The sequence below is a fragment of the Lithobates pipiens genome, unplaced genomic scaffold (assembly GCF_037356315.1).
Source record: "Lithobates pipiens isolate NorthernLeopardFrog02 unplaced genomic scaffold, aLitPip1_a1.2 Scaffold_8, whole genome shotgun sequence".
NCBI classification, from domain to species: domain Eukaryota; kingdom Metazoa; phylum Chordata; class Amphibia; order Anura; family Ranidae; genus Lithobates; species Lithobates pipiens.
In genome coordinates, this window is record NW_027507903.1 from 627,949,059 (window position 1) to 628,093,237 (window position 144,179).

Below are 144,179 nucleotides of genomic sequence, written 5' to 3' on the forward strand. Positions count from 1 at the left end.
GAGTGCATCAGCAGTCATCTCCTCTGATGGGCAGCATTAAATGTCAGTCCTAGGACTGACCCTTTCTAATTGCATAAGCTTTATACATCCCTGGTTGTCTTCGAAAATGGGAATTTGTTTTGACATGTCTATCCTGATGTCCACAAAAAGTTGACAAATCCATATTGCCTCTTGACATCTGTGTGCTGCTGCAATGTACTCTGTTTCAGTTGAAGATAGAGCGACAGTTGCTTGTTTTCAACTAGACCAACTTATGGTTCCTTCCCCATACTGGAAGATAAATTCACTTGTGGATTTGCTGTCTGTACAGTCCCCGGCCCAATCAGCATCCAGTTTTGGATGTGATGTTGCTGGTAACCATAACTTCATCTGAATTGTTCCTTTGAGGTACTGCATCTGTAAGGGAAGTTTGGCTAACAGACGTGCACCTGCACACAAGCACACCAGTGTGTATCGGCTCATACACGGGTGCGCACAGACGCCAATGTGCACACAGATTTGCGCGCCAATGCTCACACACAGATGCGCGCCAATGTGCACACGCATGCACATGCACGCGTCTGAGCACCAAGTATTTAAACAGAACACTGACACATGAGCCTTGTTGAGTGGTCTTTCAGCTAGTACCTGTTACCTGTATTTGATCTATTCCAGCGTTCCTGTGTTTGACCTGGCTTGTACCTGAACCTTCCTGTTGACTTCTGCATGCCTTCCTGTGACCACAGCTTGTGTTTGACCTTGTTCCTGCTTCATGTTCCTGTACTACGCTGCCCGACTGTGTACCAAACCCGGCCTGCATCCTATCTTTGATTCCGTCTCACATTCCGATACCTGCTCTGCTCGACTGTTGATGACCTCCTGGCTTATGTTCCGACCACGACTCTGCCTGCTGATCCAGAAACACGGAGTTCCAGTCCTCGGTGCCCATCCGGTGATCTGCAGCTATCAGGTTCCTGCCAAGACCCGTCCTGAGCCACCTGCTACATCGGCCCTCGTGCCACTCTGTGCCTTTCACTCCCTGTCATCTCTACCAAGGGTGCTAGAGAGGAGGTGCAAGAGAAGCACTCTCTACAGCTCAGTCTCCACCAGGTACGTGACAGCATCACTCTTTTTACTGTGTTATAGTCACGCTGACAGAGAGCTGAGACTTTCCTGCATAGTATGCCTACTGCTGCGGTTATTTCTGGTCTTGGCACAGTGGCAATTTATAGCAGCATACCGATTTCTCTGTGATACATATCATTGTTGGGTAGCAAATGTATTGCTTCATTGCTCTGTGATAGCCTGGTTCCATAGGAGTTTTCACTTCCTTTGCATCTTGCATATGGAACTGTTCCAAGATTTCTGAGATTTTCTGAGATTGTTTGAGAAGATAACTTCCATCTTCTCTCTCTATTTGAATTCCCAGATATTAGCTAATGTTCCCTAGCTCTTTGATTTCAAAGTTTTCTTTCAGCTTATGAACTAACTGATTGTAATCCCCTTCTTGTTCAAAACAAGTTATAATGTATAATGTCATCAACATAGATAAGGATGTATATCCATCTGTCTTCTTTATTTCTGGAGTAGAGACAGGGGTCTGCTTTACTTCTTGAGGATCCCTCTCTGGTAAGTGCTTTCTTTACTTTCTCATTCCACATCCTTGCAGATTGTTTAAGACTGTAGATACTCTTCTGAAGTTTAAACACAGGGTTGTCTCCTTGCTCAAACCCTGTAGAGATCTTCCTTAATTTCTAGGTATAGGAAAGCAGTTTTAACGTCTAGGTGTTTTACTTGCATGCCCTTTCCGGCTGCAACGCTAAGAAGCGCTCTGATGGTGGAGCATTTTACGAAGGGAGCAAATGTTTAATCGTCACCAAATTTTTGGGTATAACTGGCAACTGGTCTTCCATTGTATTTGTGGATATTCCCATCTGTGTCTAACTTTACTTGGAAAGTCCACTTACTTCCTATATTTTTGCGGTTAGGAGGGAGCTCTGTGAGTGTCCAGGTTTTATTTTCTTGAAGTAACTTTAATTCTTCTTCTGCTGCCTTTCTCCATTTATTGGCTTCACATTTTGGTAGTTTTTCTTTGTCTTCCAAGGATGTTGGTTCAAGTATGCTGTGTGGTTTGATAGTGTGCGACAGCTTGCGGTGTGGTATCCCCTTTGTAGTCCGAGTGCATCTTCTAAATTCAGGTAGTTCAGCAGGACCTGGTGAGGAACTTGATTTAGGTAATGTGAGTTCAACCTATTGTTTGGACTCCTGCACAGGTTCGTTTTGATTGACCTTTTCTTCTGATTTGTTTGGTATATTCACTTCACAGCTTTCAGGATACAGTGGGGGTCATTTACTATAGCGCCGAAAAATTATCATGCAGTCCCGGAAAACAGCACCCATTTAAGGCCAATTAAGACTGCAACTCTCAGAAACTGGGTGCTAATGCAAATGGAAAGCAGCACTAATGCCGGCAAACATGTCTGTCAGATCACATATGCGGGAATAGTGGAAGTCAATGGGGCTTGAACCTGCAAAATCCAAAGTTCTCACTGAAGGCTTATATGCAAATTCTTTGCCATAAGTGAATGGGGACCTGGATCCTGCCCCAGGGGACATGTCTCAATTGGAAAAAAACATTTTTAAAACTGTATTTTTTTCAGGATTGAAACAATAAAAATTAAAAATTCCTTTAAATATCATGCCTGGGGGTGTCCTTAGTATGTCTGTAAAGTAGCGCATCTTCCCCGTGTTTATTACTATAAAGCAGCAAAATGAAATTTCTAAAGGAAAAAATGTAATTTAAAATTGCTTGTGGCTGTAATGAATTGCTGATTCCCGGCAATATAGAGTAAAAATCAAAGAAAAAAATGGCATAGGTTCCCCCCACCAGTCCATACCAGGTCCTTCCAGTCTGGTATGGATATTAAGGGGAACTCCATGGCAAAATGTAAAACAAAATGGAGTGGGGTCCCCCCCAAGATCCATACCAGACCCTTATCCGAGCATGCAACCTGACAGGTCAGGAAAGGGGGGGTTAAGTGAGCACCCCCCTCCTGAACCATATGTGGCCACATGCCCTCAACATGGGGAGGGTGATTTGGGGTCCCCCAAAACACTCTGTCCCCATGTTGATGGGGACAAGGGCCTCATCCCCACAACCCTTGTCCGGTGGTTGTGGGGGTATGTGGATGGGGGGCTTATCGCAATCTGGAAGCCCCCTTTAACAAGGGGCCCCCCAGATACCACCCCCCTATGTGAATGGGTAGGGGTACATTGTACCCCTACCCATTCACCTTAAAAAACTCCCCAAAAGCACCTAATGCAGCATCGGAGGAGGTTCATTTTTTGAATGTTTGGCAGTGGGAGCTGCAGAGGAGAAAGATGGGAGGATGAAACGGGGGAAGAAGAAGCCGGAGGAAAATGGAGAAGACCAGAGGAAGAGGCAGCTGGAGGAAGAAGGAGAAAACTGAAGGAAGACCGGAGGAAGATGGAGGAAGAAGCGGGGAAAGAAGAAGACATTTTTAATAAAGGAATTGTCAAAAACTGTCTATTGTCTTTTGTCACATTTCACTGCTTTTTTAGGTGAATGGGTAGGGGTACAATGTACCCGCTACCCATTCACATGGGGGGTGGGATCTGGGGGACCCCTTGTTAAAGGGTGCTTCCAGATTCAGATAAGCCCCCCACCTGCAGACCCCCACAACCACCAGGCAAGGTTGAGGGCATGTGGATTGGTATGGTACAGGAGGGGGGTGCTCGCTCGTCCCCCCCTTTCCTGACCTGCCCAGTCACATGCTCAGATAAGGGTCTGGTATGGATTTTGGGGGGACTCCTACGGCATTTTTTTGTAAAAATTTGGTGCAGGGTTCCCATTAAAATCCATACCAGACCTGAAGGGACAATTTTTTTTTTCAATTTTGCTGTGGGGTTCCCCTTAAAGTCCATACCAGATCCAAAGGGCCTTGTATACACTGGGGAGGGGGGGGGGGGGGTGGGGACCCTACGCCGTGTTTTTCCTTGATTTTTGAATAACTGGATTTTTGGAATTTCGCACCATATGTTTGAATAATTACATACCATTGAATGCATTTGAAGAGTTAAAATGATGGAATAAACCAAATGTACGACAAACAGCACTGCAAAATTGCAGGACTTTCAGGTAGCACAAATGTGAAAGGGGCTTATGGACCTCAAGTTGTAAGAAAAGTCGGCCAAGTGTGAAAGGAACCTAATGAGATTCATTGATAACACCTTTAAATTAGGCCCCATTTGCACTTGTGTGACCAATGCCTGTGTAATCTTGTGGTATATGGGCCTCAAGTCGCATCAAAGTCAAACCAGAGTAGTGCAGGGAAGAATTCAACCCACTTACAGGATGCACAAGTGAGGCCGCGTACACACGGGCGGATTGTCTGTCCAACTTAGTCCGCTGAACCGTGTTTCAGCGGACAATCCGCTCGTGTGTGGGCTTCAGCGGACTTTTTCAGCGGACTGTCTGATGAACAAAGTCTTACGGAATTTCCGTAATACAGTCCGTTCAAACTTGGTTTTGTCCGTCCAAACTTGGTTTCAGCGGACAGTCCGCTCGTGTGTAGGCAAGTTGGACGAACTAAGTATGGCGCATGCTCAGAAAGGATTTACACGGCCGAAGGTTGCATTGCAGTGTATAGGACGTCGTTTTTCTAGTCCCGTCGTACGTGCTGTACATGTCATCATGCACGCTTTCAGCGGACTGTCTGCTCATCGTGTGTGGTCAAGTCCGTTCATTCAAAATTTGGACGGACTGTCTGTCGGATTGTCTGACGAACTTAGTTGGCCAGACAATCCGCCCGTGTGTACGCGGCCTAAGAATAGTGCCTAATACAAAGGTATTATTCATGAATCTCATTCACACTGCTGCGACCTGAAAGTCACACTATTTTGCTGCCACTTTGCTGCTGCAACTTGGCCCCAACTTCTGGGACTGCCTATGTAATATTGTGCCCTATGTACCTCAAGTTACAATGAAAGTCACACCAGGGACTACTTTGAAGTTTTTTTTTTAACTTGAAGTAGCACAGATATAAATGGTTATCATTGAGAATCATGGGGTACAACTTGTCATACAACTCGGAGGTCAACATTTGCTGGAAAAGTCACCCAACTGTGAAACAAGTCATACATATTTTAATAGAGCTCTCTCTATATTTGCATAGTCCTTACTGATTTACATCAGCAGAACAAATGCAGGCAGTGATGTGTGAACATGGGCCAGAAGCAAATGTGTGGTGATGCCAAACAAATCAATGAACCCCACCCACACCAAATCTAACTACCACATCCACCCCAACAGATGAAAAACAAGCTCTGGACTGCCACACTCTTCAGAAAACCACTTTCTTTTATTGGAAAATCACATCACATCACATCAACAAACACAGCGAACAAGGAAAAATTGCTGACGTTTCGCACTAGCTGTAGTGCTTAATGGCTATGATTAAGCACTACAGCTAGTGCGAAACGTCAGCAAGTTTTCCTTGTTCGCTGTGTTTGTTGAGCTGTGATGTGATTTTGCAATAAAAGAAAGTGGTTTTCTGAAGAGTGCGGCAGTCCAGAGCTTGTTTTTCGTCTGTTGCTAGTGGTAATAGCCAGCACTTGTGGCTTCCCAGCGGAAGAGACAGTTTACAGCCTGCATGTGTGCTCCTGGAGCGGTGAGATCCCTTCTACCACATCCACCCCCACATTGAGTAAGCACAAGTACATATCCTACACTTACCCGGCAAATCAGCAGCACCTTCTCTTTGCTAAAGAGAGACCTCACCATGTCCACCTAGATGGAGATCCTGACCAGTACAGGAACTTCAAGGGTGATTACAATGACTCATTTCTGGGTCAGAAGGTGAAACCACACTCTTTTGATCGCAAACCACAATTAGAATTTTTTTCTTTTGGTTTATTTGCAGAAATGCGAATCTGTATTTCTACATATGATATGGTAAACTTAAGGGAGTTCAATAAGAAATGGTGTCCCTGGAATAGCAGCAGGTGAATTACAAAGACAAAGGCCCAGTTTGAGCCCTGGTTCACACTGACAGAAGGAGGAATGTCGGTTCCGACTGCGGGTGCAATTTCAAAGACTTCTGTGCAGGTTTCTGCACTGATGTCAATAAAAATTGCACACCGAAGTCACCAAAAGTTAGTACAGAAACTACTTTTGGAAATTGCGGCGCCGCACCAGTTAGAACGGTGCAATTGCTGCCAATTTGACATGTCAAATTGCACCAATGTAAACCAGGGCTGACACATACAACACTGCCTATCCACCAGCTGAATTCATTACCTGTATTCCACCTTTATCATTTACTTGCAGGTGTGCTGAAGAGATTCATTTTTTTGGTGCACAAATATATATAGAAGAATATGTCTGAAACTGTTGCATACACACAGTCAGACAAAGTTGTCAGAAAATCTGATCGTACTTAACGTGATGAGGTTATTTCGTTACGATGGGACTACGTTCAGGCTAGTAGCTTTGGTCTAGGAATTTGATCTGAGCATGCGTGGCACTTTGTCCGATCAGAATTTTCTACACATGATCGGACAAAGTCCGATCAGAGCATGTTGTCAGAAAATTTTATAGACAAGTTGGAAAACTTGGTCCGTCGGATACTCCGATAAAAACAGTCCGATGGAGCCCACACACTGTCGGATTATCCGACAACACGGTCCTATCGGACATTGTCCATCGGAATATCCGACCTTGTGTACAAGGGCAAACAGAAAATACACCCATGTCAGTGACCACAAAAAATTACTAACATCATGAATGTGTCCAACATATAAGTGTCCAACATATATGACATATGCAAAATTATAGAGAGTTAAAGGAACACCAATTAATATCCTTTACAAAATTAAAATGCATACTATAGTGTCTAAACCAATGCAAACTAATTATTCCTCCTTGGACTGAACTCACCAAGCTGGCAGTCAGGCAAAGCTAAAAGCAAGCAGGCAGGCTGACGGTAGCAGAGAGGCAAGCGAGCAGAGCTATAGAAGCAAGCTGGTATGCTGATGGTGACTGAGAGGATCCAAGAGGTAATACATGCACACTGGATCACAAGGGTGTTCTCGTAAGGTTTTTCCTCCGATGAGAGAAGAAAAAACTAAATATGCTGAAGTACTGTGAGGCCATCAAAAAACAATGCTTTTGATGACGCCCTGGAGGAGGGGCGAAACGCGTCAATGTAATTACCAGCTGAGGATCTAACCACTGACACCATTTCCTGCCTCCGTGGATCGCACGCTGATCCAACGGTGATCGTGGAAGTATTCTCTGAACGTTTGCTTTTACATTGCATCTAGTAAGTAGCAACTAGCGCGCAGTTTTATATAACGGCCTCACAGTACTTCACCATATTTATTTTTTTCTTCTCTCATCAGTGGAAAAACCTTACGAGAACACCCCTGTGATCCAGTGTGCATGTTTTTTTTTAAATGTGGTGGTGAGATTACCTCTTACAGCGCTGGAGCTGCTGATTTGCATATCGTGAGAGCAAACACTGTTGCTGTCAAGATAAATAAATCAGTGCTGCAGCTGAATGGCATGCCTGAGAATAAAATAATGGTTAACAATAAAACACAGTAAACAGTAAAGTATAAAAGAATTACATACCTGAAAAGCAAACATGATAAAACATAGTAACAATAAAACTTTGCAGTTAAAAAATACAGTAAAACAGAGCAGAACAATAGAGAGAGAACAATAGAGAGAATAAAGAATAAAACGACAACTATTTTTGCTTTTTTATTTTAAATATATATTTTTTTTCAACTTTTTTTTTTACACTTTTATTTGTAACTGTAATGGTTGTAACGGTTCCAGGTTTGGGTCTCTAAAAATGCGATGGTATCTTTGGAGACCCTGTGTAAATGTGCCCTAGTCTGTGCAGTGCTCTACCATACGCCAATACTCCACTAGTGTGTGGTAGCTTTCAAAACATTCACTGATGCAGAGACCAGGTTGGTCAGGACAGGAGGGACAACAATAATGTGTGTCACGCCTAAATCCATGCTTGCTACAGACATGACATCTTATTTGGGGTGATCGATGGGTAGGGGTACAAGGGAGGACATAACTAACTAACCAGCATCATCTGTAACACTAATACGGTAAGCACTGGTGACAGGGGGTGGTCAAGGGGTTAAACCTTTATCAGGGGGAGTAGGGGGGTACCCTAAAGCTACCTGGGCCTAAAGCTGATTAGTGTCACAAATGACACCAGTACAGTGATCAGTGAAAAATCTGACAACTGTACTGGGTCACACAGTGACAGGGAGTGAAGGGGTTAACTGGGGGGTGATCGGGGGGTGACAAGTGTACCTACTTGTACTGGTGTTAGTGTAGTGTTGGTGCAACTTACTGTGAGATGTTCTCTCTCCTCTCTCTGGAACAAAAAGGATTCCACAAGGGGAGTTGACATCACTTCCCCTGCCTGTGTTTACACTTACATCTGGGCGTGACCCCTGGCGGTGAGAGCGCACCCCATACAGGTACGGGATTTCACACACATTGTGCCACAATAAATGTACTCGACGTGGTTGGGTAGTGGTTAAAAACCATAACAGCACAAATAAAAATGTTAGCAGCACAAAACAGCACAAATGTAGCACTAACCAATGAGACCAGTTTTGTGTAATTTTGTGTGTTGTAGGGGGGCTGAGTGACCTTTGGTGACCTTTAATAAATCATTAATAACGCAAAAATTATAAGATAGAACAGAAGTTTAAACAGCACAAAACAGCACAAACGCAGCACTAACTGACCAGCTAGGGGATGTCATAGTCTGGAAATAACAATTGCTAATATCTTAAAAATAAAAGCAGCACAAATGTAAATTTATACAGCACAAAACAGCACATATGTAGCACTAAAGAAACACACACCTGAGTTTTTATTTGTGCTGATTGTATGGGGGCCATCTTCGCTGAGCTATTCCTGCCTGCTGCCTCAGCAATTCCATTCGCTGTGGCTGACCCTGTCCCTGCCTGCTGCCAGGACCTATGCTTTCCTCTGTGGACAACTGCACTACTAAAATCACAGGTAATCTTGTGTTTACCCTTTGCTCAGCAGAATGTATTTTGGAGTGTAATTGGTATGTACATGCTATGTGTTAGCCCTTGCACACACGGTCGGAAATTCCGACCACAAATTTTTTCCGACGGATTTTGTCTGAAACTGGTGTTGCATACACACGGTCAGACAAAGTTGTCGGAAAATACGATAGTTCGGAATGTGATGACGTTCGTTCATTACGACGGGACTATGTTCAGGCTAGTAGCCAATAGCTTTGGTCTCTTAATTTGATCTGAGCATGCATGACACTTTGTCTGATCGGAATTCTCTACAATTGATTGGACAAAGTCCGATCGGATCATGTTGTCAGAAAATTTTATATCCAGCTCTCAAACTTTGTTGGTCGGACATTCTGACGGAAAAAGTCTGATGGAGCCCACACATGGACGGATTATCCGTCAACATGGTCCGATCGGGCATTTTCCGTCAGAATGTCCAACCGTGTGTACAAGGGCTTAGAAACATGAAGGTCCTTCAAAAATGTAATAGGTAGTCAGGAAATTAGATGTGCAATTTATGCTACTAGAACACCTGAAGTTGCTACTTGGATGTTGGGCATTTGCATGTGGCCAGGCTGTGTCAAAGTCTCACACATGTGGTATTGCCATACTCAGGAGGAGTAGCAGAATGTATTTTGGGGTGTCATTTTTGGTATGTTAGAAATATCTTAAAAATGGACAACTTTGTGTAAAACAAATGTGTTTTTATTTTATTTCTATATTTTCCAAAAACTTGTGGAAAAAGAATGACATGTTCAAAAGACTCATTATACCTCATAGAATATATGTTGGGGTGTTTTCTTTCCAAAATGGGGTAATTTTGTGAGCATTTCAATTGTCCTGGTGGTCCAGGGCCTTCAAATTGTGATAGGAAGGCAGGAAATAAGTTGTGTAATTTTTGCTCCTAGAACACCTAGAGGTACTACTTGCATGTTGGGCCTCTGTGTGTGGCCAGGCTGTGTAAAAGTCTCACACATGTGATATTGTCATACTCAGTAGCAGAATGTGTTTTGGGGTGTAGTTGCAAGTATGCATATGCCATGTGGGAGAAATAACCTGTTAATATAACAATTATGTGAAAAAAAAATCTTTATTTTGCAAAGAATTGTGGGAAAAAAAATACAACTTCAAAAAACTCACCATGCCTCTTATTAAATACCTTGGAATGTCTAATTTCCAAACAGGGGTCATTTGGGGGGTATTTGTACTTTCCTGGTTTGTTAGTGTCTCAAGAAATGAGATAGGCTGTCAGTACATCAGGTGTGATCAATTTTCAATGATTGGCACCATAGCTTGTAGACTCTATAACCTTCACAAAGACCAAATAATATACACTGATTTGGGTTATTTTTACCGAAGAAATGTAGCATTTTGGGCCAAAATGTATAAAGAAAAATGACTAATTTGCTAAATTATATAATAGAAACAAAAATGAATTTTTGTTCAAAATTTTCATTTTTATTAAGTATAAAGTAGTGATTAAACACCGCCAAAAGAAAGCTCTATTTGTATGAAAAATTACAAAAATGTCATATGGGTACAGTGTTGCATAACTTAGTAATTGTCATTTAAAGTGTGAGAGAAAAGTTACCTGGTTAGGAAGGGGGTAGAAGTGCCCATTAGGCAAGTGGTTAATTACAAATTACAGGAGCATCAGAAACTTGGAAAGCAATTATTTCTTAGGCCGCGTACACACGGGCGGATTGTCTGCCCAACTAAGTTCGTCAGACAATCCGACAGACAGTCCGTTCAACTTTTGAATGAACGGACTTGACCACACACGATGAACAGACAGTCTGCTGAAAGCTTGCGCGATGACGTATACAGCATGTACGACGGGACTAGAAATACGACGTCCAATACACTGCAATGCAACCTTCGGCCGTGTAAATCCTTTCTGAGCATGCGCCATACTTAGTCCGTCCAACTTGCCTACACACGAGCGGACTGTCCGCTGAAACCAAGTTTGGATGGACAAAATTACGGAAATTCCGAAAGACTTAGTCCGTCAGACTGTCCGCTGAAAAATTCCGCTGAAGCCCACACACGAGCGGATTGTCCGCTGAAACACGGTTCAGCGGACTAAGTTGGGCAGACAATCCGCCCGTGTGTACGCGGCCTTACAATTTTGAGAAGGTGCCAATAAATTTGTTCAGTCCATTTTTGGTGTTTTACATGGAATGTGTCACATTTGGCTTTTTGTTTCAACACTTTTCTGTGTCATACCAATACAAGCAAAATAAATAAATACAAGAATGCCTACACATTTTTGATTTCAACAATTTTCTGGGCAAAGTGGTGCATTATCTGACAGAAAAGCATTGGTGCCAATATTTTTGCCCATGACTGTATATGTAAGAATGGACTGAGCTTCATAAAAATATAGACAATAAACACACTGCTGTTTTTGATCAACCTCCTTTGCGAGACCCGTTAGTGCCTTTAAACCAGTTTTGAATTTATATGAATACATAATGTAGCAATGCAAAGCCCTGACTGTATGAACGCATAGGAGAAATGGAAACAAGGTTATCGATAGGAAGTCGGCGCATCGCTAATCACAGGCAGTGAGACATTGCCCGATCTCTGCAGCCGCACAACGGGGGCAATGTCTCACTGCCTGTTATTAGCGCAGCGCTGCGCCGACTTCCTGGCGGGCTCTGCACGTGGAGTATGCGAACACGCCAGAGCTCATCCCTACTCTTAAGCAGGTACACAATACTAATCACTATCTACATAAACATCCCCCATCACTTTGTGTATGTCCCAGATAATGAGAAGTTCATTTATGACCCTTTCATTTAACCCTGTGTTATGCACACCCTGTACAATGAAGTGTACACTCACCACATAAACTATACACTCTATATAGAAAACAACATTCCTCAATAAAAATATCAGAGCACAATGTTCATGGCTATTTGCATGGTACCACAACCGTATGAACACTGATCATTTTAGAGAATCATGTATGTTTATGGAGAATTGATTTTTTTTATATGGTAAGGCCCCTTTCACACGGGCTTTCCGATCAGGTCCACCTGTCAGTTCTTCAGGTGGACCTGATTGGACCCTCCAGTCTCCCCTATGGAGCGGTGACATGCCCACTTACACCCGCTGCTATCCAATCTGATCTTGTGAACCAAATCAGATGAATGGTGGATGGTGGTCCTATTTTCCGTCTGGCAGATCTGATGAAAATGGGCAGGCAGTCCGTTTTCATCCAATCTCCCCTTAGGCTATGTTTCCACTTTTGCGTCCCCAAAGTTGCCACCATTTTTTTATCGTGATTTTTTGCTGCAACTTGAAGGAATGCCTCAAGTCACATCAAAGTGGGACCAAAGTAGTGCAGGGAATACTTTAACCACTTCAGCCCCGGACGATTTTACCCCCTTCCTTACCAGAGCACTTTTTGCGATTCGGCACAGCATCGCTTTAAATGACAATTGCGCGGTCTTGCGACGTTGCACCCAAACAAAATTGACGTAATTTTTTCCCCATAAATAGAGATTTCTTTTGGTGGTATTTGATCACCTCTGCGGTTTTTATTTTTTGCACTATAAACAAAAGAGTGACAATTTTGAAAAAAACACAATATTTTTTTACTTTTTACTATAATACATATCCCATTTAAAAAATAAAATAAAAAATTCCCTCAGTTTAGGCCGATACATATTCTTCTACATATTTTTGGTAAAAAAAAATCACAATAAGCGTATATAGATTGGTTTGCGCAAAAGTTATAGCGTCTACAAAATAGGGGATATATTTATGGCATTTTTTTTTACTAGTAATGGCGGCGATCTGCGTTTTTTTCGTGACCGCGACATTATGACGGACATATCGGACACTTTTGACACATTTTTGGGATCATTCACATTTACACAGCGATCGGTGCTATAAAATTGCACTGATTACTGTGTAAATGTGACTGGCAGGGAAGGGGTTAACACTAGGGGGCACTGCAGGGGTTAATATGTTCCCTATGGGAGTGACTCTAACTGTGGGGGAGGGGACTCACAAGGGGAGGAGACTGATCTGTGTTCCTCTGTACTGGGAACACACCATCGGTCTCCTTTCCTCTGTTTACATACACGGATCCACGGTCCTACTGTGTTCCCGGCAATCGCGGGTGCCCGGCGGACATCGCAGCCGCCGGGCATGTGCAACGGGACACGAGCGATGCCGGGAATGGGAGGACATCATGTGACGCTCACCCAGGATGGGAGATCCCATCTGTGGGCGTCATATAACTATGGCTGAGTAGGGAAGTGGTTAAAGTCGCTGCATCTTGAAGTCACACAGATATGAACGGTACTCATTCGAAGTCATGGGGTATGATTTGTCATGGGACTTTTCAGTCCCAAATCACATGAAAAGTCGCACTAGTGGAAACCAAGCCTTAGAGGAGAGAGGGGCTCTGACAGGTCTGTCTCTGTACATTGAGTGGAAAATGATCTGTCATCCACCTTCTCAGAGGGAATCAGCAGATCGAATCCTCGGCTGAGCAAAGCGGAGCCCATCAAAACCAACGTGCCCCGTGTGAAAGAGGCCTTAGTTAGGTTTGGTTCACACCTGCAGGTGAAACCAAGCATGGGCATGTTTTTCACATTTCACGTGTAGGGCAGTCCATTCATTTCAATTGTTCCCCATTGTTGGTGTCATCTGGAGGAATTGTACCCCATCATTGGTGTCAATGGGGGAAATTGTGCCCCATCATTAGTGTCAGTGGGAGGAATTGTGCCTCTTTTTTGGAATCACTTGGAGGAATTGTCCCCTATCATTGGTGTCATTGGCAGAAATTGTTCCCCATTGTTAGTGTCATTGAGGGAATTGTGCCCCATCATTGGTGTCATTGGGCCCCAATATTGGTGTCATTGGGAGAAAATGTGCCCCATTGTTGGTATCATTGGGGGGGGGGGGGGGGATCGTGCCCCATATTTGGTGTAATTGGGAGAAATTGTGTCCCTTCATTGGTGTGAGTGGGGGGGGGGGATTATGTCCCATTGTTAGTATCAGTGGATGAAAGGTTCCCCCAAGGGCCGCATAAAAGCAAGCAATGGGCCACATCTGGACCCTGGGCCACAGTTTGGAAACCCCTGTATTAGCAGATGAGCACAGACATTTTTGGATTATAGACATCTTTATCTGAGTACCTCTCAGCCCCTGCCTCCCCCCAGCTTGCATCACCCCCAAGCCACTTCATACATCCAGCTGACAGACATCAATTTAAGCTACTTCCTACCCCCCAGCTGAGTGACATTATTCCATGGTCACTTTTAATTCTCTACCTTCCCAACATCGCTGCCCCGTCACCCCACAGACACTGCCACTGAAATAAATCCCACCACAACTAACTCACCTCCACCAACTGTCTCACAACCCCATCCCACTGGTGCTTGGGGGCACCCCTACTCCTGCAGTTATTCCCCCCAGGGGGATCATGTGTGGATAGAGCAGGTATTCACTGCAGCAGGAGGGGGGGAAATTACTGAAATATTTTGCGGCTCTCACTGCAGCAGCTGAAAGATTGATTCAGTTATTTCCATCACCCGCTGCACTAATCTGGATCTGGACACCCACAGCGCTGTCTGCTTCCCTCCTATTCTCTCCCACCAGCAGCAGTTGCAGGCACATAGGGGAATCTATCAGGATGGAGAGTGCGGAAGGGGCCTGTAAATATGTAATTTACCAGCCCCTTTCTTTTCTAAGTGAACACAGTGAGTGATGGATACTGTATTCATTCATAACTGAGCATAGTAAACTATGTTTACAATGCTTCAGTTTATGAATGGGCAATAGCCTCTGTCTCCTGATTAGGCATGAGACGAACACCCCCCGGTTCGGTTCGCACCAGAACTTTCGAACGGACCCAAAATTCATACGAACTTTAGAACCCCATTGCAGTCAATGGGACTCGAACGTTCGAAATTAAAATTGCTAATTTTAATGGCTAATATGCAAGATACTGTCCTAAAAAGGGTTTGGGGACCTGGCTCCTACCCCAGGGGACATGGGTCAATGCCTAAAATGTTTTTAAAAATGGCCGTTTTGGCGGGAGCACTGATTTTAATGACGATTAAAGTGAAAAAAAAAAGTGAAATATTCCTTTAAATATCGTGCCTGGGAGGTGTCTATAGTATGCCTGTGAAGTGCCACGTGTTTCCCGTGTTTAGAACAGTCCCTGCACAAAATGACATTTAACGGAAATAACGTAATTTAAAACTGCTTGCGGTTTTAATGTTATATCTGGTTCCGGCAATATGGATGAAAATTATTGAGAAAAATGGCATGGGTAGCCCCTCCTGCCCATTACCAGCCCCTTTGGGTCTTGTACGGATATTAAGGGGAACCCCGTACTCATATTAAAAAAAGGAAATACGTGTGGCCCCCAGGCCCTATATACTCAGAACAGCAGTATACAGGCGGTGCAAACAAAACAGGGACTGTGTAGGTTTGTTGTGTTAAGTAGAATCTGTTTGTAATTTTCAACTGGTACATTCTTAAAGTGTAGCTCCAGTCAAAAAATCTATTTTTAAGCTTTTGGAAAACATAGGGAAGGGTTATCACCCCTGTATAATTTGTTTTGCCGTCCGTCTTTTTTCATCTTACTTGCTGTTGTCTCCTTCCGTTTGCAAGTAGGAGACGTTTTTAAGTTGGATGTTTGAAAGTAGGGGCCTGCCCTATATGCTCTGCAGAAATGGCGGAACAAGGTGTTGGTGTTTCTACAACATTGTAAGCCCTCAAAGTGACTCTTGGTGGGCGCTGGAGCGCCCTGCTGTGAACGATTATATCAAGAATTGTAATTACATGCCATTGTTGAACAGTGGTAGAAAAATTGACCTTTGGTGGTTATGGTGCTGGTGCCACAACACTATAAGTCCTCACAGTTACTCTGGGTGGGCACAGGAACGGGCCCTCCTGTGAACTATTATATCAAGAATTATAATTACATGCCCCACAGGGGCTGAAAAATTTGGCCTTAGGCACTGCTGCTGGTGCCACCACACTGCAACCTCTTCCATATACTCTAGTTTTATTGCAGAAATTAGCCCTGCTGCAAGGCATTGCATCAAAAATTTTAATTAAACGCCCCTGTTAAACAGGGGCTGAAAAATTGGGCTGCTGGCACTGGTACTGGTGCCACAACACTGCAACCTCTCCCATATACTCTAGTTGTGGTGCAGGAATGAGCCCTGCTGCAAAGCATTGCATCAAAAATTGTAATTAAACGCCCCTGTTAAACAGGGGCTGAAAAATTGGGCTGGTGACATCACCCAGAACCAAAAAATGTTCTTCTAACATATCAGCGGAGGAGGAAGAGGATAGAAAATCAACATAACAGGACAGTCACTCAGCATCAGCATAGGCAGTCTTGAAGGGATGTGATATTTGAAAAAAAAATTATTCGGTTACATCAGCTTCAGGTGCTTGGTAGCTGTGGGTGATCCAAGACTGATTCATCTTGATGAAGGTCAGTCGATCAACTGAGTCGGTGGACAGGTGCACCCTTTGATCGGTAACAAAGCCACCAGCAGCACTGAAGGTGCGTTCCCGAAAGAACGCTGGATGCAGGACAGGCCAGTAGCTCAATTGCATACTGTGCAAGCTCTGGCCAGTGATCCATCCTCAAGACCCAGTAAGCCAGAGGATTTTCGGTGGGGAAGGTGTCCAAGTCTGACCTTGCCCCTAGGTATTCCTGCACCATGTAAATCAGACGCTGGCGATGGTTGCTGGAACCGATCATACCTTGGGGCTGCGGACTAAAAAATTGTCTGAACGCATCGGTCAGACGGCCACCTTCTCCACCGCTCCTTCTGACCGATGCCTTAGCAACACGCTGTCCAGGACCAGGAGTTTGTAACCTCTCAGTCTCTGGAAACGCGTTGCACAGACCTTTCTGCAAGGCCTCCTGGAGATGTCTCATCCTCTGCTCCCTCTGCAATGGCAAGATAAGGTCGGCAACCTTACCCTTGTACCGTGGATCAAGTAGAGTGGCCAGCCAGTAATGGTCCCTCTCCTTGATCCGAAGAATACGAGGATCCTTCCGCAGGCTTTGCAGGATCGGGGAGGCCATGCAGCGTAGGTTAGCTGAGGCATTCGGTCCAGAGTCCTCTGGGTCACTAAGGACAACATGTTCCGCAGCTACCTCCTCCCAGCCACGTACAAGTCCACGGGTTTCTTGGGACTGTAAATCATCCCTACAAGACTGCTGCTGCTGATGCTGAGTGCCAGCCTCCACCTCCATGCTGACACAATCATCCTCCTCCTCCTCCTCCTCCTCATCCTCTTCCTGTGTGATGGGTGGCACAGCAGGAACACTGTCTGGATAAAGGGGGCCTTGAGAGGCAAGGAAGTCCTCCTCTTCCTGCCTCTGTTCTGCCTCAAGTGCCCTGTCCATTATTCCACGCAGCGTATGCTCCAAGAGGTGGACAAGAGGTACAGTGTCACTGATGCATGCACTGTCACTGCTCACCATCCTTGTGGCCTCCTCAAACAGTGACAGGACAGTGCATGCATCCCTGATCATGCCCCACTGGTGTGGTGAGAAAAAACCGAGCTCCCCTGACCCTGTCCTGGTGCCGTATCACACAGGTACTCATTGGTGGCCCTCTGCTGCGTGTGCAGCTGCTGCAGCATGGCCAACGTTGAGTTCCACCTGGTGGGCAAGTCACATATAAGGCGGTTCTTGGGCAGGTTTAACTCCTTTTGGAGCTCAGCCAGCCGAGCACAGGCACTAAATGATCGGCGGAAATGCACACAGACTTTCCTGGCCTGCTTCAGGATATCCTGTAAGCCGGGGTACCTGCCCAAGAACCGCTGCACCACCAGGTTAAGGACGTGAGCTACACAGGGCACATGGGTCAGTTGTCCCTGTCGGAGGGCGGAGAGGAGGTCGGTGCCATTGTCGCAAACCACCATTCCTGGCTTAAGCTGGCGTGGCGTCAAACCACCTCTCGGCCTGCCCCTGCAGAGCTGACAAAACATCTGCCCCAGTGTGGCTCTTGTCCCCCAAACAAACCAGCGCAAGCACGACATGGCATCATTTTGCCTGCGTACTTGCGTAGCCCCTGGAACGCCTACGGAGCACCGCTGGTTCTGAGGACAGAGCACTGGAAGGGGCCATGGAGGAAGAAGAAGCGGAGGGGGTGGAGGAGAGAGGTGTGTCACAACCATTAGTAGCATTTTGGAGGCGTGGTGGCGGAACAACCTCCAACACTACTGCACCTTGTCCTGCATCCTTCCCAGCTGCCAGAAGAGTGACCCAATGGGCCATGAAAGACAGGTAACGTCCCTGTCCATGCGTGCTGGACCATGAGTCAGCGGTAATATGCACCTTACCACTGACTGCCCTGTCCAGCGAGGCAAGGACATTGCCTTCCACATGCCGGTAGAGAGCCGGAATCGCCTTCCGTGAGAAAAAGTGGCGTTTGGGGACCTGCCACTGAGGAACCGCACATTGTACAAACTCACGGAAGAGGGCCAAGTCTACCAACTGAAAAGGCAGCAGTTGAAGTGCTAGCAATTTAGCCAAGCTAGCATTCAACCGCTGAGCATGTGAATGGCTGGGAGTGAACTTCTTTCGGTGGTCCAGCAGCTGGGGCAGGGACATTTGCCTGCTATAATCGGACGTGGTTGTACTGCTAGCAGAGTGCCCGGAAGCACTTGGCTGTGACACACCTAATTCTACACCTTCATTCCTTTCAGAGCAGGTTTCAGAGAGGACTGAAGGTCTAGTGAGGTTGGAGGCTGATGAGGAGCAAGTAGAGGTCCGCTTTGTTCTTTGGTGTGGGTCTTTGAGGTACACTTGCCAATGAGCTGCATAGCAGGTCAACATATGTCTGGTCAAGCATGTGGTGCCCAAGCGGCTGATGTTTTGGCCACGTGAGATACGCTTGAGACATATGTTGCAAATAGCAGCGGTGCGATCTGATGCACTCGTCTCAAAAAAAGGCCCACACCAAAGAACTTTTAGAATAACGCGCAGAGGCAGCGCCCTGCACAGGTGGAGCTCTGCGGTGTGATTCAGTCGGTGTGCTGCCCCTAAGCTGGCCCCCGGAGGGCATCTTGCCTCGTTGGACATGTGCCTCCTCCTCCTCCTCCTCTCTCCTACCAGGCACCCACATGGAGTCAGTGCCCTCATCATCCCCTCCCTCTTCATCGTTGGAGCAAACCTGGCAGTATGCTGCAGCTTGTGGAACATGATTGCCAGATTGCTGTCCTTCTTGAGCATCCCCTCTCTCTGCGCTCACGCTACTGCCTTCCTCTATGTCATGGTTATGCAATAGTTTGTCTGCTTACCTGTTCCCATGTGTTCATCTAGAGACCAGCCGACCCTCACCTGTCTGCTTTTGTAATCCATCCTCTGGCATGGCTCCACCCTAGCTCCTATCAGGGAGCTCTTTATTAACCTGTGCTCTGCAGGCCAACCCTGCTGATCAACCTTTGTGTGTTAGCTTCCTGTTACCTCCCGTGTGCTCTTCTGTTGTTTTCCGTTACCGACTTTGGCGTGTCCTTGACTGTTTGCCTGTGATCCTGACCTTTTGGCGTGTCCCTGACTATTCCTGTCTGCTTGTGGCCCTGACCTTGGCTTTGTCCCTCACTTTCCCTATCGTCCTGTTGCCTACTGTGGGTGTGAGCTGGGGGACCCTGGAGGCGCTGGTGAACACCTGCTGGCTCTTAGACTCCGCGCCCCAGGGAATCTTACGCTCTAACCCCAGTGGGATCTGTCTCCCGTCTGCAGCAGTCAGCCGTAGGGTCCACAATCTTGCGGTGCACTCCTGATACCTACGGTGTGCATCTGTCACCTCGCCTTAAGGTGACCTGACACTAGTTGAGTATCATCATCAGAGCCTACAAAACACTGGGCATCCTCCTGGAGCATGTACCCAACACTGTGCTCAAAGAGTTCAGGAGACTCCTCAGGAGGACGTGGTGGGTCTAGGGAAGGAGTCACTGATGATGGCATTGAGAGGAGGGAAGACGATGCGTTGGCAGCTGCTTTGCTAGTACCCTGAGCCTGGGTGAGAGAGGGTAAGGAGGATGAAGAGGGCTTGGTCATCCACTCTACCAAGTCTTTGGCATGTTGCGGCTCAACATGTCCAGCTGCCGAAAAGAAGGACAAGCGTGTCCCATGGCCACGTGCTGATGATGATGATGCACCGCGTCCACGACCAGCACTGTTGTCTCTAGACACAGAGCCTGCTTGCCCTCTTTTATCAGCTCGCGCCTGTCTGCCTCTCCTTGCTGGCCTTCCAGACATGGCAAAGGCCTGAAGGGAGATGGGAAAACCAGCAATTGGGTAGTGTATATTGTGCTGGAGGCACATACAACACCCACTAACTCTTGCAGATGGCAGATGGCTCAATTAGAGAAGAGCTATGTAGGTGGATATAACGGTGTATACTGCGGTCAGGGCACGCAGACAGCACGTACAATCTCCTACAACTGACTGCAAGCTCTATTTAAAAAGAGCAATATAGCTAGCTATATAGGTGGATATAACAGTGTATACTGCGGTCAGGGCACGCAGACAGCACGCACAATCACCTACAACTGACTGCAAGCTCTATTTAAAAAGAGCAAGATAGCTAGCTATATAGGTGGATATAGCGGTGTATACTGCGGTCAGGGCACGCAGACAGCACGCACAATCACCTACAACTGACTGCAAGCTCTATTTAAAAAGAGCAATATAGCTAGCTATATAGGTGGATATAATGGTGTATACTGCACTACAGAAGAGCAAGAACGCAAAATCGGCCGATAACGAACGGTGTATACTGTGTTGAAGGTACACAGAACACCCACTAACTCCTACAGACGCCAACACACTACACAAGGCCGCCCCGCCTGCGGCCTTATATAGTGTGGGGCGTGTACTATACAGCCTGAGCTATGATTGGCCACAGGCATCCTGTCTGTGGCCAATCATGGCTCTCATCGCTGCCGGCGCTGTGATTGGCCAAGCATACGGGGTCACAGTGCATGCTTGGCCAATCATGAGCCAGCAATGCACTGCGATGGCGCAGTGCATTGTGGGCCGTGAGCGCCACACACATTTGGTGCGAACGGCCCATAACGTTCGGTATTCGCCGAACGGGCGAACAGCCGATGTTCGACTCGAACACAAAGCTCATCCCTACTCCTGATCATTCATTTTCAGTGTAACTGAGGCTGCAGAGAAAGGGGAATTTCTGTCCTCAATACCTGTCTCTGTCTCAAACTAATCCCCCCTCCTCCCAACAGAGTTGTGAAAAATATTTGAATAAAAAAAACTATTGTAAAAAATCTGTACTACCACTTGTACCTACAGTTAAGCCTATAACAAAGTCTCCTGCCACTCTGTATGTCATTAAGCTAGGTGCCCCTCCACGAGGCCCTGCCGCATTAATGTTGCATCAGAAAGATAGCTGCCAGGTGGTGGCCATCTTTAAACCTAGGGGCCCCATGATTCCCTAGTGCCCGGGGGCCCCATGAGTTGTCAGTCTGCCCCTGGTGTGCAGGCATCTACACCTATTGTAATTTAGGACATGACAGTAGTTTGAGGAGCCACCCAACAGAGACAGGAGATCTGTGCACAGGATTTGGGGGGACTATTTCTCTCCAAGAATCAGAGAGGTTGCACAGGGCAGCCAGAGCATTAATGTCTGCATGAGGCAGACTGAGACAGTGGCAGATTAGCAAAGAGCTAATTGAAAGTAATCTATTAGACAGCTTGAGTTTAAGGAACTGTGTGCGTTGGTCTGAGGCTCAAACCTAAGGCCTAGGCTTGAGGCCTGAAGCAGCCATATAGCAATAGGATTTTGTTCAACAATTTGCAGTGATGGTGGAAACCCCTGCGTGGACAACTGATGTGTCTTGTGAAATTTTCCATTCTTTTTAATAAAAAAAGAGTTGCTGAAGTGGACTTAACTCACTGTTACTCGTTACCATTGAGCTAAAAAATTCCCCAATGCCCCAATATATATATATATATATATATATATATATATATATATATCCCCTTCCCACTGAGCGTACGATATGCGGCCTTGGCTTTCACGGGTTATAACGGGATTATGCCCGCAGCTGCAGGCATCATCCCAGTACCGTTTTTTTCGGGTGATCGGCTATCCAGGGATAACAACCTATGCAGCTAAAAGCCACTTGATTGTTATCCCAGAGGAGCGGGAGGGGACATCCCCCCTCCCGCCGCTCTCACCGGGCCTCCCATCCTACCAGGAGACCCGATCCTCGATCCCCCACTTCTGGTAGCTACAGACAGACTGACATGAAGTCAGAAATGGCTTTGTTTCAGTCTCCTGAATGTAAACACGGAAGCGATCTGAATACTTTGAAGTGCAAAGGAGGGATTGGAGGTCTTTTATCCCTCCATAAAGCGTACCTGTGACCACCTATTACTGTCACAAGGGATGTTTACATTTGATAAATTTTTTTTTTTTTTAAACACAACTTAATAATATGAAAAATAAATAAAATAAATATGATTATTTTTTTTTAAAGCACCCCCCTCCCCCCTGCGAGCTTGCGCAGCAAAGAAAATGCAAATGGAAGTCGCGCCCGCATATGTAAACGGTGTTCAAATCACAGATGTGAGGTATCACCGCAATCGTCATCCTCTGTAACTCTAAACTGCTAACCGTAAAAAGAAATTAAAGCGTTGCCTATGGAGATTTTTAGGTACTGTAGTTTGTTGCCATTCCACGAGTGCGTGCAGTTATAAAGTGTGACATGTTTGGTATTTATTTACTCGGCGTAACATCATCTTTCACATTATGCAAAAAAAATGGGCTAACGTTACTGTTTCATTTTATTTTAATTCATGAAAGTGTCCCTTTTCCCAAAAAGTTGCGTTTAAAACAACGCTGCACAAATACCGTGTGACATAAAATTTTGCAACAATCGCCATTTTATTCTCTAGATTCTCTGCTAATATATATATAAATATAAATGTATATATATATATATATATATATATATATATATATATATAATGTTTGGTGGATCTAAGTAATTTTCTAGCAAAAAAAATAAAATAAAATAAAATACTTGTAAACACCAAATGTCAGAAATAGGCTTAGGCATGAAAGGGATATATATATATATATATATATATATATATATATATATATATATATATATATATATATATACACAGTGCCTTGCGAAAGTATTCGGCCCCCTTGAACTTTTCAAGCTTTTGCCACATTTCAGGCTTCAAATATAAAGATATAATTTTTTTTTTTTTTTTTGTGAAGAATCACCAACAAGTGGGACACAATTGTGAAGTGAAATGAAATCTATTGGATTTTTGAAACTTTTTTAACTAATAAAAAAATGAAAAGTGGGGCGTGCTAAATTATTCGGCCCCCTTGCGTTAATACTTTGTAGAGCCACCTTTTGCTGCGATTACAGCTGCAAGTCGCTTGGGGTATGTCTCTATCAGTTTTGCACTTTGAGAGACTGAAATTCTTGCCCATTCTTCCTTGCAAAACAGCTCGAGCTCAGTGAGGTTGGATGGAGAGCGTTTGTGAACAGCAGTTTTCAGCTCTTTCCACAGATTCTCGATTGGATTCAGGTCTGGACTTTGACTTGCCCATTCTAACACCTGGATACGTTTATTTGTGAACCATTCCTTTGTAGATTTTGCTGTATGTTTGGGATCATTGTCTTGTTGGAAGATACATCTCCGTCCCAGTTTCAGGTCTTTTGCAGACTCCAACAGGTTTTCATCCAGAATGGTCCTGTATTTGGCTGCATCCATCTTCCCCTCAATTTTAACCATCTTCCCTGTCCCTGCTGAAGAAAAACAGGCCCAAACCATGATGCTGCCACCACCATGTTTGACAGTGGGGATGGTGTGTTGAGGGTGATGAGCTGTGTTGCTTTTACGCTAAACATATCGTTTTGCATTGTGGGCAAAAAGTTTGATTTTGGTTTCATCTGACCAGAGCACCTTCTTCCACATGTTTGGTGTGTCTCCCAGGTGGCTTGTGGCAAACTTTAGATGAGACTTTTTATGGATATCTTTGAGAAATGGCTTTCTTCTTGCCACTCTTCCATTAAGGTCAGATTTGTGCAGTGTACGACTGATTGTTGTCCTATGGACAGACTCTCCCACCTCAGCTGTAGTTCTCTGCAGTTCATCCAGAGTGATCATGGGCCTCTTGGCTGCATCGCTGATCAGTCTTCTCCTTGTCTGAGCTGAAAGTTTAGAGGGACGGCCAGGTCTTGGTAGATTTGCAGTGGTCTGATACTCCTTCCATTTCAAAATGATCGCTTGCACAGTGCTCCTTGGGATGTTTAAAGCTTGGGAAATCTTTTTGTATCCAAATCCGGCTTTAAACTTCTCCACAACAGTATTATGGACCTGCTTCGTGTGTTCCTTGGTCTTCATGATGCTCTCTGCGCTTTCAACAGAACCTTGAGACTATCACAGAGCAGGTGCATTTATACAGAGACTTGATTACACACAGGTGGATTCTATTTATCACCATCAGTCATTTAGGACAACATTGGATCATTCAGAGATCCTCGCTGAACTTCTGGAGTGAGTTTGCTGCACTGAAAGTAAAGGGGCCAAATAATTTTGCACGCACCACTTTTCAGTTTTTTATTTGCTAAAAAAGTTTAAATTATCCAATAGATTTCGTTCCACTTCACAATTGTGTCCCACTTGTTGGTGATTCCTCACAAAAAATAAAAATGTTATATCTTTATGTTTGAAGCCTGAAATGTGGCAAAAGGTTGAAAAGTTCAAGGGGGCCGAATACTTTTGCAAGGCACTGTATATATATATATATATATATATATATATATATATATATATATATACTATATTGCCAAAAGTATAAGAATGGCGGCCTTTACATGCACATGGACTTTAATGGCATACCAGTCTTACTCCGTAGTGTTCAATATTGAGTTGGCCCACCCTCTGCAGCTATAACAGCTTCACCTCTTCTGGGAAGGCCGTCCACAAGGTTTAGGAGTGTGTCTATGGGAATGTTTGACCATTCTTCCAGAAGCGCATTTGTGAGGTCAGGCACTGATGTTGGACGAAAAGGCCTGGCTTGTAGTTGCTCATCCATCTCTTTCTGGACCTTGCTTTGTGCACTGGTGTGCAGTCATGTTGGAACAGGAATTGCACCCCCCCCCCCCCCAAACTGTTCCCACAAAGTTGGAAGCATGAAATTGTCCAAAATATCTTGGTATGCTGATGCATTAAGAATTCCCTTCACTGGAACCCCTGAAAAAAAAAGCACATACCATAATCCCCCTTCCACCAAATGATTTGGAGGGGTGGCCCAATACTTTTTGGCAATATAGGGAGTTATTTACTAAAGAAAAATCCACTTTGCACTGCAGGTGCACTTGGAAGTGCAGTCGCTGTAGATCTAAAGGGGACATGCAAGGAAAATAAATAAAAAACAGCATTTTAGCTTGCACATGATTGGATGATAAAATCAGCAGAGCTTCCACTCATTTCAGATCTACCCCTTAGCCCTTGTACACACAGTCGGACATTCTGCCAACCAAATCCGTTGGATTTTGTCCGACGGATTTTGTCCGACGGATTGTGTCCGACGGATTGTGTCCGACGGATTGTGTCCGACGGATTGTGTCCGACGGATTGTGTCCGAAACTGTTTCATACACACGGTCGGACCAAGTTGTCGGAAAATCCAATCGTTCAGAAAGTGATGACGTTATTTCGTTACGACGGGACTACGTTCACGCTAGTAGCCAATAGCTTTGGTGTAGGAATTTGATCTGAGCAAGCGTGGCACTTTGTCTGATCGGAATTCTCTACACATGATTGGAGTATGTCCGATCGGACCAGTTTGTAGGAAAATATTTCCAACAAGTTGGAAAATTGGGTCTGACAGATATTCCAACAGAAACAGTCCGATGCATACCACACACAGTCGGATTATCCGACAAAATGATAGGACACATTCCGTCGGAATCTCCGACCGTGTGTACAAGGGCTTAGATTTAGAGCGACTGCACTGCCAAGTGCATTTTCAGTGCAAGGTGCTTTTGCCTTTTGTAAATAACCCCCATAGTGTTGGTGAGCGAGTTTGGGATGGAGGAACTTGACTGGCCTGACCTCAACCAAATAGAACACCTTTGGGATGAATTAGAGTGAAGACTGCAAGCCAGGCCCTCTCATCCAACATCAATGCCTGACCTCCCAAATGCGCTTCTGGAAGAACGGTCAAACATTCCCATAGACGCCCTCCTAAACCTTGTGGAAATACAGCATAAAGAAGACTAATTTCTGAGAAGAATTTATTTAATATTTACTTATTGATCATGTTTGCATTTTTAATTAAAAAAAATATGCTTTTACAGTATTTTCTCATAAGCTTTTTTAAAGTCCTTGTTCCTGAACGTGTATATGATTGGATTAAGCAATGGAGTCATTACAGTGTAAAAGAGAGAGAGGACCTTGCTTAGAATATCTGGTTGACCTTTGGTTGGAAACATATACACAGCAATTAGAGTCCCGAAAAAAATGCACACTACGGTCAGGTGAGAGCTGCAGGTGGTGAAGGCTTTCTTTCTTCCTGTAATTGATTTCATTTTGAGGATGGTTATACCAATATAGATATACGATATAACAATTATCATAAAAGGTGCTACGATACAGATGAGACCTACTACGTACCGTATGTCTGAATGTGAATCCATGAAGTATCAGAGCAGGAAAGCTCAAGAGTTTTTAGATAGTCACAGAAGAAGTGATCAATGATATTTGGTCCACAGTAGTATAAACTGCACAAAGATATAGAATTAATCAATGTAACTTTGAAGCCCAGTGACCAAATGGTAATCACTGATTTAATGCAATTTGATTGGTTCATTATAGTGTTGTAATGTAGGGGCTTACAGATGGCCAAATACCGGTCATAGGACATCACAGTCAGGAGAAAACACTCTGAGGTCTCAGTATGTGAAAAGAAGGTGAACTGGATGATACATCCAGCAAGAGACATGGTACATCCATCATGTAAGATGATATAAAGGAGGTTGGGAAGAATATCTGTAGACAGAATGATATCAAGTAATGATAGTTGGGTGATGAAGAGGTACATAGGAGACTGAAGTGTTTTACTCAGATGATATAAAACCACAATAAAAAGATTTCCAGAAATAGTAACACAATATATGAAAAACAGCACCAAGAAAAATGGAATTTTATAGTATTTTAGAGTCGTAAAACCTGTTAGTACTACATTGGTTACATTATTATGATAGACCACCTGGTAAAACAACATAAAATATATCATTTAGGTTGGAATAAACATCCACCATGTTCAATTTTTCCAGTGGAAGGCAAAACAAAACACTTTTTTTGGCAATTATCCATTCAATTTTTTTAAGAATCATTCACCATATATATTAAGTTTTAACCATTCCTCATAAAAAAATAAATTAGTAGGTATACAAAGCCACACTTAGATTAACAATCCCGATGGCTGCCTCCCCAAAGACAGAAGCTCCCCTAGAGGAGCTCCAGATATAAGTGAGAAACGTGAAAAGCGAGGTTAGTGGCGCTACCATTAACGTGGGTTAGTTTTCTCTAGTCATACTGATGGGAACACAATAGCAGTTGCTACCCAGTCTATCAGTTTGAAGGTCATGTGTTTGTGTCATTTCAGACCTGCACATACCTGGTACATGTAAAAAACGGGACGCCTTGCATGCTGTATTAATCCCGGGGGCTGGGCAGAGTGGAACTTGAAGGTGAGGAAGCCGGCCTGGTCCAGTCAGAAGGAGTGAAAATACCTGCATGATACCCCTGTAGGGTTGCAAGGAGTCGGTGAGTAGGGACCTTTGAGGGGGAACTCTGAAGTCACTTGGAGACTCTACAAGCACAAAAGTCACTGAATTTATCTGGACAATTGTATAATAATATATATATCGTTTTGGACTGTACATATATACATTTTTTTTCCAGCATATATATTTTTTTGTATATATCCTTATTCTTTAAGCATACATTAAAAGTTCACTAATACTGTATTAGGATTTTGGACACATTTAGGCCACTCTACAGTTTTGGTTACAGTCAGGGCAGGACTTAGTGTGGTGGGGGCCCCTGGGCTTGAGTCCCTTTTGGGCTCTACCTTCTATACATTACCGTATTTATTGACGTATAACACGTGCCAGCATATAACATGCACCCCAAGTTTAGGAGGGAAGTTTAAGGAAAAAACTTACATTTAAAAGCCCATCAATGCAGCTTTATCAGTGTCCATCTGCAGCCTTGTCCATCCATCTGCAGCCTTGTCCATCCATCTGCAGCCTTGTCCAGTGTCATTACAGCCTTGTCATTTGCAGCCTTGTCATTGCAGTCTTGAAGTTTAAAAATGGCGCCGCCGAGATACAGAGTCCTGTGTATCTCGGCGGCACTCGGTTCCTCTTGGCGTCTCCCGGGAGCTCTCGGATCCTCTCGGCAGCTCTTGGCTCCTCTCGGCAGCTCTCGAGTCCCAAGCGGATCCGAGTGTACTTGGCTCGGCTCACAGTCGCGCTCAGTCCGTGTATTATGTCCATCATAGTGCGGGACTGGCATGACTGTGAGCGGAGCCGAGTACACTCGGCTATGTATCTCGGTGGGGCCCGCGGGGCCCCATATTGGGGCCCATGGGCTTGAGCCCAGTCAAGCCCAATGGTAAGTCCAGCCCTGGTTACAGTGTATACAGCATTGTGTCATACAGTGCTGAGAAATTTATGGTTGGACTGATGATTTTTTCTTCTTTTTTTCTTTTTTCTTTTTTGGCTTGTCTGAAGGCTTTTAGATCTTTTGTTAGAGGTATTTTTGCTTGAGTTATTGGTGGAATGACACATATTATATTATTAACACTGTTGCACTTTTAAGATACTGGACATAGTATCAGTATTAAGTTTATACACATCTAGTATATATAACTTTAGCTAATTTAATTGGTAAGAGGTGTACGGTATTGGGACAGGTGGGATCACCACATATACATACACAATTATAAAAAATCTTTTTGGGTACCCCTATTTGAATCTATATACAGGTGTCTCTTGCATGTAAAAAATCCCAGTATGACTAGAGAAAACTAACCCACGTTAATGGTAGTGCCACTAACCCCACTTTTCACGTTTCTCACATTAAAAAAAAATTCTTTATTGTATCTGGCTGTATCAGTGGTGTACACCAGTGGTTTTGGATGTGTAGTTTTCCAGTGGGGCATAAGAAAATGATTTACATAGATCTGCCTACGAATCGGAAATAAGGCTTAACAGCCTTAAGCCTTGTACACACGATCAGGAATTGTGTGATAAAAGACTGTTGGCCTAAAATCCGAACGTTTGTACGATCCATCTGACAATTGTTGTCGGATTTTCTGCAGGCAAATGTTGGGCGACAGGCTTATAAATTTTCAGCGGACACTGGTCTGTTGTCAGATTTTCTTATCGTGCGTACACAAGTCTGTCAGACAAAAGTCCAAAGTACAAACACGCATGCTCAGAATCAATGCTCACCAAACACAACATTAGCAGAAGGTACCCAAAGGGTGGCGCTAAAGAGCTGAAAAGCCACATAGTATGTCACTACGTTTGTTGGCCGACCATTGTGTGCCATTTTGTATGCAAGACAAGTTCATGGCCAATGCCCTTCGGACAAAAGTTTTGATGTTTTGTCTGCGGAAAATCCGGACGTGTGTCAAGGCTTTCATTTTGGGATAGGTGATATAATGAGACATGTGACTGTCATCTATTCTAGAAAGAGTTTAGTGTGCTTTTTAAAACAAATGTAACATTTATCAGAAGGAGCTTAGAGCATGGAGAGGTGAAGGAAGCAGTTTTGTACAACTGACCTGATACATTTTCTTCAGGTCAGATTCAGTGTTGCCAACCATCAGTATTTTTTTCTGGCAGCCAGTAAAAAACAGGCAATTTTCTCCTTCAGTAAATGCCGTTAAAAAAAAAAAATGCCAGTAAAAAATATGGCTGTGATGCTTGGAGTCAGCTGAGAACATACAAGTGCCAGCTACAGTGTGTTTGGGCGACTCTGGTGGAGGCGGTGCCTGAACATGTCCTGTGATGTCATGGTGCAAGGGACCCAAGCAGCCAGAGCATTGTGTGCGGGTCTGTGGGATGGGATCAAGGCAGACCAGGAGCTGGACTATCAGTGTTGTTTTGGACTGGACGGACCACCTGGCTTGGAGAGAGACGGAGGGGACGTGTCGTGTCGGTAATCTGTACTGCTGCACACTGCTGTCAGTGTCACTGTGAAAGTCAATTTCATGTGTGTGCCGCCCATTCTAATTCCTTGTCCTTCTAAGTCCCGCTCCTGAGCTACTTACTTACTATATCGAAAATAAAATAAGAAATATGTTTTTTTTTCCCTTATTATCTACCTTAAATCCCATTGCAAATCACATATTGTACTTGTTTGCAGCCTAAATAGTGAAATTAGTACTTAAAACTGTAATTTTGTAACTTTTGGAAATGCCAGTAAAAACTTGGCTGTGCCAGTAAATTTTGGGTGTCGTGTCAGTAAATTTCAATCTGTTAGGTTGGCAACACTGGTCAGATTGTGTGACCGTCTGAAGAGATCAATTTTAGGAGAGAAAAGATATACCTATGATCAAATTCCAATAGCTTGCACATGTATTTAAACTATCAGGTGCTAAAGGGGTGTGACCACATATTAACACTACAAATTCTGGATGAACCCTCCACATACTGCTATAAACCCTTTCCAGCAAACTATGCAATGAAAAACAGGGATATTTAATTCACACATATTACAATACATGTTTTAGCTGACCAATTCTGTCAAAGTAATCCCTCTTCTGGTCAGTCCTATGCTGCTCCACCACTGCAAATGTTACAGTGGACACCATGCCAACATGGGGCATAAAGACCCAAGGTGGGGGAGTCAACGAGGTTCAGATCTGGTCATATATCTGTAGACAGAATTATATCAAGCAATGATAGTTGGGTAATGAAGCGTTACATGGGAGACTGAAGTGTTTTTCTCAGATTAAATAAAACCATAATGAAGAGATTTCCAGAAATAGTAACACAATAGATGAAAAACAGCACCAAAAAAATTGAATTTTATAGTATTTTAGAGTCTGAAAACCTGTTAGTACAACATTGGTTACATTATTATGATAGACCACTGAAAAACAGGGATATTTAGTTTGCATATATTACAATACATGTTTAAGCTGACCAACTCTGTCAAAGCAATCCCTTTTCTGGCCAGTCCTACGCTGCTCTGCCACTGCAAATGTTACAGTGGACACCATGCCAACATGGGGCATAAAGACCCAAGGTGGGGGAGAGCAACGAGGTTCAGATCTGGTCACTGGCCTGCGTTATAACAGAGAAAAGATATACCCGTGCTAGGGTTGCCACCTCATCCCTTTAAAACCAAACACATATTAATTACACGAGTTCTGTGGCTGATTAAGGTGATAATTAAACCCACTTGGTGCCTTATCTGCATCTTCATATGTGTTCGGGTTTAAAGGGATGAGGTGGCAACCCTGACCTGTGCTCAAATCCCTGGAAAGAATGTATAGCAGTGTGCAGAAGGTCCATCTAGAATTTGTAGTGTTAATATGTGGTCATACCCTTTTAGAACCTGATAGTTTAAATTCATGTACAATTTATTGGGATTTGAGCACAGGTATATCTTTTCTCTGTTGTAACGCAGGTCAGTGACCAGATCTTAACCTAGTCGATCCCCCCCTTGGGTTTATATGCCCCATGCTGGCATGGTGTCCACCGTAGCCTTTGCAGTGGCAAGACAGTTTAGGACTGGCCAGAAGAGGGATTACTTTTATGCAGTTGGTCAGCCTAAACATGTATTGCAATATATGTGAACTAAATATCCCTGTTTTTCATTGCATAGTTAGCTGGAAAGTGTGTAGCAGTATGCTGAGGGTCCATTCAGAATTTTAGGAGAGCACATGAGAGTTTGATGATTTGGAGAGCTACATGGCATGTGAAAGCAAGTTCCAGAGAGGGATGGAGACATATGATAAGTATTTATCATCTGCCAGGATCCTTGATTTCTTTTATATTTTCTAGCAATCTATCTATATATCTTTGGTGGGAAGAAAAACCTATACCTATACATTATGAAAGTCCTCTTTGTGATACGTTGGACATTGGGAAGGTGTCTTCTCCCTCCCTCCTATGCATTTACCTCTTCCTACATCTCTGGAGAGGACCGATACCCTTGCATATAAAGTTTTAGGTGAGGGGGTGTTTGGGCATTGCATGGCGAGAACTATATAATATATGAATTATATAAAATATAATTATATGTGACTAATGTGTTAATCACTATTGAATGCCACCTACACACAATCGGAATTTTGGTTGGAAAAAGTTCTGATGGTTTTCCTGATGAATTCCAACTGGATTTTGCTCAAGCTGTCTTGCATATACACGGTCACACCAAATTCCGACCGTCAAGAACATGGTGACATACAACACTTACGACGGGACTATAAAAAGGAAGTTCAATACCCAGTAACCAATAGCTTCCATCTCCTAGTTTAATCGGAGCATGTATGAATTTTTGCATGTTGCATACACACGAATTTCTGATAGAAAGTTATTCTGTTGGAAAAATTGAGAACATGCTCTCAGATTTTTTCTGATGGGAATTTGGCCAGCTAAATCCGGATGGAGCGTACATACGATCACATTTTTTGATGAAAGGCTCTCATCGGTGTTTTGCTGGCCGAAATTCTCATTCCGTGTGCATGCAGCATTAGAGTAAAATGAACCCCTAGCTCCCGATGAAGTGCCATTTTCAAAATCCAGGAAACGCATTGACCTGACAAATGTCACAATCACTGTGTTGTTTTTTTTTTTCTCTCCTGCCTTTCTCTGTATTGCAACAGAATAATGTTCTAGTTAAGTGGGTTATAGAAGTATATGTAATTTGGGGTTTTGTTAATATGTTATTTTGAATTTGCTTTTTTATTGATAGCTTTTAAATTTTTGTACATATAATGTAGTTTTATGCAAAAGGTATATTATGGTGTTTGCGGTGTCTCAAAAGTCCACTAAACTACACTATATTACCAAAAGTATTGGGACACCAAATTTTACATGCACATGAAGTTTAATGGCATCCCAGTCTTAGTCCATAGGGTTCAGTATTGAGTTGGCCCACCCTTTGCAGCTATAACAGCTTCAACTGTTCCGGGAAGGCTGTCCACAAGGTTTTGGTCTAATGCCTTGTACAAATGATCTGACTTCTGCCAACAAATCCGTGGAATTTTGTCCGAAGGGCATTGGCTCAAACTTGTCTTGCATACACATGGCCACACAAATGTTGGCCAACAATTACAAACGTAGTTACTTACTAGACGTATTATGTGGTTTTTCGTCTCTTTGGCACCACCCTTTGGGCTCCTTCTGCTAATTTGGTGTTAGTAGAAGTTTTGTGAGTGTTGATTTTGCACTTTTCATTTCACGGTTTTCATTTTGTGCATTTCAGTTTGTTTCTGAATGGCCGTTCGTCAACCAGACATGTTGCAGAATCGGAGGAGATAATGTGTTATATATTATTGGCCTTGGAGTTATTGCTTTGACATTATTTTTTTGGTTGATTTGATTTGGTAAAATTTCTATATTTTTGGATGCATATAATGCACTTTTTGGTTAAGTTCAATTGGCAGATAGCATGTCTAATTTTATTTGTTTTTTTTTTTAATACACAATAAAAAAATTGTGTAGAATAATACTTGGATTTGTTTTTTACTTCAAATGACAGTTTGGGAGTCGGTAGTTACATTTAAAAAAAATGACATTCGACACCAACATAGTTGTATGTTTGATCTTAAAAACTACAGGATAATGGTGTTGTGGTAACTTGCCCAAATAAAAAAAAAAGCATAATAATATTATTCTTGATATCACTAGAAAAAAAAAAGCCTTTGAAAATTTGTTTGCAATAACTCCATCATTATCACCAGCCTTTAAAGCAGCTTCATTATTATCTCATTAAAGATGAAAAGAATTGTGTGTTGCATTTGGAGATTTCATAATTTGCTGCGTCGCAAATGTAAATACTCCATTACAAACGCTAGTTTACAAGACCGACCGCTTATGGCTCGTCCTTGCTTCCGAGCATGCCTGTTTGCACTTTGGACTTTTGTCCAGACTTGTGTACACATCCAACAACAGACATTTGTCCGCAGAAAGTTTGAAAACCTGCTAGCCAACATTTGTTGGCGAAAAGCCTGAAAACAATTGTCTGATGGAGCGTACATACGGTCAGATTTACCGACAACAGCCTGTCATCGAACATTTCCCATCAGAAAGTCTGATTGTGTGTACAAGGCTTTTTTTTTTTTTCTCTCCTAGGATTTATTTTCAATGTTTTTATTGAGATTTCAAATGAGTTCAATACAGAACAAGAATAATACAGCCCCCTCCCGGGCCGGAGAGAGCATAAAGACAAACCAGTGTATAACAAACGTTACATAATACATAAAACAGCTTCTCTTATTCCGGATTGGTACAGCAGGTTAAATACTCAGGTGTTAAATGTATGCACTACTACTCCCTCAGCCTAAGTACTATGGCTGAAGGGTAGATGGACTGCTGAGGGGGGCCACTCTCCATCCCAGGGGGAGCACACTGTGGAGAAGGCCACCCACCTCAGCCCCATCTCTGAGGGTTACTTAAAAAGTCTGGAGGGGGCTACTGAACCCCAACAACTAAGAACTACAATAAGCATACTCAGATATCAAAGTGTGTAGTGATCTGAGGAAAACAGAATCATGTCACGAAGGTATTGAGCTAAGAAGTTAGGAACTATACCATCGTGACTAGAGAGTTTCCAGCTATGCCTATAGGCCAGTACCAGCTGTTTAGATCCCTTAAGAAGGGACTGAAACACTGGGGGAAGTCCGTTTCTACATAAGAGAACGGAAAAGAGGAAGAGGCGTCGGAGGAAAAGAAGCTAGAAATAGTAGGAGAGAGAGCAGATCCATAGAAAAGGGGGAAAGTAGAGGGGGAAAGAGAGAAGGTCACCTAGGGGGAGAAGAGCGGCCCCATACATCTAAGTCCCTGAAATTATGGGGACTCCGATGTAGTTCGCCCATGGTTCCCAAATCAATTGGAATTTGTGGGTTTTGTCTAGTAGCTTACAGACAATCTCTTCTTGGGCCATGATCCAGGAAATGTTCCGTTTCATGCCATGCAGCGGTACCGTGGGCCTTTTCCAGTTTTTAGCTATAGTGATTTTAGCTCCCAAGAGCATATAAAAAATTAAGGATTGGGTGTATTTGGGGATCGTATCCACGCTGGCATTAAGAAGTGCTATTTCGGGTATCTGTGGAACAGCCTTTCCTGTAATTTTTCTCAAAAGGTGGAAAAATCTGTTCCAAAATTTCCGTATCTTAGGGCATGTCCACCATGTGTGGAGTAGGGAGCCAGTGAGGCCATATCCCCTAAAGCATAGGGGGGATGTGACCGGATACATCTTGGCCAAAGAAGCTGGGACACGATACCATCGCACCATAATTTTAATGCTAGCTTCCATTAGAGAAATATTCATAATGCCTTTGAAGGATCTGTGGAAATGTGAGTACCACTTAGTCAAGTCCCACTCTACTGCCAGGTCTTGTTCCCAAAGTCGGGCATATAACGGTTTGTTAATAGCCTTGGCTAGAGAGTTGTAAATGATGGAGATACCTCCCCTCTGATCCTGTATGTTGGTGCACCATATTTCAAATAGAGTCGGTGAAGGAGGGATAGAGTTGGGGGGGCCATTTTGAGCGTAGGAAGTGGGAAATTTGAAATAGTCTGTATCTTTCGGTAGAGGGCATTTCCAATTTACTCACACAGTATCCTGGTGTGAGAGGTCCTGTGGTGTGTAGGAAGTGGCCAATTCTGTATAGGCCCTTATCCACCCACCACTTGAACGCTAAAATATTTTGTCCAGATGGGAAGTCTGGGTTATTAAATATGTGTGCAAGGGGGTGCATGGGAGAGACCAAGGCTGGGTGCTTTCGGAGCCTGTCCCATAATGACATAGAGTGAGAAAGGGTAGGGGCCAGTATAGCAGGACGGAGTCACGGTGTGGACCAGAGTAAATAATCAATTGTGTGTCTCGGTGTCTCCTCCCTCTCCATTAGGAGCCAATCCGGTTTAGGGCCCTTGGAATACACTACTGAGATTTGAGCTACCTGTGCGGCTTGGTAGTACCACCAAATGTTGGGTAAAGCCAGGCCACCTTGGGTTTTGAGTCTATAAAGAATTTCTTTGGAGCATCTTCTACCTTTGGAACCCCAGATAAATTTTAGAATAGAGGATTGAAACCGCATAAATTGGGCTTTTTTAATTGGGATAGGGAGAGAACGGAAAAGGTACAGCAAGCGAGGTAAGAGGGTCATTTTTATAGAGTTTACTCGGCCCAGCCAGGATAGATCACACTTGGACCACATGGACATATCCTCTTCGAGTTTTTTTTTTTTTTTTTTTTTTTTTTTTTTAAATTTAATAATGTTTATTGAAGATTTGTATCTGAACAGAACAACAAAAAAAAATAGAGAAAATACTCCTCAATACAATACAAGCTAAATCCACTCATACATAGGCTAAGCAGAGCTAGACATATATGTCACTAGATCAGAATATTGACAAATTAAACAATAAAGCCAACAGGAAGTGCATTGTAAAAACATTAGTATTATCTTGTACCCATCCTAAGCAATTAAGCCCCCGTGGGGTGTTATGTCTAATCAAAGCACACGAGCCACAGACCCCCTGGTGCCCCAAACGGGATCAAGCTGCAATCCAAGGGCTGGGCCCGCCCACAAAGACCAGGATACCCCCCCACTCATCTCAACAAAGTTCAGACACCTGGGATACCCAAAAAAAATATATCGGGCCAAGACCGGCCTACAACTTCACTGCCATTTCCCTTAGAACCCCAATTGGGGCCCATCCCAAAACACCAAGGGAGGTGGAGAAGAAGAGAAGAGAGAAAACGTGAGAAAAAGGGAAACAAAAACGGGGGGGGGAAAGAAAGGCAATGTAAAAAGCTTAATCAAATGTTACCTGTCCTAGAAGACAAAGCACCCGGCTGCACTCCTGGAATAAGAGAGATATTACACAATGTCGCCCAAGGTTCCCAGATCAACCGGAATCTTTCCGTTTTGTCATGCCACTTGGCCACTATTTGTTCTTGCACCATAATCCATGTTACCTTGGATCTGAACATCTTGTACGAAACTGTATGTTTCTTCCAGGCCTTAGCTAACGTAATTTTAGCCCCAAGGAAAACAAAAAACGCTAATTGCTGTAAATGTTTGGACAACGCCGGGATGGAAAGATTAAGTAAGGCTAAACTGGGGTGCGGAAGTACAGCGGTCCCCGTAATTGTACTAACTGTACGAAACACTTTCCTCCAGAAGGAACGGATGCGTGGACAGGACCACCAGATATGAAACATATCTCCTCCCAGCTCACATCCTCTGAAACACCCTGGTGAGGAACCCGGAAAAATTCTTGCCAGCCTGGAAGGAACATAGTACCAACGAAACAGTACTTTGATACCTGCCTCTATTAGCGAGATATTAAGTATACCTTTGTGAGCTCTCATCGAGGCCCTGAACCACTGTTTCAGATCCCAGGAGCTGTTCAAATCAGCTTCCCACCCGAGAGCGTAGGGAGGTTTGTTGTCCTTCCCCATGAGAGCCGCGTAAATCAGGGAAATGCCCCCCCTCTGGTCCGTGACCTGCGCACACCATTGCTCATATTGCGTTATAAAAGGAGGAAGAGGTTTTGAAGTCCAAATGGAATTCAAAAAGTGTGAAATTTGTGTAAATCTGAACATTTCCGAATCAGGCATATTTAGTTTCTTTTGGCAATGTGATAAAGAAAGGGGGCCGGAAGGAGAAAAGAAGTGACCGATTCTGTATAACCCCTTATCCGTCCACCATTTAAAAGCTTCTATATTTTCCCCCGGAGGAAAATCCCCATTATGAAAAATGTGAGTCAGAGGTTTCAGTGGAGAGATCAAAGAGCCCCGTTTGAATAGGTTGGAAGAAAGCGCCAATGAATGCGAGAGAGTGGGAGCTAGAATCGCTGGTCTGCGTTTAGGACAACATCCCATCAGGAAATCTATTGTGTGGTGAGGAATAGATTGCCTTTCCATCAATAACCAGTCCGGTTTTACAGAGACCGAGAAAGCCATTGATATCTGGGCCAGTTGTGCCGCTTGATAATAACCCCATAAATTGGGAAGGCCCAACCCTCCTTGAGATTTCAATCGGTAGAGTGTGGCTGAGGAGCACCTATAGCCTTTCTTCCCCCAGACAAACCTCACTATATCCGTTTGCATTTTGTCAAGGAATGTTTTGGGGACTGGAATTGGGAGCGAACGGAACAAGTACAATAGACGTGGTAGAAGTGTCATTTTCACCGCATTAATCCTACCCATCCAGGAGATGCCACAACCAGACCAACGTACTAAATCCTCTCTGCATTTTTGCGCCATGTAGGGATAATTAGCTTTGAATAGAGTGTGTATATCTGAAGTGAGTTTTATTCCCAAGTATGGGAGCTGAGATTGTGCCCAGGAGAAGGTAAAATTATTCGAAAGTTGAGCTAGCACATCAGTAGGGAGCGTAACATTAAGGGCTAAAGATTTCTCCATATTGACCCGGAGTCCCGAGATCTTACTAAAATCTAATAAAATCCGATTAATGATGGGCATAGAGGTCAGAGGTGATGTAACAAAAAGAAGAAGGTCATCCGCATATAGGGCGCATTTATGTTCGCCAGACCCACACCTGACCCCCCTAATGTCGGGGTTAGAACGTAAGGCAATGGCTAAAGTTTCTATGGCTATGGCAAAAAGAAGTGGAGATAATGGGCACCCCTGTCTTGTCCCCCTACCGATACCAAACTTGTTAGAATATCTGCCCAACAGACGCACCTGAGCCGACGGATTAGAATACAGAGCCGATATGAGGTTAAGAAAGTATTTACCGCACCCCCACCTCTCCAAAATATCCGTAAGGTACCGCCAATCAATAGAGTCAAAGGCTTTATGAAGGTCAATGGACAGCAGGAACCCCTGTTGCGGGGATCCTCCGTCCCATTGTGCCTGTAGGAGTGAAATAACATCTACTGCGCGTCTAATCTGGTCTGGTCCTTGTCTCCCAGGGATGAACCCCACCTGATCTTTGTGGATATACCGGGAGATAAAGCTTGAAAGCCTATTCGCCAGTATTTTCGTCATTATCTTAATATCATTATTGATAAGCGATATAGGCCTAAAATTGCCTACCACGCTGGCATCTTTACCAGGTTTTGGAATCACCGATATAAATGCCGAGTTCATGTCCAGAGGCATGGCGGTACCATCCCTGAGAGAGTTAAACATTTTCACCAGATAAGGAGCCAGAGAAGGGCCAAACTTCTTATAATAACCGTTGGAGAATCCGTCCGGACCCGGGGCAGAACCCCTTGAAAGCGTTTTAATAGTGTCAAGTACTTCTGCCTGAGTGAACGGATCCTCCATAAGGTCCCTGTGATCCTCCGAGAGCTTGGGCAGTGGGAGATCACTCAGGAGCCTCTCCCGAACACCTTTGGAGGGACTAGACCCCTGCTTGTATAAGTCCGAGTAGAACTGCAAAAAGGCGTCCATGACTTTAACAGGATTCTGAGAGAGGTCCCCTGAGTGAATCCTGATCTTAGGGAAGGACTGAGATCGTGGCTTGGGAGTCAGTTTTACTGCTAGGCGTGAGCCTACCCTGTCTTTCTGTGCATAAAATTTAGCCCCCGTCCAGGAAAGATGTTGAGCAGCCGCTGTAGTTAAGGACATATTCAGTCGGGCCTTGACCTCGTCTAGTTTGGCTAATGAATCTGCCGTAGGACGCTGTTTGTGTGTTTTAGCTAGGGAACGGAACTCCTCCGTGAGTTTAAGGGTGTCAGCCCGATGTTGCGCTTTGAGATTAGAGGATAACTGGATTAATTTGCCTCTCATTACAGTTTTATGTGCAGCCCACAAAGTAACTGGCGATACCTCCCCGGTATCATTCAGCTCAAAGTATTCCCGAATAGCAGCCTCCAACACAGCGCTATGTGCAGGGTCACTCAGAATGGATTCCCGGAGACGCCAACATGGGCGGTTCCCGGAGCCCACAGGTCTCCTGGACACTACCACCACCATGGAGTGGTCCGATAAGGACGAGTCCAAAATCCTGGCATTAACTAGCAGAGGAACCGTCTGAGATTTCGTAAATATGTGATCTATTCTGGCGTAGGTGCGGTGCGGCGCCGAAAAATGCGTATAGTCCTTCGCCCGAGGGTTCATCTCCCGCCAAGAGTCAATCAGACCATCCGCGTGGAGCATGCGAGCTATGCTATTGCTCTGTTTTGACGGACGCTTGGGTTTTGACCCCCCAGATCCCGATTTATCCAGAGAAAAGTCAAATGCAACATTTGAGTCACCTCCAATAAATACCGTGCCCTGAAGATGGATCTGAAGCTTCCTCAGCATGGATGCAAAAAAGGAGCTTTGGCCCTTATTGGGTGCATAGTAGGAAACAAATGTGTAGTGTTCTCCGTCTATGTATCCCGAAACCAGAATATATCGCCCCTGTGGGTCCTGAACAATCTCAGGTTGAGAGAGGTTTATATGTTTGGAGAAACACACTGCCACACCTCTAGTCTTGTTTTCCGCGGAGGCCAAAAAGAACTGAGGATAGTGCTGATGTAAAAATGTGGGTTTGAAAGAGGAAGGGAAGTGCGTCTCCTGTAGCAATAAAATGTCTGCATGTATGGATCGGTAATGTTCTAGAATCTTCCTGCGTTTTAGTGGAGAGTTAAGGCCCTGAGTGTTATGCGAAACTAGTTTAAGGGTGGGCACTTTAGCAGGCGTGTCAGCCATGGACCAGAGGGGGGGAACCCACGCAACTGAAAAATAACTCACCGCTCACATGAGGAGAGCCACGCTGTGTGCGAAGTAAGAACCACCAAGAGATCCTATAAATGTCCAGGAGTGCAGGCCGGATGTCGTATGTGAAGTTGTCTTGTCTGCAATAAACATGAGGAGAAAGGAGAAAGAAAGAGATGAAAAAGAAAAAGAATAAACCATCATAGAGAGAGAGAACATCAGCATGAGGAGAACCATGTTGTAACATCTTTGCGTTGACAGAAAAATACATACAGGGGACCCCCGTCCCCTTTCTCCCCCCTGAGCGATCGGAGCCCCTCCAATCAACTCTCCTTCGTAAATGAACGGGACAACCCCAGAAAAGGTTACCCCGAAAATGGCCCAGAAGCGTAAACATTACCTCTGAGCCAGGGGGAGCGCACTATATCCACCACCGCCCCGCCACCTTAAATATATAAACTTTGGAGCTGTCACCAGCTCCTATCTAGAATTTAAACCGAGCGCCCCTCAAAAATTATGACCATGGAGTAACACTCCTGTACCTATGGCAAAAATAATGGCCCAATCTCCTATTCAGACCCATCTTCCCCCACCCCCCCTCCCCCCAAATAGAGATGGTGGAGAAATGACCATACCCTTGTCATACCAGTATCTAATGGCCGAAGAGGACTTTTCAAAACAAGGATTGTGAAAATGAGCATATCCCCGAAAACATTCCCTGCTACCTTATACAGTTAAGTAACTTTCCCAATAATGCATATACTGTACAGGCCCGTCTGATATGAGAAGAGTTCGTTGTACCGGTCATTCGAGTCCGTAATAGCAAGGCCTGAGACCTCAACCTGAAACTAAAAAAAATTGTTAACCCGGACCAAAGTTATTATGCAAAAAGAAATTTTATAACAAAAGTTATAAAAAAATACCAAAAATGTAAAAAAATTCAAAAAGTGCCAAAGCCCTCCTCCATACAGATACATGGCGAAAAAAGAGCAGAACATCAGGCAACTTAGGGAGGGGAAAAAGTCCCCCAAAAAGAACATTTCAGAACATGGGAAGACTTCCCAACCATAACCCTCTAGGTCGAGGAGGGGGCCAAGAGAGTCCCGTAAGACCCCCGAGTCCCGTGGCCCGGGCCTCAACCATGGGAACCCCAAAAAAGTGTGAGTTCAGCCCCCATATGGGAAAAACTAAAATAGTCTCAAGGTGGTAGATTTTCTTTGGATCGTTTGGAGCTTTGCGTCAGCCAGATCTGTTGCAGCGGGCTCGCTGGGGGAGGCCTCTTGGTTGAAGCTGGGGTGCCCTTGCTGGAAGTTTCCATTGCGGGTTCCAGTTGTATCAGACCTAGTCGAGTCAAAAGTTTTTCGCCTTCCTGGAATGAGGAGAATCCAAAGCTTTTGTTCTTGTAAGAAAAGTTCAGCCTCAAAGGGAACGACCATCTGTATGCGATTTCCTTGTCCATCAAAACTTGTAGTAAAGGTTTAAACGACCTTCTCCTCTGTATAGTGTATGGGGAGAGGTCAGTGAATAGCTGGATCTTGTGACCCTGGAACGATAGATTTTCTGCATATCTGGATTTTCGCATGACCTCCTCCTTCACCGAGTAATAGTGCGGCTTGACTATAATGTCCCTGGGTAAACCGTCAGAGCGGGGGGCCTGGAGAGCCCTGTGTGCTCTATCCAGTTCCAGATGGCGATCTGGGATGTCAGGGATCAAATTCTTAATGAGAGATCTCACCACCTTGTGAACCTCTTTTTCAGAGTCTGGTATCCCCCGTACCCTAAAATTGTATCTTCTTGACCTGTTTTCGAGGTCATCGATTTTTGCAAACGCAGTCTCTAGTTGGTCCTGAACCTCCTCCAATCTAGCAGAATTTTGATTGATCCGTAATACAGCCTGGTCAGTTTTCCGTTCCACAGTGTCCAGTCTCAGACCTATTTGCTGCAGATCTGCATGTATGGAGGTAGTGATCTGAGTAGCCTGAATAGCAAGGCTTTTGGAAAGCATATGTGAAAAAGCTGTCATCATGGAAGGAAAGTCTGTGGGGGGAGGGAAATCTTCCTGTGCCTCACTGACTGCCAGCAGCATGCCTGTATGGGGATCCCTCATAGGTGTAGTGGGATATCCTGCACTCAATCCCCCTAGCAATGACTCAGTGGAGGAGGGAGAGTGAACTGAAGGTAGAGGGGCACAGTCTGTACCTTGAAAAGGCATCCGATCCTGGTCCTGGTCTGCTATGGATTCCTCCTGAGGAGCTGTGACTGGGAGGCAACGTGTAGCCGCCGCCATCTTGGCGTAACTGACAGGGCCGGTTTCGGCCTTCATACGGCCTGATAAGTCCTTTCTGGCGCTCGGGGACGCCATCCGCGGGTTCCCTGAGTGTTCCCCCACCAGGATTAGCTGTCCGGTATGGCGTGGGGGCGCTCGGAAGGCTCCGGTGGATAGATCAGGGCGGCGGTGGAGCGGAGCTCTAGATGCCGGCGGCCATCTTAGGAGACCCCGCGCATGCGCTGCTCTTCGAGTTTTTTGAGCATGGGGGGGTAGTTGCTGGAGAATAACTTATCATATCTGCTGGTTAAGTTGATTCCCAGATAGGGGAGGGCAGATGAGTTCCAGGTAAACGGGAAGTGGGTTTGAAGGCGTGTAAGGAGATTCGGTGAGACGGATATGTTCAGAGCGGCGGATTTTGCAACATTGACTCGGAGGCCTGATGCAACTCCAAACTGCTCTAGGAGTTTGATAATGTTGGGAGTAGAAATGAGGGGGGATGTGACGAATAAGAGTAGATCGTCAGCAAATAGGGCACATTTATGTTCCTGAGCTCCACAAGACACTCCTCTGATGTCCGGATTGGTACGGATGGCTATGGCTAGGGATTCAATGGCTATGGCAAAAATCAGGGGCGATAACGGGCATCCCTGTCTGGTGGCTTTCTCGATGGTAAACATGCCCGAGTATCTGCCTTGCAATCTTACATGGGTGCTGGGGTTGGAGTAAAGGGATTTCAATGTGCCTAGGAAATTTGGACCTATACCCCACCTACTAAGTACTTTGAAAATATTTGGCCAGGTGACCGTGTCAAACGCTTTTTGTAAATCAACGGACAGGAGGAATCCTTCTTGTGTGGGTCCTCCATCCCATTGCGAGTTAAGGAGGGACACTATATCTATGGCTCTTCTCACTTGGTCCGGGCCCTGTCTCCCCGGGATAAAGCCTGCTTGGTCTCGGTGTACATACTGAGCGATGAATGAGGATAAGCAAATAGCCATTATTTTTGTTAAAAGTTTAAGATCGTTATTGATCAATGAGATCGGGCGATAGTTGCACACCAAAGACGGGTCTTTTCCAGGTTTAGGAATGACCGAGATATATGCCAGGTTTGAGGCTTTATCCGGGGGAGTACCATGACGAAGTGAGTTGAAAAATCTCGCTAAGTAAGGTGCTAAAGTGTCGAATAATTTTTTGTAGTAGCCGGCTGAAAAGCCATCTGGGCCAGGAGCGGAACCTAGTTTGAGATGCTTTATGGTTTCCATTACCTCTGAGGAAGAAATGGGTTGTTCCAGGAGCTCCACATGATCTCTGGCAAGTTTGGGCAAGGGTAGGGATTCCAGGAACTTCTCGACACTTGGGCGAGGGCTGGGATTGTCGTCCTTATAGAGGGAAGAGTAAAAGTCATGGAAGCATTTCAGGATTCGCTGCGGATTTTGTGGGAAGATAACCGTATATTGGGCAAAGCCAGGAGCCGTGATTTGGGTGACAATTTGGTGGCCAATTTAGATCCCATTTTATCCTTGTGCAAGTAAAACCTGGCTCCAGACCATCGGAGGTGTTTTTCTGCCTCCGTGGTGAGGACTAAGTTAAGTTTGATTCTCGCAGTTTCCAGATCACGACGGGAGGATTGTGTACATTCTCGTTTGTTACGTTTACAGGACGCCTGAAATTCGTTAGTAAGTTTGGTTATTTCGGCTCTATGCTCCTTTTTTAATTGGGAGGAAAATTGTATAATTTTGCCCCTTATCACAGCCTTATGGGCTGCCCATAGCGTAGCAGGGGAAATATCTTCAGTGTCGTTATGCAAGAAGTAGTCTTGTAAGTCCCGTTCTAACATGGAGCAGTGAGCTGGATTGCTAAGTAGCGATTCATTAAGACGCCATTTAAATTCCTTATTTGTGTTACAAGAGTTATTGAGGGAAAGTGTAACCATGGAGTGGTCTGAGATAGGGGAGTCTCTAATGGTGGATTTCAAAGCTAGCGGAACATTAGTACCATGTAGAAAAATATGATCTATCCTGGCGTACAATTTTTGTGGGGCCGAGTAGTGGGTATGGTCTTTGGTGCGGGGGTTGAGTTTCCTCCAAACATCTACTAGACCCGAGTCAAAAAGGAGTTTGGCTATCCTAGTACTTTGTTTGGAGGGTTGTTTAGGACGTGGGAGGCCAGATCCCGATTTATCTAGAGACTGATCGAATGATATGTTCGAGTCTCCCCCCAAGACTATGACTCCTTCTAGTTGCGGGGAAAGGGCGGCTAGCATTGAAGCGAAAAATTTGTCTTGACCCTTATTGGGTGCGTAATACGAGACAAAAGTATAAATCGTCCCATCTATGGTGCCTTTTACCAGGATATATCTGCCCAATGGGTCAGCAGTAACCTGTGACATGGAAAAATTTAAGTGTTTAGAGAGGCAGACAGCCACACCTTTCGTTTTGTTTTCCGCATTGGAGAGATATAATTGGGGGAAGTTTTGGTGAAGAAAAGAGGGGTGGAACGATCTGGGGAAGTGGGTCTCCTGTAGCAGGAGAACCGCAAATTTTTGTGATTGGTAAAGTTTGAACAGTTTCCGTCTTTTAACAGGGGAATTGAGGCCCTGGACATTATGTGAAACTATAGAGAGGGGTGTAGAAGTAGTGTCATGTACAGGCATGGATCACGTGGGAGGTACCATCTGGGAGAGAGCGGGACATACCTTGTGTAGTGAGGACAATATCTGCCAAATCCTGAAAGCGCACTTGGACAGGTGACCTTCGGTAGAAAGAGGGAGGAGGAGGGGTGGAGAAGAAGGGTAGAGTGATGGATCTGCTAGGAGAAAACAGGAGAGAAGTGAGATGTCAGAAAACATAGACAACAAACAGATATTTGAGAATACCCAGATGAGGTCCGAGAACCCATTCCCGTACCTCATTTCACCAAACCCCAAACAAAACCTTGGTAGTGCACCACCCATAAATCGAGGGCGCACGAGATCTCCAATCCGAAAGAGGAACCCAAAGGGACCCCCCTCTCGGTTAGAGATACGTTAAGGCACAGGACATCCGCCCCGGCCTTCTCCAGGAGCCTAAATAAATTTTAATGGGCTGAGCCCTAAATAATGTCCCTAGGGACTAAATGGCGCAAACAGTCAGACCACCTAACCAGCCACTGACCCAAAACAAAGGTCAGGGCTGGAGTGGTCTGGGGGTTCTGGGGGAAAACCCCTTAGATAAACATAGCAGTGGGTCTAGGAAGGGATAATGGGGGGTAAATTAACTCCCCCCGGCAGTGGACCTAGAGGAAGCCCTGTTGAGCAATAGACATCAAACTTAAAACAGGTAAAAAAAAATTGGGAGCCACCCCTATCAGAAATTAAGAAACATATAAATAAAGAAAACATCAACCAGGTTAGTAGTGTGGATGACAGGACTGGTAAAAAAAAAAAAGGGGGGGTATTTTAAAGTTCAAAAGAGCCAAAAGTACATCAGAGGATCCGGATAAGACAGGATCAAAGGGAATGACGTGGGTCCATACCGAACCCAGACTCGATACTGTCATTAAGGCGGCTTGGAATCTTTGGACTTTTTGGAAAAGCGCTTCTGCCATGCAGGGGCGATGGGGCTTGATGGTGGGGGTCTCTTAGAGGACGTTTCGGGGTCTTGCCAGTTGAAGACGATTCGGGGTCCCGTGAGATGAGGCCAAGTTGGAGGAGGATTTTTTCACCGTCTTGAAATGATGAAAAGCCGTAAGATTTAGAATTGAAAGAGAATGAACGGCGAAATGGGAAGGACCACCTGTAGGCGATCGATTTCTGGGAGAGTGCAAGAAGTAGCGGTTTCAGAGACCTCCGTTTTTGAATGGTGTAGGGCGATAAGTCAGCAAAGATTTGTATGGGGTGGCCCTGGAATGTAAGAGGCCCTTCACCCCGCGACCGTTGCATAACCTCCTCTTTAACTTTGTAAAAGTGTGGTTTGACTATAATGTCTCTTGGGAGCCCATCTTGGCGGGGAGATTGCAGTGCCCTGTGAGCGCAGTCCAATTCAAGGCATTGTTCAGGAATGTCTGGGATTAGCTCTTTAATGAATGTTTGAACCACTAGGACCGAGTCCTGGAAGGATTCAGGGACTCCTCTGATGCAAAAATTGTAACTCCTCGAACGATTTTCGAGGTCGTCAATTTTGGAGAACGCAATTTCAAGTTGGTCCTGCAAGTCCTCTATTCGGGCAGTATTTTGATTTACTCTGGTTATTGTTTGATCTGCTTTGTGTTCTATTGTAGGGATGAGCTTCGTGTTCGAGTCGAACGTACGTTTGACTCGAACATTGGCTGTTCGTCCGTTCGGCGAAATCCGAACTCTTGGTCCATTCGTGTCAAAATTCGTGTGGCGCGCACGGCCCACAATGCACTGCGATGGCGCAGTGCATTGCTGGCTCATGATTGGCCAAGCATGCACTGTGACCCCGCATGCTTGGCCAATCGCAGCGCCAGCAGCGAGGAGAGCCATGATTGGCCACAGGCAGGATGCCTGTGGCCAATCATAGCTCAGGCTGTGTAGTGCACGCCCCACACTATATAAGGCCGCCTTTGAGGCGGCCTCGTGTAGTGTGTTGGCATCTGAAGCAGTGGGTGTTCTGTGTACCTTCAACACAGTTACACACCGATCGTTTTTGACTGATTTCCTATCTTACTCTTGTGTAGTGGTTATTGTCTGTGTGCCCTGACCGCAGTATACACCACTATATTCACCTCACCTATATAGCTAGTGATCTATCTTTAATAATAGAGCTTGCAGTCAGTAGTGTTAGGAGATAGTGCGTGCTGTCTGCGTGCTCTGTACCCAGTACATACCGCTATAATCCACCTACATAGCTGTTCTCTATTTGAGCCCAATTGCCCTCTGCAGGAGTTATTGGAAGTTGTGTGTGCCTCCAGCACAGCACAGTATACATCTGTATATACCCCTTTATCTCTGCTGTTTTCTGGTTATTGTCTGCGTGCCCTGACCGCAGTATACACCGCGATATTCACCTCAGCCTAAGGCCCAATTTTTCTGCCCCTGTTTAACAGGGGCGTTTAAGTACAATTTTTGATGCAATGCTTTGCAGCAGGGCTAATTCCAGCAAAAAAACTAGAGTATATGGAAGAGGTTGCAGTGTGGTGGCACCAGCAGCAGTGCCTAAGGCCAAATTTTTCTGCCCCTGTTTAACAGGGACATGTAATTACAATTCTTGATATAATATTTCACAGGAGGGCCCCTTCCTGTGCCCACCCAGAGTAACGGTGAGGACTTATAGTGTTGTGGCACCAGCACCACAACCACCAAAGGTCAATTTTTCTACCACTGTTCAACAATGGCATGTAATTACAATTCTTGATATAATCGTTCACAGCAGGGTGCTCCAGCGCCCACCAAGAGTCACTTTGAGGGCTTACAATGTTGTGGCAAAACCAACACCTTGTTCCGCCATTTCTGCAGAGCATATAGGGCAGGCCCCTACTTTCAAACATCCAACTTACAAACATCAGACAGCAGCAAGTGAGATGAAAAAAGATGGACGACAAAACAAATTATACAGGGGTGATAACCCTTCCCTATGTTTTCCAAAAAGCTTAAAAATAGTTTTTTTGACTGGAGCTACACTTTAAAAATGTACCAGTTGAAAATTACAAACAGATTCAACTTAACACAACAAACCTACACAGTCCCTGTCTTGTTTGCACCGCCTGTATACTGCTGTTCTGAGTATATAGGGCCTGGGGGCCACACGCATTTCCTTTTTTTAATATGGGTACAGGGTTCCCCTTAATATGCGTACAAGACCCAAATAGGCTGGTAATGGGCAGGGAGGGCTACCCATGCCATTTTTCTCAATGATTTTCAACCATATTGCAGGAACCAGATATAACATTAAAACCGCAAGCAGTTTTAAATGGTGTTATTTCCGTTTAATGTCATTTTGTGCAGGGACTGTTCTAAACACGGGAAACACGTGGCACTTCACAGGCATACTACAGACACCCCCCAGGCACCATATTTAAAGGAATATTTCACTTTTTTTTTCACTTTAATCGTCATTAAAATCAGTGCTCCCGCCAAAACGGCCGTTTTTAAAACTTTTTTTTGCATTGACCCATGTCCCCTGAGGCAGGAGTCAGGTCCCCAAACCCTTTTTAGGACAGTATCTTGCATATTAGCCGTTAAAATTAGCACTTTCCATTTCGAACGTTCGAGTCCCATAGACTTCAATGGGGTTCTAACGTTCGTAACGAACGTGGGGTCCGTTCGAAAGTTCTGGTGCGAACCGAACCGGAGGGTGTTCGGCTCATCCCTATTCTATTGTTTCAATTTTATTTCCCAGTTGCTGCAGTTCAGCTTGAATGGTTGAGGTGATTTGGGTAGCAGTTTGGGAGAGACCCCTGGCTAACATGGTGCCGAACATTGTGACCATAGAGGAAAAGTCCTGAGGTGAGGGGTGAGCGCCTCATTACCTCCTGGGCTAGCGGTGATGTCCTCCATAGGTGTAAGCGGCATATCATCAAGGACCCTGCCTAGGAGGGATTCTGTGGAGGAGGGGGATAAGCAGGCGTTGGAGTTGTTACTCACTGTGGGGCCTGCCAGCCCTGCTGAGTGAAGAGGCTGATCTGCTATGGTGTCTTCCTCCTCCTGTATATCCCCTCGTGCAGCGGTGCTCGGCGCCATCTTGGGTATGGTCGCGGGAGAGTTCTCTCCTAGCCATTCCTCCTGCCATCCCGGGATTCTCAGGTGTTTCCCCCGTCCGCTGGAGCTGATTGCGGCTGTTGCTCGCTGCTAATATTGGCGCTGGAGAGGCTGTGAGGCCGGGGCGGTGCGGAGCTCACGGACTAAGCTGCCATCCGATGAGCTTCCGCTCATGCGCCTGTGTACAAGGCTTTAAGGTGTCAACATACCAAGACATTTTGGACAATTTCATACTCTAAACTTTGTGGGAACAGTTTGGGGATGGCCCCTTCCTTTTCCAACATGCCTGAGATGCCATTAAAGTTTGTGTGTGTGTAAAGGCAGGTGTCGTAATACTTTTGATAATATTGTGTATCTTTGGTTTAAGAATCAGGCATTGGACATGTTTTTCTACTTAGTGTGTGGCTTCTTTCTAAAGGAAACCAACCAAGATTTGCAACATCTTCTCTTTTTTTCTTTTTATGAATCTGAATAAATTGTAGCTGCTTTAAAGAGAAAGTTCAGTTGGGTCTCAATGAATATGCAATAATTCATCTTTGCTTGACTAAACATTGAATACATTTTTTTTTTGTTCGTTTTTATTCTTGAGCATAAATAAAGACACTAAATACAAAAATACATGACATTTCCTAAAAGAAGGATGAGGAAAAAAAACAAAAAAACAGCAGATAGTCAGTCAGTAAGTTTGATAATTAGAAGTTGCCAAGTATTTGCATTGTAGGTTGAAAATGTAACCAATATTATAAGAATACACTGAACAACGAAAGCTCAATATCCTAGACATACAGTGCAATCTTTTTTTGGCATTAGTTGAGTTGAGTTGGAAATGATGGCATAATAATTAGAAAAGACCCAGGTAAATTTAATGATAATAAGAGAGGCTCTGAAGCATACAGTATATAATGCTATACATCTTATACTTCTACAGTTCTTCATCTGTATGGAAACACAAAACAGCAATTCTACAGTATGATGTATCTATGTTTTCATGTATCTCTAAACAGTTATTACATACTTCACCTCAATTCGGTGAGCATTATTAGAGATGACGTCTGGATGTATTCGTTTACTTTGAAAATCTCCGGCAAACAATATCAGATCAGCCATGAAAAATGTTACCACTTACAGGGAAATATTAGTCTCTGTTATGTACTGAGTGGATCTGAAAACCTTTTATACATTTTGCTCCTCCTTGGTTGGCTGTTTTTTTGCATGGCTAATTTACCTAATTGCTAATAATATTTTAGGAATCCTTTTTTTTTTTTAATCCATTTTCTCCTGACACACACTCTTTATTTATCTTAAATAGAAAGCAGTAGGGGATTTCATGTTTATTATCACAGATTTTATCCACTCACCTATTTCCTACCATTGCCTCTGGCTATTTTAAACACATTGAACATAAACTACAAGGGCAATATTGGCCATTTACTGTATCATATTTTAATATTTATATTTCTTATATAGATATGATTATTATGATTTATTATCTTGTAGATAACATTGATTGACTCCTCCTGAGGAAGTGGTAAGCACCGTGAAACATGTAGAGGACCATGTCAAGATTTGCTATATTTGGTATCCTCAGTACTCATTGGGGATTATTGACTCTATAAGATCAATAATATTGTTTTTTTTAATGTTTGAACTTGTATGTTCGTTCCTTTTTTATTAATCAAAAATGTGTAGCGCTGGCTCCCGATGAGCAGGCGCTATGTGTTTTTTCAAAGTAAATTTTCCTGAAACCACAGTTGGGTTTTGGGGCTAATTTTCTAAATTTCTGGTTTCAGTACCAGTCCAGCTGGGTTGCACTGGGTTCTTCTTGACCGCAGGTGTCGCTGTCACTGCCGGCAAGAGTAAGAATGCAGTTTATCTGGGTGTATTGAATGCCATTGTTCTTTCGGAACCAGCCCAGTGGGAGTGTTATCCCGCTGTGCATTCTGGGCGGTATTTAAGATACCGACATCACATGCTTTGGGGTTCCAAAGATTATTTTCTGCCTGTTTGGTTTGGGTAGTCCTCCTGACCCAACTCCCATGGCCTTCCTGGCCTGGGGTGTGGAACCATGCATTTCGAGTCTCAGGGCTAGCTAGCCTGAGGCAACGCAGCTGCAGGGACAGGCCTGAATGATTTCAGGGCCTATTAAACTAAAGGTGGTGCCGTCTCATCTGAAGGGAGGGGCCCAGCAACTGGATAAATCCCACGGGAGGACTCTTCAGGAGAAGGTCGTGCGCAAGGCTGGCTTCTCTGAAGGAGCCTGTAGGCTTAGTTGAAGGACACAATCTGGATCTACACTCATACAGTATCGCCGGATCGGCTGAGAGATACTGGTACCTTATGATAGCTCTTTAAATTTGTCTATGTCCCTCAGTAAATCACAAGTCTGTGATAGAGACTTTGTCAAACATCCTACGCTTAAGTCTGTGGCAGAGACTTTACTTAACACCCTATCGGCTGTTAGGCCTAGTGAGAGGAGGCCTATGTGGGGGTTGTAAAATCCAGTTGTGAAACGGTTGCTATTCTCTGGATTCTTCTATAAGAGACTTTCAATTTTTTGCAGTCTAAAGTACCTGAACTTACTCCTAACCCTCTACCCTAAACTGAGAGACTCTGTTTCTGTTTCAAATAAATAACCCAAAAGAAGATTCAGTGTCAGTTTCCACATTTCTTTGGGCCATCTACCATAGGAATCCCTAGACAGAGAAGCAGACAAGAAGGTAACGGTAAGCCCAATAAAACCAGCAGCTCCTTCGGGGGTCAGTGCTACAAACGTTTACCAATAAAATGTTAATTTTTATTTGAACCATTGGGTACTGAGATAGTCCATTTCTCCATTTGGCCAGGGGCAATTTTTGGGGTAGCCCTAGGCTCCTTTTTCCATTATATGGATATGAAATATTGGATTTTTTGATATGCGTTTTTCATTTGTTAGTACCATCACCATTTTCTGTGAAGGTTGTAATTAAATCAGGCCATGGTAAAGCTAATATTAGTGAAATTCAACTGGACTTGTTATGTAATGTTGGAGATGTTTCATAGTGTTACCAAAGCCACTTTCTAAGTTCTAATGAAAAATATGAACATTCCCCAGAACTTACATCCACATAGGTAGCAAAGATGCCTTAATCCAATTACTAAAATGACAAAAAGCTTCTTTGTGTGTGAGCACACCAGGAGGGGTGTGACCACAAGTAAAAACATTCAGGGGCAACCACAATTGGAAGCGCTGATCGGGACAGTCTTAAAAAGACAAACAATCAAAAAGCTCAATGAGATAAAATCATGTGCCGATTTAATAATGACATATACTTAGATGAACAGTTATCTAAAAAATCTCCTTGCATAGATGGAGCAACTGCAAAATCTGCTCCTCACTGTGACAGTACCTTGAGCAACATTCGGTGGTGGACTGGCTTGGTGAAGCAATGCTGCAATGCCAAAACCTTCATGTATTCCTTGATTTCGCTAGGAGGAGGGAAGCCAGGGTGTGCAGAGCCAGATGGACAATATGAGGCCTCTATCAAAGCTCCAATGATATGTGACAGGATGGTGGAACAGCCACGGAACAAGGAAGGGACCAAGAGGCCGCTGAAACAACCACCGACCGGAGCTGGTGAATGGAAACAGCCGAGCGTGACATCTTACGATCGAGGAACACAAGTCCAAAATGAGGCTAGAAGCGGTGGAGACACCAATCATGGTTCCTTTAAATTTGTGATCCTTCCCTCAGTCCACACCTATTTAAACCCCATTGGCTGTCTATATTACAAAGACCTGAAGAAGGGCCACAATATAAAATTACATAAAGTATAAAATACTTGATTTTCCCTGAAATAGGAAAAACATCCATAACAGTGCCTTGCAAAAGTATTCACCCCTTTGTTTTAGGATTTGCATTATTTAATTTACAGAACGTGCCCACAACTTTAAAGGTTTTCTTTTTTTATTGTGAAGCACACAACAATGATTTTTTTTTTTTTTTTTTGCACTTCACTTGTCCAATTAATACTATCACCTTTGCCGGCCGGCTTAAGACTCTGATGTAAGTGCAATATTTTGTGAGTTGGATTAGAGTTTGTATGGTTTTACACTATGGTGAGCTTTATATCTTTTGGGGAACTTCCATGAGTATGACAATCTGAAGGTGGATTTCGTGCCTTATGGGCTTAGTGGAGGGTTTCTGCTGAGACTGTGTTGTGATTGTTGCTGCACCTGTTCTGTGTGAAATACATTTACAGTGGGAGTCTTCATTTTCTTTTTACACATTTTTATTGAGTTTTCTACAATAATAACAAACGGTTGCATAACATAGACATAATAGACAGTGAGGTATGTCAATGAGTAGAGAAGTTTTACATTTATAAAGTTGTATAACATAGGAGAATTAGCTAGTAACCAAGTCCAATGAAAGCGTGGACACTGGGCTCTTCTTGAACGATGGTGTTGTCCCCATCTCCCAGGCACCCCTATTGAGAACTAACTGTGCTACGGGACATAGGCAACGCCTTCCCATCCTATGTAAAAAAAAAAAAATGAAAAAACTTGACATGTCTACGTTAAAAGTTAAATTCCATACCTCTAGAATATATGTAACCCCGAGAGATTATACATTAATGATATTAATATAACATAAGAGAAAATAAAAAAACAGCTTGTACCATATTGATATGTCTTTGGTCAGAATATTAAGAATCATTTAGTCATCAATAAATGGTGAATGTATTCATTTAGTCATCAACCGGATGACATTCTGCCCATGCATTCCATCAAAAATTACATTTAGAAGGTTTTGGAACCTCATAGCAAAGTGTATTGTGACTTAACTCTATATATTACCTCAGAAACATTAAGGGCCATAGTGGACTTCCATGTTGATGTGATAGATAATCTTGCTGCTATGAGAGTATGCATATTATATCAGGGGTCTGAACTGTGTTGTTACAGAGTGTATACCTATATTAAAGCGGAGGTCCACCCTAAAGTGGACCTTCTGCTCATCGGAACCCTCCCCCCCTCCGGCGCCACAATTGGCACCTTTCAGGGGGGAGGGGGGTGCAGATACCTGTACAGTACAGGTATCTGCACCCACTTCCGGTATAGCTCTCTGCGGAAAGGGGCGTAGATTACGCCCCTTTCCGCAAGTGCCCACCCCTTTCCGCAAGTGCCCCACTGCCTGCTGGGAAACACACAGATCCCAGAGGCAGTGGGGACCGTCCTTATTGCGCAGCGCGACTCGCGCATGCGCAGTAGGGGACCGGGAAATGAAGCCGAAAGGCTCCATTTCCTGATTCCCATACCCAAGATGGCGGCGGCAGCACCCGACAGACGATCTAGAGATCGGCTTCGGGTGCCGACATCGCGGGCGCGCTGGACAGGTAAGTGTCACTATTTTAAAAGCCAGCAGCTGCAGTATTTGTAGCTGCTGGCTTTTAAAAAAAAAAAAAAACGCGGAGTCCCGGCGGACTCCCGCTTTAGGTAAAGCCACCTGTGGTGTCGGGAGAATGATCAGGCCAGTAACTTTAGTGACTAGAGAGAAAACCGCTTTCCAGAAACTTTTTACGCCTTCGCACCTCCAAAGTATATGCGATATGCCGCCTTTTTCCCCCCAATCTCAACAAGTGGAAGAAGATTCTGGGTAAATCTGGGCTAAATCTAACTGGAGTCAAATAGGTGCTAAATGGTATTTTTAACAATAGCTCCAGTGGTTCACACAATGGGAGAAGCGATAATGAGACTGAATAGCTATTTGTCATTCCTTCTGTGTGTACGGGGAATATAATTTTTTCTCCCAATTTTGCATGTTGGAAGACTTTTGAAAGACTTTTTATATTTGAGCATATTGTAGAACCATGACAACCCTTTGGGTTTGTCATGATTAGTAGATATGTCCAAGTTTCTCTGTGAACCCTATAGTGTATGTTCCAGTTACTATTGTGAAACCAAGTAATTTGAATATGAGAGAAAGATGTAGGTCTGAGTTGTTCAGATAACGATTCTTTGTAGGTCAGTATCTTATCTTGTAACCATGGTTGGATTTTTAAATTAGGTAATGCCTTCCTGCCATTAATTGTACCCTTATCCGGGAACATAACCAATTTATATAGGCTCGTTTGCCCTGTAGATGGGTCCCTGTACCTATCTATGAAATACTTCCGGTGTAATTTAGCCTTGGATATATATGCAATAGGTATTCACTGGGTAATGCGCATACAGCACTTTTAACATTTTATGCGATTCCTAGACCTATATGAGGGTGCTTCCCCATGCGACTCACCCTCAACAGTCTAGCGACACAGTTGTAGAATGTTTATCATAATCTAGTTGATTTTCCTTTGCAGCATAACCTCCTGCACATCCCCCCCTCCCGCAGCATAACCGCCTGCACATCCCCCCCTCCTCCTGGACATCCCCCCCTCCCGCCGCTCTCACCGGGCATCCCATTCCACCAGGAGACCCGATCCTCGATTCCCCACTTCTGGTAGCTACAGACAGACTGACATGAAGTCGGAAATAGCTTTGTTCCAGTCTCCTGAATGTAAACATGGAAGTGACGTCACAACGTCACTTCCTGTTTACATGGCAGCCAATGGCGCTGGATTAAAAAAAAATACAGTATTCAGAATCACCATTTTCAGTGATCTGAATACTTTGAAGTGCAAAGGAGGGATTGGAGGTTTTTTATACCTGTGACCACCTATTACTATATCAAGGGATGTTTACATTTGATAATTTTTTTTTTTTTTTTTAAACACAACTTAATAATTTTAAAATAAATAAAATAAATACGATTTTTTTTTAAGCGCTCCCCTCCCACCTGCGAGCTTGCGCAGCAAAGAAAATGCAAACAGAAGTCGCGCCCTCATATGTAAATGGTGTTCAAATCACAGATGTGAGGTATCACCGCAATCGTCATCCTTTGTAACTCTAATCTGCTAACCGTAAAAAGAAATTAAAGCGTCGCCTATGGAGATTTTTAGGTACCGTAGTTTGTCGCCATTCCACGAGTGCGTGCAATTATAAAGTGTGACATGATTGGTATTTATTTACTCGGCGTAACATCATCTTTCACATTATGCAAAAAAATTGGGCTAACGTTACTGTTTTTTTTTTTTTTTTAATTCATGAAAGTGTCCCTTTTACCAAAAAGTTGCGTTTAAAACAATGCTGCACGGGGGCGCATGCGCGGAGCTCACCATGGCGGACGTACTCCACTATAGCTCCGTACTCACCGCCGCAATACCGGACTCTAGCGGACTAGCGGAAAACCTCGGGCAGCAGCCCGCCACCCTCCCGGGATGGTTTTAACGGGCCAGCGAGGAAAGAACAAATCGAAACCCATCAAAGAAGCCCTAGCGCGTGCTTCCACCAAAATGGCGGCGAAGGCCCTCGCAGCCTCGCAGCAGCACAACCATCCACAGCACCAGGGAAGCAGCGAGGAGGATGAAAATGGGGTAGACCCTCCGGCTTCCCCAACACTACAAGCCCCAGGTATGTCACAGACTGACTTCCTTGCACACATGAAACTAATGCTCAAAAAAGCCCTTAAAACCACGTCTGACCAGATCACTGAGAGGCTGACCCGGGAGATACGCAACCGAGGCCAGTGAACAGCCGACCTGGAAACAAGGGCAGATGACGCCGAGCTAAACTTGCGAGAACTAGCCCAGGAACAAGCCGCCCTCAGGGAGGAGAATGCTATCTTGCTCTCCCGCCTTGAAGACACTGAGAACCGCTCGCGTAGGTCCAATCTGCGCCTAAGAGGGATCCCTGAAACCATAGATGACCTCCAATCCTTTTCTATGGCTCTTTTTCAAGAACTCTCCCCCTCCATCCCGATTGAGAGGTTGGTATTCGATCAGATTCACAGGGCGCTTACACGCCATCAAGCTGATGGTCCCCCACGGGACATAATCATTAAGCTCCATTTCTTCCGAACGAAGGAACAGCTTATAGCCGCAGCCCGCAATAAAGATACTCTCCAATTTCAAGGCCACACGTATCAACTGTTTACAGACCTGGCCACGCTGACCATAGCGAAGCGGCGTGCCATGAAACCTCAACTAAAAATCCTCCAGCATCATCAGATCAAGTATGCCTGGTGATTTCCGTTCGCACTTCACTTCTCATACCAAGGTCAACAGCATACCTGTTCTATGCCTGATGCCCTCCAGAGCCTCCTGGAAAATCTTCAGCTCGCCCCACCGCCCCCGCTTATCCAAACTGAAACCACGGTGCCTCGGACCCCAGCCCGGGCTGCTCCGCATCCTTACGTGGCCACCCCGAGGAGAAATCAGCAAGACCTCTTGGGCCCGTCCTCACTCCGGTGAAGCACACCCAAGCGTCCCTCAAGTTTGGGCTTTTCTAGCCCCAAGGTATATGTACCCCGCTGAACTGCTTCGCCCCCATACCTACCTTCTTTTTTACCATGCCCTGGTAGTCCCCAGGAACTGAGCCTCTTATCAGCATATACCCACTTGACCGCCTGTCCCTGTCGGACATTGGATATATGATTTCCCTGCTGTCCCATTACGCCTTAGGAAACTCTGGCCTTACATCAAGAACCTGCTGTCTAACTTCCCAAAACAAAAAAAAAAATTTTTTCCTTCAAAACCGTTGGTGTTCATTTTTATTTTTGTTTGGGGGGGGGGGGGGGGGCATTTATTTTTTTTTTTTTTCATTTCTTTTTGGCTTTTGCAATATATAGCTAGCTCTCGTACTGGTAAATGATTAGCCTCCACTAACTCTCTAAACCTATAACGACGCTTTGGTTATCATCTCATGTTGTGGATATCAGGCCCGGGCAAACATGTTTGCTGCCTGATGCCTGATACCCCCTTAGAGGCTATCTATTATAATTTAACTGTTATATTAAGCTGCTTATACCATAAGTACTTATGTATGTGCCCCTGACCCCCCTTTTTTTCCCTTTCCTCTCCTGGCTTCCCCCTTCCCCCCCCCCCTCCCCCCTCCCCGCCCCCTCATACTCACCCCTTTCCCCACCCTTATCCTTACCCCCTTTTCCCTCCCATTAATCTAGCGGTCATTTCGCTCCCCCTCCGACCCCATTTACCTTATACGCCCTCCGCTAATCGGTTCTCCTAAGGCCCTATTGACCTTTACCTATGGTTTGCACATATAGGTTCATCTCAGAACTGTGTTATATTTTTGGTGTTATGTTACAATAGCGAATGTTTGTATCTGTTTGGTTCGCGGCGGTGAGCTGTCACTGCTCCCCCCTTTGATGGTGCAACCTCCTGTTGACTGGCTAGTTGGCAGGCTAGTTGCTGCACCCACTGATTGGGCGATCCGGAAACATCTGGTCCGTGCAATGTCCTCTACCCTTCATCTCCATTACTCTCTACCTTTTCCTCTCTTCCTAGTCTCTTCGACTGTCTCCCCCCCTTTCCTCCTTCCTTTCCCTTCTGCCTTGGTCGGTCGGTTCGCATGGCCCACCACCTCTTGCTCTCTCTTATTGGTCCCTATGTTATCCCTAAATGTGAAAGGGCTAAATTCTCCCAACAAACGTCTTAAAGCTTTCAGGACCTTTATTTCACTGAAAGCTAGTGTAGTGGCATTACAAGAGACTCACTTTGCCGCCAAGTCCACCCCCAAATTTTTCCATGCCAAATTTCCCCAGGTCTATACCGCCTCCTCCTCTTCAAAACATAGGGGCATTCTTTTGGCTTTCCACCACTCTCTCCTGTTCTCCTCAACTTCTGAAATCAGAGACCCAGAGGGCCGCTATTTAATTGTCACAGGCCATATACAAGATACGGAGGTCACTTTCGTATCTTATTATGCCCCTAACACAAACCCCAACCCTTTTTTCTCACACTTATTACGGGTAATCAAGGCTCATAGCAAAGGAGCTCTGTTCATTTGCGGAGACACTAACCTAGTCTTACACCCGCACCTTGACAAAACCCCTTACACATCAGAACATTTCTCTCCATCACGACAACTGTGCACTCAACTTAATAAGCACGCAGCCCTTATTGACACATGGAGAGAATGCAATCCCCTCAAAAGAAATTATACCTTCTACTCAAACCCTCATAACTCCTTTTCAAGAATTGACCACATTTTTATTCAGATAACCTCTGCAACCACCCTCTTACATTCTCATATCCATCCAATCACATGGTCAGACCACTGTGCAGTGATCACTACTTTAGCCTTGGTAATCCCACAAAATACGGACAGGACTTGGTCCATGAATGAAACCCTTTTGTCCAACCAATCATACTGTCTAGATATCCAATCAGCACTCAATGACTATGTGTCTAACAACAGCACGCCGGGTATATCCCCTGCCCTACTTTGGGAAGCCCACAAACCAGTCATACGGGGCACCTGCATCTCGGTATCTTCCCACCTCAATAGAGATAGGCGAATTCGATTACGCCAGTTAGAAGAAGACTTTCAGCGCCACTTTCTCCTATTCCAGTCTACTCCCTCAGAGGCCAATAGACTAGTCCTGGAAAAAACGAAGCTTGCTTTAGACCTACTACTAGCTGAAGATTCAGAAAAAGCAATATGCAGATCGGCCCACACGACTTACACCAAAGCAAACAAACCTGACCTATGAACCCGGAACCCCCTTCTCTAGCACCCGTGCTGACTCTCTGCTCCAATCGCTATCTCTCCCTCACTTATCAGCCACTAACCGTGAGTCAATAGATGCTTCCATTTCCACTACGGAAGTTCTTGCGGCCATCAAATCCCTGAAGCCCCATAAAAGACCCGGCCCTGACGGGCTGCCGGCGACTTATTATAAGAAATTTTGCAAACACGCTCTCCCCCCTTCTCACTAGCTCATTTAACTCTCTTCTCCAACAACATTCCCTTGGCAGAGACGCCTTGACGGCTATTATATCGATGATCCCTAAGCCGAACACAGACAACACCTTATGGTCTAATTTTAGGCCAATATCATTACTTAACATTGACGTTAAGATCTTAGCCAAAGTCCTGGCACTCCGTCTGAATCCCCTTATAGGGAAGCTGATACATAAAGATCAGGTGGGGTTCATCCCCCAGAGACAAGCCAGTGATAATATTAGAAGGGTCATTCTTCTTCAACATATTGCTCAAACCCGTAAAATCCCCATGCATTTGCTCTCGCTAGACATACGCAAAGCGTTCGATACGGTATCCTGGCCTTACCTACAATATATCTTGCGGCGCTGGGGATTTGGTCCCCACTTCCTAAGTTGGATAGCAGCCTTATATACCTTATATACCCAACCTCGAGCATATGTGCGGTATGCGGGTTTTCGGTCTGAGTATTTCCCCATCCAACGGGGGACGAGGCAGGGTTGCCCCCTCTCCCCCTTATTGTTTGCACTAGCAATCAAACCCTTGACGTGTCTCTGCCTAGGGGTGAACTTGACCGTTTGCGTAGCAACTTCCCGTTTCAATGGTCCACAACTTCTATTCCCTACCTGGGTATCCACCTGACAACCAATCCTTCACATCTTTTTCAGCACAACTATCTCCCCTTGATCCGAAAGCTAACAAATCTTTTGGCCGCCTGGCAACCGCTATGTGTTTCGTGGCTAGGTCGAGTCGTAGCAGTCAAAATGACGGTACTACCCAAACTGCTCTATTTGTACCGGGTCCTTCTGATCCCAATACCACCTTACTATCATCAACTTGTGCAGAGCAAAGTATTCAAATGCATTTGGGGGTCTACTAGACCCAGGATCTCCAAGTCTACGCTCACAAGGCACGAGGTGGCCTAGATGTACCAAATTTTCGCTATTATTATTATGCAGCCCAGCTAGCCCAGATCACCCTATATCATGCGAAAACTGAAATACCGATATGGGTTAGTCTTGAGGCCATAGACGCTCACCCTGTTATTATATCCAATCTCCTATGGCTAGCCCCCTCGCAGAGGGGCAAACTTGCCAATCCGATAACCCAGCACTCCCTTAAAATCTGGGACATGATCCACAAGCCCTTCCACCTTAAATCCCAACTTTCCATCTTCGGACATCCACTGTTTGACCCAACCTTCTCCGAGCCAGGCCTATTTGTGGCTTGGTCTCGGGCAGGCCTGGATCGAATTTGTGCTCAACAAGGAATGGACTGATCAAACCTTTCCCCATCCTACAAGCCCAATCTCGACTTCCTAATAGGGAATGCTTCCGCTACCTACAAATCTCCCACTTTGTAAATTCACTACCCAAACCTAATAAGGAAAATGAATGCATTTCAACCTATGAAAAAATATGTGATTCTGACCGGCATGCGCCTGGCATTATTTCCCAACTATACTCTCAATTCACTTCCCCACCCGCTCCCCTCCCGCCCTATGCCACTAGATGGTCCACAGACCTCAATATAGATTATGATGCTGATACATGGACGACGATCTGGGCCAATACTAGTAATGCAACCCAAAATGAATGAATGAATGAAATGAATGAATGAATGAATGAATGAAATACTTGTATAGCGCACAATGTGAACTGAATCGCCTCTAGGCACTGTGGCGAGCTTTGATCATCTGCTAAAAGAGGAAGGTCTTGAGTTTTTTCCTAAAAGCCAGGTGATTTTCTTCCAGGCGGATGTTGATTGGTAGAGCATTCCATAGCCGAGGCCCTTGGACAGCGAATCTCCGATCACCCTTGGATTTATACCGGGCTTTGGGCACGAGGAGGAGGTTTTTGTTGGCTGATCGAAGACTGCGGTTTGGTGTGTAATGATTTATTTTATCCATTAGGTATTGCGGAGCTTCTCTATGCACGCATTTGTGGGTGAGGCAAAGGGTCTTGAACGTGATCCGATTTTTTACGGTTAGCCAATGTAAGCTCCTCAGTGAAGGAGAAATGGATTCCCAGGGTTTCTTTCCTGTTATCAGCCTTGCCGCTGTGTTTTGGATCAGTTGTAATCGTGCAAGTTGATATTGTGGTAATCCTATGAAAAGCGAGTTTGCGTAGTCCAGTTGTGAATTAATGATTGTTCCAACTACCACTGCTTTGTCATTCTTTGGGATAAAAGGGATGAGTCTGCGAAACATGCGCAGCAGATGGTGAGATCGACTGACTACAGATCCTATTTGCGCATCCATTGACATTTGTGCGTCTAAAATAACCCCGAGACTCTTCGCTTTGGTCTTTGGGGAGATAGTCTGCCCAAAGACGGTTGGTGGAGACCAGGAGGTTTTGGTTGCGGGCTTATGATTTGGGTGTAAGATAAGAAGCTCTGTCTTTGATTGGTTCAGCTGGAGGGAGTTGGTGGTCATCCAGTCCTCTATTGATTTGAGGCAGTTTTCAAGTTGTTGTTGGTGATCTTTTTTTCCATTGATCCGGAAATAAAGTTGCGTGTCGTCAGCGTAAGAGTGGAAGCAGAGATCTGAGCATCTGATGATTTGAAGGAGTGGGCGAATGTAAATGTTGAAGAGAACGGGTGACAACGGAGAGCCTTGAGGGACTCCGCAGGTGACTGCCCGAGTTTCGGAGAGGAATTTTCCTAGTTTCACTGTCTGTGACCGATTTCCTAGGAAGGACGCGAACCATTGGAGATCTATGTCTTGGACTCCGGCTACTTCTGTGAGGCGGACGAGTAGAGTATTGTGATCTACTGTATCAAACGCTGCACTTAGGTCTAGCAGTACGAGGAGACACGGCTCTCCATCATCTGCTGCTTCGAGGGCGTCATCCCAAATCTTGAGGAGAGCTGTTTCTGTTCCATGACCCGGGTGGAAGCCTGATTGCAGCGGGTCCAGGAGTTTGTGAGTATCCAGGTGAAGTTGTAGCTGATGTACTACAGCTTTCTCCATGATCTTAGAAATGGTGTTGAGGCTTGTAATCGGCCTACGGTTGTTTGGATCCTGAGGGTCCAGGTTTGGTTTCTTGAGTAGAGGTTACTCAAAAATGTCGTGGCCTCAGAGGCAAACTTTAAAGTTCTCATGCAGTGGTATCTGGTCCCCATTAGAATAGCAAAGTTTGTCCCTGGTTACCCCGCTTCATGCTTTAGAGGCTGTACCGAAGCTGGTACTCATATCCATATCACTTTTGGGCAGCGACATTCCAGATGGCGTCATTACTTTTGGGAGACTCAATACCACCCGATCCATCTCTGGCCTTACTTAACCTAACACCCCGTAACTGCACTCAAAACCAGTTGTCCCTATTTCTCCAACTAACTACGGCGGCAAAACAAACGATAGCTAGAGCCTGGAAGACACCAACACTCCCCGTAGCTGAACTTAAAAATAGGGTCACGCAGGCTATGATCCATTGCAAGATTGAAGCGAAAATCTAGACCGCATGCCCCGGTTTCATAAAATCTGGCATCCCTGGATAAAACACTTCCTACCCCCCGACTTAGATCTCAACCTTTTAGAACCCTGATTTATCCCTCATGAAGGGAACCCCCTATGTATGACGACCTGGGCCCGTGCGGACCGGCCGACCAACCTCCCCCCTGCCCTTCCCAGCTTCTCTCTCTTCTCGTTTCCCCCTCTACTCCTTTTCTTATTTCCAATCTGGCTGCTATCACTATCCCATTTCTCTATTTCCGAAAAACACTGCCCACGCAGTACCTGTACCCCCCAGTAAAACATAGACCTTACTCCAGAGAGTAACTTGTTTCTCCGTCCCCGGCGACTCCGGGCTCTAAGACACTTGACTGTTTACACAGATAGATACTCTCCTTTATGATCTGAACTGCATGATCCCGTTTTGTATTTGACTATGTTATATAGGGACTAAGTCCCACCACTACTGCTTACATGCTGTTTACCAAATTGTTTTAATTACCTTATGACTGCATCGTACTGTGTAATTATTTTGTTTATTGCTAATAAAATTTTGAAACAGAAAACAATGCTGCATAAATACCGTGTGACATAAAATTTTGCAACAATCGCCATTTTATTCTCTAGATTCTCTGCTAATATATATATATATATATATATATATATATATATATATATATATATATATATATATAATGTTTGGTGGATCTAAGATATATATATATATATATATATATATATATATATATATATATATATATATATATATATATATGGATTTTAACTTGTAAACACCAAATGTTTGGTGGATCTAAGATATATATATATATATATGTATATGTATATGTGTGTATATATATATATATATATATATATATATGGATTTTAACTTGTAAACACCAAATGTCAGAAATAGGCTTAGGCATGAAAGGGATATATATATATATATATATATATATGTATATGTATGTATATGTATATATATATATATATATACTATATTGCCAAAAGTATAAGAATGGCGGCCTTTACACGCACATGGACTTTAATGGCATCCCAGTCTTACTCCGTAGGGTTCAATATTGAGTCGGCCCACCCTCTGCAGCTATAACAGCTTCAACTCTTCTGGGAAGGCTGTCCACAAGGTTTAGGAGTGTGTCTATGGGAATGTTTGACCATTCTTCCAGAAGCGCATTTGTGAGGTCAGGCACTGATGTTGGACGAAAAGGCATGGCTTGTAGTTGCTCATCCATCTCTTTCTGGACCTTGCTTTGTGCACTGGTGCGCAGTCATGTTGGAACAGGAATTGCACCCCCCCCCACACTGTTTCCACAAAGTTGGAAGCATGAAATTGTCCAAAATGTCTTGGTATGCTGATGCATTAAGAATTCCCTTCACTGGAACCCCTGAAAAAAAAAAATAAAACCCACACCATAATCCCCCTTCCACCAAATGATTTGGAGGGGTGGCCCAATACTTTTTGGCAATATAGGGGGTTAGTTACTAAAGGAAAATCCACTTTGCACTGCAGGTGCACTTGGAAGTAAAGTCGCTGTAGATCCAAAGGGGACATGCAAGGAAAATAAAAAACAGCATTTTAGCTTGCACATGATTGGATGATAAAATCAGCAGAGCTTCCACTCATTTCAGATCTACCCCTTAGATTTAGAGCGACTGCACTGCCAAGTGCATTTTCAGTGCACTTTCAGTGCAAGGTGCCTTTGCCTTTTGTAAATAACCCCCATAGTGTTGGTGAGCGAGTTTGGGGTGGAGGAACTTGACTGGCCTACACAGAGTCCTGACCTCAACCAAATAGAACACCTTTGGCATGAATTAGAGTGAAGATTGCAAGCCAGGCCCTCTCATCCAACATCAGTGCCTGACCTCCCAAATGCGCTTCTGGAAGAATGGTCAAATGTTCCCATAGACGTCCTCCTAAACCTTGTGGAAATACAGCATAAAGAAGACTAATTTCTGAGAAGAATTTATTTAATATTTACTTATTGATCATGTTTGCATTTTTAATAAAAAAAAAATGTTTTTACAATATTTTCTCAATAGCTTTTTTAAAGTCCTTGTTCCTGAAGGTGTATATGATCGGATTAAGCAATGGAGTCATTACAGTGTAAAAGAGAGAGAGGACCTTGCTTAAAATATCTAGTTGACCTTTGGTTGGAAACATATACGCAGCAGTTAGAGTCCCGTAAAAAATGCAAACTACGGTCAGGTGAGAGCTGCAGGTGGTGAAGGCTTTCTTCCTTCCTGTAATTGATTTCATTTTGAGGATGGTTATACCAATATAGATATACGATATAACAATTATCATAAAAGGTGCTACGATGCCGATGAGACCTACTACGTATGTCTGAATGTAAATCCATGAAATATCAGAGCAGGAAAGCTCAAGTATTTTTAGATAGTCACAGAAGAAGTGATCAATGATATTTGGTCCACAGTAGTATAAACTGCACAACGATACAGAATTAATCAATGTAACTTTGAAGCCCAGTGACCAAATGGTAATCACTGATTTAATGCAATTTGATTGGTTCATTATAGAGTTGTAATGTAGGGGCTTACAGATGGCCAAATACCGGTCATAGGACATCACAGTCAGGAGAAAACACTCTGAGGTCTCAGTATGTGAAAAGAAGAGGAACTGGATGACGCATCCAGCAAGAGACATGGTGCATCCATCATGTAAGATGATATAAAGAAGGTTGGGAAGAATATCTGTAGACAGAATTATATCAAGCAATGATAGTTGGGTGATGAAGAGGTACATGGGAGACTGAAGTGTTTTACTCAGAAGATATAAAACCATAATGAAGAGATTTCCAGAAATAGTAACACAATATATGAAAAACAGCACCAAGAAAAATGGAATTTTATAGTATTTTAGAGTCGTAAAACCTGTTAGTACAACATTGGTTACATTATTATGATAGACCACCTGGTAAAACAACATAAAATACATAATTTAGGTTGGAATAAACATCCACCATGTTCAATTTTTCCAGTGGAAGGCAAAACAAAAAAATTTTTTGTGCAATTATCCATTCAATTTTGTTAAGAACCGTTCAATATATATATATATATATATATATATATATATATATATATATATATATATATATATATATATATATATATATATATATATATTACTTACTATTTGGCCAAGTTTTAACCATTCCTCATGAAACAAGAAATGTCTATTGTATCTGGCTGTATCATTGGTGTACACCAGTGGTTTTGGATGTGTAGTTTTCCAGTGGGGCATAAGAAAATGATTTACATAGATCTGCCTACGAATCGGAAATTAGGCTTAACAGCCTTAAGTCTCGTACACACGATCGGATTTTCCACTGGGAATTGTTGGATGACAGACTGTTGGTCTAAAGTCCGACCATTTGTACGCTCCATCGGACAATTGTTATCGGAATTTCCGCGGGAAAATGTTGGATGACAGGCTTAAACATTTTTGGCGGACACTGGTCTGTTGTCAGATTTTCTGATCGTGCATACACACGTCCGTCAGACAAAAGTCCAAAGTGCAAACACACATGCTCGGAATCAATGCTCACCAAACACAACATTAGCAGAAGGTGCCCAAAGGGTGAAGCTAAAGAGATGAAAAGCCACGTAGTACGCCGACCATTGTGTGCCATTTGTATGCAAGACAAGTTCATGGCCAATGCCCTTCGGACAAAAGTCTGACGTTTTGTCTGCGGAAAATCAGGTCGTGTGTACAAGGCTTTAATTTTGGGATAGGTGATAGAATGAGACATGTGACTACCATCTATTCTAGAAAGACTTTACTGTGCTTTTTATTACCAATGTAACATTTTATCATAAGGAGCTTAGAGCATGGAGAGGTGAAGGAAGCAGTTCTGTACAACTGACCTGATACATTTTCTTCCGGTCAGATTCAGTGTTGCCAACCATCAGTATTTTTTCTGGCAGCCAGTGAAAAACAGGCAATTTTCTCCTTCAGTAAATGCCAGTAAAAAAAAAAAATGCCAGTAAAAATGGCTGTGATACTCGGCCTGGAGCCAGCTGAGACCATACAAGTGCCAGCTACAGTGTGTTCGGGTGGCTCTGGTGGAGGCGGTGCCTGAACATGTACTGTGATGTCATGGTGCAAGAGAGCCTCTCTTAAAAATGTACATGGTCTTCTCCTTTTAAATTGATAAACATTAAACGGATATATTGTATAACAAGAAGATAAAAAAAAAAAAAAAAGACGGTGAAACGAAAAGGATACCCGGCCACAATGATGTTAATCACAAAGACTAGGATTCTGAGAGTCAAACTGATTAGAAATTACTAATAACTAGAATCCTACTGAGTGGCAAAAAAAAAAAAAAAAAAGAAAAAAAAAGAAAAAAAATTAAAAAAATGGTGCAAGGGAGCCAAGTAGAGCAGCCAGAGCATTGTGTGCGGGTCTGTGGGATGGGATCAAGGCAGACCAGGAGCTGGACCATCAGTGTTGTTTGGACTGGAGGGACCACCTGGCTTGGAGAGAGATGGTCACTGTCACTCAGGAGGGGACGTGTCGTGTCGGTAATCTGTACTGCTGCACACTGCTGTCAGTGTCACTGCGAGAGTCAATTTCATGTGTGTGCCGCCCATTCTAATTCCTTGTCCTTCTGAGTCCTATTCCTGAGCTACTTACTTACTATAGCAAAAATAAAATAAGAAATATGTTTTGTCCCTTATTACCTTAAATCACATTGCTAATCACATGTTGTACTTGTTTGTAGCCTAAATAGTGAAATTTGTACTTAAAACTGTAATTTTGTGGGCGTGGCCTGGACGGCGATGGAGTAGGTCGCAAGTGAGTTGAGCTCCGCTCCCGGTTTATCCTGAACAGCTATCCTGTGCTTCGGTAACAGCCAACAACTGAGGGGAATCGGTGGATTGGGACCCCGTCACTCATCCCGACATGTCTCCTACGAAAAAGCACGGCTCGGCGGCGGCCTCCCTGGACAAGTTCCGCAGGCAGGATAGGGAGTCGGCTCAAGATGGCGCCTCCTTGCCCTCCACAGCTCAACCAGCGACGAATGATACTGATAAAGTGCTGGAGGCTATCTCCACCTGCCAATCCTCCCTTACTACCAAAATTGAGGAGATCAGAGTTGACATATCTCTTATAAGACAGGACATGTCTAAACTTAAAGACCGTGTAAAGGAGACGGAGGATAGGATCGGCCAGGCGGAAGATGTGTTGCAACCGCTCCAACACTCCCACGAGGAGGTGAGGCGCCAACTTCATCTCCTTGCCCAAAAACAGGACGACCTTGAAAACAGATCGCGCAGGTCGAACCTTCGCTTTATAGGCCTACCGGAAGGTGCAGAGAGCTCCGATCCACCTACCTTTCTTGAGAATCTTCTGATCAAAACCTATGGAAGGGAAGTATTCTCCACCACCTTTATAGTGGAGCGGGCGCATCGTATGCCCGCAAAGGGGCCCGCCGGAAGGCGCACCGCCCCGCACATTCATTGCCAAATTGCTCAATTACCGGGACAGGGATACCGTTCTGCGCTTGAGCAGAGAAAAGGGCAACATTCCTTATCAGGCAGGTCACATCATGGCCTTCCCGGATTTCTCAGCAGAAGTTCAGAAGCAACGGGCCCGTTTCGTCAAGGTTAAGAGGCGGCTGCGTATTAACCACATTAAATATGCCATGATGTACCCGGCGAGGCTGCGTGTCCTGGGAGAAGACCGAGCACACTTCTTCGACAACCCGGCGCAAGCGGTGGAATGGCTGGAGAGAAGGGAGGCTGACAGGAATCGTCGGGCCTAACGAATGGATTGCTCTATCTGCTATATGCCACTATTCCTGGGGATTCCTTCCCCTCACTGTTTATTTACCGCCGGAGGTAGGCTTTTACCAGCTGTTAATTGGGCTATTTTACTTATTACCACGCACTGCCTTGATGTTGACTGCTAGCACTTTAGGCTTTGTTCATCGCTACCTACAACCTCACCATGTGTGCCAGGTTTCACCTTGTGAACTGAGACTGTTCCAGCGCGGTTTGCTGAGCTGAGGCCTAACCACGATCTTTCCTCTGTGACTGTCTGCGTGGGCCTGGAACTTCTTATGCTATGTCTCCCTGTTTTCACATGGCTGGCTGACCCTGCAATATGAGTACACCTTGTTCGGGCATGTGCTCTCCTTCTCTTCTCTTATTTCTTTTGTCCCCTTTCTCTACTTCTCCTCTCTTCCTCTTCCTACCTTTAACTTTATTATTGTCATAACTGTTAACTATATATTTTTGTTTGGAATGCCTCATTCATTGATACCGGGGGCGGGGGCTGCGACCCTTGTTTCACGGCTTAGCCCGGTGGGCTACTCTCTGAGCCTTATGCAGCGAGTGACCGCCCCGTGTACAGTTAAGTGCCCAGTTTGTCCCCCTGTGGACTTGCATAATCCAGGCAGTGGGGGGAGGGTTTGCTGGATGCTTTTGATGCAGGGGGTACAGGCGAAAGTTTGGCGAGTTGGGGATGTATGCTCCGGCTCAGTTGGGGGGGCTGAGAGCTGGGTGGGGGAGGGGAGTTGGGGCTGGGGTTTGGGTTTGTGTTGGTTTTTTGGTTAATTTTTGAGTTTATGGTATAAAGGAATGTGCTCCAGTATTTACTGATGGGCTGGTGGATGGTGGTTGGGGGGAATGAGATGGGTCCCGCACTGGGGATCGGTCCGCCCAGCCAGGTGCATAGATTGAACGCTACTGTCATATGGCTCCGGTTAAATTTCTGACGTGGAACGTCCGGGGCATTAGGGATAAGCTCAAACATACGGCCATCTTTACATGCCTTAAATCTTACAGAGCAGATTTTATAGTGCTGGTAGAAACTCATGTTACGGGCCGGCTCCAGTTGGCACTTAGAAGGCCATGGGTTGGCTGGACGTACCACGCAACCCACACCCCCTATTCTCGAGGCGTATCCCTGTTGATAGCTAAGACATTACAATTTCACCTGCTTGACTTGCGGACTGATCCCCAGGGCCGGTTTGTCTTTGTACACTGCACTATACAAGGCAGGCGTTATCTAATCTTGGCTATGTACATACCACCTCCTTACTCTGCTAGTGTTGTGTCTGAGGGACTATCCTATATGGCCCAGTACCCAGATACCCCTGCCATATGGCTTGGGGACTTTAACATCGCCCTCAACCCGAACATGGATAGGCTGCAGGGTGGCTCCGCCCCTACGGCCCAGATAGGATCCAGACTGTGTCGCACCCTTAGGGACTTCTCGCTGACTGATGTCTGGCGACATAGGTACCCCACGACCCAGGCATATTCATGCTTCTCAGCTATGCACTCTACTATGTCTCGCATAGATTACATTTTGGCATCGAACGTCCTCCTTCCCCAGTTGGAGGATGCGGGGTTCCATGCGAGATCCTTATCAGATCACACTCCCTGTTGGGCTACCCTTCTACTGACACAGCAGGCTGGACCTCGGGTCTGGCGCCTCAACCCTTTTTGGCTGAAGGCGCTGGGGGAGTGGGAGGACCTGTCTGAGGAGTGGAGTCACTTTTTTGCCATTAATAGGGGGACAGCAACGGGTGGCAGTGTCTGGGAGGCATTCAAAATTCATGCACGATCCACTATGATAAGGCGAATCAACAGGTTGAAATGTTCCTCTAAAATGCTAATCAGTCAGGCGGAGGAGCAGTTGGAGGTTGTCACCCGGGAGTTCGTAATGCACCCCAGTGAGGAGAGCGTCTCGGCTCTCAAGCTCCAAACACGTGTTTTAGACCAACTGCAATTTGAACAGGCCAAACGAAAAAAAAATTTTACGCGGCAGCGGATATTTGAGCAGGGTGAGAGAGCGGGTAAACTGTTGGCATACCTTGCCCACCAAGATGCGAGACCACCGGTAGTGGTATCTCTAGTGGATGAGAGTGGAGCTCTTGTCTCTGACCCGGGGAGCGTCGCCGAGATGTTCCGGTCTTACTATGCTGACCTCTACACCTCTCGTGTAGAGGTCACGCCTCAGGAGACCCGGGCATTTCTACAGGATGTTCTCTTTCCTCAACTCTCGGTGGCCCAGATCACAGATTTGGAATCTCCGATTTCACTTGAGGAAGTTGAACTGGCACTATCGTCCTTGGCAGCGGCCAAAGCCCCAGGACATGATGGTCTACCGTTAGATTTTTATGCTGCATATTCTGAGGTATTGGCCCCTGAGCTACTAAATCTGTACACTTACCTTTTTGAATCCGATTCCCTCCCAGATACTTTGAGACAAGCGACAATTATAGTCATCCCAAAACCAGGTAAAGATCCGCACCGCCCGATTCGTATCGCCCGATTTCACTGTTACAGGTGGACATAAAAATCTTAGCTAAAGTATTAGCGTCCCGGTTATGCCCCCATATCTTGTCCCTTATCCACCCAGACCAGACAGGTTTCATGCCCGGTAAAAACACGGCAATGAACATCCGCAGACTCCACATGAACTTGCAAGCTTCTCACGACAATGGAGGTACTAGGTCCGTGGTGGCGTTGGACGCGGCTAAGGCATTTGATTCAGTGGAGTGGGGATATTTGTGGGAATGCCTTAGACGATTTGGGTTTGGGCCAAATTTTTTAAAGTGGGTCCGGATACTAAATTTCTCTCCAGAGGCGCGTGTGGCGGTAAACGGTTGCCTGTCAGGTCCTTTTCCCTTGGGGCGGGGGACCAGGCAGGGGTGCCCCCTGTCCCCGCTCTTATACGCCCTGGCGGTGGAACCGCTGGCTATATCCCTCAGGTCCAACACACTCATTAGGGGCCTTAGAGCGGGGTCCATAACGGAGACGGTGAGCATTTACGCAGATGATATGCTCCTGTATCTTGAGGATGAGGGGCCCTCCTTGAGAGCTGCTCTTAGTACCATCGAAGACTTTGGTAAACACTCGGGCCTTACTATTAACTGGGCAAAGTCGCTAATTCTCCCCATTGACCTCTCTCCGCCGGAGCGCGATGCGGCCTCCCTCCCATTGTGCAGAGTGTTTTCCATTCAGTACCTGGGAGTCCAGATTACTAGGGATCCCTCCGATTACATAGTTCATAATATTGAACCCCTGATCTCATATTTGAAAACTAGGACTCAATCCTGGGCCAGACTCCCCCTTGGTGTAATGGGAAGGATAAACTTAATCAAAATGATTCTCCTGCCCAAGTTCCTATACAAATTCTGGCAGGCTTCTACTCTTATCCCCCTTAAATATTTTCAAACCATAGATACTATCCTTAATTCCTTTGTCTGGGGCTCCGCCAGACATAAGCTGGCTTGGAATACACTTAAGAATCCTACCAATATGGGGGGAGCTGCACTCCCCGACTTCCACGCCTATTACATTGCTGCCCAGCTCTCCCACTTCTTTCACCTACACAAAGCAGACGCTTCTAGGTACCAAGCACTACTCTGCGGAATGCCTAATAGCTGTGCCCATTCTCCCCTTCAGGTTCTGTTTAGGGGGAGGGAGTCTAATAGGAGAGTGAAGAGTTATGCCTCTTTGCTGATTCAGCATAGGCGGGTATGGGGCATCGCACAAAAGATGTTGGGGGCGGACTGGGTGCACTCCCATACACCCCTGTGGTACAACTCTCAGCTGAGGGAACTTCGGGGGCTTCCGGGTGCGGGTCTCTGGGCCTCCAGAGGGGTGGTGTACCTGTATCAGGTCGTCACCCCATTGGGGGTACGTAGTTTCCAGACACTACAGAGAGAGTTCGAGATCCCCCCGCATATGATCTTTCATTTTGCGCAGTTATCCCATGCCCTTCGGGCTCAATTTGAGGGGGGATTCCCTGATCCCCAAGAACTGTCAGTAGTGGGTACTATAGTTGGTGAGGAGCCCACAAAACTAATATCTACTCTATATGACTCCCTTAGAAGACGTGCTGTAGCCAGACTTACAGAGGTAACAAGATACAGGTGGGAGGAGGATGTGGGCCCGCTTGAGAGTGAGAAATGGGAGGAGATCTTGGATAAGGTTAAGCAAGTTTCCCCTAGGATAACCGACAGACTGACTCAACTGTACATCCTACATAAATCCTATCTTACTCCTGCCAGAATTTGCAGATACAAACCCTCCCTGGAACCGGGGTGTCCACATTGTGGGAGTCTCCCATGTTCCTTCTACCATTTGATATGGTCTTGTCCGGACGTTCAGGCCTTCTGGCTGCAAGTGGTTCAATTCCTCCATGACCATATGGGCTCCCCCCTTCAGGTGGACCCCAAGACTTGTTTACTAGGCCTGGAGCTGGACGTCCCGGCGGAACCCTCAAGTGCTATTTTCATCCAAGAAACATTGTTCAGTGCTAGGAAGCTAATTGCCCGGTTGTGGATGCGGCCAGAAACCCAGACGCTCAGGGCTTGGGCAGCTGAGGTTAATCTAACTTTGCCGATAAAGAAAGTCATTTATGCACACAGGGGTTGCCCAAACAAATTCAATAAGATCTGGGATTGTTGGCTCAATGACCCAGACACTTGTGTGGACTAGATCTACTGACATGTTGCGACCTTCCTGGGTGACCTATGTGATTGACGTGTTTTTATGTGATAATGGTTTTTCTTCTGCTTCTCTGTTTACTATGCAGCACAGTTGCAGTGCTTATGCATGTATAATGACATAGTTTTAATAGACCTGTCTTGTGTTTTTCGATGTGGAGGAGCTGCTTCTGCTTGTTATTACTCTTTGCTGCCGACTGTACCAAAACTGTAACCCTTTTTTTATACTGTGCCATTTACCAATAAACTCGTTTTTTCCTTTAAAAAAAAAAAAAAAAAAAAAGCCAACAAGGGTTTTTCCACCAAGTACTGTCATGTTTCGCAAAGGGGTCAAATATTTAATTCACTCGCTAAAATTGAAATCAATTTATAACTTTTTTGAAATGCGTTTTTCTGGTTTTTGTTTTGTTGATATTCTGTCTCTCACTGTTAAAATAAACCTACCATTAAAATGAAAAAAAAACTGTAATTTTGTAACTTTTGGAAATGCCAGTAAAAATTTGGCTGTGCTGGTAAATTTTGGGTGTTGTGTCAGTAAATTTCAATCTGTTTTTTAGGAGAGAAAATATATACCTATGCTTAACTCCCAATAGCTTGTACATGTATTTAAACTATCAGGTGCTAATGGGGTGTGACCACATATTAACACTACACATTCTGGATGAACCCTCCACACCACACTCAACCTTTTCAACATAGAGGAACCCTTGAAATACTTCTCCGGTCTCGGGGAACCCCTGCTAAAAAGTAGAAATCTACAACTCATGATACATTAGTGTGATGGTCAGTTGGAAGAATGGTCCTTACACTTGTGATCATTGGGAAGAATTACCTCCTTACAGATAGCTAAAAAGATCAATGCTGTCAGTGGGAACTTATCTGAGAGGCAGAAATTGCCCAATGCTGAAGGAACCCCTAGCAACCTCTGGAGGAACCCTGGTTGATAATCACTGCTCCACACACTGCTATGAACCCTTTCTAGCAAACTATGCAATGAAAAACAGGGATATATTTAGTTCACATATATTGCAATACATGTTTAACCGCTTTCCGACCAGCCGCCACAGTTGTACTGCAGCAACATGGCTCGGCTGCGCGTATCGCCTTCATGTTACATCGGTAACATAAGCGGCCACTAGGGGGTGCTTGCACGCCCCCTTGCTCCCCGAGCTAATGCGATTGCCTGACGGTCTCGATCATTGCCGGGCTCTCGTGATTGCTCGGGGCACATGGCGAATCGGAAGCTTGGTGTAAACACAGTTTCTGGCTCTCTGAGGAGTTAAAGTGGTTGCAATCACTTACAAACCACTTTGACCTACAGGTAAACCTAGATTAAGGAGAAATATCTCCTAAACCTACACAGTTTAGGAGATATTTGCCAAAATACAGGCACCGCTGTCTACGGCGCATGCGACGTAGACAGTGGCGCACAGGCGCACTGAGCGTGCCGCTGTCAGTGGCGACTCCCGTGCGCATGCGCAGGAGTGAAGTCATCGCGGCTTTGTCGAATGACAGCGGTGGAGCAGCGAGACCCACCGAGAAGATGGAGGCTCTGGACTACAGGGGACAGTGGTGACTTTGCTGGCTCCTGTGTCAGGTAAAGTTCTATTGGCAGATAGCATGTCTAATTGTATTCAAATGATAGTTTGGGAGTAGGCAGTTATATTTAAAAAAATACAATGTAAAATTTACAATCGACAGCAACATAGTTGTATGTTTGATCTTAAAACGACAGGATAATGGTGTTGTGGTAACTTGCCCAAATAAAAAAAAAGCATAATAATATTCTTGTTATCACTAGAAAAAAAAGCCTTTGAAAATTTGTTTGCAATAACTCCATCAGTATCACCAGCTTTTAAAGCAGCTTCATTATTATCTCATTAACCCCCTAGCGGTAATCCCGAGTCTGGCTCGGGTTGGGATTTTACTGACAGGAGCGGTAACCCTGAGCCAGACTCGGGATCACATCGCTGGATACAGGGAGGACACAGGGAGAGTTACTTACCTTGTCCCCTGGATCCAGTGATGTCCTCCCTGCTGTGTGTGTGAGCTCCTCCACTTGATTCACAGTGCCGAATGCCGCCGAGCTCCGTTCCCTGCGATATTACGGCGCACGGGAGCGGAGATCAGTGGCAAATTCAAAAAAGTAAAAACACGCAAAACACACACAGCACTGTAATCTTACAGATTACAGTACTGTATTAAAAAATACACACCCCCTTTGTCCCTAGTGGTCTGTGCAATGCCCTGCATGCACTTTTATATTATAAATACTGTTTTTTTCTGCCTGGAATTTGGAGATTGTCCATAGCAACCAAAAAGTGTCCCTTTTTCAGTGTTTTAGGATTTGATTACGTTATTGAATAATTTTTATTATTCTTTATTATATTATAAACTTTATCATACCCGGGATGTCTGCTAGACTCTGGTTTGAACAGATTTAAGTGAGTTATTCCTAAGAATTACAGGACTACAATATAAAACGCCAAATTTCCATGCAAAATATTTGTACCACTTTCAGCACCTAAATCCAGACTGAATCATACCGCCAGGGAGGTTAAAGAAGAAAAGAATTGTGCGCTGCATTTGGAGATTTCATAATTTGCTGCGTCACAAATGTAAATACTCCATTACAAACGCTAGTTTACAAGACTGACCACTTCTGGCTCGTCCTTGCTTCCGAGCATGCCTGTTTGCACTTTGGACTTTTGTCCGACAGACTTGTGTACACATGCTCGGAAAATCCAACAACAGACATTTGTCCACAGAAAGTTTGAAAACCTGCTAGCCAACATTTTGTTGGCGAAAAGCCTGAAAACAATTGTCTGATGGAGTGTACATACGGTCAGATTTACCGACAACAGCCTGTTATCGGACATTTCCCGTCAGAAAGTCTGATCGTGTGTACGAGGCTTTAAGGTGTCAACATACCAAGACATTTTGGACAATTTCATACTCCAAACTTTGTGGGAATAGTTTGGGGATAGCCCCTTCCTTTTCCAACATGCCTGGGATGCCATTAAAGTTTGTGTGTGTGTAAAGGCAGGTGTCCTAATACTTTTGGTAATATTGTGTATCTTTGGTTTAAGAATCAGGCATTGGACATGTTTTTCTACTTAGTGTGTGGCTTCTTTCTAAAGGAAACCAACCAAGATTTGCAACACCTTCTCTTTTTTTCTTTTTATGCATCTGAAAAAAATGTATCTGCTTTAAAGAGAAAGTTCAGTTGGGTCTCAATGAATATGCAATATTTCATATTTGCTTAACTAAACATTGAATACATTTTTTTTTTTGTTAGTTTTTATTCTTGAGCATAAATAAAGACACTAAATACAAAAATACATGAAATTTCCTAAAAGAAGGATGAGGAAAAAAGAACAAAAAAACAGCAGATAGTCAGTCAGTAAGTTTGATAATTAGAAGTTGCCAAGTATTTTCATTGTAGGTTGAAAATGTAACCAATATTATAAGAATACACTGAACCACGAAAGCTCAAAATCCTAGACATACAGTGCAATCTTTTTTTGGCATTAGTTGAATTGAGTTGGAAACGATGGCATAATAATTAGAAAAGACCCAGGTAAATTTAATGATAATAAGAGAGGCTCTGAAGCATACAGTTTATAATGCTATACAGTTCTTCATCTGTATAGAAACACAAAACAGCAATTCTACAGTATGATGTATCTATGTTTTCATGTATCTCTAAACAGTTATTACATACTTCACCTCAATTCCGTGAGCATTATTAGAGATGACGTCTGGATGTATTTGTTTACTTTGAAAATCTCCGGCAAAGAATATCAGATCAGCCATGAATAATGTTACCACTTACAGGGAAATATTAGTCTCTGTTATGTACTGAGTGGATCTGAAAACCTTTTATACATTTTACTCCCCCTTGGTTGGCTGTTTTTTGCGTGGCTAATTTACCTAATTGCTAATAATCCTTTAGGAATTCTTTTTTTTTTTTTTTTTTTTTTTAGAATCCATTTTCTCCTGACACACACTCTTTATTTATCTTAAATAGAAAGCAGTAGGGGAATTCATGTTTATTTTCACAAATTGTATCCACTCACCTATTTCCTACCATTGCCTCTGGCTATTTTAAACACATTGAACATAAACTACAAGGGCAATATTGGCCATTTACTGTATCATATTTTAATATTTATATTTCTTATATAGCTATGATTATTATGATTTATTATCTTGTAGATAACATTGATTGACTCCTCCTGAGGAAGCGGTAAGCACCGTGAAACATGTAGAGGACCATGTCAAGATCTGCTATATTTGGTATGCCCAGTACTCATTGGGGATTATTGACCCTATAAGATCAATAATATTGTTTTTATAACGTTTCAACTTGTATGTTCGTTCCTTTCTTATTAATCAAAAATGTGTAGCGCTGGCTCCTGACGAGCAGGCACTATGTGGTTTTTCAAAGTAAATTTTCCTGAAACCACAGTTGGGTTATGGGGCTAATTTTCAAAATTTCTGGTTTCAGTACCAGTCCAGCTGGGTTGCACTGGATTCTCCTTGACCGCAGGTGTCACTGTCACAGCTGGCAAGGGTAAGAATGCAGTTTAGCTGGGTGTATTGAATGCCACTGTTCTTTCGGAACCAGCCCAGTGGGAGTGTTCTCCTGCTGTGAATTCTGGGAGGTATTTAAGGTACTGACATCACATGCTTCGGGGTTCCAGAGATTATTTTCTGCCTGTTCGGTTTGGGTGGTCCTCCTGACCCAGCCCCCATGGCCCTCCTGGCCTGGGGTGTGGAACCATGCATTTCGAGTCTCGGGGCTGGCTAGCCCGAGGCAACGCAACTGCAGGGACAGGCCTGAATGGATTTCAGGGCCTATTGATCCAAAAGTGGTCCGGTGCCATCTCATCTGAAGGGAGAGGCCCAGCAACTGGAAAAACCCCAGAGGAGGACTCTTCAGGAGAAGGCTGCGCACAAGGCTGGCTTCTCTGAAGGAGCCTGGAGGCTTAGTTGAAGGACACAATCTGGATCTACACTCATACGGTATCGCCGGATCGGCTGAGAGATGCTGGTACCGTATGATAGCTCTTTAAATTGTTCTATGTCCCTCAGTAAATCACAAGTCTGTGGCAGAGACTTTGTCTAAATTCTACACACAAGTCTGTGGCAGAGACTTTGTCAAACATCCTACGCTCAAGTCTGTGGCAGAGACTTTACTTAACACCCTACCGACTGCTAGGCCTAGTGAGAGGAGGTCTATCTGGGGGTTGTAAAATCCAGTTGTGAAACGGTTGCTATTCTCTGGATTCTTCTATAAGAGACTTTCAATTTTTTGCAGTCTAAACAACCTGAACTTACTCCTAACCCTCTACCCTAAACTGAGAGATTCTGTTTCAAATAAGTAACCCAAAAGAAGATTCAGTGTCAGTTTCCACATTTCTTTGGCCATCTACCATGGGAATCCCTAGACGGAGAAGCAGACAAGAAGGTAACGGTAAGCCCAATAAAACCAGCAGCTCTTGGGTCAGTTCTACAAATGTTTACCATAAAATGATCATTTTTATTTGAACCATTGTCAAATCCTTGGGTACTGAGTCCATTTCTCCATTTGGCCAGGGGCAATTTTTGGGGTAGCCCTAGGCTCCTTTTTCCATTATATAGATATGAAATATTGGATTTTTGATATGAGTTTTTCATTTGTTAGTACCATCACCATTTTCTGTGAAGGTTGTAATTAAATCAGGCCATGGTAAAGCTAATATTAGTGAAATTCAACTGGACTTGTTATGTAATGTTGGAGATGTTTCATAGTGTTACCAAATCCACTTTCTAAGTTCTGATAAAAATATAAACATACCCCAGAATTTATATCCACATAGGTAGCAAAGATTCCTTAATCCAATCACTAAAATGACAAAAAGCTTCTTTGTGTGTGAGCACAACAGGAGGGGTGTGACCACAAGTAAAAACATTCAGGGGCAACCACAATTGGAAGCGCTGATTGGGACAGTCTCAAAAAAGGACAAACAAGGGGGGCGTGGCCGGAAGCCGAGGAGGACGGACGCACTGGAGAGGAGCTCCGTGAATCCCCCTCTCCATCCACCTCCATCCGCGCCCATGACTGCCACAGAGTGCCTTAAAAAGTGCCATCCTGACCTGCGGGAGACGTCCGGCACACTTTGCGGACGATATTACACTCCCGCTGCGCCTCTATACGCTTCGCACAGCGGGAGACCCATCGCCGCCATCTTGCGGCCTACTTCCATCCTCCAGTCCCGCCCGCTCCTGCCTCCAGTTAGGCGGTCGCTGCTAACCCATCTGTTCACCGCACAGTCCAGAAGCTACCCCCGCATGGGGCAAGGAGACCGCAGCCCATCTACAGCATGCAAGGAGGCGTTTGAACCCCTCACCTCACAGGTGAGCTCTGGTGGCCATCTTGCTAAACCCAGGGCATAATGTGAGGATCCGCCCTGGGTGTTCATTAACATTTGTAGCCCCACTATCTTGGAGCGGCTCAGGACCTAACCACCACAGGTGGGGCAGCATATACCCCTGGGGCAGATATTTGACTTTTCCCTGCAACCACTCCTCCTAAAGATTGAGGCCTCGGCCTAACTTGTGGCCATTTTGAGCCCCCCAGGGCCTTCTTCCATACAACCGCACCAGCCTCCTGCTCCCTAGCCCTGCCGGCTCCTCAGATCCTCCCTATTTGGCAGTGCTCCTGCCCCCTCCGGAGTCCTCCTGCATAGCTAATTACTTTACATCACCCCCCCATTGTTGTCCTATGATCCACATGTTGCAATTTCTACTATGGGGGCCACACATCGGGTCCCCTAAGATGAGAGACATGTAATTATTATACGTTGACCCATGTCGCCTTCCTATGCCCCTCTACAATGCATAACAACCACCTCTATAAAGGGGGGCAACGCAACTGACTAATACCTAGTCCCAGCACCTCATGATGAAATACGGGCCAAAGCACCCCACTCAGTCTCAGTCACTGGATCTGCGGCTCTCGCAGACACTTGACCGCTTCCTGAGCAGACCTACATACCCATCCTTGGCCACCACCACGTCCACGCAGGTGACCCCCAAAGCCGCGGTGCAGAACACCTCAAAGACCCTATCGGACATCCCTTCAGAAATAATGGCTGCTCCTGTAATGGTAGAAGTCCACGATGACAAATTGCGGGCCCTCCCACAATACCTGACCAGTAATGTCTCTAAGGAGATGGGAAAACTTGCACATAAACTGCGGGGGGAGCTTGCTCAAATCAGTTAACGTACTGATGTCCTGGAAACTAAATTTAATGATTTGATACAATACCTTCACGTTTTGGAAGAGGACAATGCTGGCCTGAAACAATCCATTTCTCAGCTTCAGTCCCAACAGGAGGACTTGGAAAACAGGGAACGCCGTCAAAATTTACGTATCAGGGGTGTTCCTGAAACGGTCAGCGAGGGGGAGATCAGACCATACTTACTCAGCCTCTTTAATGTGGTGGCCCCTCGGATTCCGGACATAGACTGGAGATTAGATAGAGCCCACATATCTCTAGCCCCAAAACCTCCAACAGAAGCTAATCCCAGAGACATTATAGTACGCTTCCATTATTACGACAGTAAAGAAGCTTTAACCGCAGCCACTCACAACAAGTCTCGCTTAGATTTTTAGGGGGCAAAGATACAGATCTTTAGTGACTTGTCTCCAATCATCCTTGCCAAACGTCGCAGCTTTCGCCCTGTGACCATGCATCTGCAGAATCACCAATTCCCATATCGATGGGGATTCCCCTTCCGCCTGTCGGCCACGAAAGACTGGATTCAATACTCCATGAGGGACCTACAGGAAAGTGAAGCATTCATCCGCAACCTTGGTCTTCCACCGATAACCAGACGAAGATCCCACACCTCTTCCTACGACGCCTAAACTCACATCCATTTCAGGACGGATTTGGACCCCTGCTCGCCAAAAGTCACAGAAAACCTTCTCCACCCCTCAGCGCAATCCATTTCCCAGACTCCAACCCTGAGGGGAACCCAACCCTACTACCTGGCTGGACTTGGCTTTGGCCCCTGTGTCACCATGTTTCCCCTGTTTTTGGGGCGTTCACACCTATATTTATGGGTGTTCATCATACTTCAGGACTAGAGAAAAGTTCAATTTTTGTTCCCCTCAGACGCTGATGGAAGGTGGCGGGGGTCGCTCCAGATGAGCTGGAACCCCTTGTGTGCCTCCTTTTGTTCCACGGCCTTGGCTGTGGACTCCTGGGTGGTTTTTACCCCCCCAGGCTCTTTTTCTTCAGTTTTTTCTTTTTTTCTTTTTTTTTTTCTTTTTATAGGCCTTTTTTTGGCCTATTTTCTATTTTTGACTTGCCTAACTCCATTTTATATATCTTCTTTTCTTATGGTTGATGCTGTATTCCTTTACTTGCTTTACTTCCACAGGATACACCATGGCACATATCGCTTAGTTAATTCATACGGGTATTTCTGGCCAGTATATGTTTCTTATGGTTACATTACACTAATGGCAATCCATAACGATGGCTTTAGGGTCCTTACCTATAATGTTAAAGGCTTGAACTCTATTCACAAGCGCTGGTTGGTTTTGAAGGAGTTCAAATCTTCAGCTGCGGACATAGTCCTTGTCCAGGAGACTCATTTCCGCCCTGGGGATTCCCTTAAATTTGCTGCTAAACACTTTCCAAATTCCTTCATGGCTTCAGATCCCTCTGGTAAAGTGGGGGTCGCAATCCTGATTAGGAAAACATGCCCGTTGAGGGTAAAATCCTCGTTTATAGACCCCCAGGGTAGATACATTCTCCTGGACTGCGACTATCTCTCACGCTCTCTTACTGTGATTAATGTTTATGCTCCTAACTTGGGTCAAATTCAATTTCTCTCTGACTTATTGGGCAACCTGGGTAAATACGCCCAACCCTTTATGATTATAGGGGGTGATTTCAATATGACCATGTCTCCTAGAAGGGACAGACAAACGCTCTTCTCCTCCACTCCCTCATCTAAAGTAGAACGCCAATCCACCACATTCCGCAAACTTATTAGATCCCACAACCTGTTGGATATCTGGAGAATTAAACACCCTAACCACAGGCAATTTTCTTTCTTTCCCACCCACATAAAATGTACTCCAGACTAGATTACCTCCTTATAACAGCTCCCTTACTGACATCGGCGGTAGCGTCGGAATTGAACCCCATAACGTGGTGAGATCATGCTTCTGTCCAACTTAATCTCGCACTTTCCTCCTCCACGCTTAGAACCTGCCACTAGAGACTTAATGACTTTCTTCTCTGCAACCCCATCGTTGAGGCACGACTTTTCCAAAATCTATCAGAATTTTTTCAACTAAACAAGGGTTCTGTGGCGGACGTGTCCACCCTATGGGAGGCCCACAAGGCGTTCTTTAGAGGCCTGTGTATCTCAGCCGGCTCTCACCTGAAACGGGACTCGGCAGCACAGAGACAGGATATCCTCTTGCAGCTACGAAAAGCAGAAACTTTACTTCTGGCCTCCCCTACGGTGACACGCCTGCGCAAAGTTACCTCTCTACGTGAACTTTTAAAATCCCTTGACAGGCAAAAATGCTCCAAGGCCCTAATCTGGGCAAAACAGAAATATTACGAGTTCGCCAATAAGCCCCATAGGATGCTGGTGAACAAGCTTAAACCACGTCCATTCCATTCTTATCCTGAGTTCCTACTTCAGGTTGATGGCACCCCGACCCATTGCCCACTAACAATGTCCAATGTCCAAAGTTTTTGGAACGTTTTACGATAAATTGTACAACTGTACCCTAAACACCTATTTTCCCAAGAGGAATTTGATTCTTTCTGTTCCCCTTTAAAGCTGCCCAAATTATCATCGTCTCAGGTAGCTACCCTAAACACGGCTGTTTTGCCAGAAGAATTAGAGGTCGTGAAAGAATTGCCCTCACACAAATCCCCTGGACCCGACGGCTTACCCTATATATATTATAAAACTTTCCTCCCAATCCTGAGTCCATACCTACTAAACCTCTTCTCCTCCTTACAGAAGGGGAATATTCCTCATCCGCAGTTTTTGCACGCACATATCACAGTCCTTCCGAAACCTGTCAAACCCCCATCTTTACCTGACAATTACAGACCCATAGCCTTACTCAATTCAGATTATAAAATCTTTACTAAAATCTTAGCCAACAGATTTTCCTCTATGATTCCCGCCCTCGTTCATAACGACCAGGTGGGGTTTGTTTTAGGCAGGCGAGGGGGCGACAACACCAGACGCACCATTGATTTAATTGACCTGCTTGATAAAACCTCTCGCTCCGCCCTTATCCTCAGCTTAGATGCACAAAAAGCATTTGATTGGCTCGGTTGGCCCTACATGTTTGCCACACTTTCGCGTTATGGTTTATCAGGCTCTTTTGTATCGGCCCTCCAGGCCCTCTATTCCCGTCCCACATCACAAGTTCAATTGGCATCCTTCATATCTCCAATATTCACACACAGCAATGGCACTAGACAGGGCTGCCCCCTTTCCCCCTTGCTATTCATTCTGTGTCTTGAACCCCTAGCTGCAGTTATCTGGGAGGGCCCAGATGTAAGCTGGGTCTCTTTGCGACGGAGGGAATATAAGCTGTCTTTATTTGCAGATGACATACTTCTCACTCTAACGAAACCACACATTTCACTCCCCAACCTACACGCCATATTAGATACGTTCAGCAATCTCTCAAGTTAATACAGCTAAGACTGAAGCCCTCCCCATTCATAGCCCTCCTACACTTCTTGCTTCTTTACAAAACAACTTCCCTTATCATTGGTGCCCTGTGTCACTCAAATATCTAGGCATACACTTAACGGCATCTGACCGCACATTGTACAAAGCTAACTTCCTCTCCTTAATCTCAGAAACGCACGGACTACTCCGTAAATGGATGGACTGTCCTTTATCTCTCCTGGGCAGGATAAACGTTCTCAAAATGGCTATACTCCCAAAGTTTCTGTATATTTTCAAAACCTTGCCAATTGCTCTTCCTATGTCTCAGCTTCGGAACATTCAATGGGCCTTCACTAAATTCATATGGGGAAACAGATCACATAGAATTGCCCACACAGTTTTTTTTGCCCCATGCTCACATGGAGGCCTAGGAGCACCCGATATTGTAAAGTATTATTATGCTGTCCACTTATCAGCAACTGTCTCCTGGTCATCATTAGGGATGGCCGAACCGTTCGCTCGGTGGTAGTTTTGCGGCAAATTTTGCGTGTTCGCGATTTGCGCGATCGGCGGGCTATTGCCGCTGTTCGCCCGGCGGACACATGAGTTTACAGTGTGAAAGAACACATCCATCACGGGGTACAGGACAGTCAATTGAGACATTTTAGCACATGGACAATTGGACATTCCCCTTACCTTATAAATAGACCTGATCTGGCGGACATTTTACATTCTGTCTTATTTCAGTGTAGGGACAGGACACTGTGTGGAGCAGGGAGAGACTGTAGTGACACAAATCGCTAGCTATTAGGTCCACAAAAGTCCTTTTAAGGACTGGTATGGTATAGGTGTAGTACAGTATATAGGGTTGAGTGCACTGCTGTGCTGGTGATTGCAGCAGCCTGTCTTTTGTCAGTGCAGGGAGGGACAGGACGCTATGTGCAGCAGGGACAGTCAGTTGAATCACTAGCTATTACTATTAGGTCCACAAAGGTCCTTTTAAGGACTGGTATAGGTGTACAGTATATAGGGTTGTACACGTATAATATACTTTCTTCCAAATATAGAAAGAATAGTATACTTGAGTGCTGCCCTATTCTGCAGCAGTCCTTTATCAGTGTAGGGACTGAGGTACAGTCTGCAAATCACTAGCTGCTTGGTCCACAAAGGTCCTTGTAAGGACTGGTATAGGTGTACTATTTGGAGGGTTGTGATGCACTGCTGCAGATTGCTGCCCTATTTTGCAGCTGTCTTTTATCAGTGTAGGGACTGAGGTACAGTCTGCAAATCACCAGCTACTTGGTCCACAAAGGTCCTTGTAAGGACTGGTATAGGTGTACACTATATAGGGTTGTGGTGCACTGCTGCAGATTGCTGCCCTATTCTGCAGCAGTCCTTTATCAGTGTAGGGACTGAGGTACAGTCTGCAAATCACTAGCTACTTGGTCCACAAAGGTCCTTGTAAGGACTGGTATAGGTGTACAATATATAGGGTTGTGGTGCACTGCTGCAGATTATTGCCCTATTCTGCAGCAGTCCTTTATCAGTGTAGGGACTGAGGTACAGTCTGCAAATCACCAGCTACTTGGTCCACAAAGGTCCTTGTAAGGACTGGTATAGGTGTACAATATATAGGGTTGTGGTGCACTGCTGCAGATTGCTGCCCTCTTCTGCAGCAGTCCTTTATCAGTGTAGGGACTGAGGTACAGTCTGCAAATCACTAGCTACTTGGTCCACAAAGGTCCTTGTAAGGACTGGTATAGGTGTACTATTTGGAGGGTTGTGGTGCACTGCTGCAGATTGCTGCCATATTCTGCAGCAGTCCTTTATCAGTGTAGGGACTGAGGTACAGTCTGCAAATCACCAGCTACTTGGTCCACAAAGGTCCTTGTAAGGACTGGTATAGGTGTACAATATATAGGGTTGTGGTGCACTGCTGCAGATTATTGCCCTATTCTGCAGCAGTCCTTTATCAGTGTAGGGACTGAGGTACAGTCTGCAAATCACCAGCTACTTGGTCCACAAAGGTCCTTGTAAGGACTGGTATAGGTGTACAATATATAGGGTTGTGGTGCACTGCTGCAGATTGCTGCCCTCTTCTGCAGCAGTCCTTTATCAGTGTAGGGACTGAGGTACAGTCTGCAAATCACTAGCTACTTGGTCCACAAAGGTCCTTGTAAGGACTGGTATAGGTGTACTATTTGGAGGGTTGTGGTGCACTGCTGCAGATTGCTGCCATATTCTGCAGCAGTCCTTTATCAGTGTAGGGACTGAGGTACAGTCTGCAAATCACCAGCTACTTGGTCCACAAAGGTCCTTGTAAGGACTGGTATAGGTGTACAATATATAGGGTTGTGGTGCACTGCTGCAGATTATTGCCCTATTCTGCAGCAGTCCTTTATCAGTGTAGGGACTGAGGTACAGTGTGCAAATCACTAGCTACTTGGTCCACAAAGGTCCTTGTAAGGACTGGTATAGGTGTACTATTCGGAGGGTTGTGGTGCACTGCTGCAGATTGCTTCCCTATTCTGCAGCAGTCCTTTATTAGTGTAGGGACTGAGGTACAGTGTGAAAATCACTAGCTACTTGGTCCACAAAGGTCCTTGTAAGGACTGGTATAGGTGCACTATTTGGAGGGTTGTGGTGCACTGCTGCAGATTGCTGCCATATTCTGCAGCAGTCCTTTATCAGTGTAGGGACTGAGGTACAGTCTGCAAATCACTAGCTACTTGGTCCACAAAGGTCATTGTAAGGACTGGTATCGGTGTACAATATATAGGGTTGTGGTGCACTGCTGCAGATAATTGCCCTATTCTGCAGCAGTCCTTTATCAGTGTAGGGACTGAGGTACAGTGTGCAAATCACTAGCTACTTGGTCCACAAAAGTCCTTGTAAGGACTGGTATAGGTGCACTATTTGGAGGGTTGTGGTGCACTGCTGCAGATTGCTGCCCTATTCTGCATCAGTCCTTTATCAGTGTAGGGACTGAGGTACAGTCTGCAAATCACTAGCTACTTGGTCCACAAAGGTCCTTGTAAGGACTGGTATAGGTGTACACTATATAGGGTTGTGGTGCACTGCTGCAGATTGCTGCCCTATTCTGCAGCAGTCCTTTATCAGTGTAGGGACTGAGGTACAGTCTGCAAATCACTAGCTACTTGGTCCACAAAGGTCCTTGTAAGGACTGGTATAGGTGTACAATATATAGGGTTGTGGTGCACTGCTGCAGATTATTGCCCTATTCTGCAGCAGTCCTTTATCAGTGTAGGGACTGAGGTACAGTCTGCAAATCACCAGCTACTTGGTCCACAAAGGTCCTTGTAAGGACTGGTATATGTGTACAATATATAGGGTTGTGGTGCACTGCTGCAGATTGCTGCCCTCTTCTGCAGCAGTCCTTTATCAGTGTAGGGACTGAGGTACAGTCTGCAAATCACTAGCTACTTGGTCCACAAAGGTCCTTGTAAGGACTGGTATAGGTGTACTATTTGGAGGGTTGTGGTGCACTGCTGCAGATTGCTGCCATATTCTGCAGCAGTCCTTTATCAGTGTAGGGACTGAGGTACAGTCTGCAAATCACTAGCTACTTGGTCCACAAAGGTCCTTGTAAGGACTGGTATAGGTGTACAATATATAGGGTTGTGGTGCACTGCTGCAGATTATTGCCCTATTCTGCAGCAGTCCTTTATTAGTGTAGGGACTGAGGTACAGTGTGCAAATCACTAGCTACTTGGTCCACAAAGGTCCTTGTAAGGACTGGTATAGGTGTACTATTTGGAGGGTTGTGGTGCACTGCTGCAGATTGCTGCCATATTCTGCAGCAGTCCTTTATCAGTGTAGGGACTGAGGTACAGTCTGCAAATCACTAGCTACTTGGTCCACAAAGGTCATTGTAAGGACTGGTATCGGTGTACAATATATAGGGTTGTGGTGCACTGCTGCAGATAATTGCCCTATTCTGCAGCAGTCCTTTATCAGTGTAGGGACTGAGGTACAGTGTGCAAATCACTAGCTACTTGGTCCACAAAAGTCCTTGTAAGGACTGGTATAGGTGCGCTATTTGGAGGGTTGTGGTGCACTGCTGCAGATTGCTGCCCTATTCTGCATCAGGCCTTTATCAGTGTAGGGACTGAGGTACAGTCTGCAAATCACTAGCTACTTGGTCCACAAAGGTCCTTGTAAGGACTGGTATAGGTGTACTATTTGGAGGGTTGTGGTGCACTGCTGCAGATTGCTGCCATATTCTGCAGCAGTCCTTTATCAGTGTAGGGACTGAGGTACAGTCTGCAAATCACTAGCTACTTGGTCCACAAAGGTCCTTGTAAGGACTGGTATAGGTGTACAATATATAGGGTTGTGGTGCACTGCTGCAGATTATTGCCCTATTCTCCAGCAGTCCTTTATCAGTGTAGGGACTGAGGTACAGTGTGCAAATCACTAGCTACTTGGTCCACAAAGGTCCTTGTAAGGACTGGTATAGGTGTACTATTTGGAGGGTTGTGGTGCACTGCTGCAGATTGCTGCCCTATTCTGCAGCAGTCCTTTATCAGTGTAGGAACTGAGGTACAGTCTGCAAATCACTAGCTACTTGGTCCACAAAGGTCCTTGTAAGGACTGGTATAGGTGTACTATTTGGTGTGCAGTATATAGGTGTGTAATACACGTATAAAATACTTGCACATATAGAAAGCATAGTATAGTGCATTTCCACTGTGCAGCATTGTGACTGCTGAGCGGTTCTGCAGCGATACTACAAAGAGTGACAAACGCAATAAAAAGAAAGTATTATAACTGGTGTGATAGACCAGTGGCCCCCAAAAAACAACAGATTGAAGCGGGGTGTTATATATCTTCTTCCACATACATACTGCACTTCTCTAGAGACTTTTGTCACAGGGTCATTTAAAAAATGACAGGCAGAGGAAAAGGCAGGCCCTTCCGCAGGGGTGGTAGGGGTAGGGCAGGAGCAACAGACTTGAGCCAAAGTGGCAAATTGCAGAAGGTGCATGCGATTATGTCAAAGCACGCACCAGACTTGGTTGAGTGGCTCACTCAACCTTACTCTTCTGCACCCTCCTCATCCTCTCGATCTGCACCCTCTTCTTCACTCTCTGCTATGTGCACCCCCAAAGACACTACCACCAACACCAACACCACCACCACCATATACCTTCCGCTTGAGTCACAGGAATTATTTTCTGATCCATATCAAGACATTTTCGATGTGCAGCCACTCTTGACATTGGATCAGGAAGAGGAGGTAGCAACAACCGCCGCACAGCAGTCTGACGACAGTATCCAGATCAGCCCAAGGAGGAGGTTTGTCCCTGCTGTTGCTGCCTACTCCAAGATCTCTAATTATAGCGGTGGGGAAGATGACATCGATGATGACGTGTCTACTGATGCCACGTGGGTGCCCACAAGAGAGGAAGAGGAGGGGAGTTCAGAGGGAGATATGGACCATCAGATAAGGAGGAGAAGCAGGACGAACTTAGATTGCACAGGAGGGACAAAGCAGAATGTGAATGTATCAGGAGCAAGGCATCAATCATGTACGGTCACATCTGGCGTTCCCAGGACCCGACACATGGCTCCGCAGTGTGGGCTTTTTTTAACGTGTTTGCTAATGACAATAGTGTTGCCATCTGCAATCTTTGCAGTCAACGCATAAGTCGAGGTAAGCCCAACACTCACCTAGGGACGACCGCCTTAAGAAGGCACATGAGCTGCCATCACCGAGCCCAGTGGGAGCAACGGAACACACAAAGCCACACTCCAGGCTCTCACCATCCTGCCTCGTCTTCTACTTCTCCTTCTCCTCTCTCCTCACAATTGTCCTCCACTCCACCTTCCATCACGGCAAGCTCACGTTTTTCTGCAAAAAGGCAGGCTTCCGTGGGCCTAATGTTCGAGCGTAAAAAAATGATGACGCCGGATAACCCTCTTGCCCAACGGTTGAAGGCTGGCTTGTCAGAATTCATAGTCCGCCAACTACTAACATATAAACTAGTGGACTCAGAGGCCTTTTGAAAATTTATGGCCATTGGAACACCACAATGGAAGGTCCCAGGTAGGAAGTATTTCTCACAGAAGGGCATCCCAGAGCTATATGGCCATGTTCAGCGGCAAGTGAATTTATCTCTGGCACAGTGTTGGTGCCCAGATGCATCTGACCACAGACCACAGAAGGTATATCACTTTTACTGTCCACTGGGTGAACCTTCTGATGGCCGTCAAGCATGTAACCCGTGGCACCCATGTAGATTTGGTTTTACTGTCATGCATTGCATGCAGGCCTGGCTCTTCTTCTCATCCTCCTCCTACTCCATCCTCCTCCCTCTCCTCCTCGGCTGACTCCTCCTTTTCCGCTGCTAGCGTCTCTTCCGCTGCACCGCCCATGCCGTGCTGCGTCTGTTGTGCCTGGAAGCCAAGAGCCACACTGGCCCGGCACTCCTTTCAGCTTTGCGTTCACAGGCAGATCAGTGGCTAACACCGCTCAGTTTGACAGTTGGTAAAGTGGTGTGTGACAATGGTGCCAATCTGCTTAGCGCATTGAAACAGGGCAAAATTATGCACGTGCCATGCATGGCACACGTCTTAAAATTGGTCGTGCAGCGATTCGTTGTCAAATACCCTGGGGTCCAGGACATCTTGAGGCAGGCAAGGAAAATCTCGGCCCATTTCAGAAGATCTTACACAGCCATGACTCGCCTTGCTGACATTCAGCGGCGACACAATCTGCCGGTCAGATGTCTTATTTGCGATTGCCCGACACGATGGAACTCAACCTTCTATATGCTTGATAGGCTGCTCCAGCAGAAACAAGCAGTTAACAACTACCTGTATGAACTCTGCGGCAGAAAAGGATTCTGGGAGCTTGTTTTTTTGCGCTGCTCATGCGCAACGTATGCAGACTTCTGCAGCCATTTGATGAGATCACCAAACGGGTCTGTCGCAGCCATGGCGCCATCAGTGACATCGTACCTTATGCCTTCTTTATGGAGCGTGCATTGCGTTGTGTCATTGATCAAGCCATTTAGGAGCAGGAAGATGAGGAAGTCGCAATGCTCGATCAATTCCCAGGGGGGGCTACTCTATCTTAGACAAGTCAACAACAGGAGTCTGAGGAGGAGTCAGAGGAGGATGGTGTCAGGGTGGATGAGGAGGAGCAAGAAGAGCATGCTTTAAACCTTTCTGGGATCCCTGTTGTTGTCCGTGGATGGGGAGAGGAGAACGAGGAGGACGACATTATCCTGGATGATGAGCAGGAGCCAGGCCACCACACCGCTTCCAGTTTAGTGCTGATGGGGGCCTTCATGCTCCAGTGTTTTAACAGGGACCCCCCTTAAAAAGCATAAAGGTCAAGGACCAGTACTGGGTGGCAACGTACTTAGACCCCCGGTACAAACATAAAATGGCGGAAATGTTACCACCGTCACAGAGGGCTGTCAGAATGGAGCACTTCCAGGCCTTGCTTTGAGAAATGCTGCATTCTGCTTTTGCGTGCGCTGGCAGAGGAGCAATTCCCACTCCCAGAGAAAGAGTTGCGGGTACCAATCCAACAGCGCCTGCAAGAAAAGGGCGGTTTGAAGATGTGTTGGTGACTTCTGATATGAGGTCATTCTTTCAGCCAACCCATCGACAGGTCTCATCCGGATCCAGCATCAGGGAACGCCTAGACCGACAGGTGTCCGACGACATCGGGTTAACGACCGATGTGGACGCTCTGAGGAGTGATGAACCCCTGGACTACTGGGTGGGCACGCTTGACCTCTGGCCAGAGCTTGCCCAATTTGCAATGAAACTGTTGGATTGCCCCTCGTCCAGTGTCCTGTCCGAAAGGACGTTCAACGCAGCGGGGGGATTGTGACCAATAAGCGCCTCTCGCCTAGCTCACGAGAGTGTTGACTACCTCACATTTCTGAAAATTAATGCAGCATGGATCTCGGAGGAATTCAACACATGTGACCAGTAGACCATGTATATTTAATCAAGCACACAGACCTTTTTTCTACATTTGGCTCACTTCCTTGTACAAAAAAAGCACACCGTACTATATGCCCGTACCCTCCTGTTTGAAGAGGTTGAGCGTTGTCATATTTTTTGGGCCCAGCATCGAGTTGCTGGTATCAGTGCTGCTGTCAGTGCTCTCTATCTCGGTGCTGGTGTCAGTGCTCTATATCACAGTGCTGTTGTCAGTGCTCTATATCACGATGCTGTTGTCAGTGCTCTGTATCATGGTGCTGTTGTCAGTGCTCTATATCACAGTGCTGTTGTCAGTGCACTCTATCACGGTGCTGGTGTCAGTGCTCTCTATCTCGGTGCTGGTGTCAGTACTCTATATTACGCTGCTGGTGTAAGTGCTCTATATCACGGTGCTGGTGTCAGTGCACCCTATCACAGTGCTGGTGTCAGTGCTCTATATCACGGTGCTGGTGTCAGTGCTCTATATCACAGTGCTGGTGTCAGTGCACTCTATCACGGCGCTGGTGTCAGTGCTCTATATATCACGGTGCTGGTGTCAGTGCACTTTATCACAGTGCTGGTGTGGTGTCAGTGCACTCTATCACGGTGCTGGTGTCAGTGCTCTATATCACAGTGCTGGTGTCAGTGCTCTATATCACGGTGCTGGTGTCAGTGCTCTATTTCACATTGCTGGTGTCAGTGCACTCTATCACGGTGCTGGTGTCAGTGCTCTATATCACGGTGCTGGTGTCAGTGCTCTATATATCACGGTGCTGGTGTCAGTGCACTCTATCACGGTGCTGGTGTCAGTGCTTTATATCACGGTGCTGGTGTCAGTGCTCTATATCACGGTGCTGGTGTCAGTGCTCTATATCACGGTGCTGGTGTCAGTGCTCAATGTCACGGTGCTGGTGTCAGTGCTCTATATCACGTTGCTGGTGTCAGTGCATTCTATCATGGTGCTGGTGTCAGTGCATTCTATCACTGTACTGGTGTCAGTGCTCTATATCACGGTGCTGGTGTCAGTGCTCTATATCACGGTGTTGGTGTCAATGCTCTATATCACGGTGCTGGTGTCAATGCTCTATATCACAGTGCTGGTGTCAATGCTCTATATCACAGTGCTGGTGTCAGTGCACTCTATCACGGTGCTGGTGTCAGTGCTCTATATCACGGTGCTGGTGGCAGTGCACTCTATCATGGTGCTGGTGTCAGTGCTCTATATCACGGTGCTGGTGATCATCTCCTGCACCCTCTTCATAGCCTACCCTGACCTTTCCTCTCCATTGCCTTCATGCGCTCCTGAGTCCTGAATTGTCAAAATTTCACAGATAAAAAAAGAATGCTTGTAGTTGTCGATCCCAGATTCACTTCATACATGTGTTATGTCAGTGGCTATGTGGTGGGACTATGTGTGCACAGATAGTAATTATTTTGTGGCTGGAAATATGACCTGTAGGTTTTTAAAGTTCGCCTGCCATTGAAGTCAATGGGGCCCGCTGCGAACTTTGCGGTTCGCGAACTTTCGACCGAAACGTCCCGTCGGAAGTTTGTCCATCTCTAGTCATCATGCTTTGCAACAAGTAGATGGGCAGAGTTGGAGATGAGCGTTACCAGCCCCGTTCATCCTTGTTCTATGCTATGGTGTGATTTATCCTCTTCTATGACACAACTTAAACGCATAAGCCTAGAACCAATGCTATTTACTTTATCCATTTGGAAAAAATGCCACAAGAGGTTCTCTCTCTCTTCCCCATGCCCACCCCTTTTAAATGTTATCTACAATCCAGACATACCTGACAGCCTTTCTACTGTGGCTATGGCTCCATGGTCTCAAGCGGGCATTTTTCAACTCCGCCATCTGGTCCACCCAGTGACCCGCAAACTAATGTCCTTCCCAGACCTCCAAAACAAATTTGAAATTCCACAGTCTTTTTTTACTTATCTCCAATTTAAACATTATTTCTGCTCCATATCTCCTACCATGGCCTTGGAAAAACCTAATGCCTTTGAGGTTCTATGTACCCATGGTCCTCATCAGAGAGGTCTCATATCCTCTATATACAGGATTCTCCATGACTCATTACCACCAACATTGGAGTCTCACCTCTATATGCGGAGATGGACCAAGATTCTACCCATTCCTATATCTCTCCCTCAATGGCAAGGGATCTGGACTTCCATTTCCAAAGCCTCTAGGTGCGTGGAGCAGAGAGAGACAGCCTACAAGGTGTTGATGTTCTGGTACAAAACTCCTGAAGTTTTACATAAATATGATCCCACACTATCCCAACTATGCTGGAGATGCCTACAAGATGTGGGCACGCAGTACCATATCTTCTGGGATTGTCCATTGATCACTCCTTTCTGGTCCATGGTTCAATCCTTGCTCCAATCAGTCTTAGAGAGAGATATCCCACTGAATCCAACACACTACTTACTGGGCCTTCCGGTCCCGGGTATCCCTAAATATGCTAAAAAACTGATGGCTTTTATACTTCTAGCTGCCAAAAGAGTAATACCTGCCCATTGGCTATCTCCTATACCTCCAACACAAGCTCAAGTAGTCTCAACCATTGCACAGATGCGTAGGATGGAACATATGACTGCAGTAGTTCAAGACTCCCTGCCTCAATTTTCTAAGATATGGGATCCCTGGGATAACTCCCTATTCAATCAAAAATCCACTGTTGGCCTCACTGCCAATTCCCCCTAGGGTGACCTACTGGGGTATCACATCAGTGCCTTCACCTCTTACCCACATAACAGGTTTTCTTTTTCATTGTGCAATCATTGTGTACAGATACATGGTGTACCTCCCTCCTTTTCTCGTATGGTACTTGTATATGTTTTTATTTTTCCTTTTTGTAACTTGAAAGATGATTCCAAAGCTATGTTTTGTCGATATCAATGACTATTGTAACATATCTGTAGTTCTTTTGTCTTGCTCAAAAAATTTTTTAATAAACATACATAAAAAAAAAAAAAAAAAAAGGACAAACAATCAAAAAGCTCAATGAGATAAGACAAGCTCAAGTAGTCTCAACCATTGCACAGATGCGTAGGATGGAACATATGACTGCAGTAGTTCAAGACTCCCTGCCTCAATTTTCTAAGATATGGGATCCCTGGGATAACTCCCTATTCAATCAAAAATCCACTGTTGGCCTCACTGCCAATTCCCCCTAGGGTGACCTACTGGGGTATCACATCAGTGCCTTCACCTCTTACCCACATAACAGGTTTTCTTTTTCATTGTGCAATCATTGTGTACAGATACATGGTGTACCTCCCTCCTTTTCTCGTATGGTACTTGTATATGTTTTTATTTTTCCTTTTTGTAACTTGAAAGATGATTCCAAAGCTATGTTTTGTCGATATCAATGACTATTGTAACATATCTGTAGTTCTTTTGTCTTGCTCAAAAAAATTTCAATAAACATACATAAAAAAAAAAAAAAAAAAAAAGGACAAACAATCAAAAAGCTCAATGAGATAAAATCATGTGCTGATTTAATAATGACATATACTTAGATGAACAGTTATCTAAAAATCTCCTTGCATAGATGGAGTGACTGCAAAATGTGCTCCTCACTGTGACAATACCTTGAGCAACAGTCGGTGGTGGACTGGCTTGGTGAAGCAATGCTGCGATGCCAAAACCTTCATGTATTCCTGGATTTCACTAGGAGGAGGGAAGCCAGTGTGTGCAGAGCCAGATGGATAATATGAGGCCTCGATCAAATCACCAATGATATGTGGCAGGATGGTGGAAAAGCCATGGAACAAGGAAGGGACCGAGAGGCCGCCAGAACAACCACCGAGCATAGCTGGTAAATGGAAACACCCGAGGCGGACCTCTTACGATCAAGGAACACAAGTCCAAAATGAGGCTTGAAGCGGTGGAGACACCAATCATGGTTCCTTTAAATTTGTGATTCTTCCCTCAGTCCAAACCTATTTAACCCCCATATTACAAAGACCTGAAGAAGGGCCACAATTTAAAATTACATAAAGTATAAAATACATGATTTTGGCTGAAATAAGAAAAACATCTATAACAGTGCCTTGCAATAGTATTCACCCCCTTGTTTTAGGATTTGCATTATTTAATTTACAGAACGTGCCCACAACTTTGAAGATTTTCTTTTTTTATTGCGAAGCACACAACAATGATTTTTTATTTTATTTTTGCACTTCACTTGTCCAAGTAATACTATCACCTTGACGGCTACTCTGCTTGCATAGCTACTATAGGCAGCTGGCTTAGGGCTCTATGCGATTTTGATGTAAGTGCAATATTTTTTGAGTTGGATTAGAGTTTGTATGGTTTTACACTATGGTGATCTTTTGGGAAACTTCCATGAGTATGACAATCTGAAGGGGGATTTTGCGCCTTATGGGCTTAGTGGAGGGTTTCTGCTGAGACTGTGTTGTGATTGTTGCTGCACCTGTTCTGTGTGAAATACATTTACAGTGGGAGTCTTCATTTTCTTTTTAGACATTTTTATTGAGCTTTCTACAATAATAACAAAAGGTTACATAACATAGACATAATAGACAATGAGGTATGTCAATGAGTAGAGAAGTTTTACATTTATACAGTTGTAAAACATAGGAGAATTAGCTAGTAACCAAGTCCATTGAAAGCATGGACACTGGGCACTTCTTGGATGATGGCGTTGTCAGGGCTGTCTTTAATATTGATTGGACCCTGGGCAAAAATTTTCTTGGGGCCCCCCCGCCATGACATTTTGCTTGCCACCTGCTCTGAGACATACAATAAATAGCTATTGGACTCAGAATCAGTTTACTGTATCAGATCAGGGAGCAATTGCGATTGGTTGCCAGAGGTTACAGTATACCATTACCGCTTACTGACTGGTTGCTAGAGGTTACAGTACACATATGGCTCACTGATTAGTTGCTAGAGGTTACAACACGTGATTTCTGCTTGTTGATTGGTTGCTAGAGATTACTGTACAGTAATACTGCTCACTGATTTGTTGCTAGAGGTTACAGCACACCATCTCCTCACTGCCTGCACACCATGGACTGGGGTGGTGAATGGACCCATCAATAGACAGAAAACTCCAAGGGATCCTAGAACTCCATAGATCAGTGGCAGTACTGGGGGGAGGGGAGGGGAGAGTGTCACCAATGGCAATGCTGATTTTTTTTTACTGACTACCAATATAAAGAGGAGTTTCAACATTGGCCACCAATGTAATAGGGGTGTACACTGACCACTAATGTAATAGAAGCATTCACATTAATCATCAATGTAAGGAGGGATTTACACTGACCACTAATGTAAGGGGAGCATTCACACTGGCCAAAAGTGTGATTGAAAGGATTCTACACCAAGCCCCAATGTAATGAGAAGATTTACACTGACCACCAATGTAACTGAGACATGTAGCCTGCATTCACATGTGTGTGTTGGGAATACATGCAAAATCGCTTTGATGACACCACAGAAATGTGCTGCCCTTTAGCAGATACATAGCAGTGCCTCTGCACCCCCAAACCTCCCCCATCCTCTCCACTCCAACCCTCCCCCTTTAACTCTACCTGCCTCCTCTGCTCATCTTTGCACCCACCTTCATTACCTCCATAAATCCCCTCCTTGCTCACCTGTGCACCCCAAGTTGTAATTCCTTCTCTGCCTACCTCTGCACACCCCACACTACCCTCCCCCCACCACCAATTTGCTTACCTTTGCAGAACAGGCTGATGGTAGGCTTAATGACCACAGGTGCAGGCAGGACTTTCAAGCATGCCCCTCCCCAGTGGGCAGCATTCAGTATAGGTGATGGTGGATATGAACTCAGGGGAGCATGATATGCATAAGAATGCCAACCTTATTTACATATCAATGCTGCAGGGCACTTCTATTTACATATAAATGCTGGTTATTTACATGTAAACACAGGGTCTGCAGGTGAGTCATCCATACACAATAGGGCAGATCTGGGCAGCATTAGTAGCAGCACTTCGCACTGAAATATCAGGACACAGCACAGGCCTAAAACTTCAAGGGACAAGGGAATTTAAACCAGGATAGTTGACAAGTATGAGACAGCTGCTTTGGGCCCCCCCAACAATGCAGGGCCCAGGGCAGCTGTCCCCTTTGACCTGCCTTAAAGACGGCCCTGGGCGTTGTCCCCGTCTCCCAGGCACCTCTATTAAGAACTAACTGTGCTACGGGACACAGGCAACGCCTTTCCATCCTATGCAAAAAAAAAAAAACATGGTCACATGTCTACTTTAAAAGTTAAATTCCATACCTCTAGAATATATGTAACCCCGAAAGATTAGACATTAATGCTATTAATATAACATAAGGGAAAATAAAAATATAAAGAAAAACAACTTGTACCATATTGATATATATTTGGTCAGAATATTAATCCTTTCAAGAATCATTTAGTCATCAATAAATGGTGAATGTATTCATTTAGTCATTTAGTCATCAACTGGATGACATTCTGCCCATGCATTCCAACAAAAATTACATTTAGGGAGATTTTGGGAACTCATAGCAAAATATTTTTCATAAGTGTATTGTGACTTAACTCTATATATTACCTCAAACATTAGGGGCCATAGTGGACTTTCATTTGGATGTGATAGATAATCTTGCTGCTATGGGAGTATGCATATTATATCAGGGGTCTGAACTGTGTTGGTACAGAGTTTATACCTATATTAAGTAAAGCCACCTGTGGTGTCGGGAGAATGATCAGGCCAGTAACTTTAGTGACTAGTGATGGCCGAACGGTTCGCCCGGCGGTCGTTTCGCGGCGAATTTCCGACATTCGCGGTCCGCACGTTCGAACGCCTTTTTCCGTCGTTCGCCGCGGCGGACTTACGTGTTTAATGTATACAAGAACTTTAACCTTTGGTGACACGTTTATCATGTGATACAGGACAGCCAATTGAGACATGACAGCACATGGACACTTGTACATTCCCCCTAACCTATAAATACACCCGATCCGGTGGCCATTTTACATTCTTTCTTCTGTTAAGATAGGGACAGGTTCCTGTGTGGAGTAGGGAGAGATAAACCACTAGCTATTTGGTACACAAAAGTTCTTTTCAGGACTGGTATAGGTGTTAGGTGTTGATAGGTTTGCTGTGCTGCTGATTCTTGCAGCAGCCTGAGTGTCTTTTGTTAGTTTAGAGAAAGGGAAAGGACGGTGTATGCTACAGGGACAGCCAGATTAGTCTTTCATCATCATCATCATCATCATCATCATTAGCTGTTACTATCAAGGTCCACAAAAGAGCTGTTCCAGTAACCACTAATCGTTCTCTTTTTTTGCCAATTTGTATAGGGACAGGAAGGAAGCAGTGTTGTCAGGCAGTGAGGGTAATTTTAAAGACTTGCTGTTATTATTAGTTCCACAAAGGTTCTTTTCAGGACTGGTATCAGTGGTACAGTAATAGGCTTGTACATGTATAATATTCTTTCTTCCAAATATAGAAAGGATATTATACTTGACTGCTGCCCTTCTGCTGCAGTCTGCTAAACATTCACAACTCACTTGTTCCACAAAAGTTCTTATAAGGACTGGTAACTTGGTATAGGGTGCTACGGTACATAGGCTTGAGTGCGGTACAGTCTGCTGTTCTGTAAGGACCGCTATCGGTCCACAATAGATAGGGTTGACGTGCACCACTGCTGACCGCTGCCCTATACTGCAGCAGTCCTTCAGCGGTATAGGGACTGACGTACAGTCTGCTAATCACTAACACACAACCTGCTTGTTCCACAAAAGTTCTTATAAGGACTGGTAACTTGGTATAGGGTGCTACGGTACATAGGCTTGAGTGCGGTACAGTCTGCTGTTCTGTAAGGACCGCTATCGGTCCACAATAGATAGGGTTGACGTGCACCACTGCTGACCGCTGCCCTATACTGCAGCAGTCCTTCAGCGGTATAGGGACTGACGTACAGTCTGCTAAACACTAATACACAACCTGCTTGGTCCACAAAAGTTCTTATAAGGACTGGTAACTTGGTATAGGGTGCTACGGTACATAGGCTTGAGTGCGGTACAGTCTGCTGTTCTGTAAGGACCGCTATCGGTCCACAATAGATAGGGTTGACGTGCACCACTGCTGACCGCTGCCCTATACTGCAGCAGTCCTTCAGCGGTATAGGGACTGACGTACAGTCTGCTAAACACTAATACACAACCTGCTTGGTCCACAAAAGTTCTTATAAGGACTGGTAACTTGGTATAGGGTGCTACGGTACATAGGCTTGAGTGCGGTACAGTCTGCTGTTCTGTAAGGACCGCTATCGGTCCACAATAGATAGGGTTGACGTGCACCACTGCTGACCGCTCACCTATACTGCAGCAGTCCTTCAGCGGTATAGGGACTGACGTACAGTCTGCTAATCACTAACACACAACCTGCTTGTTCCACAAAAGTTCTTATAAGGACTGGTAACTTGGTATAGGGTGCTACGGTACATAGGCTTGAGTGCGGTACAGTCTGCTGTTCTGTAAGGACCGCTATCGGTCCACAATAGATAGGGTTGACGTGCACCACTGCTGACCGCTGCCCTATACTGCAGCAGTCCTTCAGCGGTATAGGGACTGACGTACAGTCTGCTAAACACTAACACACAACCTGCTTGGTCCACAAAAGTTCTTATAAGGACTGGTAACTTGGTATAGGGTGCTACGGTACATAGGCTTGAGTGCGGTACAGTCTGCTGTTCTGTAAGGACCGCTATCGGTCCACAATAGATAGGGTTGACGTGCACCACTGCTGACCGCTGCCCTATACTGCAGCAGTCCTTCAGCGGTATAGGGACTGACGTACAGTCTGCTAAACACTAATACACAACCTGCTTGGTCCACAAAAGTTCTTATAAGGACTGGTAACTTGGTATAGGGTGCTACGGTACATAGGCTTGAGTGCGGTACAGTCTGCTGTTCTGTAAGGACCGCTATCGGTCCACAATAGATAGGGTTGACGTGCACCACTGCTGACCGCTGCCCTATACTGCAGCAGTCCTTCAGCGGTATAGGGACTGACGTACAGTCTGCTAAACACTAATACACAACCTGCTTGTTCCACAAAAGTTCTTATAAGGACTGGTAACTTGGTATAGGGTGCTACGGTACATAGGCTTGAGTGCGGTACAGTCTGCTGTTCTGTAAGGACCGCTATCGGTCCACAATAGATAGGGTTGACGTGCACCACTGCTGACCGCTGCCCTATACTGCAGCAGTCCTTCAGCGGTATAGGGACTGACGTACAGTCTGCTAAACACTAATACACAACCTGCTTGGTCCACAAAAGTTCTTATAAGGACTGGTAACTTGGTATAGGGTGCTACGGTACATAGGCTTGAGTGCGGTACAGTCTGCTGTTCTGTAAGGACCGCTATCGGTCCACAATAGATAGGGTTGACGTGCACCACTGCTGACCGCTCACCTATACTGCAGCAGTCCTTCAGCGGTATAGGGACTGACGTACAGTCTGCTAATCACTAACACACAACCTGCTTGTTCCACAAAAGTTCTTATAAGGACTGGTAACTTGGTATAGGGTGCTACGGTACATAGGCTTGAGTGCGGTACAGTCTGCTGTTCTGTAAGGACCGCTATCGGTCCACAATAGATAGGGTTGACGTGCACCACTGCTGACCGCTGCCCTATACTGCAGCAGTCCTTCAGCGGTATAGGGACTGACGTACAGTCTGCTAAACACTAACACACAACCTGCTTGGTCCACAAAAGTTCTTATAAGGACTGGTAACTTGGTATAGGGTGCTACGGTACATAGGCTTGAGTGCGGTACAGTCTGCTGTTCTGTAAGGACCGCTATCGGTCCACAATAGATAGGGTTGACGTGCACCACTGCTGACCGCTGCCCTATACTGCAGCAGTCCTTCAGCGGTATAGGGACTGACGTACAGTCTGCTAAACACTAATACACAACCTGCTTGGTCCACAAAAGTTCTTATAAGGACTGGTAACTTGGTATAGGGTGCTACGGTACATAGGCTTGAGTGCGGTACAGTCTGCTGTTCTGTAAGGACCGCTATCGGTCCACAATAGATAGGGTTGACGTGCACCACTGCTGACCGCTCACCTATACTGCAGCAGTCCTTCAGCGGTATAGGGACTGACGTACAGTCTGCTAATCACTAACACACAACCTGCTTGTTCCACAAAAGTTCTTATAAGGACTGGTAACTTGGTATAGGGTGCTACGGTACATAGGCTTGAGTGCGGTACAGTCTGCTGTTCTGTAAGGACCGCTATCGGTCCACAATAGATAGGGTTGACGTGCACCACTGCTGACCGCTGCCCTATACTGCAGCAGTCCTTCAGCGGTATAGGGACTGACGTACAGTCTGCTAAACACTAATACACAACCTGCTTGGTCCACAAAAGTTCTTATAAGGACTGGTAACTTGGTATAGGGTGCTACGGTACATAGGCTTGAGTGCGGTACAGTCTGCTGTTCTGTAAGGACCGCTATCGGTCCACAATAGATAGGGTTGACGTGCACCACTGCTGACCGCTGCCCTATACTGCAGCAGTCCTTCAGCGGTATAGGGACTGACGTACAGTCTGCTAAACACTAATACACAACCTGCTTGGTCCACAAAAGTTCTTATAAGGACTGGTAACTTGGTATAGGGTGCTACGGTACATAGGCTTGAGTGCGGTACAGTCTGCTGTTCTGTAAGGACCGCTATAGGTCCACAATAGATAGGGTTGACGTGCACCACTGCTGACCGCTCACCTATACTGCAGCAGTCCTTCAGCGGTATAGGGACTAAGAGTTTTGTCACAGGGTCATTTAAAAAATGACATGCAGAGGAAGAGGCAGGCCCTTCCGCAGGGGTGGTAGGGGTAGGGCAGGAGCAACAGGCTTGAGCCAAAGTGGGAAGTTGCAGAAGGTGCGTTCAATTACTTTAAAGGATGCACCAGACTTGGTTGAGTGGCTCGCTCAGCCTTACTCTTCTGCACCCTCCTCATCCTCTCGATCTGCACCCTCTTCTTCACTCTCTGCTATGTGCACCCCCAAAGACACTACCACCAACAACACGACCACCACCACCACCACCACATACCTTCCGCTTGAGTCACTGGAATTATTTTCCGATCCATATCAAGAGGACATTTCTGATGCGCAGCCACTCTTGGTATTGGATCAGGAAGAGGAGGTAGCAACAAGCGCTACTCAGCAGTCTGACGCCAGTACCCAGATCAGCCCAAGGAGGAGGTTGGTCCCCGGTGTTGCTGCCTACTCTACTTATAGCGGTGGGGAAGGTGACGTTGATGATGACGTGTCTAGTGATGTCACGTGGGTGCCCACAAGAGAGGAAGAGGAGGGGAGTTCAGAGGGAGATATGGACCAGCAGATAGGGAGGAGAAGCAGCAATGACTTACATTGCACAGCAGGGACAAAGCAGACTGCAAATGTATCAGGAGCGAGTCATCGACCATGTACGGTCACATCTGGCGCTCCCAGGACACCGGCACATGGCTCCGCAGTGTGGGCTTTTTTTAACGTGTCCGCTGCTGACAATAGCGTTGCCATCTGCAATCTTTGCAGTCAACGCGTTAGTCGCGGTAAGCCCAATACTCACCTAGGGACGACCGCCTTAAGAAGGCACATGAGCAGCCATCACCGAGCCCAGTGGGAGCAACGGAACACACAAAGCCACACTGCAGGCTCTCACCGTCCAGCCTCGTCTTCTACTTCTCCTTCTCCTCTCTCCTCACAATTGTCCTCCACTCCACCTTCCATCACGCCAAGCTCACATTTTTCTGCAAAAAGGCAGGCTTCCGTGGGCCTAATGTTTGAGCGTAAAAAAATGATGACGCCGGATAACCCTCTTGCCCAACGGTTGGCGGCTGGCTTGTCAGAACTCATAGCCCGCCAACTACTGCCATATAAACTGGTGGACTCGGAGGCCTTTCGCAAATTTGTGGCCATTGGAACACCACAATGGAAGGTCCCAGGAAGGAAGTATTTCTCAGAGAAGGGCATCCCAGAGCTATATGGCCATGTTCAGCGGCAAGTGAATGTATCTCTGGCACACAGTGTCGGTGCCAAGATACATCTGACCACAGACACGTGGTCTAGCAAACACGGGCAGGGAAGGTATATCAGTTTTACTGCCCACTGGGTGAACCTTCTGACGGCCGTCAAGCATGTAACCCGTGGCACCCGTGTAGATTTGGTTTTACCGCCACGGATTGCATGCAGGCCTGACTCTTCTTCTCCTCCTCCTACTCCATCCTCCTCCCTCTCCTCCTCAGCTGCCTCCTCCTTTTCCGCTGCTAGCGTCTCTTCCACTGCACCGCCCAAGCTCCCCAGAACCTATTCCACATGCCAGGTGAGACGTTGCCATGCCGTGCTGCGTCTGTTGTGCCTGGAAGCAAAGAGCCACACTGGCCCGGCACTCCTTTCAGCTTTGCGTTCACAGGCAGATGAGTGGCTAACACCGCTCAATTTGACAGTTGGTAAAGTGGTGTGTGACAACGGTGCCAATCTGCTTAGCGCATTGAAACAGGGCAAAATCACGCACGTGCCGTGCATGGCACACGTCTTAAACTTGGTCGTGCAGCGATTCCTTGTCAAATACCCTGGGGTCCAGGACATCTTGCGGCAGGCAAGGAAAATCTCGGCCCATTTCAGAAGATCTTACACGGCCATGGCTCGCCTTGCTGACATTCAGCGGCGACACCATCTGCCGGTCAGACGTCTTATTTGCGATTGCCCGACGCGATGGAACTCAACCTTCTATATGCTTGATAGGCTGCTCCAGCAGAAACGTGCAGTTAACGTCTACCTGTATGAACTCTGCGAAAGAAACGGTTCTGGGGAGCTGGGTTTTTTTTCACCGCGCCAGTGGCTGCTCATGCGCGACACATGCAGACTTCTGCGGCCATTTGAGGAGATCACCAAACTGGTCAGTCGCAGCCATGGCGCCATCAGTGACATGGTACCTTATGCCTTCTTTCTGGAGCGTGCATTGCGTCGTGTCATTGATCAGGCTGTGGAGGAGCAGGAGCGGGAAGATGAGGAAGTCGCAATGCTGGATGAATTCCCAGGGGGGGCTACTCTATCTGAGACAAGTCAACAACAGGAGTCTGATGAGGAGTCAGAGGAGGATGGTGCCGGGGCGGATGAGCAGGAGCAAGAAGAGCATGCTTTAAACCTTTCTGGGATCCCTGTTGTGCGAGGATGGGGAGAGGAGAATGAAGAGGACGACATTATCCTGGATGATGAGCAGGAGCCAGGCCACCACACCGCTTCCACTTTAGTGCAAATGGGGGCCTTCATGCTCCAGTGTTTTAATAGGGACCCCCGTATAAAAAGCATGAGGGTCAAGGACCAGTACTGGGTGGCAACGTACTTAGACCCCCGGTACAAACACAAAATGGCGGAAATGTTACCGCCGTCGCAGAGGGCTGTCAGAATGCAGCACTTCCAGGCCTTGCTTCGAGAAATGCTGCATTCTGCTTTTGCGTGCGCTGGCAGAGGAGCAATTCCCACTCCCAGAGAAGGATTTGCGGGTACCAATCCAACAGCGCCTGCAAGAAGAGGCCGGTTTGAAGATGTGTTGGTGACTTCGGATATGAGGTCATTCTTTCAGCCGACCCATCGACAGGTGTCATCCGGATCCAGCATCAGGGAACGCCTAGACCGTCAGGTGTCCGACTACATTGGGTTAACGGCCGATGTGGACGCTCTGAGGAGTGATGAACCCCTAGACTACTGGGTGGGCAGGCTTGACCTCTGGCCAGAGCTTGCCCAATTTGCAATCGAACTGTTGGCTTGCCCCTCATCCAGTGTCCTGTCCGAAAGGACGTTCAGCGCAGCAGGGGGGATTGTGACCGATAAGCGTACTCGCCTAGCTCACCACAGTGTTAACTACCTCACATTTCTAAAAATGAATGAGGCATGGATCTCGGAGGAATTCAACACATGTGATCAGTAGACCATGTATATGTCTATAAACAATTTTTGGAATCAAGCACACAGACCTTCTTAATTCATTTGGCTCACTTCCCTGACCCAAAAAAGCACACCGTACTATATGCCCCTACCCTCCTCTTTGAAGAGGTTGAGCGGTGTCATATTTCTACTGGGGCTGCTTATTATGAGGGGTTCCCACCATCCCTGTGCTGTGCTGACTTCCTCCTGGGTGTTCTTATTATGAGGGGCTCCCACCATCCCTGTGCTGTGCTGACTTCCTCCTGGGGGTTCTTATTATGAGGGGATCACACCATCCCTGTGCTGTGCTGACTTCCTCCTGGGGCTGCTTACGGTGCTGCTGTCAGCGCTGTATGTCACGGAGCTGCTGTCAGCGCTGTATGTCACGGAGCTGCTGTCAGCGCTGTATGTCACGGAGCTGCTGTCAGCGCTGTATGTCACGGAGCTGCTGTCAGCGCTGTATGTCACGGAGCTGCTGTCAGCGCTGTATGTCACGGAGCTGCTGTCAGCGCTGTATGTCACGGAGCTGCTGTCAGCGCTGTATGTCACGGAGCTGCTGTCAGCGCTGTATGTCACGGAGCTGCTGTCAGCGCTGTATGTCACGGAGCTGCTGTCAGCGCTGTATGTCACGGTGCTGCTGTCAGCGCTGTATGTCACGGAGCTGCTGTCAGCGCTGTATGTCACGGAGCTGCTGTCAGTGCTGTATGTCACGGAGCTGCTGTCAGCGCTGTATGTCACGGAGCTGCTGTCAGCGCTGTATGTCACGGAGCTGCTGTCAGCGCTGTATGTCACGGTGCTGCTGTCAGCGCTGTATGTCACGGAGCTGCTGTCAGCGCTGTATGTCACGGAGCTGCTGTCAGCGCTGTATGTCACGGAGCTGCTGTCAGCGCTGTATGTCACGGAGCTGCTGTCAGCGCTGTATGTCACGGAGCTGCTGTCAGCGCTGTATGTCACGGTGCTGATGTCAGTGCTCTGTATTACGGTGCTGCTGTCAGTGCTCTGTATCTCCTGCACCCTCTTGTTTGCCTACCCTGGTCCCTGACCTTCCCTCTCCTCCATTGCCTTCATTAGCTCCATAGTCCTGAATTGTCAGAACAATTTCCCAAATAAAAAAAAAATGCTTGTAGTTATCGATCCCAAATTCACCTCATACATGTATTATGCTATTGTCCAGGTGGTGGGACTACGTGCTACCCCCTAATAATTACCCCGTGGCCGCAAATTCGACCTAAAGGTTTGCGAAATTCGCCTCCCATTGAAGTCAATGGAGCCCGCGGCGAACGGTCGTTTTCGCGAACGTTTGTGTCCGTTCGCGTTTCGCGTTCGCGAAACGTCCCGTCGGAAGTTCGTCCATCACTATTAGTGACTAGAGAGAAAACTGCTTTCCAGAAACATTTTACACCTTTGCACCTCCAAAGTATATGCGGTATGCCGCCTTTTTCCCCACAATCTCTCCAACAAGTGGAAGAAGATTCTGGGTAAATCTGGGCTAAATCTAACTGGAGTCAAATAGGTCTTAAATGGTATTTTTAACAATAGCTCCTAGTGGTTCACACAATGGGAGAGGCGATAATAAGACTGAATATCTGTTTGTCATTCCTTCTTTGCGTAGGGGGAATTTAATTCCTTCTCCCAATTTTGCATGTTGGAAGAGTTTTGAAAGTCATCTTTATATTGGAGCATATTGTAGAACCATGACAACCCTTTGGGTTTGTCATGATTAGACAATAGGTATGTCCAAGTTTCTCTGTGAACCCTATAGTGTATGTTCGAGTTACTATTGTGAAACCGAGTAATTTGAATATGAGAGAAAGATGTAGGTCTGGGTTGTTTGGATAACGATTCTTTGTAGGTCAGTATTTTATATTGTAACCACGGTTGGATTTTCAAATTAGGTATTGTATACAGGTAGATTTGTAATGGGAGGTCAGTACTTTTGTCTAATGTATCAGGGGGTACTATTGAGCGTAGTTTGTTCCATGCATGTAGGGTGGTGTCTATGGAAGGAAAAGCCCTATAGTTTAGTTTGCGTCAGCATTGATAGCAAAAGAGAGGGTAACTGTCTATTGCCTACCACGTGTTTTTCAATGTGAACCCATAGTTTATCTGAGCGTGGGTCGAAGCATGCTTTGATCTGGTCTAAACGGGCTGCATGGTAGCCATTTTTAAGATTGGGAAAATTTACTCCCCTTTAAGCTTATGTTTCAGTCGTAAAAGAAATAAAGCCACAAGTACCGTCAGGAGCCTGTCGGCCTTTCACAAAGCCCACCTGGTCTGCTTTGATCAGTTGCGAAGTGATTACAGCCAGGCGATTAGCAATAATTTTTGCATAGGTTTTAAAATCTGTACTTAACAAAGAAATTGGCCTGAAATTTTGAGGGCTATCTGGCTTCTTCCCTGGTTTAGGTAAAACAATGATTGTGTCTTGAAGCAGCTACACCGGAAAAGAGGCAGTCGTGGCCGCATGGTTGAATAGAGTTTTTAAATATGGTGTAAGAATTGATGCAAAAGTTTTGTTAGCATGCTCATAGTAAGTGGCCTTAAAGCATTTTAAAGAGGTGTTATGGTCTGTTAACTGCTAGCCAACCAGCCGCCACAATTGTACTGTGGCAGCATGGCTCGGCTGCGCAAATCGCCGTCATGCTACATCGGTAACATAAACGGCCACTGGGGGCGCTTGCGTGCTGCCGGAGGTGTGCACCCCCCGCTGGCTCCCCGAGTCGATGCGAGTGCCCGCCAGTCTCGATCACCACCGGGCTCCAGCGATCGCTTGGGGCACATGGAGAACCGGGAGCTGTGTGTGTAAACACACAGTTTCCGGTTCTCTTAGGAGTGAACTGACAGATCGTTTATTCATACAGAGTATGAACAGTGCTCTGTTAGTTTGCCTGCACAGTCCCATCCCCCCTTCAGTTAGAACACTCCCTAGGATACATATTAACCCTTTCACTGCCCCCTAGTGTTAACCGCTTCACTGTCAGTGACATTTTTACTGTAATCAATGCAATTTTAATTGCACTGATCGCTGTATTAATGCCAATGGTCCCCAAAAATGTGTTAAAATTGGCCGACATTTAATGTTTCAGTCACGATAAAAACTGTTGATCGCCGCCATTACTAGAAAAAAAAAATATTAATAAAAATGCCATAAAACTATCCCCTATTTTGTAGACGCTATAACTTGTGCAAACAAATCAATATACGCTTACTGCATTTTTTTATATATTTTTGGGGGATATTTATTATAGCAAAAAGTAAAAACATAATGTGTTTTTTTTCAAAAGTGTCGCTCTTTTTTTATAGCGCAAGAAAAAATGCAGGGGTGATCAAATACCCCTCTATTTGTGGTAAAAAAAAGGACGTTCATTTTGTTTGGGAGCCACGTCGCAATTGTCAGTTAAAGCGAAGCAGTGCAGAATCACAAATAGTAGTCTAGTCTTTGGCCAGCCAAATGGTCTGGGGCTTAAGCGGTTAATAGGGCTAGCCGTCACTGTTGCCTGCAATTAAGGAGTTCTGATTGAGTATTGGGGGTAGGGTTTTGTTTGTTTTGTAATTCTAAGGCATTTAGGTTTCCTAGAAGAGTGGTAATTGCTTTGGCCTTCTGCCTCTTTTCCCTGGCTGCAGCCTGGAATAATAAACCTCTACTGTAGGCCTTGTGTGCACACCATAGCGACATTATATTCACTTCAGAATTATCATTAACATCAAAATATTCCTTAAGCAGCTTTAGATAGCTTCTGCTTATGGCTGGGTTAGACAATATTGATATATTGTTTCTCCATAGATAGGCTGGGTTGTAGGAAATTTGTTCCTTTAAGTGATAGTCACCGGGGCATGGTCTGAACATGTTGTTGTATGTATAGTTACCTCCAGGGTCCTTTGTAGAAGAGCAAGGTCAGACAAGAATAAGTCAATCCTCGAGTATGAATTGTGAGGAGCTAAAAAGTAGATATAGTCTCTTTCAGAGGATTTGGTGCATCTCCATGAATCAAATAAATTTGCTTCTGCTAGAAAGGATTTCCATTCATATCTATATGTGCCCTGAGAGGTAGCGCAGTCCATGACTTTATCTAATACACAATTGAAGTCTCCGCAGATAAGTAATGAACCTTTCTTGTGTTTGATTATTCTCTTGTGAAGGGACCTGACCTGTGTTTGGAGCATACAAATTCACTATGGTATACATCACGTTGTTCACTTCGCAAACCAAGATGATGTATCTGCCTTTGGGAGTCAGTGACCACTTCATGGGATTGGAATGCTACTGATTTGTTAACTGCGATCATTGAACCTCGTTTTTTAACTGAGGCTCAGGTGTGGGAAATGTGAGGAAAGGATTTATCCGAGCATTTTGGCTGCTTGTCCCGGGAGAAATGCATCTCCTGAATGCAAATTATGTCCCCTTTAAGCCTTTTTGCTTCTTCCCACATGGCTTTCCTTTTTGTAATGGTTAACTTTTTATTTTTTTTATAACAAACATATCATACTTACCTCCACTGTGCAATTTTTTATTTTTTTTTGCACAGAATGGCCCCGGGTGAAGTTCCAGGGCTCAGGTAAGTAAAACGGGTGGGGGGGAGCAGTCACTGCCAGTTGTTTTTTCACCTTATTGCATAGGCTGCATTAAGGTGAAAAAAAATTGAGGGTTTACAACCCCTTTAAGACCATGCGTGTTAAGAGAGATCACCTTAATGATCATAGTGACTTTGTAGAGTTAGTGCTAAATGTGGCTCAATGCAAATGGTAAGAAGGTGCAATTTTGTACAGTTACCTGTAGGTGACAGCAAAGGTTAAGAGTTGAGTTGCTGGATGTTAGCTATGCTGTATAAGCTGTCTTGTTCTGATGGTACAGCCGGTTTCCATTGAAGAAGATCATCATATCTGTCTGGTACATGTAAAACATAAAAAAACTAAAGAAAAAAGAACAGTATAACACATAAAAAGAGTTAAACGTATCATAACGCACCAAAACGTTCTCTTCTGCACAGTAGGGATCCTTACTCCATCAGATCCAGCACAGTTATCCAGATTATGCAGGAGTTAAATGTGGGATGTTTACCCCTTATGGTTGTACGGTAATGGTTGCTATCACCCGGATTTGAATTTTTGCCACTCAGAGGATATTTTGTGAGTGGAAGAATCATTGCTGCCTTCCACATCATCTGGGAGATGCTTCCACTCCACTATCTGGCCAGTTTCAAGCCCTACTCCAAATTGGTAATGGCATGCTTTGCTTTGATACATACAGGCAAAACTACTGAAAATGCTATAGTCAATGACATTTGGGTTTTATCTGGGTGTACACTGGGGACATAGATCTAGGAGGTATATAGTTGTAAACCACAAAGAGAGATAGCAAATTCTCTATTATGATTACAACCTGCGGATCATAAGTCTATAAATAACCCAATTTCTAAGCCCTCTCTATCTATATGGGTTAAGTATAGACATTCACATGGTCTGCAATCTCCACAAAATCCGCTATTATCTTTCCACAAGAATCCGACTTTTTACCCAGCCTGGAAATATCTCAAAACCTTTAAAGCTTGGTCTAAGGCTGGTATCACTTGTCTATATAATTTAACTTCAACTACATCAATAACATCCTCACAATGTTTATACTCTCGTGCCCCAAATCCAAAAAATGTATAAACACAAGCGCTTAGTAGGCAGCAGTGGAAATCACAAACAAATCTGCAGCTGCTCAAAATTACTATTCATATGAGTAGTATTCTAAAACTGAAAAAAGATTGTACCATATACCAGAAAAGGTAATCTGTGACCACACAGCCACAGATTACCACTGGTACACTGGTAAGCAGCGCTATATAACAGTGCAACTTTGCTGTAAAGACAATCAAATCATAAAATGTTCAAATTATAAAATGTGTATAAATGTGTATGACCGTTACATATATCATACACTGTACAATCACATACGATATTATTATACAGTCCGGGTGAGAATATTTAAACTCTCCCCTTTATTACTCTTCTCCCAAAATCAAACACAATGTCACTGCAGGAGGCACTGCACCAAAGTCGCCTGTATGTACAAGCCACAATTCATTCCAGGAGAGTAAAGCACCACATTTCAAACGAATAGTCTCTTTAGTGTTGGAACAGATTAATCACCGCCACCGTTCATCTTATCACACCTCCACACGTGGTTTCCACAAACGGGGGTTCTTAGTGACTTAGGATTTTACATATGTATAATGAGTCTCCTATAAGTATAATTAATGGGATTTTAGGTGTTGTTCTAGCATGAGTACTTAGTAAGAGTAAGGGAGGGTTTGTTAATATATACTTATAGAGGTATACATATTTAGCTAGCTTTCTGGATTTTATATTGTTCCAGTTTGCATTTTTTTATTTATATGGGACCTATATTCTGGACTTGGTAATAGTTAATGTTCCATAGTGTAAACTTTTTATGGAGAGTCGTAGACACTCTGAGAAGTACTATTGTCAGTGATTTGATTTTTATTTTTGATTATTATCAATGTTTGAGTAGAATATACAGTGCGCCAGCATTGCAATATGATGTGGATGGGAGTGAAAATATGTATCCGTTTTTGATATAGTGTAATGTTGATTTTGTGTGAATTCATTGTGTACATTGCACAGAGGGTGGTTACAGCTGCTATTTGCAGTATCATTTCCACGCCAATCGTAGTTTGCTATGAGTATCCTTATCACCAACGCGCATGCGCGTTGGGGGTTGCGAGCTCATGGGAACTATGGGCGGAAGTACATCTCCCTCAGACTTAATGTTAGCAACTCAATATGGCGCTGAACGAAGCGCGCGCATGCGCTGTAGTCACATTAAAGAATGGACGGAAGGGCACGCCCTCTGATCCGCAGAGTGGCGCATGCGCGGGAGCTTTGTTTTGCCACGTGAACGCGCGTCGCCATTTGGTGATGTCACTAAGATGGCGACGCTGTATGTTCCGAAAAGGTAAGCGGGAAATTACCACATAATTGAGCCAATACGCTGTGTCAAATTATTTAGATGACACAGGGTATATATAGGAAGGAAGTAGATGTATCGGCACCCTCAGATGATGTCCATTAACGGACGAAACGCGTCAGAGTAACGATACAAGGACGCACCATAATAAGAAGGTTAGAGGTACACATTCGATTGTATGCCCGATGCTGTCCAGGGGAAGGTGATCCAGTCGATTATGCTGTGATGATAATCTGAATTTGCCTGACTTTGAATTTTTGTTTGTGAGTGTATTCTTTGTTGTATTTAAATAAATCAGAGTGTTTTACGGTATCACACTATATATATCTTTTGATTTCCCATTCACGTTACAATCATTGGAACTGTTGAAGTAACAGACATAACCATGATCTAAGGGAGGATGATGTAAAGAAAGGATCTCGCTGTGTATATGTGACGTGCTGATTAGACCTATATATTCCGGTAAGAGTTTGACCAAAAGGGGATTTCTTTTCACCTGTCACTAAGAACCCCCGTTTGTGGAAACCACGTGTGGAGGTGTGATAAGATGAACGGTGGCGGTGATTAATCTGTTCCAACACTAAAGAGACTATTCGTTTGAAATGTGGTGCTTTACTCTCCTGGAATGAATTGTGGCTTGTACATACAGGCGACTTTGGTGCAGTGCCTCCTGCAGTGACATTGTGTTTGATTTTGGGAGAAGAGTAATAAAGGGGAGAGTTTAAATATTCTCACCCGGACTGTATAATAATATCGTATGTGATTGTACAGTGTATGATATATGTAACGGTCATACACATTTATACACATTTTATAATTTGAACATTTTATGATTTGATTGTCTTTACAGCAAAGTTGCACTGTTATATAGCGCTGCTTACCAGTGTACCAGTGGTAATCTGTGGCTGTGTGGTCACAGATTACCTTTTCTGGTATATGGTACAATCTTACATCAATAACATCTTTTACAGATATATGTAAATTATATAAGCTTCCACAATCAGAAATATTCAGATATCTCCAAATCAAAATTTTTTATACTCCTTTTCTCAATTTAAATGTAAACTTACATAATATTTCTCAATTTGAAAGATTTTCTCTCAAGGAACCACATGCTAAAGGTCGTATTACATCATTGTATACACAATTGATATCTAATTCTAATACTGTTATACCTAAATATGTGGCCAAGTGGGAAAAAGATTTGGATTGTATGATCGATTCTAGGTCTTGGTCCAACATATGGTCTTTCACAAAATCTTTCTCTATAAATATATTGGCGTCTGAATCATCATATAAAGTTCTCACACGCTGGTATTTGGTTCCTGCGAGAACATTGGCCTCTGCTTTCGTGGCTGTCCAGAAAAAGGTACCTATATACATACCTGGTGGCATTGCTCAATTGTACAATCATTTTGGAAAAAGATCTTTCTGATAATTACAAAATGTTTTGATCTTCCAATTTTTCCAGACCCAATTATAGCTCTCCTTAATTTAAAACCAGCCTTTCTGAATCAGAAACAATTCAAATTAGTTCTTACACTCCTGATAGCCGCAATGCAGACTATAGCCAATGCGTGGAAAACAGATGTGGTGAATATTGCAGAAACCAAACGTAGAATGAATCAATCTTTTATCCATGCTAAAATGGACGCTATAGATAAAAACCAGATGACAAAGTTTGATATCATATGAAAACCCTGGATTAAATATTATACGTCAGATAATATTGATAACCGAGTTTTATTGTTATGGTGATTAGGATTTTTTATAGAATTACAACATTAGATGATATATAAAACATCCTCCGGAGAATTATTCCCTCCCCTTCCCCTCCTATATACTTTTTATGTTCTTCCCTTACTATATAATACTTACTATAAACATACTTTAGAAGTTATGGTCAAAACTTTAAAATCATATATTTTCTTTTAGACATATTTATATTTTCTTGGGACTAAAATGTTTAAAACTCAGCTATAAGAATGTTTTCAAATTCTAAAATATATAAGGCCATTTATTGTCATTCCCACGAGAATATATTGAAATTCTTCTTTGCTTTGTATCATCCGTACTTCAATATGTCTACTTTTTTTTTCTGGTATGAAATAATTTGTCTTATATTCTGTACATGTAATTTATTTTAACATAACTTTTGAACAAGATATTTAGATTGGAAGACTGCAAAAGGGCAAAATTTACGTGTCACTGGGTGTACAAAGTGCCAAAGTTGGAACAGATGGGTCTGTGCCCAAGGGGACATTTGAGGGTGGGATAGGCTGTCAACAATTAAGGGATTAAGGATTACATTAGAGAGTGGGGGGCACGGGATGAGAGGGAAAATTTGGTGTGACATGAGCGCTATACCCTCAGTGAAAACAACATAGGGCCCAAACAGAGTCTATGGAGTTTGGGACCTGGAAATAATGCAGGCAACCATACAAGAGAGCAGGAATGAACTGAAAACAGAGAACCCATCTCTATCTCCGTCCACCTATTCGGCGGCATTAAACTGGACCAGGCCACCACCGCACAAAAGTGGGAGGCCTGTTAATATTTGTAAATGTCTTGGGCTCCTAGTCCTCCATGGCTTCTGGGGGAAAATATCACCAAGCTTGCCACTCTATGTGCCCTGTCCTTCCAAATAAAGTTAAGAAACCATTGTTTAATCAATTTTAGGAATAGGGATAGGCAGGGTTTCAAAAAAATACAGTAGTTTTGGCATAACTGACATTTTCAACACATTGATCCTACCTATCCATGATATTGGGAGGATATTACATGGAGACAGCATGGCCTTGATGTCCTTGAACAGGGGGATATAATTGGCTGAATATAGGGAGTAGTATTATGGTGTGATTTGTACACCTATGTACATGAGAGATGAGGTACACCTGCGATAGGGGTAAGAGTTTTGGAGTGATAGAAGGTCTGCAGGTGGTATATGTAGCAGTAGAGCTTCTGTTTTAGATGCGTTAATTTTGTATCCAGACAGAGAGCTAAACTAGGATAGGAGAGCATGCAGGGACGGGGGATATATGTAGGTTGGTAAGAGTCAGAAGTACATTATCCGCAAATAGAGATAGTTTTTATTCCCTGTGACGCATTGGGGATCCCTCAGATGTCAGACAGGGATCTTATAGCCTGTGTTATGAGTTCTAGGCATAGGATTAAATGAAGTGGGGAGAGAGGGCAACCTGCCTAGTGCCATTAGATAGTGGAAAGGATCAGGACGTGAAAGAAGCCATTTGGACCTGGGATAAGGAGGTTGGAGTATAGGGTTTAGATGAAGGGACTGTGGAAACCAAATTTAGTAAGGGTGGCAAACATGTAGGGCAAACATAAAGTGGATGTAATAATGTAGAGTATAAGATTTCCTATTATTTGAGCCCAGTCTTGCCATAAAAAGTGAATCCAGCTCTGAACAATCCTCTTTTATTGTTCAGTGAGATAAATCTTGACAAGCAGAGAAAAACTTTGTCAAATCCTCCCCCTTGCTATGAGTGACAGGTGATTTACATATATCGTGCACTAGCCTAAGAGACATGCATTATTTTTTAATTCCCTCCCTCTCCTTTCTTCTGCTGCTCTGCCAGGATTGGATATTCCACACCTCAGCATAATTGGGCATGCAGAAGTCATGTGGTTACTTTCCTGTCTTTTCACTGGATGTTAGAGATCATAGCAGAAGTTCAGTGTAAGAAATACACAGGAGAAAATGCATATTGACAAGGGGAGTGTAGAGGTGGGCAGGAAGTCTACTGACATCACGACTCCACCCACCAAGCTCCAGACAACAGACCCACCCACAGAATCTGCAGTTTTTTGGGTCTCATAACAGATAGAGGGGAGACATTTTACAGGTAAATATACATGCAGGAAGCATGTATATCCTTATTAATAACCCCCATGGCAGTAGTTTAGAAAGGATGACATTGGGTTTACATCCAATTTAATCTATCAAATGCCTTTTGGGCATCGAGGCTGAGGATCAAAGAAGGTCTACATACTCTATTCAACATATCAATGAGATCAATAGTGCGCCTGGTATTGTCACCCACATGTCTAGTGGGGACAAGAATCCCTCCGCCAGACTGTAGCCCGGTCAGTGCGCCACACTCATCACAGACTAAGCCTCCCCTGAAAAAAGGCAAATATGGCAAACAACTGAACCCCAATATGGGTTGTTCACCATACTCTTCCAAGCAATCCAAATACCGTGACCAGACCTGAAGGACTATCTCAGCTCATCTTGATAGGTTCTGCTTTCCCTAGGAGTTATTTACTGTCCTGGTGGCTAGGGTTTTAGTGGTCACACTACCATGTTTGGTTCTAACATTGTTCAGAACATCACACCCACCCGGTTAAAGAGGGGACCCCTAGGGGGGGGGGGATTCAACATCCCACTCAACCCACTACAAGATACCTCCACAGGGAAGTCCAATCTGGCATAACATACTTTAAAATGCATTAAAAAACGTCTCCATTCCATAACCCTGATAGACTATTAGCGCACGGTACACCCGATGGGTAGAGATTTTACTTATTATTCAGCGCCCCATAATAAATACACACGTATTGATTATGTTTTCATCTCGCAAAGAGACCTCCCAGATCTGCAAGAGGCCCACATAGGAACAAACTTTCTCCGACCATGCGCCAATCTCACTCACTATTGAATATCCTGACTTGCGCCCTAAATCCTGCATGTGGAGGCTGAATCCCTCCCTGCTGACCGATATTGAATGACTCCCGAAACTAACAGATGCTTTGTGCAACTACTTCACAGACAATTCTGCAGAGGACCTCTCACCTCTAACAATCTGGAAAGCTCACAAATGCGTAATGCGAGGGGAAATCATTTGATTGGGGTGCACCACAAAAGGAAAGCAGAAAAACTGATTGGGTTATCCTCCAAGATTGCACAACTTGAGGCCCAGCACAAAATGTCATTAGATTCACTAAAGGCAAAATAACTTTTGGAGGCTCGACAGGACCTTCAGAATTTGCTCGACTTAAAAAGCAAATGGGCCCTTTTTTTTCTAAAAAATAAAATTTACTATGAAAAAGGGGGAAAGTTCTTGGTCAGAGCACTGAAAGAGGCTTCCCTAGCTAATAACATCCTGGCGATTAAAACATCAGAGGGGTCATTAACTAACCGCATGGACAACATCACTGCTAGCTTCCAACAATTCTATACAAAACTCTATATTATTCCACATCCACACAAACGCGCTGACCTTCAAGGAGATAGATAGAGAATTATTGAAGATTATCTGATACAGAGCAATATGCCCACTCTTTCTCCGGAGGAAGCGGAGTCTTTAGAGATTCAGGTACGATAAAAAATCTCAAACCTGGAAAGAGCCCTGGCCCAGACGGTTTTTCGGCCCATTATTACAAGACATTCATCAATATCTTAGATGCCCCGCTTTTACACACACTAAATTTTCTGATGCAACCCTGTCAAATACCAAACACGTTGAGGACGGCACATGTCACAATACTTCCCAAACCGGGTAAGGACTCAACAGATTGCTCTAGCTCCAGGCCCATTTCCTTACTCAACATAGATGTGAAATTACTCACCAAAATGGTAACGAATAGGCTGCGCACTTTTTTACCCCAACTGATTGGACCAGAACAAGTTGGGGAGGGAGTCCAGGAATAATGTGACAAAGCCCTTAGCTTGATCCACCACTGTCATAACTCCAGCCTTGAGGGCTTTCTTCTGTCTACTGACGTGGAGAAAGCTTTTGACAGGGTGTCTTGGGATTATCTCCTGGCTACCCGTTCCTATATAGGCTTGAAACCTTGCATGCTTTCCTGGACTTCTTTCCTGTATCAGAACCTAACAGCGTGACTTAAAATCAATGGCACCCTGTCTGGACCAGTTCTTATTATTGCCTGCTGTCACCCTTGCTATTTTAACCCATCTGCACACTTCTATCCCCAATCTACTGCATGCTTTCACTATCTATGGATATATTTCTCACCTCAAGATCAATTACACTAAGTCGGAAGCCATGAACCTCACGCTCCCCACCAATACACTGACTCAGGCCCAACAGAATAAGCCCTTTAAATGGGTATCAGGAGTGCTTAAATACTTAGGGATAGGGCTCACTACCCTGCTCAGCAACATTTTTCACAGAACTTTAGACCCATGTTACGACAGATTGAAGTAAATGTATCCAAGTGGTCCCTCAAATTGTTTTCTTGGTTTAGTAGAGCTGCCATCACCAAAATGGCTATACTCCCAAGACTATTTTACCTTTTCCACACCCTGCCTATCAATATATCAGCCAGTTTTTTTAAACAGTTACAATCTATATTATGGAAGCATCTATGGGCCCATAAAAAGCCACGTATAAATTTACGCTTACTCAGGAAGCCAAAACCCGCAGGTGAATTGGGGTTCCCAGACTTCAAGCTATACTATTACGCTACTCATCTGGCCAGAATTATTGATTGGCATTGCCATGCCACAAACAAGGATCGGGTGTCTCTTGAAGACAGTTTCTCAATAACTCCATTAAAATTTGCTCCATGGATTGCATGGGCAAAATGCCCCCCTGCACTTACACATCATCCGACTATTGGAGCCACTATCAAGATTTTCCATAAAACGGCCTCACTTTACCAGATTGCCACCTCATCTGGGCCATTAACCCCTTTGTTCAACAATCCAGATTTCCCCCCAGGTATGGATTCAAAAGCCTTCGTTTTGGAAGTAAATTTGCCTCTCATAGCATCACACTTTGTACAGGCAGGTCGGATTCTCCCACATGCAAAATTGCTGCATAGTTTCTCACCTACTGCATTTTCCTTTTGGAATTACAGACAAACCTGCCACTACCTGCTCTCTTCTAGAAGGAGAAAGGAGGTGACTAAGGAACTCACTTCATTTGACTCAATATGCTCAAAGGGTGACCCCATTGAGAGGACAACCTCATTTATGTATGCATTTCCCCAGCAGTATGACACTACAGACTTGGTCAGGTTCAGAAGAAAATGGGAAAATGCATTACAAACACATTTCACTGATTCCCAGTGGCAGAATCCTAGCACACAAATGCTCAATCAGCATGAGACATCAAGAAAATTCATATAAACTTCTTTCACATGGTACGTCACGCCTGTAAAAGTGAAAAAAATGGTACCCGACGGCTTCGGACCTGTGCTGGAGATGTGGGGAAGCTAAAGGAGACATGCTGCACGCTTGGTGGAACTGTTCTCAGATAACTACATTTTGGAAGAAAATATGCAATTTGATCCTCCATATCACAGAAACCAAAATTAAACATTCCCCAGCCTGTTGCCTCCTGCATATATCTAACTTCCCCTAGGAAGATATAAAAGATCTCTGACAAAACATCTCCTAATTGCTGCAAAATTCCTGATCCCTAGGTATTGGATACTTACAACAACCCCCTCAATTAGAGAATGGACCCTTGCAGTAAATCACATCTTTGAGTTAAAAGAAACGCTGGCCATAGCCAATGAATCCTCAGATATATTCGACAAAACATGGGCCCCTTGGCTGCAGTTCAAATATTCTGATGCATTTGAAATACTGACAACTGGGTGAGATGTGCTTCAGGACCTGTAGATTCCAATCAAAATCATATCTGTTGTGACTCAGTAGTCAATGGTCTCCTAATATTCTAACTAACCTGTGCAAGTGACCCTCCATGGCGGGGACTCTTTGTGTCCCCCCCCCCCCCTGTCTCTGACCCTTTTGTCCTGTTTCCTTTGGAAACAGTAGTAAATTGCTCCAGTTTAGAATGTTAATCTTAAATTTACACAGCAAGCAAGATGTTAATGTATCTGCATTCTTAATTGATGTTAATTTTCACACAAGTTTGACTCTGTATACCGATGTGCAGTTTGTCTTTGATAAATGTACCAATACTCTGTGGTTTATATTGTAACCTCCTTATGCTCAATAAAAACCTTTATTCATAAAAAAAAGTAAAGAGGATTTAAAGGGGCTGCATCCTTCTTTCTTTGTGAGCTTACAGAGACACTGCTCCCTGAAGAACATCTTGTGAGCCTCCCATAAGGTGTATGGACTGTATACGAAACCCATATTTAGCTGGAAGTATTCATTTAGCGAATTGGGTGAGTTTATCTTTGGTTCATTGAGTCTTCAGTGGCATTTCCTGGGAAATGCAGCTGAGAGGCAAAGATCCAGAGTCAGGGGCGCTTGATCCGACCAGGTGATGGGGCCCAGGTCGGATAACACTGTATGAGGTACAGTGCAAAACTATTTACCCCCTTGGCTTTTTACCTATTTTGTTACATTACAGCCTTTAGTTCAATGTTTTTTTTAATCATAACTATATGTGATGGATCAGAACACAATAGTCTAAGTTGGTGCAGTAAAATTAGAAAAATATATACATACAACTATGTTTCAGAAATAAAAAACTGATAATTGGCATGTGCGTATGTATTCACCCCCTTTGTTATGAAGCCCATAAAAAGCTCTGGTGAAACCAATTACCTCCAGAAGTCACATAATTTAAATGAAATGATGTCCACCTGTGTGCAATCTAAGTGTCACATGGTCTGTCATTACATATATACACCTTTTTGAAAGCCCCCAGAGGCTGCAGCACCTAAGCAAGAGGCACCACAAACCAAACACTGCCATGAAGACCAAGGAACTCTCTAAACAAGTAAGGGACAATGTTGTTGAAAAGTATAAGTCAGGGTTAGGTTATAAAAAAATATCCAAATCTTTGATGATCCCTAGGAGCACCATCAAATCTATCATAACCAAATGGAAAGAACATGGCACAACAGCAAACCTGCCAAGAGACGGCCGCACACCAAAACTCACTGACCAGGCAAGGAGGGCATTAATCAGAGAGGCAGCACAGAGACCTAAGGTAACCCTGGAGGAGCTGCAGAGTTCCACAGCAGAGACTGGATTATCTGTACATAGGAGGACAATAAGCCGTACGCTCCATAGAGTTGGGCTTTATGGCAGAGTGGCCAGAAGAAAGCCATTACTTTCAGCAAAAAATAAAATGGCACATTTTAAGTTTGCAAAAAGGCATGTGGGAGACTTCCAAAATGTATGGAGGAAGGTGCTCTGGTCTAATGAGACTAAAATTGAACATTTTGGCCATCAAAGAAAACGCTATGTCTGGCGCAAACCCAACACATCACATCACCCAAAGAACACAATCCCTACAGTAAAACATGGTGGTGGCAGCATCATGCTGTGGGGATGTTTCTCAGCAGTCGGGAAGTTGAAGGAAAGATTGATGGTACTAATTACAGGGATATTCTTGAGCAAAACCTGTACCACTCTGTGTGTGATTTGAGGCTAGGACAGAGGTTCACCTTCCCCCAGGACAATGACCCCAAACACACTGCTAAAGGAACACTTGAGTGGTTTAAGGGCAAACATGTAAATATGTTGGAATGTCCTAGTCAAAGCCCAGATCTTAATCCAATAGACAATCTGTGGTCAGACTTAAAGATTGCTGTTCACAAGCGCAAACAATCCAAGTTGAAGTAGCTGGAGCAGTTTTGCAAGGAGGAATGGGCAAAAACCCCAGTGGTAAGATGTGGCAAGCTCATAGAGACTTATTCAAAGCAACTTGGAGCTGTGATAGCCGCAAAAATTGGCTCTACAAAGTTTTGACTTTAGGGGGGTGAATAGTTATGCACATTGACTTTCTCTGTTATTTTGTCCTATTTGTTGTTTGCTTCACAATAAAAAAAAAGTCTTCAACGTTGTGGGCATGTTCTGTAAATTAAATTATGCAAATCCTCAAATGATCCATGTTAATTCCAGGTTGTGAGGCAACAAAACATGAAAAATGCCAAGGGGGTGAATACTTTTGCAAGGCACTGTAAAGGGGAGGCTGTCGCTAATCCAATCTAGAGAACATCTTATGGGGGGGAGTAATACGAATATTGATTACCAGTGGATGTTTGATCCTTTATGCGTCAAACACACTGTGGCTTTGAGTCAATTTACGAAAGGAGGTGGCCAAGCAGTGTGTTGCAAGGGGTAGTGTAGAATGGAACAAAGATTTCCAATCTCGAGTGGGATAGAGGACAGCATTAAAATCTCTGCCGATCACCATAAAAGGCTGAGAAAAGCTTTGCAGCCGTTAAAATGTATCAGTAAGGAATTTAATCTGACCAATATTTGGAGCATATACATTCATTACTGTTATAGGATTAGACAATTAGGTACCTTACAGTATTATATAATAACCGTGGGGATCTAAATGGGTGGACTTGATCTGGAGAAGGCAGGAGCGTCTGATCAGCACTGCAACCCCACCCTTTCCAGATGCAGATGCCATATAAAACACCGGGAAATACTTAGGCCCCGTACACACGAGCGGACTTTTCGACATCCAAAGTCCGACGGACTGAGTCCGTCAGACTATTCGATCGTGTGTGGGCTGCAACGGACTTTAGCTTCGCTAAAGTCTGACGGACTTTAGAAATGAAGCATGCTTCAAATTTTCCAGACGGAACTCCGCCGGACCCGGTCCCCTTCGAAAAATCCGCTCGTGTGTATGCTACTCCGACGGACTAAAACCGACGCTAGGGCAGCTATTGGCTACTGGCTATGAACTTCCTTATTCGAATCCAGTCGTACGTCATCACGTTCGACTCCATCGGAGTTTGGTGTGATGGTGTGTGTCCAAGTCCGTTCGGTCGAAAAGTCCGCCAGAACTCCGTTGGAACTCCGTCGGAACTCCGGCGGAACTCCTTTGGAGGTCTGTCGGAATTAAGTCCTCTCGTGTGTACGGGGCATTAGAAGCAAATTTCATGGATCCCTCAGCACGGAAGTGAGTTTCCTGCACCAGGATTACATCCGCGCCAGAGGCCCTGAACTTCTTTAAAGCCATCCATAATTTTGTTAATGGAATTCAGTCCTTTCATGTTATAAGCCATGGTATAGCCATGAAATTTAGCCAGTAAACCTTCAGTATAGTGGGGGATAGCCCATAAGTACAGACACACATATATAGCCTTATAACAGGTAGTAATTTATTATGCCACATAGAGTAAAAAGACTGATCAACATTAATGCAGAAAAAAAAAGAAAACAACAGGACATTTTAAAAAAAAAAAGTCAAAAAAATGGACTAAAAGAAATATTGCAGCATAAAAACAAGAAAGCTGGTTTGACTCATAAAACACAAAAAATGTAACTGTCAAGTATAGGCCTGAGAGGCAATCCTCGGCCACAGCCAGAGAACATGTGGGGAGCAAAGCAATCTCCAACAAAGGGAAAAACGTGGCATTCTGCCATGGTGTTCCTTGAAGGGGTGAAAGAGGAGATGGGTTCCCATATGGGACAAAAAGGATGACTCCTAGTAGGTCAAGTAGGAAGCCTGGTACATTGATAGCACTGGGGTGTGGCGTAGGCCCTTGATCGTCTTCCTCTCACTGGTGTCTAAATCTTAGAAGGAGCCAGCAGAGGGCGTGGAGTGGCAGGTGTGAAAATCTTTAATAATTTTATTTGTATTTTTTACATTTCCTGGGGTTATAAAATATCAGAGTAGAGTGCCCTTACTACCTATATTTATAACATAGGTGTGAACTGACCTTGTTCTGCAGGCAATAGTGGGAGGCCTAGGCGCTTGAGAAAGGCATCTCCTTCTTGCAGATCACGAACATGTTGGACACAATCCTTAGTGACATTTAGGCGAAAGGGGAAGCCTCAATAATAGGGAACCTTGTGTAGTTGCAGGTGAGAGGTGATGGGCCGTAGTGAGTGGCATTTGACCAGGGCGGTTGGGGAGAGGTCACTGAATAGTGTCTCCCTTTTATTCAATACAGGATTGGTTCCGAGTGGCCAAAATGAGCACCTCTTTGCTTTCATAGTAGTGAATCCTTACCACTATGTCACATGGTCTGGCCCCAGCAGGGTTTTTTTGGGGCCAAGGACCTATGGGCCCAGTCAAGGTGCCAGTCTATGTCCACAATGTCAGGTGCCAGGGTGTTGAATAAGCTCAGGAGGTAGATGGCTGATATTATTGTCAGCCACTTTTTACGGGATGCCACGGATTCTGAGATTTTAGTGCTGTTCCTTGTTCTTCAGGTCCGCTTGGAGGCATTCTCCTCTTCTAGAGCCTAAACATAGTGCAATGTTTCATCAAACTTCATTTCCAAGGTAGCTGTGTGTTCACCCAGTAGGTCTATCTCACCCCTGAGCTCTCTGGAGATCTTCCGCATCTCCTAGGCAATGCCCCCGGTGAGCTGTTGGGCCAGAGCCTGGAGTTTAACATCCAGCATCTCAGACATTAATACATGCTGAGGAGAAGGGGGATATGTGGTGGGAGAGCCTGCTGAGAACCATCCTCCACCATCAGGGTACTGATGTAATCCTCTGGGTCTCCCTGTGAAATTGAGACTGGGGATTGGGGCCTAGTCAGATAGCGCTTCATAGTGGAAGAGGGCCGCGGTGTTTATGTGGTTCATGGTAGCTTACCCCTCGTTGCAATCAGTTGCTGTTGAAGCTGTGCAGGGGCTGCGGATCATGGAGCGGGACTGGAGCTTATGGATAACGCATCTGCCATGTTGAAGATAATTTTATTTTTTCAGTAGCTTTTTTAAAATCCTTATTCCTGAATGTGTATATGATTGGATTAAGCAATGGAGTCATTAGAGTGTAAAAGAGAGAGAGGACCTTGTTCAGAATATCTAGTCCTTTTGTTGGAAATAAATACACAGCAAATAGAGTCCCGTAAAAAATGCACACTACTGTCAAGTGAGAGTTGCAGGTGGTGAAGGCTTTTTGTCTTCCTGTAATTGATTTAATTTTGAGGATGGTTAAAACAATATAGATATATGATATAACAATTAACATAAAAGGTGCTACAATACCAATGAAACCTACTACATAGGTTTGATTATGGATCCATGAAGTATCGGAGCAGGAAAGTTCAAGTATAGGTTCATAGTCACAGAAGAAGTGATGAATGATGTTTTGGTTACAGTAGTATAAATTGCACAAAGATATGGAATCAATCAATGTAATTTTGAAGCACAGTATCCATATGATAATCACTGATTTAATGCAAATTGATTGGTTCATTATAGAGTTGTAATGCAGAGGCTTACAGATGGCCAAATACCGGTCATAGGACATCACAGTCAGTAGAAAACACTCCGAGACCTCAGCATGTGCAAAGAAGGAGAACTGGATGATACAACCAGCAAGAGACATGGTACATCCATCATGTAAGATGATATAAAGAAAGTTGGGAAGAATATCTGAAGACAGAATGATATCAAGCAATGATAGTTGGGTGATGAAGAGGTACATGGGAGACTGAAGTGTTTTACTCAGATGAAATAAAACCATAATGAAGAGATTTCCAGAAATAGTAACACAATATATGAAAAACAGAACCAAGAACAATGGAATGTGTATGCTTTTTATATTTGGGAAACCTGTTAGTACAATATAGGTGATATTATTGTGATAGCCCATCTGCTAAGAGAATATAAAAATGCATAATAGTGTATATAGCAAGTATAGGAAAAACTACTATGTATGGCAAAACAAAAACAACATTTAGTCTGACATGTATCCATTCAATTGTGTTAGGATCTTTCTTCAATATGTTGCCATCCAGTTTTGGCTGGTTGGCTGAGCTTTTGTTCTATACGCAAAACCCCCTAATGAGCCCTTGGGTTTGGCAGGTGTGTCTACTGCCCCATTTCCCTCACCAACCCACCAGTGGGGACCAAATGGCTGAAATCAACTCTGTCAACCTTTGCTTGAAGCAATTGTTTCAAGGTCAAGTGAAGAGAAGGTAAGGGTTTACATGCTATACTTAACACATAGCAGCAATGAATACCCTCGGCCTGGAAATATGTCCAGTTCTTCTCAAAGGCTGGCAGAGGTTGTATGATTTTTAAACAAAACTGGCAATGGACTGAGCAATCATTGATTCCTGAAAGTGCTCCTACCTTCTTGTTTTCCAGGCCCTAGCATAGACCTGTTCATAATGGTGCTTTTTAGCCAGAAAGGAGCATGAGTTTTGATGTATGTGGAGCTATATGTCTGTCCCAGCAGTGAACATATTAGACATCTGTAGAGAGATATGGCACTGGAACGGTTTACTCCACAGGCACCAGGTCTGGGAGGTAAATGGTCTGTGAACTCCCCTCACCCTCTCCAGGCAGCAGACCAGGGAAAGAGCTCTTATACTGGCATCCTCTCCAGGCCAAGCCTGGGAGGCAAAGATTCTTCTAGAAGGGCTCTCTGTATATATTTGGGAGGAGGGGGGACAGGCGCCTGCGCAGAATGACCCTACTTGTTTACAATTAGGTATAAAAGACTGGACGTCTCCCAGCAATTCAGAACTACATGTTTGCCTGGATGGACGGTATTGCACCTATTATTTTCTGGCATTTGAGTCCCTACCCTTCCTGCGTAATAGCAGGTCGGTCCTAATAACAAACAATCGTCACAAACTCTAATACTTCAAAAGCTCTTACGTACTCACTCCGCATAAGGTAAATTCTATTGCTATTATGATGGCACTTCATATCACCACACACACCCCTTCATACTTGCGTTTTAGCATCCATCACTTTTTTATTTATTTTCAGCTTTTATTCACAGCATGCAAGTCTTGTTTTTTGTTTTGTTTCATTGTATCCATAGCATTCGCTGATGGTGCTTATTCACTCACACACATACACTTTTGCTATCCACACCTCACCATGCACTTTCACTGCTATGTTAACCATTTGTACACTTTTTTACTTTTATACTCTTTACACTATATCTTTCAATACTGATTAAATTATTATGTTTATGGGACATATACAATACAGTGCCAAATTATCAATTAATAACCCCCTTTCTTATCGTCAGTCCTTTTATTTATATACTTGTGTACACTTAGAATCATTTATATTATAATGATACTCTGGTGAAACCGCTATGAGTTTACTAACTTTATATAATTACTTAATTTGATTACTATTGGGTATTAATTGCAGGCGCAGGTCCCTCCGCCCCTCCGGGGGCGTGAACAGTGTGGCTCCTTGTAAGTCCCCTGGGGTGTGCTTTCTCCCTTCCTGGGTAGACGGGGGCGAACATCGGAGACCTTTCGGATTCCGTAAATGGCTCTTAGAATCCTGGGTGATAGGAATACGTATTCCACCTCTGAGCGGTAAATATACCATCATTGGTTCACCCAATGGTATCTACATTGACATGTGTTTCTTAACTCTGAATTCATGTATATTTTTTCAGATCCACCTGTCCCCCTGAAGAGACCTTATGTTGGTCGAAACGCGTCGGGGCTCTACTACTATATAATATCATAACAATTTGTAACTATACATGTCTGTTTTTATTGGATTGTGGAATATGTAATATACAATCTCTGAACCAGATGATATACTGTACTGTATTGAACTACACCATGACATTGGACATTTTTGAATAAATCAATTTCTTTCTATACAATTATGACAAAGATTTTTGACTTTGCTATTCCGCTGCTAAAAAGCCCCATCGGGGAAATCTTTTCTTTTTTGGTATAACTTGCATTCAGGGGTGTGCAGCGCTTTCCATCTTCCCTTTAGGTGTCTCCTTTTTTCTGTTTTTGGTATTCCAATTTTGGGTGGTTAAACACCCCTTCCCCATTATGACACCTTTTAAGAGAAGACAAGGGCTATGTGTCTCTCCGTCACCACCCGACCTCCACATTTTCCAATTTTCAACAGTAAATTCCACATAGGGGGATTGGATTGAGATCCAATCTTTTCCCTCTCCATGTACCAGGATGTATCCACTATGGATCCCTGCATGGTATGATGTCCAAATATCTTAAATGATTTTTGTGGATACACTATAATTGGAACTCATGCAGATAACCAGGGTGGATATGGCAGTAGACAGCTCTTGCGCAATAGTCAAACATAAACAGTCCTTATTGGATTTTTTTATGATTTTATGATTTTACAAATGCAATTTTTAATGTCCATTTGTCACGATTTATGCTATTTGATTTGGGGCCACTGTGAGTCATGATTGATTTCTGACTGTTCGCCCCCGGATCCTTAGGGGTGGGGTTCGGCCCCCCGAGGACTTCCCGGCAAGGTGGGGCGGCCTGTGGACTTGTCCACATGTCCGCCCCCTTTTGTGCTGTAACCGGCGGTTGGGGGTCAATCCGGCCGCCGGGTTTAGCCTATCCTTGCCGGCGGCGTCCCGTGTTTGTCTCCTGACTGTCTTCGGCGAAGTGCGCATGCGCGTGTGGCGTGCGTGCTGAGCCATGACGTCACGCGTGTTGCGGAGGAGATGACGACAGAGGTCGGGGCTTTACAGCCTTCCGGAACGCCGAGGGAGCCACACGTGGGCGGCTTACCCAGCGGCCCTCATGCCATATCTTTTGGGAGGAGGGGGGACAGGCGCCTGCGCAGAATGACCCTACTTGTTTACAATTAGGTATAAAAGACTGGACGTCTCCCAGCAATTCAGAACTACATGTTTGCCTGGATGGACGGTATTGCACCTATTATTTTCTGGCATTTGAGTCCCTACCCTTCCTGCGTAATAGCAGGTCGGTCCTAATAACAAACAATCGTCACAAACTCTAATACTTCAAAAGCTCTTACGTACTCACTCCGCATAAGGTAAATTCTATTGCTATTATGATGGCACTTCATATCACCACACACACCCCTTCATACTTGCGTTTTAGCATCCATCACTTTTTTATTTATTTTCAGCTTTTATTCACAGCATGCAAGTCTTGTTTTTTGTTTTGTTTCATTGTATCCATAGCATTCGCTGATGGTGCTTATTCACTCACACACATACACTTTTGCTATCCACACCTCACCATGCACTTTCACTGCTATGTTAACCATTTGTACACTTTTTTACTTTTATACTCTTTACACTATATCTTTCAATACTGATTAAATTATTATGTTTATGGGACATATACAATACAGTGCCAAATTATCAATTAATAACCCCCTTTCTTATCGTCAGTCCTTTTATTTATATACTTGTGTACACTTAGAATCATTTATATTATAATGATACTCTGGTGAAACCGCTATGAGTTTACTAACTTTATATAATTACTTAATTTGATTACTATTGGGTATTAATTGCAGGCGCAGGTCCCTCCGCCCCTCCGGGGGCGTGAACAGTGTGGCTCCTTGTAAGTCCCCTGGGGTGTGCTTTCTCCCTTCCTGGGTAGACGGGGGCGAACATCGGAGACCTTTCGGATTCCGTAAATGGCTCTTAGAATCCTGGGTGATAGGAATACGTATTCCACCTCTGAGCGGTAAATATACCATCATTGGTTCACCCAATGGTATCTACATTGACATGTGTTTCTTAACTCTGAATTCATGTATATTTTTTCAGATCCACCTGTCCCCCTGAAGAGACCTTATGTTGGTCGAAACGCGTCGGGGCTCTACTACTATATAATATCATAACAATTTGTAACTATACATGTCTGTTTTTATTGGATTGTGGAATATGTAATATACAATCTCTGAACCAGATGATATACTGTACTGTATTGAACTACACCATGACATTGGACATTTTTGAATAAATCAATTTCTTTCTATACAATTATGACAAAGATTTTTGACTTTGCTATTCCGCTGCTAAAAAGCCCCATCGGGGAAATCTTTTCTTTTTTGGTATAACTTGCATTCAGGGGTGTGCAGCGCTTTCCATCTTCCCTTTAGGTGTCTCCTTTTTTCTGTTTTTGGTATTCCAATTTTGGGTGGTTAAACACCCCTTCCCCATTATGACACCTTTTAAGAGAAGACAAGGGCTATGTGTCTCTCCGTCACCACCCGACCTCCACATTTTCCAATTTTCAACAGTAAATTCCACATAGGGGGATTGGATTGAGATCCAATCTTTTCCCTCTCCATGTACCAGGATGTATCCACTATGGATCCCTGCATGGTATGATGTCCAAATATCTTAAATGATTTTTGTGGATACACTATAATTGGAACTCATGCAGATAACCAGGGTGGATATGGCAGTAGACAGCTCTTGCGCAATAGTCAAACATAAACAGTCCTTATTGGATTTTTTTATGATTTTATGATTTTACAAATGCAATTTTTAATGTCCATTTGTCACGATTTATGCTATTTGATTTGGGGCCACTGTGAGTCATGATTGATTTCTGACTGTTCGCCCCCGGATCCTTAGGGGTGGGGTTCGGCCCCCCGAGGACTTCCCGGCAAGGTGGGGCGGCCTGTGGACTTGTCCACATGTCCGCCCCCTTTTGTGCTGTAACCGGCGGTTGGGGGTCAATCCGGCCGCCGGGTTTAGCCTATCCTTGCCGGCGGCGTCCCGTGTTTGTCTCCTGACTGTCTTCGGCGAAGTGCGCATGCGCGTGTGGCGTGCGTGCTGAGCCATGACGTCACGCGTGTTGCGGAGGAGATGACGACAGAGGTCGGGGCTTTACAGCCTTCCGGAACGCCGAGGGAGCCACACGTGGGCGGCTTACCCAGCGGCCCTCATGCCATATCTTTTGGGAGGAGGGGGGACAGGCGCCTGCGCAGAATGACCCTACTTGTTTACAATTAGGTATAAAAGACTGGACGTCTCCCAGCAATTCAGAACTACATGTTTGCCTGGATGGACGGTATTGCACCTATTATTTTCTGGCATTTGAGTCCCTACCCTTCCTGCGTAATAGCAGGTCGGTCCTAATAACAAACAATCGTCACAAACTCTAATACTTCAAAAGCTCTTACGTACTCACTCCGCATAAGGTAAATTCTATTGCTATTATGATGGCACTTCATATCACCACACACACCCCTTCATACTTGCGTTTTAGCATCCATCACTTTTTTATTTATTTTCAGCTTTTATTCACAGCATGCAAGTCTTGTTTTTTGTTTTGTTTCATTGTATCCATAGCATTCGCTGATGGTGCTTATTCACTCACACACATACACTTTTGCTATCCACACCTCACCATGCACTTTCACTGCTATGTTAACCATTTGTACACTTTTTTACTTTTATACTCTTTACACTATATCTTTCAATACTGATTAAATTATTATGTTTATGGGACATATACAATACAGTGCCAAATTATCAATTAATAACCCCCTTTCTTATCGTCAGTCCTTTTATTTATATACTTGTGTACACTTAGAATCATTTATATTATAATGATACTCTGGTGAAACCGCTATGAGTTTACTAACTTTATATAATTACTTAATTTGATTACTATTGGGTATTAATTGCAGGCGCAGGTCCCTCCGCCCCTCCGGGGGCGTGAACAGTGTGGCTCCTTGTAAGTCCCCTGGGGTGTGCTTTCTCCCTTCCTGGGTAGACGGGGGCGAACATCGGAGACCTTTCGGATTCCGTAAATGGCTCTTAGAATCCTGGGTGATAGGAATACGTATTCCACCTCTGAGCGGTAAATATACCATCATTGGTTCACCCAATGGTATCTACATTGACATGTGTTTCTTAACTCTGAATTCATGTATATTTTTTCAGATCCACCTGTCCCCCTGAAGAGACCTTATGTTGGTCGAAACGCGTCGGGGCTCTACTACTATATAATATCTTAACAATTTGTAACTATACATGTCTGTTTTTATTGGATTGTGGAATATGTAATATACAATCTCTGAACCAGATGATATACTGTACTGTATTGAACTACACCATGACATTGGACATTTTTGAATAAATCAATTTCTTTCTATACAATTATGACAAAGATTTTTGACTTTGCTATTCCGCTGCTAAAAAGCCCCATCGGGGAAATCTTTTCTCTTTTGGTATACTCTGTATATATTTATCTCCTTCCCCAGCCCTCATGATTGTCAACAACCCCCCCAGTAAATTGCTGGGTGAAGTAAATACTCAGAGCCCGTAACATTGTATCTTTTGCTCCAGTGGAAAACAATTCCCAACAGTAGACAAAAAACACACAATGCTCTAGGCTTAGGGGAAACACAAAGACTTCCGAAAACAATGGCAAACAGAACTTAGGCTAGCCTTAGTCTAGCTGCTCACCAAAATGAGATTAGTGTAAATCAGCCAAATCCATTGCACCAAAGCATTCCAAATCTTACAATTAATTTTCTTTAGAAAGCCTGAGTAGAAATGTTGGTCCTCTGACAGAATGCTGTAGACAAGGATCCTTACCTTATACTTGGAATCTATAGTCTCTCTACAGAGGTCTAGTACACTCCCAGACAGTGAGAGCCAATACTTCTTATCCAACAAAGAGAATGAGCTTTTTTTGAATGTGAAACTATAGTTCCAGTTAGACCTTTCCAGAGAGACAACTGTTTCCACCCAGGGAGCCAGTCTTCTTCTCTGCAGCTTACTGGCTTCTCTTTATAGTCCGCAGCTTCTTGCCAAAGGAGACCAATCAAGATTTTTTTTTTTCTTATATATCTAAAAAAAGCATTTAGCTGATTTAAAAAAAAAATAAACTTGAACTGGGCATTAATAAATAAAAAAATATTACTGTGCAATATTTCTAATTTACTTCATTAAAACTTGAACATACATTTTAAATTGTTCATTTTTATTCCTGGATATAAATAACAACAATAAATACAAAACAACATGATATTTCCCTTAAAGGAAGGAAGAAAACACGGAATATAATTAGGAAGTTAGATAATTAGACATTGGAAATGAACAGTATTGCAGGTATGAAATGTGAGGAATATTACACTGAACCAGGAAAGTATAAATTCCAAATGTATAATACAATCTTTTTTTTTTTGGCATTAGTTGAGTTTCAAATTGCAATATAATATTGGAAAATCCCCGGTTAAATTAGGTAATGGAGAGAGGCTCTGAAGCAGATAAAAATGTTATACATCTTATACTGTACTGTCTACAGTTCTTCATCTGTATGGAAACACAAAACAGGAAATCTATGATGTGTCTATAATACTGCACCTCAATTCCATGCACATTGTTAGAGATGACATCTGGGTGTAAAAGTTTACTTTAAAAATCCCCGGCAAATATTATAAGATCCGCCATCAAATGTTTTAGTGGAAATAATATTCCACTTACAGGGAATTATTAGTCTCTGTTATTTATTGAGTTGATATGAAACACTTTTATACATTTACTCCTCCTTGGTTGGTTGTTTTTTGCATGGCTAATTTATCTGATTGCTAATAGGAATATATTTTTTTTTTGACTGTATTTCTCCCGAATACACACCCTTTATTAATCTTAATTTGAAAGCAGTAGGGAACGTCATGTTTATTGTTACAAATTTTATCTGCTCAAATATTCCTACCATCGCTTCTGCACATTACTGCATGCATAAACTACAAGGACAATATTGGCTGTTTACTGTATCATGTTTTAATATTTAAATTTCTTATATAGATGGGGAATGTAGCATTATTTTCTATGGGTTATCAGTTTGTTCGTACCGTCAACATTGTCTGTGGAGGTTCTCATTGATCAAGGTCATAGTAAAGCTAGTAGTAGTTAGTGACATTTGAAGATGTTTTTTTTTTATGTTTCCAAGCCACTTCTTCAGTTCTGATGAGTGATATGAATATACCTCAGAATTTATATCCACATAGGTAGCAGAGATGCCTTAATCCAGCACCATGGAATGAGTCAAGGCATGTGCTAATACTTAAAGTGGAAGTAAACTCCCCTATCGTTTTCAGCCAAGGAAGCTGCCATCTTTGCCTCTGTTTAATCTTCAACTGCTATGTGTTTCCATGTGTTCATGTGTTCTATCCATGTGTTTACTTCCACTTTAAGGAACAGGGTGGGAGTTGTGAAAATGATGGAACCACCCTGTTCTAGTTACATGATGGCACCCTATAATTCAAAAATGCAGTTTTAGTCTCTCTACTCCAGTGATTTTATAACAACCCACACGTTCGTCCATGTGATTCAATGTATAACAAATATGTATACTTCTGGCAGGAAGGATATACTTATGAGCATAAGCTGGCAATGAGCCATCCTGGGCAAATAAATATGTGTGCAATCCTATATACAGTATATCTATATGTAAGTCCTGTTGACGAGCATGGGAGGAGGAGACGAGGGAACTATAGAGCAGAAGACCTTGGGAGGAATGAAGAGCACAATTTGGTTGGTATTTTGAGACTAAGTTAGTGATGTAGCTGGGGACAGAGCTGTGGATCAATTTGTTAGTTGTTAGCATTTAGAATTTTATACATTGGGGGTGTGGCTTGGCGCGCAACGGGAATGGACGCTTGAGACAAGAGCTCTTGGAGACCCGCAGCCCGATAGCTCTCCCTTCGGCCACATTTCCACCAAATCATGCATAGATCTGCCCGGCATCATACCGGGTCGAGAGCACGCCATCAGTCCGTGACTCCTCACACCCGCAGCATCCAGGACATCTTTCCTACTCAAGCCTGCTCTGGCTGCAGCACTCTGTCCAAGATGGAGCAGGCATGAGGCGAGGTGGATGAGCTCAGCAACAGCTCTCAATCCACAGCTGAGGACTCGGTAAGCGGGCTGGGGAACCCTAATCACCCCCTAACGCTGGGAGACATGACATCGATCGCCTCAGATATCAAAAACATGCTCTTTTCAGCGATCACTGACCTAAAAGCAGATCTACTATCTCTGACTGAAAAAATGTCAACACTAGAGAGAGCAGAGAGCAAGAGGGACATGACAGTATGCAGATTGGAGGCCACGGAAACCTCTCACACGGTGCACTTAATCAATATTAATAGGCACCTAGAAGACCTCGACAACAGAGGCAGAAGATGTAATATCAGGGTGAGGGGGATCCCTGAGACCATAGGCCCGGAACAAATCACCTCTGCCCTGCGGTCCATCTTTAATAATTTACTTGAGAACCCTGCAGACTCCCCCATTGATTTTGTGAGAGCACATAGAGCTTTGAGAGCAAGGCCCCTGGACTCAGGACCTCCCTGGGATGTCATCTGCTGCCTCCAGAGATTTCAGCTGAAAGAGGAAATTCTTAGCCAGGCCAGGAAAAATTATCACATTATGTTTAATGACTCAGGGATCTCGTTATTTCAGGACCTGTCTCCCATCACCCTACAAAATAGAAAGGCATTGTGGCCATTGCTGGAGGCGCTCAGGGAGAAGGGCATTGTTTATAAATGGCGCTTTCCCTTTGTCCTACAAGCCACACTTGGCGGGAGACAGTTTCTGTTGCGGCTGCCAGAGGATCTACCCGACTTTTGTGCTGGCCTAAACATCCCCTGTGTGGACTTGCTGGAATGGTACGCTGAGTTTAAGACCCCACAACCTGAGCCCAGCCCTCCCGGTACTTCCCTGTCTTCACCGGTTAAGCCACCACCAAAGAAAAGAGTTGGGAAGCATTACACCTCTGAGGGAGGCCCCTCACCTCACTCAACCAGACATTCCAGGATCGCACCTGAGTGATGGGCTGACCACTTAGCGGCAAGCTCTACCCCCTCCTTGTGCATTACTTGGACAGGCCTGATACTGTAGAGGATCCTCACTTTAACCACTGATGCCTCTTTGACCTCTCGTCCCCTGACAATTATTTTTTTTTCCTTTTTTTCATACCACCATTGTCTGGACTTGATTGTTACCGGACAGTGCCCCCTTAAGATGTTGAGACATTATGCCCCAAATCTGAGCCAAGGGAAGGGCACCCATTACACTCCTGCCTGCATACCATCTAATTGACTTGGCATAGGGACATAGGTCCAGGTGGACCAAATTAAACAGTCCGCCGGCATGATGTTTGAGGCCATCGCCTCACAGAGCTACTTTCGCTCCCCCCTCCTTTTTTTTTGGCAGAAGTTTACCTCTTGCCCCTTGGTTAATGCAACATAGGGCGCTGGGTCTCCGTTTTGGTTGCTTAATTATTTGAAATATTGTTATCAGAATGTGTTAGTGATTTATTTGTTCTTGTTGTTCGGAGCACACATTCCCTTTGTGGAGTTCCTCCCACGTACCCCACAAGCGGTCAGGAAGGTGTTATCTGTAACATCTCACATACTGTCCGCAAATAATTTTTGCTTGCAGCTTTATTGTCTGCAGGCTGCACCTTGCTATCTTATTGTACACCCCCTTATTGGGGCCATTCTCCTCACCCTTCCCCTGTCTCTTGATACCCTCTCTTGCTGTCTCTTTTCGGGGCCCCGGCCCCCCTCCCTGTTTCCCTCTTCCTCTTTCTTTCCTATAGATCAGGTGACTGCGGAGAGCAAGTGAACAGGACTCCATGGCTTACTCCTTGCTGGGCTGTCGACCGACACGTGTCTCCCATAACGTCCGAGGCCTGAATGTACCGGAAAAGTGCACCTCGGTACTCAGGGAACTGAATAAGGTAGGACCCATGTTTGTCTATCTACAAGAGACGCACTTCCAGAGTACTAAGCACCCGAAACTTTGGAACAAGAACTACCCGCAGGCATTCCATGCTATTAATCCATGGGCTAGGACCAAAGGGGTTTCCATATTGCTCCATAAGGCGGCAGGATTTGAGGTCACCCAGCAATTAGCGGACCCAGAGGGTAGATACCTATTTGTGAAAGGGACATGGGGCAACACCCCACTGACATTAGTCAATGTCTATTTTCCCAACAGCGCTCATAAATCTTTCTGCAGACACCTAATTGAGGAGTTAAAAAGTTTTGCTACGGGATGTATTCTGTTAGGAGGAGATTTTAATCTTCCCCTTAACCCAGCTCAAGATGCCTCCACGGGCAGATCTAGCATAGCTTATAGCACTCTGAAATACATCAAAAATCTTTTACACTCCTTAACGTTAATAGACTCGTGGCGCACGTTAAACCCCTTGGGCAGAGATTTTACTTGTTACTCAGCACCACATGATAAGTCCTCACGTATTGATTACATCTTTGTCATCCAGCGGGACCTGCAGGACTTACGGGAGGCCCGGATAGGCATACAAACCCTTTCTGACCATGCGCCCATTTTACTCTCACTTGCCCACCCAGACGACCGGCCCAAGACATGTATGTGGAGACTGAATTTGGCCCTCCTCACTGACTCTGAATTACTCCCCAAATTGACTGACACCCTGCGGCACTACTTCATAGAAAATGTTTCAGTGGACCTCTCACCCTTAACTATATGGGAAGCACATAAATGTGTAATGCGGGGGGAGTTCATTAGAGCTGGGGTGGCCCGTAAAAGGAAGACTGAACAACAACTCAAAACATTATCCAATAAAATAGCATCCCTAGAGATCCAACACAAGAGGACATTAGACACTCTGAAGGCGCAGGAGCTCTTACAAACACGTCAAGAGCTTAGAGACCTGCTGGAAGTGAGGAGCAAACGCACTCTCTTCCTAAAGAAAATAATTTACTACGAGAAAAGTGACAAGGGGGGGAAACTACTGGCCAGAGCCTTAAAAGATGCCTCCCTAGCCAATAACATATTAGCTATCAAGACAGCAGACGGCACTCTGACGAACCGGACTGATAAAATAGCGTAGAGCTTCCACAAGTTTTACTCCCACCTCTATGACGTCCCTCTCCAACATGCCCCAGAGGAGTTGCGAGGGGAGAGGAGTCACATTATTAGAGATTACTTGGTGCAAAGCGGCATGCCAGTACTTTCCCCGGAAGACGCTGAATCATTGGAACACCCAATTCCGCCTGAGGAGCTCTCAGCAGCGATCAAAGGCCTTAAGGCTGGGAAGAGCTCTGGCCCAGATGGGCTTACGGCCCATTACTATAAAGTCTTCCTCAATCTGTTAGAAGTCCCACTTTTAAACACCTTCAATTTCCTTAGGGAACCACGTAACCTCCCAGACACATTCCTGAGCACACATATTACAGTACTCCCTAAACTGGGGAAGGATCCCACAGCATGCTCAAGCTACCAACCCATTTCTCTCCTAAATTTAGATCTTAAAATCATGTTGAAGATAATGGCAAACCGCCTGCATGTTTTTCTACCACAGTTGATTGGCCCAGAACAGGCAGGGTTCATGCCGGAGAGGGAGTCCAGGGATAATGTGACTAAAGCATTAAATTTAATGCATTATTGTCGTTCTACTGGAATCGAGGGCCTTCTCTTGTCCACGGATGCGGAGAAGGCCTTTGACAGGGTCGCTTGGGACTACTTATTCCATACTTGTAGTCACATTGGCATGCGACCCCACATGTTCTCCTGGATCTCTTCCCTGTATAAGAGAAATTGCCATTATTGAGGCATTTTTTGGAAAAAAAAACACACTGTATCTCAATTAAGATATATGGTTATTGATGGAGTATCCGTAAATAGACGAGGAGGAGACAGGGAATTGATTTATAAAAATGAGAAGTTTATTGGATCGATCATTTGGACACGCGTCAGCCGAAAGGGTTAAACACTGATTTTGACCTCTACCTGTTTCTTTAACCACCTCAGTACAGTGCACTTACACCCCCTCCCTGACCAGACCAGTTTTCAGCTTTCAGCGCTCTCACAGTTTGAATGACAATTACTCAGTCATCCAACACTGTATCCATATGAAACTTACGTCCTTTTTTCCACACAAATAGAGCTTTCTTTTAGTGGTATTTAATCACTAGTGGTTTTTTTATTTTTTGTGCTATAAATAAAATAAAACGTAAATTTTGTGAAAAAAATGCCTTTTTCTTTGTTTCTGTCATACATTTTTGCTAATTAGTAATTTTTCTTCATACATTTTGGCCAAAATTTATACTGTTACCTATCTTTGGTAAAAATAACCCACATTAGTATATATTATTTGGTCTTTGTGAAAGTTATAGAGTCTACAAACTATGCTGAAAATTGATCACATCTGATCAGGCCTTCAGTACATCTGGCGTATCTCATTTCTTGAGACACTAACAAGTCAGGAAAGTACAAATACCCCCCAAATGACCCCTTTTTACAAAGTAGACATTCCAAGGTATTAAGTAAGTAGCATGGTGAGTTTTTTTAAGTTGTCATTTTTTCCCACAATTCTTTGCAAAATGAAGATTTTTTTTTTAATTATTATTATTTTTTACAAAATTGTCATATTATCAGGTTATTTCTCACACACAGCATATGCATACAACAAATTACACCCCAAAATACATTCTGCTACTCTTCCCGAGTATGGCGATACCACATGTGTGAGACTTTTACACAGCCTGGCCACATACAGTACACCAACATTGATGCAGTACCTTCAGACGTTCTACGAGCAAAAATGACACATCTCATTTCTCAACCACCTATTACACTTTTGAAGGCCCTGGAGTACCAGGACAATGGAATTTCCCATGGAATGACCCCATTTTGGAAAGCAAACACCCCAACGTATAATTTGTGTGGCATAATGAGTCTTTTGAATGGTTAATTTTTTTCCAGAAGTTTTTGGAATATGTGGAAAAAAATTAAAACCCATTTTTTTTTTACACAAAATTGTCAATTTATAAGATATTTCTAACACATAAAATGTATATAGCAAAAATTACACCCCAAAATACATTCTGCTACTCTCCCCGAGTATGGCGATACCACATATGTAGGACTTTTACACAGCCTGGCCACATAGAGAGGCTGAACATTGAAGTAGTACGTTCAGGCATTCTAGAAGCATAAATGACACATCTCATTTCATTCCTACCTATCATACTTTTGAAGGTCCTGGACCACCAGGACAGTGAAATTACCCACAAAATGACCCCATTTTGGAAAACAAACACCCCAACATATATTCTATGAGACATGGGCTGCAAATAGGTACTCGGGTGCTCTGATGGGCTGGAGATAGGTAGTCTGGTACTCTGATGGCCTGGTGACAGGTACTCGGTTACTCTGATGGCCTGGTGACAGGTACTCAGGTACTCTGATGGCCTGGTGACAGGTACTCTAATGGCTTGGTGACTGGTATTTGGGTACTCTGAAGGGCGGTAACAGGTACTCATATGGACTGTGACAGTTACTCGGGTACTAAGATTAACTGTGACAGGTACTCAGGTACTCAGATGAACTGTGACAGGTACTCAGATGAACTGTGACAGGTACTCAGGTACTCAGATGAACTGTGACAGGTACTCGGGTACTCAGATAGACTGGGACAGGTACTCGGGTACTCTGATGGGCTGTGACAGGTACTCAGGTACTCTGATGGACCGTGACAGATACTCGGGTACTCTGATGGACTGTGACAGATACTCGAGTACCATGATGGACTGTGACAGGTACTCGGGTACCCTGATGGACCGTGACAAGTACTCGGGTACTCTGATGGACTGTGACAGGTACTCGGGTACCCTGATGGACCGTGACAGGTACTCGGGTACCCTGATGGACTGTGACAGGTACTCTGGTACCCTGATGGACCGTGACAGGTACTCGGGTACTCTGATGGACCGTGACAGGTACTCGGGTACTCTGATGGACCGTGACAGGTACTCGGGTACTCTGATGGGCCGTGACAGGTACTCGGGTACTCTGATGTGCCGTGACAGTTACTCGGGTACTCTGATGTGCCGTGACAGTTACTCGGGTACTCTGATGGGCTGTGACAGGTACTTGGGTACTCTGATGGGCTGTGACAGGTAATCGGGTACTCTGATGGGCTGGGACAGGTACTCGGGTACTCAGATGAACTGTGACAGGTACTCTGGTACCCTGATGGACCGTGACAGGTACTCGGGTACTCTGATGGACCGTGACAGGTACTCGGGTACTCTGATGGACCGTGACAGGTACTCGGGTACTCTGATGGGCCGTGACAGGTACTCGGGTACTCTGATGTGCCGTGACAGTTACTCGGGTACTCTGATGTGCCGTGACAGTTACTCGGGTACTCTGATGGGCTGTGACAGGTACTTGGGTACTCTGATGGGCTGTGACAGGTAATCGGGTACTCTGATGGGCTGGGACAGGTACTCGGGTACTCAGATGAACTGTGACAGGTACTCGGGTACTCAGATGGACTGGGACAGGTACTCGGGTACTCAGATGGACTGGGACAGGTACTCGGGTACTCTGATGCACCGTGACAGGTACTCGGGTACTCTGATGGACCGTGACAGGTACTCGGGTACTCTGATGGGCCGTGACAGGTACTCGGGTACTCTGATGTGCCGTGACAGTTACTCGGGTACTCTGATGGGCTGTGACAGGTACTTGGGTACTCTGATGGGCTGTGACAGGTACTCGGGTACTCTGATGGGCTGGGACAGGTACTCGGGTACTCAGATGAACTGTGACAGGTACTCGGGTACTCTGATGGGCTGTGACAGGTACTCGGGTACTCGAATGGGCTGTGACAGGTACTCAGGTACTCTGATGGGCTGTGACAGGTACTCGGGTACTCTGATGGGCTGTGACAGGTACTCAAATACTCTGATGGACTGTGACAGGTACTCTTATGGACTGTGATTGACAGGTACTATGAGGGGTGGTGACAGGTCCTCTTTATGGGGGGGGGCAATCAGTGTGATTGGTGTACACTGTAGATGGTAACGATATGTTACCGCAATCTCCTCCTCACACACGATTGGTGTGTCATTTGACAGCCGGTGGTCAGCAACTAGTTAATGAGTGCATGTCAAAATGAATAGTTAGCATATGTTAAGATGGTGCTGATATCTATGGTGGTTAATTGATTGCTTATTTTACTGATTTATGATTGTGATCGAGCATTCAATCGATTCATAATGTATTCTTTTTTATCTAGTGAGAAATCAGGTGTACCCATGACCTACAAAATCGCTCCGATTCCACTTGAAAGTGATTGATAGAAGGATTAAGATATATAGAGTTA

The 144,179-nt window shown here is 44.5% G+C and overlaps 2 protein-coding genes and 1 pseudogene across 3 annotated transcripts; all 3 read right to left on the bottom strand.

The window, feature by feature from the left end:
- Nucleotides 1-26,410: 26,410 nt before the first annotated feature.
- Nucleotides 26,411-51,132, bottom strand: LOC143961496 (olfactory receptor 5G26-like; annotated as a pseudogene). Its single transcript, XR_013270484.1, has 2 exons — nt 51,015-51,132; nt 26,411-27,364 (listed from the first exon to the last, which is right to left on the bottom strand). The product of XR_013270484.1 is annotated as an olfactory receptor 5G26-like (transcript).
- Nucleotides 51,133-66,221: 15,089 nt separating this feature from the next.
- Nucleotides 66,222-78,622, bottom strand: LOC143961497 (olfactory receptor 11A1-like). The gene is made up of 2 exons (XM_077470794.1): nt 78,504-78,622; nt 66,222-67,216 (listed from the first exon to the last, which is right to left on the bottom strand). Exons 1-2 carry the CDS (start codon nt 78,588-78,590, stop codon nt 66,305-66,307), a joined length of 999 nt encoding a protein of 332 aa, XP_077326920.1. The 5' UTR covers nt 78,591-78,622; the 3' UTR covers nt 66,222-66,304.
- A 48,327-nt stretch (nt 78,623-126,949) lies between these two features.
- LOC143964009 (olfactory receptor 5G26-like) lies at nt 126,950-127,896 on the bottom strand. Its single transcript, XM_077473731.1, has one exon. It carries the CDS (start codon nt 127,769-127,771, stop codon nt 126,962-126,964), a length of 810 nt encoding a protein of 269 aa, XP_077329857.1. The 5' UTR covers nt 127,772-127,896; the 3' UTR covers nt 126,950-126,961.
- Between the last annotated feature and the right edge of the window lie 16,283 nt (nt 127,897-144,179).

Coding starts and splice junctions, on each gene's coding strand:
- LOC143961497 (XM_077470794.1), bottom strand. CDS start 78,590: ATGGCTGATCTGATATTCTTTGCCGGAGATTTTCAAAGTAAACAAATA. Junction 67,217..78,503: donor ATAATGCTCACGGAATTGAG/GTGAAGTATGTA, acceptor TTGTTTTACCAG/GTGGTCTATCATAATAATGT.
- LOC143964009 (XM_077473731.1), bottom strand. CDS start 127,771: ATGGTTTTATTTCATCTGAGTAAAACACTTCAGTCTCCCATGTACCTC.